We start from the raw sequence: 138804 nt of genomic DNA, 5'->3' as shown, positions 1-138804 counted from the left end.
TTTATTTATATCACGCACTCCCCACTGAAGCAGGTTCAGGGCGGCTTACATTATTGCCAAATAGAGTTGAGCGCTGTTAATTACATGGGTGCTGAATGCGGGGGGGGGGGGGAGGTTTTCAACATGGTGAGGGCTCGGTTGATATACTAGAAACAGTTTGGATGCATTTGCAACTTCTAGACATCCCCTGGGCACTTTTGTTTTCCTCTCTAAATCTAGGGCTTTGCCTGTATGTTCTTGGGTTTTGTTTGGGTTGGGGGATTTTGCATGTTTTCTCTCCCATTGCTGCTAAAAAGCTAAATGATCAGGACTAAATTTGGTCATGAAGCTCTTCAAGATTCCCTGGAATGTCCTCAGGTTTCAAACTCCTCAGATAGGCAACAGCTCCACCTCCCGCCAATCATGATTGGTCTGTCTGAGAACGGATTTGCAGCTGTGTCGTTCATTGGCCAGCTGTTCTCCTTCTGCATAACCATTATATTCCAGGCTGCAGGGAAGTTACAGTTGCTTACATTTAACATTTCAACACCTCCCAAGTGAGGGGAAGAAGGACCTTATTTCATTGGACTCTTTTCACAGAAATCTTGTTGAATTGCTACTTTTTAAAAATCTTTTTTTGTTTTTATATAGACACATACCCATAGTCCCATCTGAGTTGTACTTCACCAGCAAAACTGCCAAGATGTCTAAGGTAGCCAAATACAGAAGGCAAGTCAGTGAAGATCCAGACATTGACAATTTATTGTCGACTCTGTCTCCGGAGGAGATGGAAGAGCTAGAAAAAGAGCTGGATGCATCTGACACAGACGGAAGCCTTCCTGTGGGGCTCGGGCAGAAAGACCAAACTGACAAGCAAACGAGTGGGAAGTACAAGAGAGAAAAGGAGTCCAAGAAGTCTTTTCAGAAGGAAAAGGCAGAGGATGTAAGTTATTGCTGTCACCATGGGAAGAGGGGTAAGGCATTTGTGCAGCACAAAAACAGATGACAATTGTTTCTTCTCAACAGAGGCTCTTGCCATAATAAGATGCAGTTGCACATTAAAGTTCACCAAATGCAACAATCTGAAATGTGAACTTTTCTAAAGGGAAAAGGGAGTTGATCAAAGGATTGGGCTAAGTATTAAACTGTTAACTTGCTGCCTTGCATTGTCACACATTCCTTCTCACATACCTTCAAAATATAAAACACTGGTTGGCATAGTCACAATAGTACAATTTCCTGGCTTTTCTCACTTGGACATAGTGGTCTTTGGGTTCCTTGCACCCTCCTGCCCAGCAGCAGGCATCTCTCAGGATTAGCTGGAGTTCCAGGTTTGGGCATTCCTAGCCTTGGTCTTTAGAAATCCAGCCCCCCTTATTCAATAGCTGTGCCTGAGAACAGGCATCATTGCTGCAACAAATGAGAGTCAATATGACTCCCAGCTTTTTTAAGCTGACCTTTTCTGTACAAGCAGCTTGACATACAAAAATTTAATGGTAAAGTTTTTTCCCAGCATCAGTCCCTATGCCGGGAAAAGTTTCACATGCAAAATGTATGTGTTAAAAGTTCAAAATCAGGGCCAGCCAAACAATGGCAGCCTTGCAAGCAGCAGTGGAAGGGATGCAGTATTCTTGCAGCTTCTTTTTGGAGGAAGGGTTAGGCCACTGAGCCAGTCATTCAGTGGCAGAAACAATTATTTGGATCTGTAAGATTCAGGCGGCTAGAAAGGCCTTTGCAGCTTTTCATGTGCCCAATATCTAATTTAAACCCGGCTCTCTGTGGCTTTGTTGCATGTCAGAGATCCATAGCTCAGGTGGACATTGTGCTAATGTTGTATGCTTAGCAGTAATCTATGCATAGCAGCTCAGACCAAACCAGATGCCAGACATGTGCAGGTTTGCATGAGCAATTTCTTCTTGCCTGCCAGAGTCACATTTAAATCAGACTCAAGAACACTGATGGGTCTAAACCTGTCTGTTAGTCCAGGCACAGGACTCTGCCATACAGCTTTGTGAACATTTGAGACACCTCAGTAGAGCCAAAACCCAAATGCCTCCAAATACTGGGTGGCCTTGCCTCTATATCAGAAACTGTGAACATGGCATGTTTTTTGCACTGAACACAAAATACTTCCTTACACCAAGTAAAAATATAGGTCTGTTTCAGCACAGTATCATTTACCTTAACTGGCAGCAGGTCTCCAGGGTTTCAGACAGGGAAGGGGTTTTCAAAGACTTGCAATGCAAGATCAGTTAACTCAAAACTCATAGGACTGAAGCCAAGACCTTCTGCATGCAAAACTTATGCTTTGTCATTTAGCCATACTCTTCATTGATATATTGTGCCCTGACTCTTTGGGGCCAAAATGTGTGGGTCCTTTTCCTTCCTTCCTCCCAGGGCTTTTTTGAGCAGAAACACACAGGAACGCAGTTTGGTAGGCTTGGCATCAGGGGGTGTGGCCTAATACACAAATGAGTTCCTCTGGGATCTTTCTACAACAAAAGCCTTGCCTCCACCCATCATAATGACCAGCACATCTCAGATTTAGTGAGATATACAAGCTATCAAACTATATAAAATATGTCACACTTAATTTATGTTGGTGGATATGATAATACTAGATACATTTGAACATGCAGCAATGGAATTAATTATCCTCCTTTATAGGCAACCTGACTGTAAACTTTACTAGGCACCTCCTCCACATCCATAAATCCAGAGGCAGTAACCAACAGAACACCAGTGCTAGGAGGCAAGATCAGGAGAAGGCCTTATCCTCTGTCCTATCTGCTGGCCCTCCAGGGTAACTACTTGGCCACTGTATGAAACAGACACCAGTCTGATGCAGCAAGGTTCTTCATACATGCCTCCTTCTGCTTCTGTTGCTGGAAAGGGACCTGAGCAAGCACAGCCATTGGTAGGGAGAGGGAAAATATCTATCAGTATCTATTCAGGTCATGGGGACCAGCAGTGCTTTGCTTCATTATGTAGTGGTCAGAGTGATGCCAATGGCTTTTGCACTTGTGCAATAGCCCTGGCCTGGATGGCTCAGGCTAGCCTGATTTGGGGACCAGCAGTGCTTTGCTTCATTATGTAGTGGTCAGAGTGATGCCAATGGCTTTTGCACTTGTGCAATAGCCCTGGCCTGGATGGCTCAGGCTAGCCTGATTTCATCAGATCTCAGAAGCAGTGCAGGATCAGCCCTGGTTAGCATTTGGATGGAAGACTTCCAAGGAAGTTCCGGGTTGCTACACAGAGGCAGGCAATGGCAAACCACCTCTGCAGATATCTTGCCATGAAAACTCTACAAGGCCCACAGTAAGTCAGTAGTGATTTGACGGGACTCCTCCACCACCATCGGAGCAATAAGGTGGCTTTGAGGGGGTGTCATCTTCCTTCTTGCTGCGCTTGTCTCTATAGCATGACAGGGGAATAACATCACAGCTGGAGCAATTTCCATCACTGAGACTGCAAACCTAAGCACTCTCACTAGGGAGCAAGCCCCACTGAAATCAATGTGCCTTTTTTTTCTGCCATCTAGTTACAGATGACTTATAGTGACCCTGTAGGGTTTTCAAGGCAAGAGACATTCAGAGGTGGTTTGCTATTGCTGACCTGTGTCAAGACCCTGGTATTTCTTGGTGGTCTCCCAAATACTAGCCAGGGCCAACTCTGCTTAGCTTCTGAGATCTGATGAGATCAGGCTAGCCTGTGCTTTCCAGGGTCAGGGCTGTGGCTTTCTTCCAAGTAAATGTGCTTATGATTACCATGCTGGGCAAGGAAGAACTTCATAAATTTCTTGTGTGAAGCTACTGCAAATGCATAAAACCCAACCAGAGAAAAATATGTCTACTTAAGTTTTTAGAACCCTATGACAGTTAAGATAATTCTGCCCTGCTGAAGAGACAGCAGTTGGAGTGTAAGCCTCTTATGTTGCAGCCTCTGTAGTAGAGGAAAGGAATAGGTTCTTAGGAACTGTAGAAGGGGAACTAAATAGTCTTTTTTCTTCCTATAGATATGATAAGCAAATCTGGTAGGAAAGAAAAGATGAGTCTGTTTTGGCCAGGAAGTATATTAGAATCCAGCATCAGAAGCAGCATCAAAGAGTTTCTTTCTCTCTGCCTCTGAAGCCAAGCATAAGGCTAGTATTTTTCCTCAAAAAAGCTCTCCCTAGTATCATTTTTATTTACTTTTCAGTGAGTGCTCTGGCTGAACATAGAAACTTGTCATGTACTGAGTGAAACCATTGGTCTACCCAGGCTAGTATTGTATATTCAGACTGGCAAACCCTCTCCAGTATCTCATGCTCAGTATCTTTCCCAGACTTGCTTCTTGACAGCCTTTTGGCTGGGGATGTAAGGAATCAAACCTGGAATCTCCTGCATGCAGAACAAGGGTATATTATAGGCCATTCAGGTCATGAGGAGAATCTTGGGGACCAGCCCCCTGCTGGGGCCACCCTCACTCCAACCTCAAGTTGGAGGCACTCACTTTGCATGGGACAGTGAAGGACATTCCCAGCCAGCCTCACCTTGCCCAGTATAGAGAGAGGCACAACTGGGCAAGGCCCATGTAGCTGGCTGGACAGATTATTCCTCTCTCCTCCCTCGTTGGGGGGGGGAGGAGGGGAGGGCCAAGATGTGGCCTTTTCCCCTTCTAGTCCACCCCTGATGTAGGTCATGGGTTGCCCCACAGAGCTGTGGCCCCTTCCACTTGCCTAAGCTTTCCTTAGTATATCAGATGCAAAAAGGTAAATCTAGCTCTTTTCAGTTTCTCAGATATTGTAGTGATGGCCACAGGAATCAACAGCTTTAAAAGGGATTAGAAAGATTCTTGGAGGATAGATCTGTCAGTGGCTACTAACCACGGTGACTGAGGGGAACCTCCACATTCAGAGGCACTAATTCTCTGAATCCCAGAACCAAGAGGCAACATCAGGGGAAGGCCTCTGCCCTCTGCCCTCTTGTTGGCTCTCCAGAGGAACTGTTTGGCTGCTGTGTAAGGTAGGATGCTGGACTAGTTGGAACACTGGTCTAATCCAGCAGGACTCTTTTTATGTTCTCATATGCAGACTGTTTTTAATGGACCATGCAAAGCCTTGAACCTGGTAGCACTGGAGTATGCAGTTGCATGTCTATCTCATTCATACCTGCTTAGTAATCTTTGGAAACATTTACTAATTTATAATATGATGATTTTATGTAGAGGGAAGCTTGGATTGTTTCTATGCATTCACTGTTCTCTTTGCTAGTTTTAAAAAAAACATAAATCACATGGAACAAGTGTAGATTCTTTATTTGTCTTTACTTAGCCTTCTAGCCTTCCCAGTCCAAGGGTCCACAGCACACACACACAAAAAAGTGTGTGATTTTGTTGCTGGCTGTGGCTGAAAGAAGTCCAGAACTAGAAGGCACTGTGGAATTTTAAATAGAATGATGATTCTGGATAGCTTATTTTTCTGCCCCACTTCAGATAAACAGGAAACATGCTGAACTTCAAAGCGGATTGAAAACAAGGGGAAGGAAAGCAGACTGTGGATCAAGCCCTGAACAATATATTTTCTACCAAGCTGAGCACTGTCTACTAGCCATACATTATGGCCTGCTATGCAGTTAACAGTCAATATGATCCTGAAGTAGTCTAGGGTTGCCAGTCTCCTAGTGATGCCTGATGATATCCTAAAATTACATGTAATCTTCAGACTACAGAGATCAGTTGCCCTGGAGAAAATGGCTGCTTTGGAAGGATGATTCTATGGCAGTATACTCCACTGAAGTCCCTCTCCTTTCCAAACACCGCTGTCTCCAGGCTCCACTCTGAAAGTTTCCAGGCGTTTTCCGGCCCAGAGCTGACAACCCTACTGCAGTTTCAAGTGGAACCAAAAAGAGGAAGTCTGCTAACCCCATGGGAGCCAGTGCTGATGGCTTGGTTGGTGTCAAATTGAGCTGGCCTGCTGTTTAAGTTTGCCAACTGGTCAGGGAATAAACATCTTGTCCCTTTTATAGAGGCTCAATATACAGAAATGGGAAGTAGAAGCCTTAAAGGCCTGGGAGTCAAAATAACATCACCTGATAATTGCAGCAGATCAAACTGATATCAAAGAGGCAGCTAGATGGAGCAGTCTAAAAGCCGGCAATCATTCTTGCTGTAGATGTGAGGTATGCATAGAATGTTTTCTTGTAGCTCTAATCCTGCAAATAAATCTGTAGAGCTTCTCTTTATCCCTCTAAATTCTCACTGGCTAGAGTTAAACATACTGGGTCTATGTAGACCTGCTTATGAAGATTACCCAGATACTTCAAGTAGTACAAAATGTACAAATTTGTAACCAGAAAAGTGTACAAATTGCAGCAGATACATTGCCCTTTAGTACTTCACAAAGAGAACATATTTTGCCTATCTTGTAGGGTTGCCACCCTAGCTGGTAGCTAGAGATCTCCAGGGATTAGAAATGATCTCCAGGCAACAGAGATCAATTCACATGGAGAAAATGGCCTCTTTGGAAGGTGGATTCTATGGCTTTATACCCCACTGAAGTCCCTCCCCTCCCCAAACCCTGCCCTCCTCAGGCTGCACCTCCAAAATCTCCAGATATTTTCCAATCCAGAACTAGTAACCATTCTGTCTTTAGACAACTGCACTGGTTTAATGTTTTATTCTCTGAGCTCATTTCAAAGTGTTGATTATCTAGAGTTGCCAACACTAGGTTGGGAAATTCCTAGAGATTTGGGGATAGGGCCTGGGAGAGTAGAGTTTGAGGAAGGGGTGGGTCGCAGTGGAATATAATGCCATAGAGGCCACCCTCCAAAGCTACCATTTTATCCAGGGGAACTGATCTCTGTTGTCTGAATGGAGATGAGTTGTGATTCTGGAAGATCTCCAGGCCACACCTGAAGGTTTGTGACTGCTAAAGCCCTATACGGCTTGAGACAAAGACCACTTGAAGGACTGCTACCTCCCATATGTACCAGTCTGTAGCTGAGACAGTGTTCTGAGGCTCTGCTGCACATCCCTTCTTTATCAGAAATTAGAGTATCACAAGAAGCAGGGTCTTCTCAGTGGCTGCATGTAAAATGCAAATCACTTTCCCTTAACTGTCCTCCCAGTGTCAATGCAAGGTGAAAATGGATTCTTTTCAGCTAGGCTTTTAAAGGTGTTGATGGGCTGGGATGGTTTTAAGTTCTGTTGTCCCACTCATAATGCTCCTTGGTGTTTTGTTTTTCTTTGAATTTTTATTGAGTTCTACTGCTTTTTATCATTTGCTGCAGCACAAGTATAATTGATGCTTTATGTTGCTATTGATGAAGGTTCTAGTGTTGTGCTGCTTTTAAAGAATTATATTTTTATATTGCAGTTTTAATAAGCTGCCTCTGCATTCTTGTTTGAGAGATGGTATAAAAACGATTTTTTAAAACGTCTGCAGAGTCTCTGTGTCTACAGAATAAATAACTGTTTTGGCTATGTTTTGATTGGAATACAAATATTTGTGGTATGATAAATACCATCATAACAAAGATGTAGATCGTTTTAGGAAGAGTGAGAAAACTTCTTCTCATGTGGTTCAGGATAGCTTGACCACGATGAAGGATTTATATCTGCTCCAGAAAAAGCAAGAAAATGGCCTTTTCCACAGAAAATGTCATAAGAACATAAGAGAAGCCATGTTGGATCAGGCCAATGGCCCATCCAGTCCAACACTCTGTATCACACAGTGGCCAACATACACACACACACTGTGGCTAATAGCCACTGATGGACCTCTGCTCCATATTTTTATCCAATCCCCTCTTGAAGCTGGCTATGCTTGTAGCCGCCACCACCTCCTGTGGCAGTGAATTCCACATGTTAATCACCCTTTGGGTGAAGAAGTACTTCCTTTTATCCATTTTAATCTGACTGCTCAGCAATTTCATTGAATGCCCACGAGTTCTTGTATTGTGAGAAAGGGAGAAAAGGATTTCTTTCTCTTTCTCCATCCCATGAATAATCTTGTAAACCTCTATTATGTCACCCCGCAGGCGACGTTTCTCCAAGCTAAAGACCTCCAAGCATTTTAACCTTTCTTCATAGGGAAAGTGTTCCAAACTTTTAATCATTCTAGTTGCCCTTTTCTGCACTTTTTCCAATGCCTTTTTGAGGGGCGGTGACCAGAATTGCACACAGTACTCCAAATGAGACCGCACCATCGATTTATACAGGGGTATTATGATACTGGCTGATTTGTTTTCAATTCCCTTCCTAATAATTCCCAGCATGGCGTTGGCCTTTTTTATTGCAAACGCACAATGTCTTGACATTTTCAGTGAGTTATCTACCACGACCCCAAGATCTCTCTCTTGATCAGTCTCTGCCAGTTCACAACCCATCAACTTGTATTTGTAGCTGGGATTCTTGGCCCCAATGTGCATTACTTTGCACTTGGTCACATTGAACCTCATCTGCCACGTTGACACCCACTCACCCAACAGATCCCTTTGGAGTGCCTCACAATTCTCTCTGGTTCTCACCACCCTGAATAATGTAGTGTCATCTGTAAACTTGGCCACTTCACTGCTTACTCCCAACTCCAGATCATTAATGAACAAGTTAAAGAGCATGGGACCCAGTACTGAGCCCTGCGGCACCCCACTGCTTACCGTCTTCCACTGCAAAGACTGCCCATTTATACTCACTCTCTGCTTCCTATTAATTAGCCAGTTTTTGATCCACAAGAGGACCTGTCCTTTTACTCCATCACTCTTGAGCTTACTAAGGAGCCTTTGATGAGGAACTTTACCAAAAGCTTTTTGGAAGTCAAGGTAAACAACATCTATTGGGTCCCCTTTGTCCACATGCTTGTTCACCCCCTCAAAGAACTATAACAGGTTAGTGAGGCAAGATCTTCCCTTACAGAACCCATGCTGAGTCTTCCTCAATAACTTGTGTTCATCAATGTGCCTACTCATTCTGTCCTTGATAATGGTTTCTACCAACTTTCCCGGTAAATGTGGCTGAGTTCTGTGCACAGTTGGGAGTCTGTGCATCCCAGACATATACAGATCGATGTGTGTACATGTTCACCCTATTATTCAGGCACCAGAAGTCTTGAGCATAGTTCTATGATGTTCTGGTGTTGAGAAGAAAAAGCAGAAATCTGGATTCCACATTTGTCCTAATTTAGTGTCTAAAACTATGAATGCTCTGTCACCTGCAATAAGATAGGCATGTGTTTACTTAGCCTTTATTTGGGAAGGGTCACATTAAGAATTAATAAAATTTTTCAATTTTTTTTCAAAAAGTCTCAATTTGTTAATTTGCATCATGACCCAAATTCTGCAGTGAAAAAGGCATCGGATTTAATTCATATGTAATGTCTAGTATGAAGTATATAACATCCAAGATATACTATATAATAAATGTACAAATGGATTTGTGAAAACTGAGGCTGCAAATTGCTACATCGCAGGGAAAAGGTGCACCAATTATAGCAATTACTTACGTAGTAAATCCTTACTACTTTGGCTGGTTTTCCTTTCCTCTGTTTTGAAAATCTTAGCTCTTGCTCAATACTTTGTTTTGATGGTGTTAGTTTCATCCAAAGGTATATTTTGTATTTATTTCATCACTGAAGTTTTCTTGATAGCTTAACTTATCAAGTGTGAGCACTATGGAAAAACTGGGCCTCCATATCAAAGCTGAACTCCCTGCTCTTTGTCTGGAAGAAAAAAAATAAACAAAGTGGATTGAGAGTGCATTATTTTGTGTGTGGGATCACAGCATCTGTTCGCTTTGTTGCTCATTAAGAAGCTTAAATAATTTGGAAAAGTTTGAGAATGCTTGACTTAAGGTGTAGTCTTCAAGAGGTAGAATTTTTTGAATGATGCCTTAAAATATGCCAGTAGTGCAATGTCTTCCTGGTTTTGCTTTTAAATCGGTTTTGTGGTGGGATCTGAAAAAAATGCACACTTCATGATAATCTCACTTAGTTTCATTGAATTTGCTTTCAGGTTAGCAGCAACGGTTAAAGTGTAGTTATGATGACAAAGGATAAGATTTTTAGAGTTGGGATATGAGGATGTTGCCAGATCTTTACATTTATGGATTATTTAAAATGTTGAAATACGTGTTTGAGTCATGGTTGCTAGACATTGAGTTTGCTTCATCACATGCATGAGTGTATTCTTGGTCAATTTATGGGCACAGAGGAAAAACAGTAGTCAGCAGTAGGGTCAGAAAACAATGGATTGCAAGAGGTACAGGATGTAACATTTCTACGCAAAGCTCAAAGCTCAGATTTTGTGTGGTGTGCTTTCTATAGTTTAGCACTTTGCTAAACTTTAGAAGACAAAGCACACTGGCTGGTCATCAAACTATTTGGTAAACCTAGCCCTTTAGATCATGTTGCAGTAATAAGATCTTGCAAGATGACTCTTTTCTTTCTATCCCTGGAGGGAGAGAGGGGGGTGGGGAAATCCCATCCATTCCCTTCCTATTTCATGGACTTGTTGGTAATGAGGAGATTAGCACTTTTGAAGTGCCAGCTCCCAGCTGCAACAGGGGCCAAATGTGTTATGACATGCCACTTTCTCACACACAGGGAGAAAAATCACCTGTTGAATAAGTTCCGATGCATCTTTCATTCTTCCTTTTCTGAGGACTTAACATCAGTGCTTGTTCATGTTTTGGGGGCCCCCGGGCAGAGTGCTCAAGGGCCCCCTCTCCTCTTCTGATCACCACCAGGATCCCCCACTCATGCCTTCCTTCCAGTCCAACGATATATCCATCTTCCTGCATGTCCTTCTCCCACCCAGTTGTGATGCTTCCTACTAACCAGTTATCCTTTCTACGATAGTGCTGTATGGTGTATGCAGATAGGAATGCTACCATTTTGCCCACCAGAAGTGCCACCATTGTATATGATTTGCAGGTCCTTTCCTAGCAGTATGTGTTGGGGGAGGGACTCTGTGACAATGACAGCTGCCCAACTCAAGGTGTGCTGACACTTGCCCTGCTTACCATAATCTTAAAATTCTGCATTCTTAATCTGTAACTTTCCTAGGAGTGAAATGACTTCTAGACAATATGGCTTGTCCAAAGCTGAGGTCCTACCGTTTCTGCATACTGCTTGCCCTGTCTCCTCCCAGTTCCTTTTTCTGGGTTGTACAGAAGATCAAGTAATTTAACTTTTGTTGATGCTTTGGAGAATTATGGCTTCTGTCATTATGAGATGCTGAATTGTATTTAGAGTTTTATCCTGCTTCGAGGAAATGCGTAGCTGCAAGATGACACAGATTGTAATACTTTGCCTCATAGTTTGTTCTCTTTGGCTGAGAAAGTAAATGAAAACTGCAATAAAATCAGTTTTTAAGCCCAAGATGAAAGGGTAATATGAGACTTTGCCTGAGTAGTGAAAAGTAGCATCTTTGGCTGCCGTTCAAATGCATCAAAGTGTGGGCCAGAGAACATAAGAACATAAGAGAAGCCATGTTGGATCAGGCCAACGGCTCATCCAGTCCAACACTCTGTGTCACACAGTGGCAAAAAAAATTATATATACACACACACTGTGGCTAATAGCCACTGATGGACCTGTGCTCCATATTTTTATCTAAACCCCTCTTGAAGGTGGCTATACTTGTGGCCGCCACCACCTCCTGTGGCAGTGAATTCCACATGTTAATCACCCTTTGGGTGAAGAAGTACTTCCTTTTTATCCGTTTTAACCTGTCTGCTTAGCAATTTCATCGAATGCCCACGAGTTCTTGTATTGTGAGAAAGGGAGAAAAGTACTTCTTTCTCTACTTTCTCCATCGCATGCATTATCTTGTAAACCTCTATCATGTCACCCCGCAGTCGACGTTTCTCCAAGCTAAAGAGTCCCAAGCGTTTCAACCTTTCTTCATAGGGAAAGTGCTCCAGTCCTTTAATCATTCTAGTTGCCCTTCTCTGGACTTTCTCCAATGCTATAATATCCTTTTTGAGGTGCGGCGACCAGAACTGCACACAGTACTCCAATGAGACTGCACCATCGATTTATACAGGGGCATTATGATACTGGCTGATTTGTTTTCAATTCCCTTCCTAATAATTCCCAGCATGGCGTTGGCCTTTTTTATTGCAAACGCACACTGTCTTGACATTTTCAGTGAGTTATCTACCATGACCCCAAGATCTCTCTCTTGGTCAGTTTCTGCCAGTTCACACTCCATCAACCTGTATTTGTAGCTGGGATTCTTGGCCCCAATGTGCATTACTTTGCACTTGGCCACATTGAACTGCATCTGCCACGTTGACGCCCACTCACCCAGCCTCAACAGATCCCTTTGGAGTTCCTCACAATCCTCTCTGATTCTCACCACCCTGAACAATTTAGTGTCATCCGCAAACTTGGCCACTTGGCCAACACGGATGGCCCTGGCTTGTGGGGGCTGTTTTGCCAACTAGGGCCATTCCTAAGGATTGGCTGATGAATGCAAGTTCATGACAAATTTTGGCTGGTTTGTGGTTTGCAAACCAAAGTTCATGAACTGAAGAACTGCAAAGTTCCATGAATTCTAAGGCACTTTGTGACAGATCCCAGTAGGCAGTTAATGAAGAGCAGAGTGCAGGAGTTTAAATGGCTCTGAGTCATTTAAACCTCTGCTTTCTGCTCCCCTCAACTTTTTGCAAGGAGAACCCCGCTTTCTGCTCTCCACAAAAAGCAGCAGAGAGTAGAAAGCAGGGGCCACAAACAGCTGTGAACCAACTTCCTGATTCATATCAGGTTGTGATCCGATTCATGGCCATAAGCAGCCATTCCCTGCATTGTGGACATAATCAGCCATTCCCTGCTTATGCCAAATAAGTCATATGGTTCATTTGGCTTCATAGTTGGAGACAGGATATTTCTGTGTATCAGATGCTGAAGACAGACAGCAGGGATGAGTAACTCCATAATGCTGTTTGTGAGTTCCCTGCATCTGGTTGGTTACAATAGTCCACAGAGGGATGGGTGGAGTTAGTTGGATCTTTGGTCTGATCCAGCAAGGCAAGTATTAAATTCTTAGTCTAAGTCTGGCATGTCACTAGATTTGAATGGTTTGCGATGTTCAAAAAATCAGCTTCTGTTATATGCAGAGAGCTGCTGTAGATGGAGATCTAAGCGACTGCCATTAGTAAATGTGGCTATGTGCTCCACTGATATTAGTGTCTACATCCGCTATCGCACCGATGGCAGCCTGTTCAACCTGAGGCGACTAAAGGCCCACTCCAAGACAATGGAAGAACTTATCCGAGAGCTACTGTTTGCTGATGATGCTGCACTTGTCTCCCACTCAGTATCAGCTCTGCAGCATATGACGTCCTGCTTTGCAGAGGCTGCCAAGCTATTCGGCCTAGAAGTTAGTCTGAAGAAGACAGAAGTTCTCCACCAGCCTGCACCCCAGGAAGATTATCACCCTCCTTGCATCACTGTGGGTGAATCAGTTTTGAAGACAGTCCAGCAGTTCAGCTACCTGGGGTGCATCATCTCCTCAGACGCCAAGATCGACAAGGAGATTGACAATAAACAGGCAAAGGCAAACCGTGCATTTGGCCGACTGTATAAAAGAGTGTGGAGCATCTGAAAAAAGGCACAAAGATCAATGTTTACAAAGTGGTTGTGATGACAACCCTCATCTACAGCTCTGAATCGTGGGTTTTATACCGTCATCACCTGCAACTCCTTGAGCGCTTTCATCAGCGCTGCCTTCGCACCATCCTCAACATCCACTGGAGTGACTTTGTGACCAACACTGAAGTCCTCAAGTGGGAGGAGGTTACAAGCATCGAGGCATTGTTGTTGAAGACGCAGCTGCGCTGGGCAGGGCATATCTCCAGGATGGAAAACCACCGCCTTCCCAAGATTGCCCTGTATGGCGAACTTTCCACTGGCCATCAAAATAGAGGGGCACCAAAGAAGAGGTACAAGGACTTCTTGAAAAAATCCCTTGGTACCTGTTGCATTAACCATCACCAGTGGTCTGACCTAGCCTCAGATCGCAAAGCATGGAGGCACACCATCCACCAGGCTGTCTCTTCCTTTGAGAACGCACGCATAGCTGGTCTTGAGGACAAAAGGAGATTGAGGAAGAATCGTACTGCTACAGCACCAACCCCAAATCAGACTTTTCCCTGCAGCCACTGTGGCCGGACCTGCCTGTCCCTCATTGGTCTTGTCAGCCACCAGCGAGCCTGCCGCAGACATGGACTACTGCACCCTTCTTAAATCTTCGTTCGCGAAGTCAAGCCGAGAGAGAGAGAGAGAGAGAGATATTAGTGAGACTTACAACCACATACACATATTTAGATCTAGGATCTGGATTTGTCTGTGTGCACAGGATGTACAAGCATATTAAGAATATACTACATTGAAGGCATTCTGCAGCCGGATATGTCATTCCTTAACTCACAGGAGGCAAAATGATCAGAAGGCATAACACCTTAAAGCATGCTGAAGCATGCGTTTCTTTCATTAGGTGGTCATTTCAGAACCAAACCATACAAGCATGAAGTAGTGCCCCACAAAGAAGGTACCACATTGTATGCTGTCTTGTATATCATTCGTCTGTATGGTGTCATGGCTGGGGCCGGGTCAGGCAAAGTCCAGAGGCAGTCCGAGGTCTGTAGCCAGCAAGCAGGAGTGTCCGAGGTGCCAAATCCGAATCGCTGTGCAAGTATCGCATGTCCGAGGTCCAGAAGCCGAGGTCAGGGAGTCCAGAAGTCAAAAGCCAAAGTCAGGGAGTCAGGAACCAAAGTCAAACCAGAGTGGATGCTAGAACCTCAGGGAGATGACTAGTTGCTTCCACAAAGCCTCCTCCCAAAGCCCACAGCTATATAGCCCTCTGCTGGCTGTTGCCCATTTGGGCTAATTGCTGGCTCTGGGAGGCAGCCAGGATCCTGTTACAACTCAAGCATCCTTGCTCTTAGGAGGGCCAGAATCCTCTCAAAACTCAGGACTCAGGGAGCATCTTGCTTGTGAGTGTGCTGCCCTCTTCCGATCCCTGAGGTCCTGACAAAGGCGGTCACGCACACGAGCCACCCGAGAGGGCGAGGCAGGGGGGCTGGGATCTTCTTCAGCAGGAGGCAGGGGTACTGGTGCAGGTGGCAGGGGTACAGTTTCCTCGGCAGACTCGTCTTCCTCTGCAGGGTCCCCAGCACCCACAACATATGGACTGTACCAGGGTTCTCCAGTACTGTGCCTGTGGACACCAGCACTTCCCCTAGCACCCACTGAGCTTGTTGGAAAGTAGGCAAGGCCACTGTAATTCAGAGCTTGTTATTAGCTGCCCTCATTAAAAGGAAAGGATTTTCTACTGGAAGATCAGGCAGACTGGCAAGGGCATGGTTTTTTAAAAAAAGACTTTGTGTGGTTCCAGTCCTCCTTCAGGTTGTCCTTTTCAGAAGGTGTGGAGGTATTCCACTTGGCTCTGCCCTCCTGCAGCAACCCTTTCACAGTGGATCTCATCACCCCCCCTTTCAAAATTTCAAAGGTGCTTGTGAGTTTAAAAGTGTTGAGGATGCCTGGATTACACAGTATGGCTTTACCTCGCAATTCTGTCATCTGCTGTACACATGTGTAGAATTGACGCATCACAGACCCTTCCTCCATATGCCCCTATGCCTCATGTTTCCATCTCCTCACTACGATATCAGATGTCAGTTCTTTCCACATTGTAGTTGTATTAATTAGAAGACCCAGGAATGCTGTTACAAGTGTTTTCAAATCTTGTCTGGTTTCACCTAACATTTCAGTGACTTTAAAGCAGGTTTTGGACCTAACCTTCTTTGCTTTAAACTAATTCAACAGAGGCTTCTAGCCCCACTGGTGGACCTCCTGATGGTACTTGGTTCTTTTGGCCACTGTGTGACACAGTGTTGGACTGGATGGGCCATTGGCCTCATCCTACACGGCTTTTCTTATGTTCTTATGCTTATTGCTACCTACAATATATACCTTCTAGAGGAGATGTGGTCAAGCCAGACATCTCCAAATAAAAAACTTGACAGCTGGGCTTGAGGTTGCAAACCCAGTGTCCACTCTTCATAGCCAGATTTGTTTCCTTTGCTCCTGAGCTGGCTGAGAAATAAGTGGTTTTGCATTTGTTGAATACCTTGTATGGTAAATATTGATCAGTTTCCTGGAACAGATGGAGCCAACCAAGTCAGCCCTGGTGGTTAAAATTCACTTCAAATTTATTATGTAATGAGAGAGATGGGAAGGGTCTTTTTGATCTTGGTTCCCTATTGGCTCTCAAATGAGCATGTTATATTTAACTATATTATGATACATCTTCTTTTTCTGTGGATAGCAGGGCAGCCATGGGTTACCAGGAAGCTGTTTATAAACAACCCAAAATAGAAAGGAGGGCCTCTCTGATTTCTTCAGACTCAAGTAGCCAGGCATGAGGGGCATCAATTAACCTTTATTTCCTATTGCTCAGGAAAAGATAGCTCACCTTTAGGAAAATGTAAAAGGATCATGCTTGCTGCGGAAATGGTGCTGCAGACTCTGAGCATTAAAAGAGAGTTTGCAGCTGTGTTTCTGAGCAGTAAGACCATACTGCGGAAAAGGTCTCAGATTTGCAAAGAAAATCCTGTCTCAGGGGAAACCTGCAGGCTGAACTACAAGTTGCATGGCAGGTCTAATAGCCCCGGCAGCTGTTTCTTTATTGCAAAACAGCAATGGTTGGGGGCAGTTTACATCAGAGAAATGGGAGATTTGGTGCTTAACCCACATTCCCCAGCATCAACATTCCCAGCTCATATCCAATCACATTTCTCTTTACTGGAGTGCCAAATTCTGAGAGTTTGTTTGCATAATCAGTTGTCTTGGCATAATTTATTAACCGTCTATATAAGCATGGGATGAAGTTATGCAGTTCATATTTGGTCCTTCTGTCCCATAAGGATTCTAGAAGTTTGCTTCCATGCTGTAACATGAGAAGGAACTTTCTTATTCTGATACTCCTGTTCACTTCCTTCACATTTATTGCCCTTGAAGTGCAGAAGAAACATGCAGTGCACTTACAATATGCACAATAAGCAAGACTATGAGCTGAGAAATGAACTTGCCTCTCCCTCCATCCCCCAGGCCAGCTGGGCTCTCTACTCTCAGGCATGTTTGATGCAGCATCTGTGGTTAGAGCTGGGTTAAGGACGTCCCATGGTTTTGTAAGACTGCCAGACTCTCCTGTGGAATGCAAGCTTCCAGTTGTTTCCCTACCATACATTCTCTCAGATGACTTTTATCTTCATGAATCAGACTAAAGTAGGAGTTTAATCTTCTGTTCTGTAACATAAGGGATTATGCTTTAGACTTTCTCATGGATGAAGGGCTTCCCTCCCTCGTTTGAAATGGCCTTTTGCTTCTTGCAACTGTGCATCAGTAGTAACCAGAAATACCTTTAAGAACTGCACATTTTGAGTTCTCTCACTTTCCAGTACAGAGTGAAGATTGTCCAAACAAGTGACCCCATTTGGATCATCTGTTGCTCTGAATCTCATAAGCAAAGCAAGCAGTGGGTTTTAGAGTGGCTACATCTTTTCTTGCATGAAGATAATTTGTATAGGAAAACTTGCAGATGGTACAGTACATGGGACTATGGCTGATTCCACAAAGAGGTTTATTTTCTTCACATTCATGTCCAAATTGCAGTGGGGGGCATTGGAGCAGCCACACAATGTAATGCTGAAACTGTGCTCCTTCCTCATCTCCAGTGTGCTCTTTCCCACAACTATTTTGATATGAACTTTTTTGAAAGACTGCAGTTCAAGTGCAAATCTAGACAGGAAGTGTGCATTTTCAACATTTCCACCCACATTGGTCCCATTTTCCTCTGTCAGCCCCCAACAGATGCAACTTCCTGCTTTAAGAAAAAACAGTAATTGCTATAGCACTATAACACTATAATGCTGTACCATTTACCTCGGGTGTGTTTAAGTCCTGTGTTAGCAAACCAGGGAAGAATGCAGGGAAATGGCAGTTGACAGAAGAAAGTGCACATGTGAAACTCCCATGTGAAAGATCTGCTGTTAATGCAAATACCTCTGCCTTCACAGTGGCAATAAATGCAAAACAGAGAATCCTAACTGTGGAAAGCATCTTATCTTCAATATTTAAAAAGGCACATTTGCAGCAGCCTTTATGATACTGTATTGCAGGGGTGGCCAACGGTAGCTCTCCAGATGTTTTTTTGCCTACAACTCCCATCAGCCCCAGCCAGCATGGCCAATGGCTGGGGCTGATGGGAGTTGTAGGCAAAAAAAAAAATCTGGAGAGCTACCGTTGGCCACCCCTGCTGTATTGCTTTAATGGCTTATTGTTCTTGTAAGCTATCAATATATTTAAAATAATAAATCATATCAAGCAGGACTCTGGAAAGGTGGCATAGAAACCTCCTAAATAAGTAAATAATATTCATGAATGCTAATGTGTCACCTGCCAGCAATCATCCGCCAGGGACAGCCAGTCATTATGTCATGTTACATATAGATTAGGATGGAGTCCTGCATTCCCACTGCAATCCCTTCCTATGTACAGCTTGTTCCAATTTATGTAAAGCCTCTGACTGCTTCCCAGCTGCCAAAACATCCCTGAGTTTGAAAGATCCCAAGCACTTCGTGTGACTACAGCCAGCAGCCTGTAGCCCCCCCTTTTTTATCTAAGCTTGTCTATCTTTTCTTCCCTTTCAAACAGTTTTAATTTATACGTGCTTGGCTTGCTGGGTTCTGTGCACAGGACTTACTTTCTGATTTGAGGTAATAAACTTTTTTCTGCTCAGTTTCTTTTTTAGGACATTTTTTTCCCAGACAACAAGGTACTTGGGCTGCTGTTACTAACTGCTGCTGTTATTAGCTGCTGTTGTGTTATTGTGTTAATTATGATAGTTATGCAATATTTAGCTTCTTAAGGTCATCAACTTACTAATGAGAATGTTAGTAATTGTATTGAGTTAGATTAACTCCACACTATCTAACATAACAAGAAACATGACATATATCTAATTTCTAAATGTTAGGAGCAATAAAGTACTCAGTAAGCTTATGTCAAAGAACTTTCTAGCCCCACATGTGCAATGTAATTTTTTGGCTTTAGAATGAAGATCTGCTATAAGTCACCCTCCAAGGCTTTAGGACGAAGATCTGCTATAGTCCACTGTCCAAGGACACGTGCCTTTAAATAATGCATCCCCAATTATGTGCCTGATGAAAACAAACATTGCTTAATAAGGGTTACTAAGTGTTCCCTCTAAGCTGAGTTAGTGTGAGCTAGCTCACAGTTTAAACGCTGGCTCACACATTTTTGTCTTAGCTCAGGAAGGATAGCTCAGGAAGCAAGCTAATTTATGCAGTAGCCAAATCACTTGCTCACCACTTTAATGCCAGTAGCTCACAAACTAGAATTTTTGCTCACAAGACTCCACAGCTTAGAGGGAGCACTGGTTACAGTCACATTTATTTTCTCTGCTAAGGGACAACCCCCGTAAATTGTATTGCAGAAACAAAAAGATTTGCCTTACAGTGCCATCCTGCAAGTAAGCACCATTGAATAAAATGGGACTTACTTCTGAGTAGACCCACTTAGGATTGTTCCCATAATAGGGATACCAACAGCTGAGCAACTCACCTTTCTGACCTTTAGAAAAAAAAACTTACATAAAGATGCCACTGTTAGCTTCTAATAACCTCATATTCTCTTAAAAGGTTGATTATTGAATAAATTTAAATTAAAAAGTCAAGATCTCTAGAGAAGTCATAAAGGCCTCTAATTCTCCAAGCTTGGTCAGAAGCAAAAAGACAAATCAAGAAAAGGTTCTAGGACAGGTTGTTTCCAATATTCTGGACTTTTTACTGTTAGATCCTGGAAAGGAGGGAAAGTACAGCTGGTCGACCATGTTGGGATTTCTAGCTGTCACTGGTAACCAATGTCAGTTTGCCATTGCCAGCACTGTAATAAGTCTTGCAGGAAAGTCCAAAGATATGAGTCACCTGCAGCTTGGGAATTGCCTTGCTAGAACAAAAGCCTTAAAAGGCGACTTCCCAAATGAACAAATAAAGTTGGGGACAACTGGATGGCTAGCATAGATAAAGTTTGGAGCAGCGAACAGAAATTTGTCCAGGATGGGTCGTCCCCCCACCCCCCGCACACACACACACACACACACACACTATGGCTTTAAAATGTCTTCTGTATATACCCATGCACCCCATCTGCCAGATTGCTTACAGGAGCCTAGCAGGTAGGCAGTCTTCCCAGACCTTAGCCTGGGGTTAGGCTGTGGATCGGTTCTAGGGCATGTATTCTGTGGGCTGGATCCATGAAGAGTTGAAATAGTATATCTTTCCCCACCTTTCCTTAGTAGCCTGCTGTTTGTTCCAGAACTCCCCTCTGAGGATTAGGAGAGCTTTGCCCCACAGGATGGGATGTGTGCAACAATGCAGGGGACTCATCCATCATCCACTGATTCAAATGGTGAATGAGAAAGAGGCAGTTTTTACCTGATTCTCCCGCATCACTGTAAAGCCTGTTCCGTGGCACATTTTGCTTGCAACACTTTTACAAGCATCTGAAGAGTTTTGGGAAAAACAGCAGGCTACCAAGGGAAAGTGAGGAAAGATTTGCTCCACCAACTCCTCTGGTTAACTCTTTCACTGGATACAAACACAGTTCAGATGTTCTATTACAAAAGGGTTGCCAACTTCCAGGTGGGATCAGATCATCAGATTACCACTGTTCTTTGGGTTACAGAGATCAGTTCCCCCAGAGAAAACGGCAGCTTCGGGAGGTGGACTCCGGGGCTCCATCACCAATCTCTACCCTCAAATCTCCACAAATTTCCCAACCCAGAGTTGGCAAGTCAATATGGTAAATAGGGAAACAAGGCAGAAATGTAGGTGAAGACAGGAAGGAAGTGGAGGCAGGTAACCATGATGCACAGTTAGCCAGATGACAGCTAGGATATCCTGGGAACAGACATATCTCAGAAGGTTCATATGAGAAAGTTTTGCTACCCAGAGACATAGGTAAAGCCATAAGGGGTCAATGCTCACCTGCTGGCAGAAGACAATGGTGGAATGAAATCCTGCATTTCCTGGTTGCTGCCTGATTACTAGAGCTAAGGCATAATCAATGTTCCCTCTAATTCCTCCCCCATCCCCCGTGGAGCAGTTCACATCCTAAACAGAATATAACTGCTGTAATCTTAAAATTGGGCAGTACAAGACCACACACAGCTCCAGATTGCTGCTGAGCAGGGCTTCCTGTGTTAATGAGAGGCCGCTCATGTGCATAGCTTAGAGGGAACCCTGGTCATAATGTATGAAATATGCTCCACCCGTTTGCTGTTTGGTAGTTTCTGCCTGCATTCTTGCAACACAAAACGACTGAGGAATAGAACAGCCACTTGCCAGAACCAAAACTTTCTGGTTGTTATAGAGATACAGACCTAAACTAGGCCTGTCAACAGAATCTCCAGAGCCCCATGCAGGCTGCACAACCCAACATGACATGTTTTGTTTTCAAAACACAAACTAGGATTTAAGCACACACAGCTTAAATAAATAGAGAAACAAGGTAGAAATGTAGATAAAGACAGGAAGGAAGGGGAAGCAGGAACAATAGAACATAAGAACATAAGAGAAGCCATGTTGGATCAGGCCAACGGCCCATCAAGTCCAACACTCTGTGTCACACAGTGGCAAAAAATTTTATATACACACATACACTGTGGCTAATAGCCACTGATGGACCTGTGCTCCATATTTTTATCTAAACCCCTCTTGAAGGTGGCTATACTTGTGGCCGCCACCACCTCCTGTGGCAGTGAATTCCACATGTTAATCACCCTTTGGGTGAAGAAGTACTTCCTTTTATCCGTTTTAACCTTTCTGCTCAGCAATTTCATCGAATGCCCACGAGTTCTTGTATTGTGAGAAAGGGAGAAAAGTACTTCTTTCTCTACTTTCTCCATCCCATGCATTATCTTGTAAACCTCTATCATGTCACCCCGCAGTCGACGTTTCTCCAAGCTAAAGAGTCCCAAGCGTTTCAACCTTTCTTCATAGGGAAAGTGCTCCAGCCCTTTAATCATTCTAGTTGCCCTTCTCTGGACTTTCTCCAATGCTATAATATCCTTTTTGAGGTGCGGCGACCAGAACTGCACACAGTACTCCAAATGAGACCGCACCATCGATTTATACAGAGGCATTATGATACTGGCTGATTTGTTTTCAATCCCCTTCCTAATAATTCCCAGCATGGCGTTGGCCTTTTTTATTGCAGATGCACACTGTCTTGACATTTTCAGTGAGTTATCTACCACGACCCCAAGATCTCTCTCTTGGTCAGTCTCTGCCAGTTCACACCCCATCAACTTGTATTTGTAGCTGGGATTCTTGGCCCCAATGTGCATTACTTTGCACTTGGCCACATTGAACCGCATCTGCCACGTTGACGCCCACTCACCCAGCCTCAACAGATCCCTTTGGAGTTCCTCACAATCCTCTCTGGTTCTCACCACCCTGAACACTTTAGTGTCATCCGCAAACTTGGCCACTTCACTGCTCACTCCCAACTCTAAATCATTTATGAACAAGTTAAAGAGCATGGGACCCAGTACCGAGCCCTGCGGCACCCCACTGCTTACCGTCCTCCACTGCGAAGACTGCCCATTTATACTGACTCTCTGCTTCCTATTACTAAGCCAGTTTTTGATCCACAAGAGGACCTGTCCTTTTACTCCATGACTCTCAAGTTTTCTAAGGAGCCTTTGATGAGGAACTTTATCAAAAGCTTTCTGGAAGTCAAGGTAAACAACATCTATCGGGTCTCCTTTGTCCACATGTTTGTTCACCCCCTCAAAGAAATGTAACAGGTTAGTGAGGCAAGATCTTCCCTTGCAGAACCCATGCTGAGTCTTCCTCAATAACCCGTGTTCATCAATGTGCCTACTCATTCTGTCCTTGATAGGAACTCAGGTAACCATGATGCACCATCATTGTTGGGACTGTGAAGTTGCCGGCATCAGGGTCAAATCACCAGGCCTGCTATGCAGTATCCAATGATTCCAGGAAACAGGATGCCACTAGGCAGAAGAAAAATTCCACAGCTTTGAAGAGAAAGAGCTAAATTATTGACAGCTCAATGTTATTATAACGGAGGCCTTTTTAATTCTAAAACTTGCATAATTTCTATTTACATTTTGTATATTTGTTGAGTAAATCTGATTGTTCATTATATGTACTGTGGTGAGTTAATTCAAAATTGCTGGTAGTAGTTAATTCTATATTGCTGGTGCATGATACCAGATCTCCGTGAATTCTTTCTACACACTACAGAGTGCACAGGATGGGTCTGGGTTCCACACCCTGTATCCTGATGGTGCGACGGTCAGATGAGTTGCGGGTGCTCCTCAGCTCCTATGTGCATGGTGCCTGATTCAGAATGTGAGTGTGGTGTGTGTAGAGAAGAGGCTTCAGCCTTCACTTCCGTGCCATTTTCTCAATTGAAACAGACTCAGGAATCTCTGTTTGACCCACTTATGGGTATCTCCAACAGACCAAATAGCATCTCACCTGGACCATTTCAGGTCAGGAAAAAAGTTGCATGGGAGCTGAAACTCCTCCACTAAGTGTGCTGCAGTCATAATCTGACAGTACATGTGGGAACTTGAGGACAGCCTGCAACTCACATTTATTACATAGGCTGGGGAACCCAGGCCCATCCTGTGTATTCCACATGATGTAGGCATGAACTCAGAGGTTCACTGTCAGAGTCCCAGGCAAGCTCATGCAGTGGTTTGTGATTCAAGATGTAAGGAGGTTGCAGTTGCATGCATAGTCTTTGTCCCACAGTGAGCAAGTTCTCTGACTAGTGGTGAACTCTTGGATCAAATAAATGACAACGAAGATTCTTGGATGATTCTGCCAAGCCTAAAATGCTAGACACCTAATCTGATCAGACTCAGATTTGTTCTTAGAAACAGTGTTTCTATATTATTTAGCCTATCAGATTCTTTTTTCACACTGTCTGAGTGGTTTGCATCCAACTGTAATTGAATAGCAGTTGACATTTCAGGAGCTGTTGACACCTTTGGGGTTGAGAGGTGCAGTTGGCGCTATTTAGTAAGCTGCTGGTAGCTGTGTGATCTCTCTGCAGCTTGGCAATGACTGATATATTACAGGAGTGTATTATCTCAGCTTGTTGCACTAAAATAACAGTTCCGCAGACTGAATCATTGACTATCAAGCAGGTTAGTTTGTGGCCATTAATGTCTACAATCATGTTTGTGAGAATGTGTCACACCAAGCAGGGGACAAGGAAGAGCTTTCTACTGGCTGCCACCACTCTGGTAAGGGTCTGTATGGGAGGGTCCAGAGCACCCACCCACCTCTGTCTTCCTTTTTAGCAAAACTTTTTATCTTTGACCGAACAGACCCAGGCAGTTTAACAATAACAACAGGTTTATTATAAGTGCTCAAAACAATAAGTGGTTTGTAAACTTTTTAGTGCAACAGCGGATATAGAAACAGTAAATGTTGGTACAAAGAAATGAAAAGCCTGATGCAAATACCTAAACATTCCGTTCTTCTAATCTCAAACAACTCACCCTCCTTGGATGAGGGATCCCTCTCTGGCTGCAACCTGCCTCCAGCCCCTTTTCTAGAACCACCTCTCTCTGCCTGCAGCCTCTCCAGAGATAACAGTCCTCTCTGTAGTTTGGCCTTTTTATGTTTTCCTCCCAGTTCCCATCCCTCTGGGCCAGTTTTCCCTCCAAAACTGCTTTCACCCAGTCAGAGGGACAGAAGGGATCCTGGGAGATGTAGGCCTTGTAGCAACTCCTACACAGGCTCCCTGGAGCTTGTAGGTAGGCCTCACTAGGCCTAAGATCATGACAGAATACCTGTCCAGATACATGTCCTAACTGGAGCTTTTAATCTGTGACTGTTATGGTTTTTACAATGATCGTTTTTATTGCTTTTCATAATGGTTTATTTCTATTATAAGCTTAGGGTTGCCAAGTTCTTCCTTGCTCTTGGCATAGGGGAAGCTCTAGGATTTGGGTAAAAAAAAGTCCATGGTGCCATGCTGTTTTTACCCAAATGCTAGTGTCCCCCATGTAGCACGCCCAGCATGATGATATCACTTCTGTGACGGCATCATGTTGCACACATCGTACACTGGTGGAGTTCTTTGGGGGCAGACATTCCCAAACAGACAGCTCGCTCTTTGATAACTGGGGATAAATGGTGGCCACAAGGTGGTCTGAGGCAATGGAAGTGGCACTGATGTGGGAGGGATCTTTAACAATTTACGCTTTTCTGGCTACACAGCTTCCAATGGTACTTTAATTGCAGTCTTTAAAAAAAAGAGATCATACCAAAACAGGTTTTGGAAACAGCAAAGCAATGTGGGGGAAAACATGGAGGAAAGTAGACATCATGTGGATGCTCCCAAAAACAGCTGAAAAGAAGCCAAAACATCCACATGGAAACAGCCTGTGAAATGTGGCAGGGGCTGCATCACTTCTACATGTTATTTTCTGTGGCAAATTTCATGGAAAAACGTCCAGTCTGGAATCATTCCAAACAACTGAAGCCTTGGTTACTGACCCCTCTGTTGAACTTGAAGAAGGGAGGCATCCTTTGCTAAGCTCTAGCTGCTAAAAAAGCTCAGAACAAAAGGGTGCATGTCACTTCGCTTGTCAAACACCTGCTAAAGGGTACAGTCAGCTTAAAGTAAATCCCTACATCCCTGCTCAACAATTCTTGCACAGTCACCCTTGGGCCCAGATCCAGCAGGCTAGCTGCACCCAAGGAGGGGGACCAAGAAAGGCTCATTAGTGCCTCAGTGCCCAGATTCCAAGCAAGAAGCTCCCAAGTCTCCTTTTCCTTTTAAGGAAACGTCTGAGTGGGACTGAGGTTTGCCATTGCCAGCAAGCAGCAGCAACACACCAATGTTCATTTTAGTCTGTTTAGAAGGAACTAGCAGCATTTCAGTTTGTCAAAACATTTGTGATTAATCAGTGCAGGCACCAGGCTGGTTCTTTTTAAAGAAAGGTCAGGACCAAAAGAAGCAAAGTTCATGCCAATAGCTGCAAGGCAGGGCGACTCCAGAGACATTTTGTACACAGGAGGAATGGAGCTGGTAGGACAATCAGGCATAGGGTCCAGACCCGGAATGGGCTGTGAAATCATCAGAAGTTGCATAGAGGGTGACCCAGTGCAAAGGAGGACAGAAGGACTCCTGATTCTTTCATAGTTGTGTGCAACAGGACTGACTTAGTTCTGTATTCTCGGGGGCAACTGTGTTCTCTGATGACTGATAAAGACTGGAATATCCAACCTCTTGATGCATGACAAAGCTCTATAGAAGGAGTGGCCCAACTTACTTAACATAAGAGCCATATAGAATAAATGTCAGATGTTGGAGAGCCGCAAGACATGAACATCAGGTGTTAGAGAGCCGGAAGATAGATGGGGAGGGAGAAAGAGGTGGAAACAGAGCAACTTTAAATGCATTCTTCAAGCTGCTGGCTGGCTTGAAGAAGTGATTTAAGGAGACAAATGCCTTCTCCAAGCTGGCTGATGAGGCACAGGGGGCTTCAACAGCCACACAATATATGCGAAAGAGCCGCATGTGGCTCCCAAACCACAGTTTGGCCAGCCCTTCTCTATAGGAAGGAAGGCATTACCCAGCAGTAGGGATTTCACAAGGCTGAAGCACAGATGCTTGAATTATATGAATGAGGAGCAAAGGTGTTTCCCAGATGTAGGGCTGCCGAATTTTGAACAGCTTTACCTTTAAAGAGAAGTTTAATCTGCTGGAATTAGCAGGTGATGTTTGTCTATGTACTATGAAAGCTTTTGAATGTATTTATTTATTTGTTTATTTTATTTTTAGCCCTTCCTTCCCATAGAACAGGCTCAGGGCAGGTTACATCATCAAAACAATCAACAGTTAAAAAACCCCAATTTAAAATATATGAAATCTAAAATTACAGAGAACAATAAGTACTAAAATGGCAAATTCTGCCTCACAGACATGACCTATTGTCTAGGTCCGGCAGCTCTTATAGCCCTGGGATGGAATGAAGAGGGGAGGCTGATAACAAGTGACATCCACTGCCTCAACTAAAGGCCTGGTGAATGAACTTTTGCAGGTCACGTTGCAATAAAGGCCCACCATAGAGCTGGCCAGGCTAGATATTTTTTTCCTGGTTAGCCAGCAGCCATGCCTGAAAGAACCAGGATGTCTTTCATATAGCAGTACAATACAATGTATATGAAATACACATGGAGTCTCATTGTCTCTTTACAAATGAAACTGTGAGCAAGATTAATTTAGTACACATGGCCTACAATTTAGTAAGGGAGGGGGAAAGGTGCTTTAGTAGTCTGTCCTGTTGGCCAAGCCTGGCTTTCCTTGATATAGAAAGAACTTCAGGAGGTACAGCTTTTATTATCCCTGAGTAAGAATCTGATCATGCCAAAAATCCCTATTTCTACACAGCTCTTAAAGTTTCAGGAACTCTGTCCTTGCTGCATTTGGACTTCCCATCAAACCTGGTTTTAAACTGATACAGATTACCTATGATGTGTAAGTACAGGTATAATTCACCCTCACAAACCAGACTTTTTAATAAAGGTTTAATCCAGGCTTAGAATCCTCAGGCTCTTCTAGTGGTCAATTCAATGTCACATCACTGTATGACTGGCATAACAATGTGCAGTTTAAATCTGCAGATTTTTATGCCAGGCGTACAGGAATGTAATATCAAATTGACCACTAGAGGAAAGAAAACATGAGGAAAAGGGGGGAAACCTCAAAGCAATAGGGAAAAACAAGCGAGGAAAATGGGAATTCAGAAAAAAACCCACTTTGTGACGGAAAAGCTCATTAAACTACATGTCTGAGTACTTATGTCATCATGAGTAACTGGAATAAGTATCTAACTAGGGTTCCTTAAGGGCACTCCATGTGTGGGCAGAGTGAGATTTGTGTGCTTGTGAGCATATCAACAAGACAGGTCTATGAACATTCTGGCTTAATATTGCATTTTGATGTGACCTCTGAATACATCTACGTATCTGGTCACTCTACTTCCATAAAAGGAAATTCTTTTTTTGACCTGGTTGTGATTCTTCCTATGATATGTCACTTCCATGCTGTGACAAAAGTAGCAACAGACCCTGGCAAACTAGCAAGATAATGGATGTTCCAAAATATTGGCAGGATGTTGCTGGAGCTTATAAATATCTGAAGGCATGACTATGATGGCTAGGCATCACTGAAGGTACCTGAAAACAGCCGCTGATCCTGGGCAGCAGCTGGAAAACTGGTTACATCAGCTTGAGCTTAAGAAGTAGGGTAGTTTGCGGGGGGGTGGGGCTAAGAAAACAGAGCTGCTTGGCTGATGAGGAAGGCCGTTTGGCTGGCAGAGGTTCCTTTGCAAGAAATGAACCTTTCTGTAAGGTCCACACGACATTTCCTAATTAGGGCTGTCCAAAGGCGTGGAGAAAAATGTCCTGTCCTTTTCACTGAGGCTTCCTGGGATGTTATTTACTTCCATGCTGTGACAAGCTACAAATGCTGACTTGACTAAACCTATGACAAAGAGACAGGACATTTTCTTCCAGGCCAGCTGGCAAACCAATTTCTCTAGAAAAAAGCAAGGTTCATTCCACCACTGCAGAAAGAGGCTATTTCTGCTTGCTGTATTTGCTACCCATTCATTTTCCACCTGCGAGGTATAGGAACTGAAGACTGGTGTCCAGATGCTCAGAATCCAGCAAGCTGGCAGATCCCTCTCCATTCAGATCTCTGCAGTCTTGTGACTCAGAGAAAAACTTGTGTTACTCAGCTCTACTGCAGGGGAAAGAAATGGCTGGGGAAGATGGGGACAGATCAGGGCTGTAGCCAGGATTTTAAAAGTGGGGGGCGGCTTTTTAAAAAGTTGGGGGGGCAAACATTTCCATCCACTGTGGGGCTTGCCACTCCTCAGAAGCTTTCTGGGGCAGGGGCAAAAGCTGGAGGTTCTGAAAGTAGCCAAGTCAAGGCAACAAACCCTGAAAATTTGGAGTCAAGAAGGGACTGCACCTGGCATGCAAGCTGGGGGGTTTCCTTCCACCGCCCTCTCCCCCACCCCAGCATGTTGTAGCCAGCAGCTCCATCTGTCCTCCCCTCCCTGGCCCATTCCACACAGCTCCCTCCACCTACTGCTCCTCCACATCCCTTCTCTCCACCTGCTGCTTGTGCACTGTGCCTGCTCAGCTCTTCCAGCTCCGGCTGTTGCTGATGACACTTTGCCAACTCAGCCATGGTAAAAAAAAGAAAAAGAAAAACAGGCTGTGCCCCACAGAGGGTCCCCTAGAAGTCAGGGGACCCCACCTGGAAGTCAGGAGGCTGTGCCCCCATAGGCCCCCCTGTGGCTATAGGCCTGGGACAGATTGGTTAGGAGGACATTATTTTTGCTTCTACTCGGAGCTTTTTTTAAGCAGGAATGCACAGGAATGCAGTTCCGGCTGGCTTGGCACCATGGGGGTGTGGCCTAATATGCAAATGAGTTCCTGCTGGGCTTTTTCTACACAAAAAGCCCTGCCTCTTCTTCTGCTAACATTTGACTCAAGCAGAGCTCCATCTCTCACTGCTCTGCTTGGGAAATTCCTGGAGGTTTGGGGTGAAGCATGAGGAAGCTGGGGTTTGCAGAGGGGAAAGACTTCATTGGGGGATAAAGCCACAGAGTCCACCCTCCAAAGCAACCGTTTTCTCCAGGGGAACTGGTTTAATTCTGAGAGATTGCCAGGCTCCACCTGGAAGGTGGCAACCCTGGAACCTCAGTCTATGCTCAGAGACACGCAGAAGAACCACCCTTGTACACGCTCTGGATGAGTTGCATGACAGCAGAACCCCTTCACTCCTTGCTTCTCTTCCTCCCACTTCCACATCCAAAATAAGGAGACATGGATCAGATCCACGGCTTGGTTTAAAAAAAAACTAATTTCCAAGAAAACCAGAATCACAAAGTGTCAACTCTCCTACATACATGTTAAAATAATTTGGATTCTTGCATTTCTGTTTTATGCTACTCTTATCCAGCAGCAAACAAATTCCAAGACCAGTTGGACATTGTGTCGGCCTGTTTGCATTCCAGGATAAGAAAAGCAGGTCTTGATGTTTAGAACTCCAATGAGCCTGGTAATCTCTTAACTAAATACAGAGATCTTTGATTTCCCAAAATGGAGTCTATTTATTTCCATATGTAAACAATTTCTTAGGCAAACCCCTTCTTAATAGCATGTGCTCAGTTTTCTTAAAACCATGTAACAGACTGCCTTTTTTTTTTCAAATGGCCTTTAGAAGGCACACATAAACTGGAAATCCACATAAACCAGGCGGATTCTGATCTAATGTTTTAATCCAACTGCTTCTGGTTGTAGAAATCCTGAGTCAAATTCAAAGGGCAGGTTGTGTTGGTTGGGTTCAAGCTGACTATGGCTACAGTGTGGTGCAGTGGTTAGAGCGTTAGACTAGGATTTGGGAGACCCAGATTCAAATCCCTACTAAACCATGGAAGGTTGCTGAATTAATTTGGGCCAGTCATACCCTACTTCCCTCATATGGTTGTTGTGAGGATAAAATGGCCAAGATGAAGTAGGGTTGCCAAGTCCAGTTGAAGAAATATCTGGGGATGGGGCCAGGAGACACTGGGGGTGGAGCCAGGAGCAAGGTTGTGACAAGCATAATTGAACTCCAAAGAGAGTTCTGCCCATCACTTTTAAAGGGACCACACACCTTTTAAATGCCTTCCCTCCATTGGAAATAATGAAGGATAGGGGCACCTTCTTTTGAGGCTCATAGAATTTGACCCCCTAGTCCAATCCTTTTGAAACTTGGAGGATGTTTTGAGAAGAGGCATTGGATACTATGCTACCTCAAAAAACACCCCCCAAGCCCCAGATACCTGCAGATCAATTCTCCATTATCCCCTATGGAAATCAGTCTTCATAGGGAATAATGGAGTACCAGCAGACATTCCCCCCCACCATTTCTGATAACCCTGAAGTGGCAGGAGGGCCTCCAAACTGGGGAACCCTCTGCCCCCACCTGGGGATTGGCAATCCTAAAATGAAGTAAGCTGCTTTGGGTCCACACAGGTGAGAAGGGGGGTATAAATGATATAAATAGACAAGTTATTTGAAAACCAAACTGTTTGCTTTTGGGGCAGATAACAGAGCAGAGTTAAGGTTCAGCTCCTTCAACTATTATTTTTATTTAGGGTTAGGGTTATTAATTTTATTTATTATATTTGGGGGGGGGGGGTTCTATTGGAGACTTACTATATCTTTCAAGATAACAGAAATGATTCTGTTTGGTCCCTATTCCCATGAAAATTATTCCCCCTGCTCCAGAACGCTGATGGTGCCAGGAGAATTGCAGCTAAGACAGCAGTCCTAATTAGGTCTACTCAGAACCCAACTATGGTTTATTTAATCAGTCTTACTCCCAAGAAAACAGTCTTAGGATTGCATTGTAAGTAATATATCAAGGGAAAATGTTAACAATGTTAATCAGTTTTATCTGGTAAATATGGCAAACATAGCACTATTCAGGATCGAGTAGGGGTCTACTGCAGGGGTGGCCAACGGTAGCTCTCCAGATGTTTTTTTGCCTACAACTCCCATCAGCCCCAGCCAGCATGGCCAATGGCTGGGGCTGATGGGAGTTGTAGGCAAAAAAAATCTGGAGAGCTACCGTTGGCCACCACTGGTCTACTGCATTGTCAATGCACCTTTATCTTATGGATACTTCTTTCCTTTCCTTTTCTCTAGGAAGAGAAGCCAGTGGAGAAAAAAGAAAGAAAGATTATTGAAGAAAAACATAAGGATATTCACGGCAAAGACCTGAGAAGAAACAGATCTTCTGACCTAGCAAAAGAATGTAAAAAAGAAGAAAATATCCAGAAAGCAAATCAAAAAGCAAAGGATGAGCCAGACAGCACCAAGAGAACTGGACAGGTCAAAGAAGATAAGTCCTCCAAGGATGAAAAGAAGGTCTCAAAGGAAAAAAACAAAATGGAGGACAAAAATACAACTGCCAAAGTGAGAGGGGAAGAAAAGAATACAACACCAAAAAACAAACTAGCTGAAGACAAAGGAAAAGAGGAGAAGGCAGCTGATTTAAAGCGAGGCACTGAGAAGGCAGAAGACAAAAAAGGAACAGGGAGAACAGGAGATAAAAGTTCAACTTTAAAGCAAGGTTCAAAGACAGGAAGTGAAGAGAAATCACCCAGAGAAGGCAAAGGAGCCTCAGAGGGGAAAAGCTCTAAACCAACTGAGGAGAAATTGTTGAGAGACAGCAAAGTCACCTCAGATGGGAAAAGTTCTAAACAAGAGCAAGAAACTATAAAGGAGATGACTCCTGATGGCAGCTCCCCTAAATCTGTAGAGACTTCTTTCAACCAGAACAAGGAAGAGGAAGCCACCAGTATCTTTGATGAGCCATTGGAAAAAGTGAAGAATAATGACCCAGAGATGATAGAGATTAATGTCAATAACTCTGACTGTATCAACAATGAAATCCTGGTGCGCTTTGCTGAAGCCTTAGAATTCAACACTGTGGTCAAGGTCTTTGCATTGGCCAACACCCGTGCTGATGATCATGTTGCCTTTGCCATAGCCATAATGCTGAAGTCAAACAAGACTCTGACCAGCATAAATCTAGACTCTAATCACATAACAGGTAAAGGGATCCTTGCCATCTTCCGCGCATTGCTACAGAACAATATCCTGACAGAGCTGCGCTTTCACAACCAGAGGCATATTTGTGGAGGGAAAACTGAGATGGAGATAGCCAAGCTGCTGAAAGAAAATACCACCCTGCTGAAGCTGGGTTACCACTTTGAGTTAGCAGGACCCCGCATGACAGTCACCAACCTCCTGAGCAGGAACATGGACAAACAACGACAGAAACGTCTGCAGGAGCAGAAGCAGGCTCAAGAAAAGGGAGAGAAGAAGGATTTCCTGGAGGTGCCAAAAGTGGGAGGCCTGCCAGCTAGCTCACCGAAGGCTTCTCCAAAGCCATCCCCTAAAACATCCCCCTGGTCTTCTCCTAAACCTTCTCCTAAGAAAGCAGGAGCCCCAGACGCACCTCCCCCCCCTCCCCCTCCTCTGGCCCCTCCTCTGGCCCCTCCCCTGATCAACGAGAACTTAAGGAATTCTCTTTCCCCAGCAACTCAGAGGAAGATGGTAGAAAAAGCTCTTCCACCACAAGAGAAGAACTCTCGGGATCAGCTTCTGGCTGCCATTCGCTCCAGCAACCTCAAACAGCTGAAGAAGGCAAGTAAAGAAAGAATGTGGAGGAGGTCATTACTGGGGTGAAGCCTTTGGAGAGGCTGCTCTGGGTTCATTCAAGCTGATTTCTTGATAAGGCCTGTGATGTTGTCACTCAGGAATATGTGATGAGGGTCCTTCTTAGGTAAACCAAGTGTATCTTTATTTCTCAAGCATATAGGGCAAACCAAATGAGGCCTATCAGGCTCCTTCATAGATGTTCGCCATGATCCAGCTTATCTAGAGCCCGAAGTGAAAGCTGTTCTAGAATTGCACCAGATTCTGATGCCTAAAATTATAACATTAGAATAACAAAGCACTGGAGCTAGGGATGCCATCCTCCAGGTGGGACCTGGAGATCCCCAGGAATTGCAGTTTATTACCAGACTACATATATCGATTTCCCTGGAGAAAATGGATGTTTTGGAGAGTGAGCTCTGTGGCGTTGTATGCCACTGAGGTCCCTGTCCTCCCCAGGCTCCGCTCCAAATCTCCAGGAGTTTCCCAACCTGGATCTGGCAACCCTACTCCACACCTTCCTGCTGGGACTGCCAGGTCCCCCCTGACTACCGACAGGGGACAGTGGGGTATGGTTGCCAGATCCAGGCTAGGAAAATCCTGGAGACTGGGGGATGGAGCCTGGAAAGGACAGGGACCTCAATGGGATATAATACCATAGACCCCCCTTTCCAAAACATCAATTTTCTCCAGGGGAACTGATCTCTGTAATCTAGAGATAGGTTGTAATTCCTGAGGATCCCCAGGTCCCACCTGGAGACTGCCATCCCTGTCTCCCACCAGTGGCCAAGGGGAACATGAGAACCCTAACTGGAGCTTATGCCTCCCCTTGTCAATCATGCTCTTGTGTCTGAAAAAGGGATCTTTTCCCATCAGTTGTCTACTGAAGAAATACGGCTCTGAAATCTTGGCAAGGTGTGCTTCATGGATTTCAGGCCTATAATGGCTCCTTTTGAAACATGAATATCACTGAGGAACAATACCCATGGTCAGTTATCAAGGCCACACAGAAAACTGAGATCTGGGTGGTAATTAAAAGAATGATGGAGGGAAAGCAGTGAGATTTGGAAACAACCATGAGTGCCCCCATCCCACTGAAAAACTCAAATGATTGAGGGGCATTTAACATACGATGTCTTTCTTGCAATGAGGTAATCCTATAAAATGTGCATACACCCATGTGTGAAGAATGTGAGAGCATCTGTTGCATGCTCACTTACTGAGAAACCAGCTGAATGTTGATTAGTTTCCAAATATATATATATATATATATATATATATATATATATGTTCATGGTAAAGTAAATACATACTTGCATATCCTTCACACATTATCGAATATGAACAAAGTTGGAGTCCAGTGGCACCTTTAAGACCAACAAAGTTTTATTCAAGGTATGAACTTACTTCCTCAGACACACTGAAATGGAAGTTAACAGTTCATATATAAAGTCAGCTGAACTGTTAACTTCTGTTTCAATGTATGAGGACATTTGTGTGCACACAAAAGCTCATACCTTGAATAAAATGTTTTTGGTCTTTAAGGTGCCACTGGACTATAACTTTGTTCTACTGCTTCAGACCAACATGGCAACCCACTTGGATCTAACATTATGTAATATGTGCGTTATACATGTGGGCTTGGATCCTATACTTTTGCTCTGCAGGTGCTTCTCTCCAGGCACTGCAGAGGCCGTCCTCTGCTTCAGGGTGCATTCATCTCATGCTAAGCATTTGGGAGCTCCTTGAAAAAACATTAGTCTAGCACATGTGGAAGAGCCCAGCACCAGATGAAGCATGTTTTGTGACAGAGGACTACTTTCACAGTGTGCTCAGAGAAAAGCTATAGGATCCAAATAATTGATTCCTTCATGTAGATTTGTATAGGAAATAATGCATACAAAATAGACATGATGAAAAGTGGGAAGGATTCATCTGTTGACTTCCTAAAACATACTAACAGCATACACCTCACAGTCCATGGGCTGCATAATTTTCCCTGCAGAAAGATCAATGTAAGGAGACTATGTATACAAATCACCAAGAACACGGTGTAGGAAGTACATTAAAACTTATGAAGGATGAAGCAATTTTAATTTCCAAGGTTGTTAATGCAAATAATTTTCAAGCAAGCCTTGCATTGTTGCTCCACTTAATTTCAGATCTTGTACTAACAAGCACACTTTTTAAATCTTGGCAGGTGGAGATTCCCAAACTACTGCAATAGGGGATGGAATCTACACTTCCAGGAAGGATGAGATTTCTAAGGCTGAATCACCATGTTTATCTCTCAGGTGACTGTTTACATGAAAAAGACTCAGCGGGAACAGCGGCCACCAGTCCTGCACCAGTCCCAGAAGACCAGTGTTCTCTATGGGATGGTCTGGACAGGCTGCCAAGGAGGCCTGGGTGTCAGGAAGAAGCAATATTTATTCTCTGAACTTCTAAAATCAGAAACTTTTGCTCCAAAAATGGGGGGTTGCAGAAGGTCATATATCTGGTCTGTTTGTCCAGTTTTTCTTCAAGAGAATGTATAAAGTAAAGTGGCAGATATGGTAAGTCTTGAGAGAATCTGTATTCAGAGCATCCCTGCTTGTCCTTCCCGTCACCAGGCAACAATGCTGCAAATCTGCCACTAGAAATACAGGAACAAAATCACTCTGGAGCAACTGGGCCCAACTTCTGCACAAGATGACTCTGAAAGAAGAAGCACCAGAAGCAGCTACTAGAGCCAACTAGCTGTACTGTTGTCATTTGTCTGGAATCTAAGCATAGGAGGATGAGGGAGAAATCACTGGGCCAAATCCAATTGTCTATTATTTCTGTGATCTTTAGAATTCTGTTCCTCTGATAGTGCAAAAGACAGATTTTCGTAGAACAGGATTTCTCAAGCCTCCCCAGGAGGTGTAAAGAACTCTGTATGTGTTTGTCTATAAAGTGTGTTAAGGGCTTCTTGTAGTATCAGGACCCTAGCAGTAAGCATGTGACTGGGCAATAGAACAGATTGTGGTGCATATTACTGGAGGTGGGGCTACATTGTGCCAGCACCATGGAAATGAGCAGTATCCTCCAAACTAGTTTGGGACTCTATTAGCCTGATGGGAAAGAAGAAACAAGCTAAGATTGATCACTTGTTGGTAGAAAAGGCAAAGCCTTGAACCACGCTGAACATTTTCATGTAGTATCCCCAAGCTAAGGGCAAACACTGTCAGCATCTTATTGATCATTCATTCAAGCATTTGGGTTCCAGAGATGTCCTGGAGGAGACAGCATAAGATTCCTGCTTAAGATTCCAGCATAAGATTCCTGCTTCCTATATGTGAGCTCCCTTATTTCCTGTAGAGACAGTGACATTTTGAGGGCCAAATAATTAAAAAAATTATTACGTATGTTGATGTAGAGGTTAAAAAATCCCCCAGTAAATGGCATTCAGATCCTGTAGATCAACATCTCCTGCACTGTGGTCCAAAATCCATGACATTTGGTTAATGAAGATGTTGGGTTCTCCAACTGAACTGAGTGCCAACTCCACTTCCCTTGTTTCCTCTCCCTTTTTAAGTGTGTGAGGCTCAGTTTGTACATTACCTTTGCAGCATAGTTGCCACAAAATACTCTCTTGAGGTTGGCTGTCATGTTGTCTTCAGAATACATGGAAGTTCTGCATTACATGGGTAGCCTGATCACATTCCACACCAGCATCATCAGTCCTGTTGGAGGGAAGTACACTGGTGAGAGAAGCACCCAGATAATTCAAACTACCATGTGGAGCATCCATATGCTACTGATTTACCATCTGAGACCACAGGGGAGCGGTTTTGCTGTGGCAAATGTGCCATGAGGGTGATGTATAAAGTGAGTCTGATAAAGAAAAAGTAACAACTAGGTTTGGGTCAGATCTTTTTGCTGCCTGATGGATGGGAATTGCTGGTTTTTTTCTAAGAAGTTTGTCCTTTGGTTGAATGAAGTAGGTTGCTTGAGCACTCAGCTTGAAATGGGCATGGAGCATACAGACCCCCATGTTTCACATGAAGAAAAATGTGCTAAAGGAGCTCAGCTATAACTTATCAGGGATGTGTTATAATTATTAAGAAGCAGCTTCCTCACAAGGCTGAATAAAGGACAGTTTGATCACAAGCCACTTCAGCTGGAACTCTTGGATATTCCCTGTTTCATGCTCATGAGGATCAGTCCAAGTAGCGTAGCTTAACTGGTTTGTGACTCAGGCTGTGCATTTAAAAAAAATCTATGCATTTGTATAAGAGTTTAATATATATAAGAATGGATAAATCTAATGTCACTCGCCCTGGAGCAGAATTTTATTTCTTGCACAAACTGCTAAAGCACCAAGTGGTGCACATACAAACTGATCTGTTATTTATACCCCACCCAAACAGAACCCCCAAATAATGGCTCCTCTGCAGCACAGTTGTGCTTATGTCCACCTTTCCATGAAGGATGCATAAAGAGACAACAAGAGAGCACTTACAGAGACCCTGTGTGGCTTTTTTCCATGTCGGATGGCCAGGTTAAAATGATGGAAGGAGGAGTCCTGTTTATAAAACACTAAAGAGAAACTGGATTTATGCAATGCCTCAAAGAAAAGCACGTTCCTTCTCTTAAAAGTAGGATACAAAGGAAATCCCTGCTTGCAAAGCTATGCTGGTCTTACCTGCTTAGGACACTGTGGGGGGGGGGGGAGTGGAGAAAAAATAAAAGACAAATCACTTGAGCTCAAGTGGGCTGCTGCCGTTTTCAGCTCTGAAATAAATGAATGTAAATCATATTCATGATATGTACAAATTCACTCACAACTTCATTAATAAAGCTCACACAGTGCTACTGATGGTGACTAGTGGAACATTCTGAAGCAAAAGTTGGTGAATATATTTAGACTCTGCAAATGGGTAAGAGAACTGAAGCAGCATTTGTCTGCAGTGACAGGATGGGGGCAGCCTGGATCTCTGTCATTGGGAGGCTGCATTTATTCACTTGGCAGACAACCCTCATCACAGCCTAAGATCGCAGGCCTCCAGGTGGTGACTGGAGATCTTGCAGAATTTCAACTCATCTTTAGATGACAAAGATCAATTCCCCTGAAGAAAATGGCTGTTGTGGAGTGTCAAATCTATGGCATTATACCCACGAGGGTTCCTGCCCTTCCCAAATCCTGCCCTCCACAAGCTCTACCAGCAAATCTCACAGCCAGTTTTCAAAGTGCCCTATAAGCAGATTCATGGCTATTGCCCCTTTAGAGATGGGCAACTGGGATTAAGAAATAATTACTTGCCCACAGTGTTGGTTAAGCCTGCCTTCAGATCTCCTGCCATTGGCTGACACTAGATCTAACAGCTGAGAAGCAAAGTGGAAATCTGACTCCTCTTGACACTGACTAGGAGATGGCAGAAACTTAAGATTCACAGCTGGGATAGGATGTTTCTGTTTGTGTACAAACACAAGCCCACCATGCAGTCTCAAGTGTGCTGGGAGTGGGGCCAGATGAGAGGATCGTCTTCTTTCTGCTGCTGCCAGCCCAGTGGGTTGCGTGCCAACTCTGTGAGAAGTCAATCATTGCTGAAGGTCTGGCTGACTCTGAACTGCTGCTTCTCAGAGTCCAGAGAAATTTCTATATTTGGGCATTTTGCATAGACTGGCTCAAGCAAACCTCATTCCTTTGCTCTTCCTAAGAGTGGGAAACCTTCCAGCTGCCCAGAACAGCAGGGAAGAAAAAACAAAGCCCAGATCACTACAGCCTCTCCCTAGACCTTTCCCCAAGCTGTGGTCTGATGTCCATGCCACGTTCTTTTGCACCTCCCTACCAGTCCCTAGCCATCCTCTGCCCTCACAACTGCCCTCTGTATTCCCTGTGCTGATTTAATTTATGCCCTGCATGTAACAGATGAAAACAGAAAAGGGGGCCAAAAGGCTCCTGGTGAGGAAAGAGATTATTCATCATATCTGTTTGCATAACCCTCCAAATGGGTGATGTTTCTAACTGTAAGGAACAATTTTTGTCCGCAGATACTTAGATCAGAAATGAGAAACGTCATTATGTCACACGAGACTTAACTCTAAAACACCAAGGCACACTGGCAAAAGCTTTGATATTCAGTAATTCAGCAAGAAAATTAGTATTGTCCCAACAAAACAGATACAGCTGGAGAGAATGTCCTAATGTTAGGTACTGATTTAGTTCACAACATCCATTAATACTGAGGTGAAGGGGATAGATTGAGTATTAAAATGCCTTGAAAATTATGTAAATGAGCATCAAATACATGTAATACCAGATTTCATTTGTGAATTCAATTTCATGCTTTAAAGTGGATATTCTTTGGTGTTGTGTAAGTGATCCATTGTTTCTGGAGACTGCATTAGAGGGATGGCATCTCAGTCTTATAAGGTACTGAAGGGGAGCATGTGGGAGTTCCCAACACCTATTTCCTGTACATCTATAGAACATGCAGCTCTAGTCCATGCAAGCCAGGTAAGTACTTTAACTATGCATCCATTTATTATTTATTTGTAAAAGATATGTCCTAATTTTCTACTGTGTACAAAGAGGCTTCCAATAATGGTAAAAAACTCCCCAAAAACAACATAAAGCAATAGCAACAACCAACAATCAACAACCATGACGAAAGAAAAAATAGTCCCACCGTGGAAACAACAGTTCCCCCCAATACACTCTAAGACCATTAATCATAGTATAGTTAAACTGACAGAACTGACACAATATACCAAGCAACAACCAACTCCAGAACAACCAATTTATGTAATTGTTTATTCCTGATGTGACCCATCCTTATGCAACCTTAGCTACAATAGAGATCTATGATAATGTGATTTAACATCCAAAGTCACACTGAAATAAGGCAGTCTTTTTATATAGTTTTCTGAACCTTTGTGAAAGAAAAAGTGCTGATCTCCTCTTCTAGCAGACTCTAGACCTCATTTAGGCCAGTTGTGCCTTATGAAAATCCTCTTAGGGTGCTAGGCCACCCTAAGTTAATAGGTAGACCCAAGAAGAGGTGATCCTTTCAATACATGATTCCAAGTAAAAGCTTAAAACCAGCACCTTACATCCTGGCAAGAAACAAATACATAGCGAAATTAAACTGTTATAAAATTAATTTTCCATATGTGTTGTGCTCATATGGTGGGCTGCTATTTTTTTGTACAGACTGAAGCCTTCAATAAACCTTCAAGGGAAGTTCCATGTAGAGTATGACACAGTAGCACAATTTGGTGGTTACAGAAGCCTCAATCTATGCACCTGGGTGAGCAGAGTCAAGAATAAGAAACAGGTCTTGAATAAAAGCAAATGATAACAAGCATTCCTGGCAATTTCACCAGCCTGCTTCACAAGATTAAGTCCAGAAGCATAGCCAGGTTCTCATGATCGGACAGAATCAACGGTTCCATCTGGCCTAGTTAGATAAATTGAATGATGAGTAAATGTATTCAGGCATGAATCAATTTGGGGTACCCACAAAAAATGAATGATCTCTCTTTGACCCACATGCAAATAGATGAGGATACCACAGGGCAACAGGAATCATGGTTGTTGCCTGTTTGGGCACATGGACCCTGAGGGCAGCCACTGTGGTTATTCCCAAATGAAATTCTCTGCCCTCATATTTAATTTGGCATAAACCCCACCGTGAACACACCACTCTTGGTTTGCAGGGACAACTTCTCCCAGTACTTTGTACCTTAATGCACAGCACGAGAAAGTCATCCATCATCACTCAAGGATGCACCTGTCCACAACAATGAATAATGGAAACCCACTCATTCCTATATCAGGGCTCTGGATTTTCCTCATCTTTCTTTAGCAAGCATAATAGGGGTTTTTAATACTCTCTTGATATTTGTGAGGTTGAACCATATTTGCCCAGGAAACCACAGGGAGAGCAGTTACTCTTTGTGTCCATCTGCTATTATTGCTTCAGGCCATCTGTTCTGTGGAGTGCATCTTACATTCCCTAGACAATCTGTAAGAAACATTGGCTGCCTTTTATCTGTCACTATTATCATAACTCACAGATTTCAAGAGTGATAAAAATGCAGACATGTTACAAATTCTTCCCTCAGTGTGGAAAAAGGAAGTAGCTCTTTACATAATGAATAATGTAGAATTTATTGCTAGTAATGGCTTTAGAAGGAGATTAGACAGATTCATGGAGGATAGGTCCATCAGTAGCGACTAGCCATGCTGTCTGAAGGGAGTCTCCATAAACCTCTGAATAACAGTGCTAGGAAACAACATCGGGCCTTGGCCAAGGGCAACTGATTGACCACTTTGTGAAACTGGATGCTGGACTAGATGGACTACTGGTCTCATACAGCAGCATTCTTATATGCCATGCTTAAGAAATAATATTGCTTTCTTTCCATGATTCCATTCATAAATCAAAACCAGAGCTTCATTTGACACAGGTCTCAAACTCTGCCATTGTCATTTTTAAAGCCAGAATTCAGATCTGGAGCAATAATAAAGCAGAGAGTAGTCTGCTCATATGTGAAATATGTTTCCCTCATCAATGAGCAACCACAACCTTCCTATTTACTCTGAGGCTGGGGGAGAGGGCTTTATAGCTTCCAATTGGCTTGAATCCTGGTATCTTTAAGTTTCTACCCCTTGGGGGCTACTGCTAGCCTCACTTACTGGAGCAAGAATGGCACATACCTCCCAAGAGAATTGCACAATCATTTCATAGAAAGTTATGGCATGGTATCACAGTAATCTAGTTACTGTGAATTTCTATATTAGCACATTTCTACATTACAACTTTGTCTAGTCTTCTCTGTTATTTATTTATTATTTCACATCTCTATCCTGCCCTTCCCGAAACAGGCTCAGGGTGGGTCACATCAGGAATAAAACAATTACATAAGTTCTAAAACAACTAGCTAAAACATAAAACCAGACAGATCAATTTGTAAATTAAAAGTTCAGATGGCGACCATTTCAAACACCTGGTCCCTGGCTGAGCATATAAAGATAAATGATAGAAGTCAAAATCAGTCACTACTCCAAATAGGACTGACGGATGGACCAGCACTTCGCAGGGAGATCATATTAATCTTCAATTATGTCCACTGCCTCAACTAATGGCCTGGTGGAACAGCTGCAGACCCTGCAGAATTGCAACAGGCTGTGCAGGTCCTGGATCTCCAATGGGAGCTTCTTCCACCAGGTAAGGGCCAGGACATAATTTTTTTGTAAAACTACTTAATTAATCACTACTCGAATGGTAGGAAACAGGGTAGCAAGGGATCCAGACTTGTGGTTTCTATGACCAGGAAAAATGCACAATTCTATGCCTCTCCCACAGTCATATATTCCTTTCTCTGTCACCACGCATATGGAAAACTAAGCTGAATCACTCATATCTACCAACTGTTCATACAACCCTCTTTTACCACTATTCTGTTTAAAGCAGGGATGTCAAACATGCAGCTTGAGGGCTGGATCTGGCCCCCAGATGGCTTCTATCAGGCCTGCAAGCAACTCACTGTCATCTGCTTCCTTCTCCCTCTCTTCCTTCCTTCCTTTTGCATCACCACTTGTTTTGCCAGACTTGCTCAACTGCCCAGGAGCTACAGAGCATAGTCTCTATTTTCTCCGTTGGCTGACCAGCACATGAAGCAACTTATGCACAAAAGCTGGCAATGCCCAGCTATTTCATGTTTTCCCCTGGGTCTTAGGCTCAAAGCATTGACCATGAGATTTTTGTAATGAATGTCAATAATCAAAAGTAGGTTTGCAAGTTACAGATTTACACCTGAACAACACCTAAACAGCATACTCAAGATTTCTACAGCACATTGTCTCTAGATTTTGATGAAATAATTCAGAGCAAGAGGTGTCAGTTATAAGAAACTGTTAAATAAGCAAGATATTGCAAGAGTGCTAATCTTTTAAGCATGTTTTAAATTTTAAAAAAATCTTTGTGTTTGTTTTATTTTATTTATTTTTTATTTGATTTGATTTATATCCCACCCTACCCCACCGAGGTGGGCTTTATAAAGTTTATGTCTCCGCTACCTGGCATTACATTTTATAAACAAATGGCGAAGTCTGACAAGGTTTCATTTATGTCAGATCTGGCCCTCATAACAAGTGAGTTTGACACCCCTGATTTAAAGTAATCCAGAATAAGGTTTTTCTTAGACAATGCAGCTATGCCCTCATGTGGTGGGATTTGTTCCACACACATCTTTAATCCATTTTTCTCATACAAAGTGCAGTCATTAATGTGGCTGAGGAAGTGTGCTTTTGAGAAAGGAAGAAATGATGTGCAGGGACGCTGTGTGCATCAATGTTTTAATAGCATGATTTGACCATAGGCACTGTTCAAGACGCTGAAGTCCTGTTGATTTTAAGAAGAGAAGTTTCAAGTAGCAGACTGCATCCACCCATCAGTGGATACTGTGCTGCAGCAATTGTATGTAACTGGATTGTCTTGCCCACACACATACAAATCCAGTTCTGAAGATCTACTATAGTGCAATGATAGCACAAGATCCAGTGTTTGCAGATGCAGCCATGTTTTACTCTCTTTTTGAAATTAACATGACTTTAGAACTACAGCCATGTAACACTTACTTGAGTGGGAGAAGGACTGGGCTGCACAGTTACTACCTTTAATGACTCTTGCCATATTTTCCCAAGCAAATTATGAGCGAATTAAAACTGAATATATAGGGAAATGTTAATTCCATGAAAACTCAAATATAAAACAATAAACCTGGCAAGGATATATTATACTTTCTCATGCAACCAGTTTTTAAATGTTATGTATGTATATTTTAGTTCTGATTTGAATTGTTCCAATGATGTGTTTTTGTTGGCTTTAATGGTTGTTAGGGTGTGCTTTTTGTTACATGTGTGATTTTTGTTACATATGTTTTTTATTTGTTTGCCACTCTGGTGGCCCTTATGAAGACAGAAAGCCAGGGCGTACATTTTGTAAAACAGAATAAATAAAAATATTTATTCAGAAGTTGTTGGAGCAAGAATCTACATAAACCCAGTCTGACAGCTACAGTATGACAGCTGGTGATCTAGCTGCCAGGCTAGGTCACAGTGACCTGATCAGCAGACCGGCTTGAGCCGGCAGAAGCCAAGTGATGCAATCTGCTGAGTCAGCACGGCCAGGATTGGCCGCTTGGACTATATATGATCTGTGTGTGCATCACACAGGTCTCTCCCTGTGAGATGGTGGTTAGGCGAAGCACTTTGTCCGTGGAGGTGATATTGTATAGACTGCACAAGAGAGCACTTGTCGTGTATATATGTTAATACACCTTTTGGCACTAGTTGCACGCGTCTGCCTGATTTTCTTTCCTGAAGCCCTGTGTCGGGCAAGTCATCTCCCTCACTCTGCTACTCCCGCTCCGACAGGGTTATGGGCCCAGCACGCTTCCGCTGCGCGGAGGAGAGAGTTGCGAGTTGAGCTGACTGTGAGTTTGGAAAGAGCCGGAGGCGAGGAACGCCGGTGAAGGACACAGAAGCACCACCGTTCTCTGTTTGAGAGCCAGAGGGACGTCGGCAGCCAGCCGTGAGGAGGAGTCGGCACGATGGCTCAGCAACAGCTTGGAGTAGCCGTTGAGAAGCTCACCTCAGCCAACTACGCGGTGTGGAGCCTGAGAATGCAACACTACCTCAAGCGTGAAGGGCAATGGCTGTTCGTGAGTAACCCCCCTGCTGACTTATCTCCTGCCGAGACTGTGTTATCGGATAAGGCACTGGCCAACATAGTGCTGTCTATAGGAGATGACCAGCTGGTTTATGTGCGAGGGAAGGACACTCCCAAGGCTGCCTGGGACGCGTTGAGTGCGGTGCATGTTAGCACCACTGCTGGTTCCCTCATGGCCTTGACAAGGAGGATGTTCCGCACCGTTATGCCGGCTGGAGGGTGTGTGAAAGATCACATCAAACGGCTAACGGACTGTTTCGTTGAGCTGGAGGCAAGAGGCAAGACTGTAGCTCCAGACGACAGAGTGTACATTTTGCTGTCGTCGTTGCCACCTGAGTACACTCCCCTGATAACTTCTCTGGAGACGGTGGACGTAGCGACCCTGACCATGGAATACGTCTGTGCCCACCTGCTTGACTTCCAAGAGAGAATTGCGGCCGTGAGCTGTCCGGGGGTGTCGGCCAGGCAGCGTGCTGTTATCGGTGTGTCCGGGAAGACAGCCAAGAATGAGCCAGCTTTTGCTGCTGGCAGGCGTCCGAAGGTGGAGGAAGTGGAGCCGACTGCGTTTGCAGTCCGTCGCTGCTATGGATGCGGGTCGTCGCAGCACCTGCTCCGAGCTTGCCCTGAGAGGGAGAAGAGGCGGGGGCGTGTGCGGCGAGAGCGGAGGACCGCCAGCCCGTGTGAGGAAGCAACCCGGCTGGTCACGTCTGCAGTAGAGAGCACAGGGTCTGCTTGGATTTTAGACTCCGGGGCAACGAGCCATCTCTGCTGCGAGAAGGAGTTGTTGAAAAACATTGACAGTCCTGAGCATAAGTATGTGAGATTGGCTGATGGGACCACTGCCAATTCTGTTTGCTCAGGCAATGTGGAACTTCCTGCACTGAAATGTATGTTGCAAAATGTGTTGTATGTACCCTCACTGCAGTCTAACCTGTTGAGTGTTAGCACACTGTTTGACCAGGGATACCAGGTGAGATTTGAGAAAACCTGCTGCAAAATCCTGGGAGGTGGGGGAAAGTTGCTTGTGACAGGAAAGAGGGAAGGTAAACTGTATGTGGTCCAGAGTGATTGTGCCCAGGTGGCTCAGGTGTCGAATGAGCCTGTGCACAATAATTGTATACATTTGCTCCATAGGAGACTCGGGCACTGCGGATTTAGGGCGTTAAAGAAAACCCTGGAGCTTGTGCCTAGTTTGAAAGTAAATCCTTGCAAATGTTACTTGGAATGCCAGGTCTGCAAGAAGACCAAAAGCAAGGCGTGTGCTGTTGCTAAAGAAAGCTCAAGGGAAAGCACACGAGCCCTGGAACTAGTCCATTTAGACGTTATTGGCCCATTGCCAAAGAGTCTGTCGGGGAGGAGATACTGCTTGGTGGCCACCGACGACCACACGAGGTACGCGTGGGTTTTCACCATGGTGCATAAGTCTGAGGTGTATAAGACATTCACCAAGTGGGTCAAAGCAGTGGAGAGACAATTAGGGGTTAATCTCCTGGCTGTACAAACCGACAGAGGGGGGGAATTCTTATCTAACCAGATGAAACGTTGGCTGGAGAACAAGGGCATCGCCCACCGTCTGACGAACCCGGCAACGCCCCGAGAAAATGGGCATGGGGCTGTATTGCAGAATGTGATGTATTGCATGTTAGAGGATGCACAACTGCCAATGACCTATTGGGCAGAAACCATACATGCAGCTGTTTTTTTGCAAAATAGGGTTTGGTGTAATACTGTGAAAAATGTGCCTTACAGGTTACTGTTGAACAAGACCCCAGATTTGAGTTCTTTAAAAGTCTTTGGGTCACGGGCTCGGGTTGGCATCCACTCCACGAGTAGCGGGGAGGGGGATGTCCGGGCAGAGAGCCTAATTTTTCTGGGCTACAAGCCAAGGGCCAGGTGTTATCGTTTCTGCAATAGCAAAAGCAAGATAACACTTAGTAAGAGTGCCCAGTTCAATGAAGAAAGCAGCTGGCCAAGGTTGCACTCCTTGCAGAAACAATTTGTCCTGCTGCCAAGTAGCGATAACGATGTTGGAGCGCAGCCCAGAACTCCAGCCCAGGAGGTGGCACCCAGTGGGGCTGGAGAAGGTGAGCCGAATGCTGGCACAGAGCCTGACGAGCAGAGTCAGGAGGCAGAGCCTCAAATGCAGGAACTGGAGGTAAAGTGTGAGAGTCAGGAGGTTCAACACCCAATTACAGGGGCAGAGCAACCAGCCCAGGAGGTGGGAACAGAGCAACCCGAAGAAGACAAAGCTGGTCCAAGCACAGGGCCACGGGTGTCTGCCAGGTCCACCAAAGGCCAACGTCCCGCTAGGTACAAGTGTCCCTATGTCACTCTGACTGTCAATCCAGACCCACCCGGATTAGAGGAAATGTTAAAAGAAAAGGCTAGGAAATGGAAAGCCTGGGTGGCAGAGTGCGAGGCAAGGGAGAAGGAGGCTGAAGCCAAGCGTCTGAAAGAGCTGGCTGAACAGGAACACGATGATGTGTTTTACAATCATGATGAGTTCCTGAACGAATTCCGGAAAGGGTTCCGAGCTACGTAAATATGAACTGTAATGTTGCTGGTGGACATGTATGTAAACTGTGTAAAGTGTTTTGGTGCACTGGGTTTAAATAGATTAGGAGGTGTGTTGGAGCAAGAATCTACATAAACCCAGTCTGACAGCTACAGTATGACAGCTGGTGATCTAGCTGCCAGGCTAGGTCACAGTGACCTGATCAGCAGACCGGCTTGAGCCGGCAGAAGCCAAGTGATGCAATCTGCTGAGTCAGCACGGCCAGGATTGGCCGCTTGGACTATATATGATCTGTGTGTGCATCACACAGGTCTCTCCCTGTGAGATGGTGGTTAGGCGAAGCACTTTGTCCGTGGAGGTGATATTGTATAGACTGCACAAGAGAGCACTTGTCGTGTATATATGTTAATACACCTTTTGGCACTAGTTGCACGCGTCTGCCTGATTTTCTTTCCTGAAGCCCTGTGTCGGGCAAGTCATCTCCCTCACTCTGCTACTCCCGCTCCGACAGAAGTAACTTCCAGTGAGGTTTAACAGTTCTTATTAAGTAAGTGAGCACAGAACCACAGGCTAAAGCCCAGCATCAGTGTGTTGTTATTTCAGCGCATAAGCTTGTTATTTCAACATCTGATGAAGCAATCTCAAGTCAGGTTCCCAACCCCCAGGTAGGGCCTGGAGCCCTCCTGGAATTTCAACCTCTGGACCCCTCTGGAGGCTCTGGAATTACAGCTATCAGTTCCCCAAGAAAAAACCGGCTGCTTCTATGGGATGCTTCTATAGGATTATACTGTTGACGTCCTTCCGCTCCCCCAATTCAGCCCTCCCCAGGCTCCACCCCCAAATCTTCAGGAATTTCCCAATTGGCAACCCTAAATTTTAGGACAAATCTTAGACTAAGGTCCATACCAGCGAAAATATGAAGGTGCTTCCCCATCACTGTTCATGAAAAGCAACAGCTGTGAACTGTGCTAAGTGGCGGCGGGACCGGGACTGCAAGTTCCTGCTGCAAAAGGTTACAATTCCGCGTGCGTCTCGCCGGCCTTTCCATCCGATCCCCCCTCCTTGATCTATGCACAGCCTTACCGCCAAGGCCAAGCCAAGCACTTCCGCCAGGGGGCGAGAGAGGCCGTCAGACCCGCTCTAGTTCCGGCAGCAGCCAAAGGCCCAGGGGCATCGCTGCCTGCGCCGCTTGGGAGCTGGTTGCTGCGGGGTGCATGCCTGCGCTGCGCTCCTTTGCTGCCCTCTCGTGTTTTGGGGCGGCCGCCGGGCAGGCTGCGGTGGAGAGCGATGAGCCCCCCCGGCTGGCTGGCGGGGGCGGCTGCTGCGGTCGTCGGTGGGCGCTGCAGCGGCAGGGGAGCGGCGGCGGCATGATGGCCGGGCGGCGCGGTCTGCTGAAGCGCAAGCCTAACTTCACGCTGCAGGAGATCGACATCCTCATGAGCGAGGTGCTCAAGTACGAGCAGCCGCTCTTCGGAGCCGCCTCCGGCAACGTGAATGCCTACGAGAAGCAGAAGATCTGGAGGCGTCTCACCAGCAAGATCAACGCGGCCGGGCGCAACCAGCGCGACATCGGCGAGGTCAAGAACCGCTGGCGGAGCCTGCGACGCCGCGCCAACGACAAGATCACCCGGCATCGCCTCCTGCAGCGCCAGGTGAAGCCCTAGGCCCCTCACTTAAGGGGCGGAAGCGAGTTGCCTGGCCAGCCCGAGCTGGGCCCGGAATGGAGCCTGCGCGGTGTGTGCCCTCTAGACACGCCGCCACCGCCCGCGGGCACCCTCGAGGTGGCGGCGCTTCAGGGTGAGTGCTTAGCCCCGGGGCGTATGGAGCGCGAAGCCCCGGGGAAGCCAGGAGTTGCGGCGGGGGCAGGGTGGTGCTAGTAATTCCTCCATGAGCCCTAATGCATAGAGGCAATGTGAGCTTGGGGGAAAGGGCATTTAGAGCATGGTTCTGAAAATGCACCATTCTGCAACTCGGGCACCCTGCCCCTTTACTTCCAACCTGCCCCAGGAAAGCCTGGAACATCACTCAGTGAGGGCTAGTAGAAAGCCTTAAAATAGCTTGCTGTTGGTGAGATCTCCTTCTCCCAGTATGCATGAAAAGGCAGACTACACAAGCGTCCATCCTTGATTCAGCCATCTGTGTGCAACAGGGAGGGGCCTTAGACTAGGAGAATTTAGGCATGTTCAGTTCCGCATCTGTTAAATATCATTAATATATAGACTATATCACAAGGTTTTTGCAGTGGTGAGAAAAATGCACGCACATCTCTGTTGCTGGCTGGCCTTGCAGCTGGTTGGAGGAAGCCCTGCTGTGCCAGCCAGAGTAGCTGTGCCCTGTATGCAATTCTCACTGTCCTTGTAAGAGCCCTACCTTGGCCCATAGTGCTGGATATTTATTCTTATGTGTCGAAGTATAGAACTGTTCTTATCTAGGATACACTGCCACAGGAGGTGGTGGCTGCTACAAGCAGTAGACAGCTTCAAGAGGGGATTGGATAAGCATATGGAGCAGAGGTCCATCAGTGGTTATTAGCCACGGCTTATTGTTGGAACTCTGTCTGGGGCAGTGATGCTCTGTATTCTTGGTGCTTGGGATGGGAGGGGCAACAGTGTGAGGGCTTCTAGTGTCCTGGCCTCACTGGTGGACTTCCTGATGGCACTTGGGTTTTTTGGCCACTGTGTGACACAGACGCAGCTGCGCTGGGCAGGGCATATTTCTAGGATGGAAAACCACCGTCTTCCCAAGATTGCTCTGTATGGCGAACTTTCCACCGGCCATCGAAATAGAGGGGCACCAAAGAAGAGGTACAAGGACTCCTTGAAGAAATCCCTTGGCACCTGTCGCATCAACCATCACCAGTGGTCTGACCTAGCCTCAGATCGCAAAGCATGGAGGCACACCATCCACCAGGCTGTCTCTTCCTTTGAGAACGCACGCATAGCTGGTCTTGAGGACAAAAGGAGATTGAGGAAGAATCGCACTGCTACAGCACCAACCCCAAATCAGACCTTTCCCTGCAGCCGCTGTGGCCGGACCTGCCTGTCCCGCATTGGTCTTGTCAGCCACCAGCGAGCCTGCAGCAGACGTGGACTACTGCACCCTTCTTAAATCTTCGTTCGCGAAGCCAAGCCGAGAGTGACACAGAGTGTTGGACTGGATGGACCATTGGCCTGATCCAACATGGCTTCTCTTATGTTCTTATACATAATTATGGAAGGATGTTTTCCAATTCACCTGAGAAATCTGAGATCTGTGTTACCAGAGGCCAACTTTCTCTTTTAGTCAGCCAGATTTGTTTGGGTCATGTTAAGAGTTTCTTTTGATGATTCAGCAATATCCATCTAAAGACAAGGTGGGGGTGGCGCCTTAGACGATCCCTCCAAAGTTTTTGATTTGCTTGGCAGCTCCTTTTCAGCAATCTGCATAAGACTGCGATGGAATGCATTATTGCAGGTAGGGTTGGAACCAAGAATAGAAGTGAAAAAGAAATCACAGGTCTTTGCCTTTGTATGTCACAGGAACCAGTGCATCCTGTTCTTATAAATTAATCATCTGTGCCCAGTCCATTCTTATGTTCACACGTCTGTGGCTATAACTGAATTGCAGGGTCAGGGCAAACAGAAGCAGTACTGACTGCAAGACGAGAGACAGATTATTATAGGAAACTCCATGTTACAGCAGAGCATGACAAATCTTTGGCTCTAGAAGCCAGCTCAAAAATTTAAGAGCTAGGCTCATAGTTCAACCTTCAGGGTTATGTATGACCATATTCTCTAACTATTGTTACTACAAAAAATACTAGGCACCACAATGACGTTTCTAAGCACTGTGGTGACCTGGCACCGGGAATGTGTCAAACCCTGTGACTTCTTCATTCCATTACTGTTAAGAATATAAGAAGAGCCTACGGGATCAGACCAGTGGTCCATCTAGTCTAGCATTTTGTCTCACACAGTGACCAACCAGTTCCTTGGGATGGTTGGCCAACAACAGGGCTTCCCCTGATGCCTCCTGTTAGTGCCTCTGAATGTGGAGGCTCCCCTCAGTTACTGCGGCTAGTAGTCATTGATAGACTTATCTAATTGCTTTTTAAAGTTGTTTATTCCTGTGGGCATCACTACATCCTCTGGCAACAAATTCCACATTTTAAGCACTCTGTGTGCAGTAGTATTTTCTTTTGTCTGTCCTGAACCTACTGCCCATCAGTTTCATTGGATGCCCTTGAGTTCTAGTATTTTGAGAGAGGGAGGAAAATTTCTCTTTATCACCTCTCTCCATCCCATGCTTAATTGTATAAATCTCTATCATTTCTCATAGGGATGGTGCTCCAACTCCCTAATCATCTTGGTTGCTCTCTTCTGTATTTTTTTCCAGTTCTGTAATGTCCTATTGGAGATACTGGGACCAGAACTGTACGCACTATTCCAAATGAGGCCACACCATTGATCTATATGAAGCATTACAATATTGGCCATTTTATTCTCAAACTCTTTCCTAACAGTCCTTAACACAGAGTCTGCCTTTTTCACTGTTGCAGCACACTGAGTTGACACTTTCATTGAGTTATACACTACATCCCTGAGATCTTTTCTTGTCTCAGTCTCAGCAAGTTCAGATCCCATTAGCCTATACCTTAATTGGGATTTTTGTCCCAATGTGCATTGCCTTACACTTACCAACACTGAGCTTCATTTGCCACATTGTTACCCACTCATCCAATTTGTGGAGATCCTCTTGGAGCCCTTAAGAATGTAAGAACATAAGAGAAGCCATGTTGGATCAGGCCAATGGCCCATCCAGCCCAACACTCTGTGTCACACAGTGGCCAAAAAAATCAAGTGTCATCAAGAGTGGGGCTAGAAGCCCTTCCACTGTGCCTACCCCCAAAGCACAAGCATACAGAGCATCACTGCCCCAGAGAGTTCCAACAATAAGCTGTGGCTCTTCACGGTCAGCCTTGGTTTTCTTATTTTGAATAATTTGGTGTCATCTGCAAACCTGGTCACTATACAGTCACTCCCAGTTCCTAATCACTGATGAATAAATTAAATAGTACCAGCCCCAATCCTTGCTCACAATGAAGGGCTTACTTTTCTTCATTGTGAGAACTGTCCATTGATTCCTACTTTTTGCTTCCTGTCATTTAACCAGGTTTTAATCCATGAGAACCCATACAGAAAGGTTAGACCCTCTCTGCCTACCTTTCACTGTCCTAATCTGAATTAGGCTCCCATCCAGCTGGAATTCCCCCTTAAAAGGCTGATAGGGCTTGGTGCTGTCCATCCCCAGCTTTTTTCTGTGGATCTAGAGGCTGGGTTATGGTAGAACTAATAATCCTGGCAAATTAGTCTACAAAATATGTGATCCCATGCAGTATTCTTACTAGCCTATCTGTTTGTGAGCACTAGCTATGGTTGCCAGCTCCAGGTTGTGAAATACCCAGAGATTTTGTAGATAGAACCTGAGGAGGATAGTTTTTGGGAAGGGGAGATTCTTGCCATAGAATCCACCTTCCAAAGTTGCCATTTTCTCCAAGTGAGCTGATCTCTGTTGCCTGGAGATCACTTTTAATAGTGGGAGATATCCAGCCTCCAGGTGCAACCCTAGCAGTAGTGTAGATCACTTTTAGTACATTCAGCCCAGGAGAGGAGGGAAGGAAAAACTGTCTTCCAGTTTGCAGAAACTTCTCCACCCGGTTATCTGGAGATAATTCTTATAGCTGTTTAAAAGCCTGGCACAAACAGATAACATTCTTCCCAACTTTTACCCATAGAATGTGGACATATTGCGACATTTCATTCCCTCATTCCCTCATTTTATCTTCAGAGAAGCTCCAGTAATCCTGTATCTGTGAACCCAAGTTTCTCAAATTCACATGTAATTCACCATAACCTTGTGCCTCTTAACAAATATTATCTGGCTAAAGGAGGGGCCTGGCATGACTTTGTCCATGGGGTCACAAAGAGTTGGACTTGACTGTGTGACTGAACAACAAAAAAAGGAGGGGAAGCTGTCAATATGGTCGGTCAGCAATTCTAGGAAAGTGAGTAAGGAATTTGGAAGCCTAGATGGAAAGGGAAAATTAAGGTTCAAAGGTCTCAAGATCAAACTAAGAAACTGAAAACCAAATGGTCTATTGGCATTTGTGCATTTCCAGGAAATGTCAGAAAGTCAGAACAAGGGAAAATACGAGCCAGCCACTTAAAATGTAATACCACTAATAGCTTTTCAGTTGCTTGAAACTGGAGAAGCAAATCTTTGCCTTGTATTTGTTTGTCAAATAAAAATGAAACAGAAATCTCACTAGTAGTTCCATTATTGTCTGCCTTGTATTTTGGCTAGTAGGCGTTATGTGTCGTTGAAAGAGCAAAACTGCATTGGTAATGGGGTCTGTGGTCACATTTCATTCTTTAATTTCATCCTCACAAGCAGATGGGAAATATGACCTTATTAATTATCTGACAAGTTATTGTTGCACTTGTTATTACTTTGTAAAAATTCTGCTTCCTTTACTGTGGGAAGTCTAGAAACCTTGTTGTAATATATACTTGTGGGTGAAGGCAAACCTGCCTCAAAGATCTGCAAGAACCTGCACATATGTTATACCTGTTTTTCATTTTCTCCTCTAACTGCTTTTATGTGCTGCATTTGTTTTAATCACTGTTCTCTCCTGGCCTTCGAGTTCAGCTACTTTACCATAGGCTGCTTTTGAACATTTGCATTCCCACTATTGAGTGATGAAGTAAATGGAGGCTGGTACAATGAAAATTGTCTGCTACCACCCAGTCCTCTTCTGGAGGTATCTTGGGAAGAGTTTTCTGTTGACACTGAGGGATATTCCATTACAAAGGATTAGGTATTCAGGCAGCAATATACAGTCATTTTAATAACAACAAGAAGCATTTTAACCATTCTTTCTATGTTCAGAGTGTTTCCATGTGTTAGCCCAATGTTATTATCCCCATATTTGAGATGAGAAGCTGAATCTGTGACAGAATCTTGCCTAAGGCTACTTAGCGAATTGGACAGAAACCACATTCAAACCTGGGCTTCCGGAATCAGAGTTCATTTTCACAGCTGCTAAGCTTACAGAAGCTGAAAGTGGCTTGGGAAAAAGTTATCATTTCCATCATATGTACACAGTTTATTTTGCCCCACTATCACTGCTGTTCAAATAGATTTTGCATTGAAACAATGCATGGAAACAATGCAAAACCTTGCAAGGTCTAAGGAATGAAATTGGATTCTTAATTCAAACTGTCTCTCTGAAAGAAGAAAATAGCATCTGTCTCCACGCTTACTTGATAAACCATCATTGTTGAATGTTTTATTCTACCATTTCCTTTCCCCATTACTGTGCAGAGACTTCTGTGTTAGAAAATAGAGCCTTAGCAGACTTAAAGATGGCTTATATAAAAACCCAAGCATTTGGGGGAAGGAAGAGTTCATTCTTTTTGAACTGGGCTCTGGCTGGCTGCTACTTTGAGTTAACCTGATCTGTCCTCTCTGCTCTGGGCAGGTGTGAAAGAGGAGCCAGTGAAGGAAGAGCCAGTAGATGCGAAGCCAGAGCCAGTCTACCCCCTTCCCATTGAGGCAACCCAGCAGCATGTGAGCCGGGGGGGGCTAAGAGGCGGCTGCTCAGGAGCTCTGGCCAAATCCCAGATGAACCGTATGAGGACTGGAGCCGAAGTCCCCCAAATTCCTCACAGACTGAACTCTCACGCAGTGAGCTTGGGGGACAGCAGGAGGCCCTGAGTTCGGACTATGCAAGCCTCACATTTGACCAGGAGTCTCCATGTGGGCACCTGAACAATTGTCACATGGGAGATGCGGCACCTCCTCTGACAGTGCCTATTCAGGAATGGCTGTCAGAAAGCAGCCATCTTAGCCTAGCAGAGAGACAGATTGCCCAGGCTAATGTGCAGCTGATACAGGAGGTCGGTGCCTTCCGGCAGGAGTACATTAAAAGCTGCAAAGAAACTGCCTCTATCTTGCACAGTATTGCTGAAGCCGCAGCAGCCTGTCGGAGATCCGGGATCTCTACCTCCACCAGCAGGTGGTACCCAAGCAATGAGGAATATACCAGTAGAAGATGCTGGTCACCTCTAAGTGTATATGCTCTTTCATGGACAAGTAATTACTTCAGTTACTGAGACAGGTTTTGACAGTTGGGGTTGAAGGACAGATCTCACTTCAGATTTTCCTATTATTGGATAAACAAGTTCCTATGGTATCACGGTCAACATTTTTCACCTGCGCCAGACCCACCAGTTGGCTCCTTATTTTCTGGGTCAGACCTTGCCACATTTATCCATGCACAATGACCTCCATATTGAACTACTGCAATTTGTTGAATATAGGGCTACCCATGAAAATGCTTTGGAAACGGCAGGTGGTCCAGAATGCAGCTGCCAGGTTGCTGACTGGAACATCAAATCTGCAGCAGCTGCACTAGCTACCAATTAGTCTCTGGATCCAATTCAAGGTGCTGGTGGTAACCTTTAAAGCCCTTAACGGTCTGGAACCCTCATACCTATGGGACTGCCTCTCCTATTACAACCCCCCATGCGCCCTTTTAGTCATCATCTAGGGGCCTCTTGCAGGTGCCTGGCCCCAGGATAGCTTGGTTATCTGTCACCAGGGGAAGGGGCTTCTCAGTTGTGGCCCGTACCCTGTGGAATGCACTCTTGGATGTCACCCATGCCCTGTTGGACTTTAGTTTCTGCAGGGCACACAAGGCTGAATTGCTTAGGTTGGCCTTTGGAGGGTAACCACATGTTTGGACTGTTTTAATACTACTATGGTAATAGTAAAGGTAAAGGTAGTCCCCTGTGCAAACACCAGTCGTTTTCAACTCTGGGGTGACGTTGCTTTCACAATGTTTTCATGGCAGACTTTTTACAGGGTGGTTTGCCATTGCTTTCCCCAGTCATCAACGCTTTCCCCCCAACAAGCTGGGTACTCATTTTACCGACCTTGGAAGGATGGAAGGCTGAGTCAACCTGGATTCAGCTACCTGAACCAGCTTTCGCTGGGATTGAACTCAGGTCGTGAACAGAGAGCTCCGACTGCAGTACTGCAGCTTTACCACTCTGCACCATGGGGCTTAGTATGGTGATAACATTAAACTAGTAAAACACATGGCTAATATTTTAAACTTATTTGGTTTTATGTTGTTTTACCTTATTGGTTTTAATGTTTTAAGTTGCCACAAGACCCTTTGGGTGAGCAGCAACTGAAAAAATCTAATAAATATATTTTGACCTTCCATTCTCAGCTCAATGAAACTGTAAAATGTAAATCTCTTCTTAGGAGTTTGTTTGGAGGCAGGGCTTGCCTGTAGTGCTCTTGTACAGAATTCATTCTCCTTGGAAGAGTCCCATTATCACTAACAATGTGTAAAATAATCCTAGTACATCTGCTGCCTCCATTTTCTTTCCTCGGTCTTGCTTCTACCTGACACTTGCCTGCTTCTAAACTGCTACTCCTTATGCCTATCATTATTCATGATCCATCTTCATGGATTAAAATGTGGAGTTTGCATGGGGGTGCCCTTGGTATCACCAAGGACTCCATTCTATCATTTATTGCAGAGGACTCTTGTTGATCTAAATGGTGGAACTCTATAGTACATAAAGCTCTAAAGGGTATCTAAAGACAGATTTCTTAAGGCAAAATTACTCTCCTGTGTATCAAAGCAATGGGTATAAGATCCCTTGTTTGCTAATGCCCCTTTACCTGTTTACAATAGCTGCCTCTTAGAGGACAAAACCCATAATTTTTTTTTGCCTGAGATGTTCAAATCAATCCACATTCCTGTTTGTGACAGAAGTACATGTGATCCATGGAACATTATAGAATATCCCTTTGGAACATGGGAACTTATGTGCTTGTTGGGGTTTAGCCCAATCAGGATTATTTTGTTTTCTGAGAGATGATATTTTATGGGGAAAGATAGAGAAGTGCCCTGAAAATGAAGGGCAGTACTGGAGGGAAGGGAATTGAAGCTGCAGGAATATTTTTGTAAACCAAGAGAACTGATCCAAGTTAGTCTTGTATTGTCATGGCAACCAGATTTTAGCTAGATGTTCAGGGTATGTGGGCTGGATTGGCCTAGTTTTTCCACTCATTTCATCTGTTTTATTAGATACCTAGACTGAGAATTTACATTTTAGATTCTGAGTTTACCCATGCATTTGTTGAATGTACCTTTATTCTTACAGTTCTTTGAATTGCCTTTTGGGGAAATCACTTCAATGCAGTCGAATCAGGCAGCTAGCATATATTTGTTTACTGACATTTTTATTGTTTATTGACATTTTTATTTTTCCTTGTCTAGCTTTTTATTGTTTCAGAAGTTGGAGGGTTTTTAAAAATTTAATTTAATGTTAGGAATTGTTCTTCTCTAAAACCAGCTTTGTCTTTAGGCATCTGGTCAGCCATTTTCTTGGAGCACCACTTTAAGGATAGATAGTATTCCAAAGGCCAGTCTTTGTACCTTACCTCCATCCTCAAAATGGCCTGTTAACTAACTCTGCTGATAAAAATGTAACATTATCCACACATTTGATTTGTTTTTAAATTGGCATCTAGGGTGAGGCAGCAGCTTATGAGGGCAGGTTTTGCTCAAAGGGTTTTAGTGAATCCACCATGTTAGGGTACTATATTCTTTTAGAAACTATTGTGGTTCATATTAAGTACCAGTATTAATGGATTCTTAAGTCACATCAACCTGCTTAACCCCAGCAGTAGTGTTTGGCCAAAGACATCTATTCTGACAGCAGACCAGAAAAAGGTCAAGTGTTCTTTGGGGGATGTTCATGATCACAGGGTATTCTTCTGTAAAAGAGAAAGACTAATCATGGCAGAGCTGAATAATCCCTTGACTTTTTCAGATTCATTTTTCAACCTTTGCTCCCACTATGATTTCTCTCTGAACAAGTGCCAGACGGGGAGGTAGCTGTATTTGTTTAGGCAGTGCCTATATGCTGGGTTGGCATCCCAGTCTGCTGGCATGCTGAGCACGTCCCAAGAAGAACATTAGTGAGAACTGCAATATGATGCATCTCTGAATCAGCCTGACTATAACATTACTCTTCCACTAGCAGAAGCATTTTAGTATTCACTGTTGAAACAGTTTTGTAATTTCTTAAAGATGAACAGATGTATTGATGAGTAAGGTTTTATTATGGGACAGAACCCACAGACAGGTGCATGTAGTATTATTCAGTCTGCTGATACATAGACATGGCTGCCACTCTGGGATTTGTTGCCAAACAGTAGAGGGCAGTGTTGCATACACACTATTTTATTCTCATTTTGTATAAATCCCAAAGCATTCAACTGTTTCACTTGCTATCTGTGAATGACTGCTGAGTCAGCACTTTTCTTTACAGCAGTTCTTCCAAACAGACTGACCAAGTATGTCATCTAGGATATAATTCCACATGCTGTGCGTTTACAGTGGAAATATGTAAATTACAATCTACAGAGTTACCAAATAAAATTGCTCCAAATTAGACATGAAGACTCAAGAGTCATGGAGTAAAAGAATAAGTCCTCTTGTGGATCAAAAACTGGCAGTTTTTGCAGTGGAAGACAGTAAGCAGTGGGGTGCCGCAGGGCTCAGTACTGGGTCCCATACTCTTTAACTTGTTCATTAATGATTTAGAGTTGGGAGGAAGCAGTGAAGTGGCTAAGTTTGCAGATGACACTAAATTGTTCAGGGTGCTGAGAACCAGAGAGGATTGTGAGGCACTCCAAAGGGATCTGTTGAGGCTGGATGAGTGGGGGTCAGCGTGGTGGATGAGGTTCAATGTGGCTAAGTGCAAAATAATGCACACTGGGGCCAAAAATCCTAGCTATAAATACAAGTTGATGGGGTGTGAACTGGCAGAGACTGACCAAGAGAGAGATCTTGGGGTTATGGTAGATAACTCATTGAACATGTCAAGACACTGTGCGATTGCAATAAAAAAAAAGGCCAATGCCATGCTGGGAATTATTAGGAAGGGAACTGAAAACAAATCAGCCAGTATCATAATGCCCCTGTATATATCGATGGTGCGGTCTCATTTGGAATACTGTGCACAATTCTGGTCGCCGCACCTCAAAAAATATATTATAGCACTGGAAAAAGTGCAGAAAAGGGCAAATAGAATGATTAAAGGGTTGGAACACTTTCCTTATGAAGGTTAAAACGCTTGGGGCTTTAAGCTTAGAGAAACATCGATTGCGGGGTGATATGATAGAGGTTTACAAGATTATGCATGGGATAGAGATGGTAGAGAAAGAAGTACTTTTCTCCCTTTCTCACAAAACAAGAACTCGTGGACATTCAATGAAATTGCTGAGCAGTCGGGTTAGAATGGATAAAAGGAAGTACTTCTTCACCCAAAGGGTGATTAACATGTGGAATTCACTGCCACAGGAGGTGGTGGCGGCTACAAACATAGACAGCTTCAAGAGGGAAAAGGAAAAGCATATGGAGCAGCGGTCCATAAGTGGCTATTAGCCACAGCTTATTGTTGGAACTCTCTGGGGCAGTGATGCTCTGTATTCTGGTGCTTGGGGGAGGGCACAGTGGAAGGGCTTCTAGCCCCACTGGTGGACTTCTTGATGGCACTTGGGTTTGGGGGGTTTTGGCCACTGGGTGACACAGAGTGTTGGACTGAATGGGCCATTGGCCTGGTCCAACATGGTTTCTCTTATGTTCTTACGACAGCTAAAGAGCACAATTTACATGAGAGACTGTTGGAAATTAAATATGCACACACACAAAGCAGAAATATAATCTGTATTTACAAATTTAATCCACATTTTAGCAAACATTTGATGATGCAGATACGTCATTCTAACTACATGAGTTAGCAGTGGTAGCGTCTGCTGCTGCCACAGATCTATTGGGTTAAATATAAAAAAATTATCATTTGCCTTGAAAGCACAGAATCTTTATGCAGTAGCTGCGATCCTCCACGTTCCCAATTAACGGGGAAATGCTGTTCAAACAAATTACAAAGATAATCTAATTCCAATGGTAATGAGAGAAATTTTACTTACAAAAACAGAAGCAAATCTTACATGACATATTCATGTAGGTACATTTAACTTCTTTTGAAGTTCTTTTGAACAGATTAATTTCAAAAAAGTTAACTTGCTTCAGCTCCAAGCTAGGTAAGAGAGAGAAGGTGAAAAGTCCTATATAAGAAGAGGAAAAAAACAGAAGGCAAGCAACAGCCAAAGAGGCTTGACATTTAAATAACGGGAGGGTGGGGCCACCTGCCAAACATCCCTGAGTGAGAGAATTCTCTGAACACTTTCCCTCCTAGATCCTCTTGCATGCATAGTTACAATATCCTACAAGATAAGGGACACCACCACACAGCGGGATTGTAGGAACAAGGTTTAGGCTGGAGGGGACACATGGCTAAGGTTATTAATCTTTCCTGCTGTAAAAGCGGTGCTCCCTGCTTAGCAGCAGTATGTAGAAGAAGAAGCAGACCCAGAGGCATTTTCTAACAGTTAATTTCCATAACAAATCCACAAGCTGGGTCTAAAATGACATGCGCTGTTCAGAAAAGGGCCCACAACAAAGGTAAATACACAGAGTGCATTGCTTCCATTCACAATGGGTCCATTGATTTGCTAAACTGCTAAAAGCTCTGAGCTCATGGGGACCTATCACACAGCTTGGATATTGTCTTATAAAGGAGATGGATTGGATGCAGAAAAGTTGCAGAGTTTTTGCACAATGACTGCCTTTGTGCTTTGGATGGTGCCTTCTGCCTCTGTTGCACTATGCCTTTCTCCTAGGGTCTTCATTCTGTCTATTTACTCTGTTTTAGGGAATTTAAACATAGATTTGTTGTATGAACCAATCCAAAGGCTACCAATATTTGCACATTAAAGGTACAGTATGAGCCTTACATCCCCAATCTCCACAGATGGGACACTCAAAAATTTGAGAGGATTACAGTTAGAGTCACTTTACATGTTCACCTTACACTGTGGTTAGTATTCCACATGTATTAAGTCCACTGGGTTGTTTTTGAAGTTCAAATGTATTTTTGCTGTCTTTTCTTTCTGTGAGGCTTGTATGGTTCTGTTCCTTTTCTCCTGACAAAGGGAGCTTTGACTCCTGAAAATTCATACCCCAAAAATCTTGTTGGTCTCTAAGGTGCTACTGGATTCAAATCTAGGACTGATTTCACACTCACCCTACGCTGCTGTGACATGCCTCTTTTCAGCACGGCATCCTTCCAATTCCCACTATCTGCCCCAGAGCTTCAGCCTGCATCACCATTTTTGTGCGGCAAAGAAAAACTGGTTTTTAGTGGTTTCTCTTTGCTGTGCAAAAACGGCGACGCAGGCTGAAGCCCCAGGGCAGATACTGGGAAATCAGAAGGACGCCGTGCTGAAAAGAGGAATGTCAGAGCGATGTAGGGTGAGTGAGAAATCAGTCTAGGTCTCTCCTCCTGTTACTCATTGCTTCCAGATGGGGTATGAAAAAAACCACTTCTACCATTATGGCCAGCATGGGAATGGGCAGGAACGGTGCCAACATGCTCTGTTCTCAAGCCATTTGCTCTGCACACACACATCACTGTAACACATGAACTGGCCTTCCCCACAGCCTATAACCTTCCACTTTCCCTTTTCTTCCCCTAGCCACACTACTGTTATAGCATAGTATGATAAATCCAAAAAGAGCTTTGGGGAAGCATCCCTGTGGACATACCAGCTGCAGCTAATGTTCCCTCTAAGCTGAGTTTGTGAGCTAACTCACAGTTTTTTAGCTTCAGCTCAAACAATTTTGTCTTAGCTCAGGAAAAATAGCTTCAGAGCAAGATAATCTACGTAGTAGTTCATAACTTGAATGTCAGTAGCTCACATAGTAGAATTTTTGCTCACAAGACTCCAAAGTCATTCTGAAGTTTTCCTTTAACCTAGATAAAATTAGGTTTATATTTTCTCCAGAATAAAGGGTTAAAAAAACAGGAGCTAGATGAATCATGGCTTGTTGAGCACTATGATGTCTGGGCCCTCTTCTTTACTTCAGGGTCTTCCTGCTGCCCTTGCAGGGAATGATTTCCATGTGGAAGCAGCCATTCCCACTTTTAACCCTTTCCTCAATATACAGCCTCTCCTTTATCCTCCCTTATGATTTACAGAAGCCTGTACAATCTTAAAGGCAAAGGAACAGAGGGATGCAATTTCTCACTGCTTCAACAGAAACTTAAGTACATAAGAATGGAGTCTTAAACCACATGGATTTAATAAAGATCACATCCCTAAGAAGTGCCCCAAGGGAGAAGCTGAGATCTGAGGATATTACAACCAGTACAACTTAACTGCGCAGGTGACAGTATTTGCATAAACACTCTGCACACATGACAGTGAGCAAATCCACAGATTACTCTGAATGTATAAAGTATCTCTTAGCCTGTAGTAGCAGAGTCATGCCTCGGTCAGACAAGAATCATATAACAAGAATACAGGCAAAGCTCCAGGAAGTTCCAAGAAAAGAGATGGAAGCCACCTTTTAAGAATCTAATGGACCTCCTGATGGCACCTGACTTTTTTTTTGTTACTGTGTGACACAGAGTGTTGGACTGGATGGGCTATTGGCCTGATCCAACATGACTTATGTTCTTAATCACTGGACAAACTAAAGAAAAAGGGGTTTGGGCGACATACACCATAAAACTCTGAGCTATTCTTCTTTGTCAAGAGATGGAAGCTTGGGCTAATGGGGCAAGCATTTGAATGTTATGAAATACATGTTTATATGCAGGGAAGCTCTTATAATGGGATCTGAGGCATTTTCACACATGAGACTAGATAAGCCTCTTCCTTCAATCTCTTTCTCATAGGATGCAAATGGACATTGGCTGCAATCCTCAGTTGTATTATAAAGGACATGCCCCCTCTATGTCTTTTGCTGGACTTATAATAACAGGATGCTGTGAATAGAGGTTCAAAAGTGATCTATGTCTCCCCTATGAAAATACTCCCATTCCAGCACAGCCAGTAGCTCAGACTGTCTCAAGAGGAATTAATGTGGAAGGGAAAGGCAGCAGTGCTTGAAACCTGGGACAATTGAGATTGAAGGTGGGGAACAAAGCTGTGTATATATAGGCAGGGAAGGAGGTTAACATCCACTATATGCATTGACTTGGATCCAAATTAGTGCCAGCAGAGAGCTCAGCAAGAGAAATGGGAACTTTTGGTATTCCTAGTTCTACTGCAACCCCACCCACCCCCCCGCTATCAGAGCCCAGAGACATCAGGAACAATGTGAGGTACAATGGTAGGCTCTGCAGTGGGAGGGGAAATAAAAGTTAACCAGCCTGACTTATTTTTCTCTCAGTGCAAATTGTTGCCCAGTTTCTTTGCTCAGCCTCAATGTAATGATATGGAATAAACATTTCCAAAACTTAAGAGTGAATTAGCATGTGTTAATGAGGTATAGCAGAAATGCTGGGAGTCCCTTATACCAAGACATCACAGCTCTTACAGACTTCAGTGAGTTATTTTCAGGTAGCCAAGTTTCATAGCATTCTATAGAACAGATGCTACAATTCCAGTGTTCAAAATCATGGCTCAACAGGGCTTTTTAAACATGGGCTTTTGTTCAGTTAATCTGTCATGTAAAAGTAGAATTTATGTTTGCACAACATATAGTAGATTTAGGACAGGCTCCTTGTTAACAATATTCATATATTGCACAGACAGCATGAGAGAGGATCAAAAACACTTTTCAGTATCTTGTGGGAAAATGTTCAGAGAAATTCAATAATGCCCACTCTAGAGCAACTATGTATGGCATCCTTATTGAAAGGCAGTTTGGTGTAGTGGTTAAGCTTACAGACTCTAATGTGGGAGAATGGGGCTTGATTCCCCACACCTCCACATGCACCTGCTGAGTGACTTTGGGTCAGCCACAGTTCTGCCAGAGCTGTTCTCTCAAGAGCAGTTCTCAAAAAAGCTCACTCAGCCCCACCTACCTCATAGGGTGTCTGTTGTGGGGAGAGGAAGGAAAAGTACGTTGTAAGTTGCTCTGAGACTCTGAGTGAAGGGCCAAGGGTGGGGTGTAAATCCAATCTCTACTTCTTATTCATTTTTCCCCACAGGCAAATGTCCATGACAAATTTGACTTTTGGCTTGTGGATACAGAGCAGGCTCCTGCTCCTCAAATTCTACAACCAATTCTTCCCGCCTGTGTTAAAAAGCCTGCTTGCTCTCCTCAGACCCTCATCCCATTTCTTGCAGGAAGTTCTCACAGCCTGCTTTCCAGGTCTACTCTTTGGGCAGCTTAGAACAACTTACATAGGCTCCACAGCTGTCTCCAATCTGAGCACTTTCTAAGACTGCAATAATCTATATCAGGGTTTTTTTGTAGAAAAGGCCCAGCAGGAATTATTTACATATTAGGCCACACCTTCTGATGCCACGCTAGCCAGAACTGTGTTCCTGTGCATTCCTGCTTTAAAAAAAAAGGAACAAAGGCCCTTATCTATATAATCTTAATAATCTATAATTGCACCATGTGCCTGACATTCTCCTTTCCAAAGAGATAAAAAGTGTAATCCTAAACAGGCCTACTTAGAAGCCTAGTCAGATCTGCTCAATGGGGTTTACTCCCAGGAAAGTGTTCTTAGGACTGCAGTGAGAGTTTACTTAAGACACAGCTGATGCTGGGGTCTTATCAGGGAATACAGTGGACCAAAGTCTTCCCCCCCCCCCCCCATTTTGCTCTCCTGTGCCTTCCAGAGGCTTTTGGCCTGCCTTCCAATGCTCAAAAGCAGCTCCATCACATCACCAGGGATCAGTCAGCATGTAACATATCTTGTTTTGCTGTGCTTGCACCAGGCCTTTTATGAGCTCAGATGGGAGATGACGAGGAGAAGAATCTTCCCTCAATAATACAGTCAGAAAGGGGGGCAGGGCAGAGGAAAACAATTTTAAAAATGCTTCCTATCATGCAGAGCAAAAAACAACCAAGTAAGGAAAATGGCAGAGAACAATATGGAAACTCCAGTGTGGCAGGAGACTCACACAAGCTCTGTAGTGGAGATGTAACTTGCAGGCCCAGGGTGAAAGGCTTTTGTTGTACAGTCTCTGTTAAATTGTTCTTCAGGTGTAGGGCTGTGAAGGCTGTGGTGGGAGGTAAGGTGGGGGAGCTGAGGAAGGAAGAGACAGAATCAGAACAAAGGAAGACTCTGGTGTATGAATAACTTGTTGCTGCTGCACACTATAGAGTGTACAAGGCTGAGGGGAATATTTTTTCTTCTCTCAAGCTCATTCCATTAGTAGTAGCTGCTGTCATGGAGATGCTGGCCTAGAACTCACTGAAATAAGTCACTCCTTAGCTGGTCTGTAATTCCTTTCCCTGTTATGAGGGTATGAAGCAGTCGTATGGAGTCTGACTATCTGGCCCAACTACTTCAGTACTGTCTACTCTGACAGGCTGTGGCTTTCTCAAGCAGAGAAAGGCCTCGTCTAAACATTGCGGGAAAATGAAGTACCAGAGTGCTGAGGTAGTAAAATAGACCCTACCACTTCAGACTGCAGGGATGGGATTATATTGTTCACTGTTCTCCTGCATTACTAATTCCCCATAAATGGAAAAGTGGCAAAACATACAAAGGTCTAAGTGAGAACCTTTCTCCCAGAGGTAGTAATTTTTCATTTTGGGGAGTTTTTAACCAGGAGAGTATCACAAATGTGCCCCACCCCTAGCCACTCTAAAGTGGAATAGCCCATTCTAATATCTTATTCCACAACATATGCAAAGCCAAAGAGCCGTCATAACACCTGCTAGCTGAGATCTGTTAACTAAAGATGCCAGGAGCTAAATTTGAGACTACATACATTCTGCCACTGAGCCACTATCACTCTCCTATTCAGTAGATGGATGAGCTTTATCAACAGCCATATCCTCAGGGCAGGTTCTGTGTCCAATGGGAGTGCCTGAGACAAAGCTCCAAATGCCATTCCCCACTGCCTCCACATTTTTTCCTTACCTGTAGGATGGTAGTATGGTGGTCCAGGTGGGTATAAAGGGTACTGTGCTGCCGGACCTTCAGGGGGATAAGGAGCCACAGGAGCATAAGGTTGAAATTGTGCTGACCCTGCTTTGGGGTCCACTGGGTAAGGTCCTAGAGCCTGAGGGGGGTATCCAGACAGGGGGATCTCGTGATCTGAGATACAAAGCATAGGCTGTGAGTATGTGCAGAACTGATGCTTCTCTAACAGAACAGCCTATTACAGCTGATTCCCCCTGACTCCACTGAGAGCATCTTCAATTAGATGTTTTCTCTCTAGTCTTTCAAATTAAAAATCACCCGCCTCTCATTCTGTAGAATGTGCACTTGTTAAGTATACCAAGGGGTATCCTCAAGTTTAGTCCTCTGAGGATGCTATCTGCCATTTATCAGGATGCTTTTCCAGCACTTTAGATATGCAGTAAACAACAACCACCACCTTTAATGGCAAGATATGCAATATTTGCACTGGAATCTGCAGGTCACAGCTATTCACAGTGCTGCTAATTCTGACATAGTCTGTAAGAAGGAAGACAACCGCAAGATTTTTCTTACCTTGATAAGGTGTCTGACTGTGATGCCGTCGTTGATACAGGTAGCAGCAGGAGCACAGGAAGCAACAGACAATGGTGGCAACAATGGCCACAAAGAGTATCACAGCTGAAGCAATACCAGCAATTGCTTTGGGGCTGAAGGACAGAGAGGGAGGTGTTATTTGGGCCTGCCTATCTCCAGCTGCATCCCAGTTACTAAGAGGGGTTGGAAGGAATCATCCTAATCATCAGTTAAAGAGCAGTTAATCTGTGTTAATGCTTATACTGGAAGAAATTTTGTTATTCTTTTAAATGCTACTAGACTCTTACTTTATTCATTAATCTGTGTTGTGACCTTCAGGATGCATCCTGATAGGCTACACATGGAACTTTTGAGGGCCTTAAAGCTGATTTATTGTAGCACAGACTTTTGAAGACAAAGAGATCACAAACAACAAAATTCTCAAATAAGATAAACTTTGTGTTTTTTTGCTTTCAGCCCCCACCAATCTATCCTATGAGCTCCAAACTTCAGGGATGCCCAGAAGTAATAAAACAGTGGGGTTGTTTCCCTGGGGTGAGTCTACATCTGGTATGTTCTTACCTGAATGCCATGCAGTGCTTTTGCTGCCGCTCAGTGATGAGTTTGCTGGTGTCATAACAGCAGAAGCGATGGTAGCAGTCACCACAACAGAAGGAGAAGAAGGGGCAGCTGAAGCCGGGATGCCATGAGCCATTCCTGTCCATGAACCACTTGCAGTCTTCATCAGCTGAGACTATCAGAAGAAGCCGTTTGGATGTTCAGACAACACATAAAAGGGTAACAAGAGTATATTGGGACTGGGGGTCTCAAGGGGGTGAGCTGCTGGGTTGCAGGCAGGAGATCCACCTCAGTTTGGAAAACAGCTATACGCAGTCTGTGTATTGCTGAACCTAAGGCTATGCTATTTTGTTTTTTTCAAAAGCCCAAAGTCTAAAATATATACCAAAACAGGACATATAATCCGGAAAAATACAGGCTTGCTTGAGATGTCCCAAATCATCATAAAAAAATACCAGGCTGGATCCACCAGTTGGTTTTGTTCTCCCATTGTCCACCAAAAAGGCTATGCTAAAGATCTTGGGAGCAGCCTGGACAAAAGGCATGTGGGTCAGGGGCCATAGCAAAGGTAGCCAAACTTGCTTAACACAAGAGCCGCATAGAATAAATGCCAGATGTTTGAGAGCTGCAAGACAGGAGGGAGGGAGGGAGGGAAATGGGGTAGCAAGAGGTGAAAAGAAAGCAACTTTAACTTCTGATGCATTATCCAAGCAGCCGGCCAGCTTGGCTTGAAGTAGTGATTTAAAGACTGACAGGGCAGTGAAGGCTTCAAGAGCCACACAATATGTGTGAAAGAGCCACATGTGGCTCCCGAACCTCTGGGCTACAGTACAGAGGGAACTGGGCAAAATTGAGTTTTAAAAAGCTGAATTCAGTGTCATATGCAAACCTGTCCTCCTCACTTGATTCACCATTAACTCTGGATCACTAGTGAACAGTCTGCTGGGGGACCTCACTGCTTATTTGCCTCCCTTATAAGAACTCTTTGTTTATTCGCTTCTTGTTCAATTACTAACAGAGCAATCCTAAACAAATATTCTCAAAATCCTACTCAAGTCTATTTAATGAGGCCTTAGGATGCACTGTAATTCCACAAGAGGACCAATTTAATCTTACCCCCTGACTGCTACGTTTAATTGGTAGCCCTTGTTGGAGGACTCTGTCAAAAGATTTTTTGAAAGCACATGTGCTTCACAATACTAGAAAAGTATCCACGTGCTTAGCTCCAGGAAACATGGATAAGCATTTCTGTATAAAATATATCTTATAAGAGAAAAAAAATTGCTTCAGGCCTGCCATTAAATTAGAGCTCTCTGGGCAGAGGAAACTGGAACTTCTATAATCTCTGGAGCATGTACTATGGGCAGCTGTAGTGGCTTTCCATTGCCAGCCTAGAGTATCAAATGTTGGAGTTGATATTCAAGGTCTGAGTCCTCTCCTCTTAAAAATCTGACTTCCACATATGGAACATGACCAGTGGCCTTGGAATGCCTGGAGGTGCCATTTGCTCTGTTCGGCAAATCATACTACACCCGTGGCTAGTGAAACCTGTCCCAGACAGTGTAAACCAGCTTCATATTCAAGAATCCACCCTGTTCCATTTTACATCTCTTCTGCCAGAAATTTCCTCAGATTATTTGGAAAGCTGTAAATAATGCCTTGAGAAGAGCCCTGTGGCACAGAGTTGAAAAGCTGCAGTACTGCAGTCCAAACTCTCTGCTCATGACCTGAGTTTCTTGGCTAAGGAGAAAGCATTAATTGGCATTCTTTTTCAGCAATAAGAAAACCAACCCTAATGTTTTGCTAGTGTTATGGGTTTGTTGTTCAGTTACTGTGAATAATTTGGCTTAATAGGATTGGGACCAGCTGGTCTCAAAATGAAAGAATGTTAATATTTCTTCTTTTTGTATATTTCTATATAAAGTATTACAAATATGCCATATGTCTCTAGTTTTCTCTCATTCAAAGGGAACCTTGCCAAGCCTCATTGCTGGTGTAAGTGTAACTTTTTGCTTCTAGGACAAGCAGGGAGTGTGTATTGAAATGACTTTATGAATCACAGTTTGGGCTGCAAAATACCTTAGAGGCCTGGGTTAGGATGAAAACATGGGACCTTTTGGTACAACATGCTGCATCTTGGTTACCATCAAGAGCTAGGCAGAGCATGCTAAATACACCTGTTCTGCAGTCACTCCATTGGTACAAGGTTCAATTTTAGGTACTGGTTATCACTTAAAAAGCCATTTATGGCCTCAGACCTGCATATCTGCAGGACCACCACCTCTCCTGCTATACTCCACCACAACAGCTTCACTCATCTGAGCAAAACCTTTGATTCCACCATCCAGCAAATGGGTAAGACCGATAGCTGTCTGTACGTTTTTATTCTCTGTTGTGGCTCTCACTTTGTGAAATAGCCTGCCTGAGGAGGTCAGGAAGATTCTCACACTTCTGTCATTCCAGAAACTGCATAAAACAGAATTGTTCAGCAGGGCAAAATAAAGGAAACAGTGCTGTAGCATAGTGGGATGGCACTTTATAAAGGGAACAGGATTGTAATCTGCTCCACTGTTTTTTGTATATATTATCTTGCTCTTAGTGTACTGCATGGGTATCTTTAGGTTGGAGAAATGCTGACTGAGGGGTGAGATGATAGAGGTTTACAAGATTATGCATGGGATAGAGAAGGTAGAGAAAGAAGTCCTTTTCTCCCTTTCTCACAATACAAAAACTCGTGGTTAGAACGGATAAAAGGAAGTAGTTATTCGCTCAAAGGGTGACTAACACATGGAATTCACTGCCTCAGGAGATGGTGGCAGCTACAAGCTTAAATGGTTTCAAGAGGGGATTGGATAAACATATGGAGCAGAGGTCCATCAGTGGCTATTAGCCACAAGGTATAGATGGAACTCTGTGACTGGGGCAGTGATGCTCTGTTTTCTTGGCACTGGTGGGGGGGGGGCAACAGTGGGAGGGCTTCTAGTGTCCTGGGCCCACTGACAAACCTCCTGATGGCACCTGATTTTTTGGCCACTGTGTGACACAGAATGTTGGACTAGAAGGGCCATGGGCCTGATCCAACATGGCTTCTCTTATGTTATTATGTTTTCTATTTTTGTAATTCCGATTTTGCATTGTTTATAATATGTCATGTCTAATACTTTATTCTTGCATTGTTTCTAATATTTGGGATCCTAGTTCTATTGCATTGTTTGCTGGATGACTCACGCTGTTTGATTGCATTATTTGCCTTGAGTCTGAACAAGAAAAGTGGGCGATAAATCAAGTAAATAAATAGCCGAAACACTACTACTAATAATAGCATCCATCTGATTCATGCATATCTTAATATAACACTAATCTTTAGGCTCAAACAACTGAAGTCATGTTGGGGATCTGTGAGGGGATCTCCAAACATGTAGCTCAGCCTAAACATGTAGCTTCAGAAGGGCCTGATGTGGAGAAGTTTAACTTTTTCTCCCTGTGCTGTTTTCCCAGTTAAGATCATAAGAACATAAGAGAAGCCATGTTGGCTCAGGCCAGTGGCTCATCTAGTCCAACATTCTGTCACACAGCAGCTTAAAAACCCAGGTGCCATCAGGGGGTCCATCAGTGGGGCCAGGGCACTAGAAGCCCTCCCATTGTTATTCCCCCCCCCAAAAAAACCCCCACCAAGAATACAGAGCATCACTTGCCCCAGAGTTTCATCTAACCCGACTGCTCAGCAATTCCATTGAGTGCCCACAAGTTCTTGTATTGTGAGAAAGGGAGAAAAGTTAAAACTCCCCCCATGCTTCTATGCACTGCTTTTAGTTCAAGTGAAGAAAAAGACAGGCAACCTGCCTTTTTTCCCCCTCTCCTATAACTAAAAGAAACCTTGGGAAGATAGCAGTTTTTATCAGGCAAATGGTGCAAAATTAACTCCCCTTTCCTCAACACTATAACCCTGATCTACATGCTCATCCCCTTCCTGCACGTGCTTTTGAAGGCTAAACTGCACATCATAGGAACCCTAACATAATTTACATTTTGATTCCAAGTTACACCAGTTATGTTAAATCATGTATATATCATTTTTTATTTCAAGATACTTGCACTTTAACAATACAGAACATTCCCACAGCAACATGCTGAACCTTTGTCATTTTATGGCAACGATTTTCAAGCCTTTACCACCTCTGCAGTTTTGAAAGCAAACACTCCACACAGGCAAACATTGTTCTCTACACATCCAAAATGGCTTGGCTTGCTGCTGCTACACAGCACCCAGAAGTGCACTTAAACTCTGGCAATGCAAAGTCCATATCAGTTCCAAAAGAAATGATCTGTGATTACTGAAGGAAATAATGCTTGCGCAAAGTGTCTTCCCTTCACTGCCTGTGTGCCCATTCAATGCACTCTCCCAGCCCATGTGGTTAGGGTTAACAACCCTGGGTTGGGAAATACCTGGAAATTTTGGAGGTGAAGCCTAGGGAGGATGAGGTTTGGGAGGGGAGGAACCTCACCAGGGGGTGGAGGCTGGAGAGGGTGAAGTTTTGGAGGAGATGGATCTCAGCAATCCACTCTCCAAAGAAGCCATTTTTTCCGGGGGAACTGATATCCAGGACACAGTGATTCCTGGATATTAGTTATATCGGAAGGATAGGGAGGGAAGGGTTGGAGGTGGGTGGCTCTGTATGTCAGAGAGAATATACGGTCCAGTAAGACTGTGGTCAGAGAATTAGATTCCCTTCTAGAAATGCTTTTGGTTGAAATAAAGGGCCCAAAAGGAAATTTAACTATGGGAGTTTGTTATCGCCCACCAAATCAAAAGATAGAGGACGATTATAATATGATGGAAGGATTAAAGATAGCGGCTAAACGTAAAAACTGTGTCGTAATAGGTGATTTTAACTACCCGCAGATTTATTGGGTCAAAATGTATTCTGGTCGAGAGAAAGCAATTGAGTTTCTTGATGCTCTCAATGACTGTGCTATGGAGCAGATGGTCTCAGAACCTACCAGGGGTGGGGCGATCCTGGATTTGGTCCTAAGTAATGCCCAAGACTTGGTGAGAGATGTAAAAGTGATCGCACCGCTTGGGAGCAGTGACCATAACGTTATTGATTTCACCGTTTGTATAAATAGGGAGTTGTCCCAAAAGACCGCCACAACCACGTTTAACTTTAAAAGGGGTAAATTCTCTGAGATGAGGAGTCATGTGAAGAGGAAACTGAAAGGAAAGGTAAATACGGTCAAAACCCTTGGGGAAGCTTGGAGGCTATTTAAAACTACAATCCTAGAAGCTCAGATAAAATAGGCACAAACAGGTATAAAAAAGGGCCTGCATGGTTAACAAACAAAGTAATGGAAGCTGTAAAAGGTAAGAAGGACTCCTTTAAGCGGTGGAAAACCAGTCTGAGTGAGATTAATAAAAGGGAATACAGGCTGTGGCAAATCAAATGCAAGACTGTGATCAGGCAGGCAAAAAGGGACTATGAGGAGCATATTGCAAAAAAACATAAAGACCAACAATAAAAATTTCTTCAAATATATTAGAAGCAGGAAACCAGCCAGGGAGGCAGTGGGGCCCTTGGATGACCAAGGGGTAAAAGGATTACTGAAGGAGGATAGGGAAATAGCTGAGAAGCTGAATGCATTTTTTGCCTCTGTCTTCACTGTGGAAGATGAGAAGTGTTTGCCCGCTCCAGAACCTCTAATTTTGGAAGGGGTGTTGAAAGACCTGAGTCAGATTGAGGTGACAAAAGAGGAGGTCCTACAACTGATAGACGAATTAAAAACTAATAAGTCATCAGGTCCGGATGGCATACATCCAAGAGTTCTGAAAGAACTCAAAGTTGAACTTGTGGATCTTCTGACAAAAATCTGTAATCTTTCATTGAAATTTTCCTCTGTTCCTGAGGACTGGAAGGTAGCAAATGTCACCGCCATCTTTAAAAAGGGTTCCAGAGGAGATCCGGGAAATTACAGGCCAGTCAGTCTGACTTCAATACCGGGAAAGTTGGTAGAAACCATTATCAAGGACAGAATGAGTAGGCACATTGATGAACACGGGTTATTGAAGAAGACTCAGCATGGGTTCTGTAAGGGAAGATCTTGCCTCACTAACCTGTTGCATTTCTTTGAGGGAGTGAACAAACGTGGACAAAGGAGACCCAATAGATGTTGTTTACCTTGACTTCCAGAAAGCTTTTGATAAAGTCCCTCATCAAAGGCTCCTTAGAAAGCTCGAGAGTCATGGAGTAAAAGGACAGGTCCTCTTGTGGATCAAAAACTGTCTGATTAATAGGAAGCAGAGAGTGAGTATAAATGGGCAGTCTTCGCAGTGGAGAACGGTAAGCAGTGGGTTGCCGCAGGGCTCGGTACTGGGTCCCATGCTCTTTAACTTGTTCATAAATGATTTGGAGTTGGGAGTGAGCAGTGAAGTGGCCAAGTTTGCAGATTACACTAAATTTTTCAGGGTGGTGAGAACCAGAGAGGATTGTGAGGAACTCCAAAGGAACCTGTTGAGGCTGGGTGAGTGGGCATCAACGTGGCAGATGAGGTTCAGTGTGGCCAAGTGCAAAGTAATGCATGTTGGGGCCAAGAATCCCAGCTACAGATACAAGTTGATGGGGTGTGAACTGGCAGAGACTGACCAAGAGGTCAGTCTTGGGTCGTGGTAGATAACTCACTGAAAATGTCAAGACAGTGTGCTATTGCAATAAAAAAGGCCAACGCCCTGCTGGGAATTTTTAGGAAGGGAATTGATAACAAATCAGCCAATATCATAATGCCCCTGTATAAATCGATGATGCGGTCTCATTTGGAGTACTGTGTGCAGTTCTGGTCGCCGCACCCCAAAAAGGATATTATAACATTTGAGAAAGTCCAGAAAAGGGCAACTAGAATGATTAAAAGGTTGGAACACTTCCCTATGAAGTAAGGTTGAAACGCTTGAGGCTCTTTAGCTTGGAGAAACGTCGCCTGCGGGGTGACATGATAGAGGTTTACAAGATAATGCATGGGATGGAGAAGGTAGAGAAAGAAGTACTTTTCTCCCTTTCTCACAATACAAGAACTCGTGGGCATTCGATGAAAGTGCTGAGCAGTCGGGTTAAAACGGATAAAAGGAAGTACTTATTCACCCAAAGGGTGATTAACATGTGGAATTCACTGCCAGAGGCAGTGGTGGCGGCTACAAGCATAGCCAGCTTCAAGAGGGGATTGGATAAAAGTATGGAGCAGAGGTCCATCAGTAGCTATTAGCCACAGTGTGTGTGTGTGTGTGTGTGTGTGTGTGTATATAATTTTTTTTGGCCACTGTGTGACACAGAGTGTTGGACTGGATGAGCCATTGGCCTGATCCAACATGGCTTCTCTTATGGTCTTATGTTCTTATATCTGTAGTATGTAGATGTTGTATCACTGGGAAATCTCTAGGCTCCACCTGAAGGCTGGTAACCCTGACATCTTCCAAGTATCCAGTCCAGGGGTCTGGTAACCCTGACATCTTCCAAGTATCCAGTCCAGGGGTGGCCCATGGGTGACACCCATCCCTCACAGTGGTCAAATCTGGCCCCCAAGCAATTTCCTTCTCTTGCTTTCTTTTCTAGGGCTGCTGCTGTAGCCACACCTTTACTTGCTTTTTCCTTCAGTGTCTCTTAGCTTCCTGCTTCTTTCCTCCCTCCTTTTCTCTCTCTCTCTCACTCACACATACACAGAGTCAAACAGAGAGCTCTGTGGCTGCTTCATGTGGGAGAGATACAAAGACAAGCCCCCCTCTCTCACCCATCCTCTTTGGCTTCCTTCTCCTGAGCTGCTGCTCCTCTTCTGGGGAGCAAAAAGAGAAAACAAAGTTGAAGTCCATGGCAGTTGTAAGGCCAACAACATTTTATTCCAGGTATAAGCTTTTGTGTGCAAGCTCACTTCGTCTTTGGAGGAAGGGTGGATGGATGGATTCTTCTGACAAGGACAATGTACATTGAGGAAATTATTTTGGCTTATTCTGAAAAGTTGTTTTAAAAAAGATTGGATTTCTCTGCTCCTATCTGGATTTATTTTCTTCCATAAAGACCCTGATTAGGAATTAGAACATTTGGATTGGTCCTTATATCTTGGAGAGTGGAGTGATATCAGATGCCAAATGATAATAGCACACATTGGTAAGGAGACAGGAAAACTAGCTCTCAGTTCAGTCCTGAAGAATGCATGGCCCTGAGCTCCGTTATCAATTTCAATTCAACAATATCTCTTTCTAATTTTCCTTTGAAATTCTTGTCTAAGAGCACTGCTATTCTTAGGTCAGCAACTGAATGTTGTGGTTTCTAATGTCAGACCATTTATTCTTCTGAACTGAATCCTCTTGGATGGAATTGAGACCTAGGTTTCCTGTCTCATTACCAGAGGTGGAATCTCCATGCCTGCTACCCCTCTGTGTTATCACACCTAATCCAGTCAAGCCTGCTATCATCATTCACCTGCTATTGCCGTTCAATATCTGAAATCACCTTTATAAAGTAAAACTGGTATTTGGTTTTACATTTTATGGCACACATGGCCCAGCCCAACAAAGTGAAATTTATGTCAGATCCATCCCTCATAACAAATGAGTTTGACACCTCTGATCTAGTCTGCACTGAGTCCTTTTTGGAAGGAAAACAAATCAGCAAACAACCCCGCACTGTAGATTTTAAAGGTTAGAAAGTAGTAATGAGAACACAGAATTGTGAGGCTGACAGACATCTAAATATAATTGTCATATAGTCTAGAAATGGACATGGACAGAAATATATGGGGTCCTGGGGAAAGAAGAATTAATGGACCTGTACTTGTCCTGCTCATTGTCTATGCCAAATGATAGCCAAACAGTGTGATTCCTGCAGGACAAATCAGCAGGAACAGCTGCTTTCTCTCTCTTCTGCTTACTGCATCCTGCATCCGTGATTCTTTACCCTGTCCTCTGAAAATCAGAAGAGGAAAAATCATATGGTGTGACAATAACATAGTTGTACTGCTTTTGCTATAGCTGGGGATGGCAGCAGGAATACTGCTGTGATCACTTGGGGAAAACAGAGAGGTAGAGAGGCTAGCCCATCTTTCTTCCTGGCACATAAGCTTTCTAGATGCCAATTTTTTATAGGGAGGCTCATCAATAAGGAGTTGTTCCCATGATCTTCAATCTGAAATCTCTATCAAATACCTCCCCTGTCCATTTGAATTTGCTCTTGGAGGCACCCGAAAGACAGAGGCTTGCTCTTGTCTGGATTATTGATTGCTGAGTTTAATCACTCTTTACTTTTATACTGCCTGCTGCCAAGGATGGAGTAGGCTGTTTCCCAACTGAGTCTGCATAATCAAAGCTTCTGGCACTAACTCCTTTGGTGCAGTAAAATATTTGGAAAACAGACATCAGTTGCCTTTGTGCTATTGGGGGAGCATCCAGATGATGTGTCAGAATTTGTCAGTGTAAAGAGTGTTGTAAACATTTAGAGCTAAGACTTCTGAGGTAGGTTGTGATTATAAAGGACAGGTATTGTTTATTTAAAACATTTTTATGCTGCCTTTCCATGCAATTAGGGTACACAAGGTGGTGAACAAAATATTAAAGCATTTAAACAATTAAAATACTATTAAAATTATAAAAATCAACTAAAAACACATGAACAAACACCACTAAAAAGAGGGCCAATAACTGTTATTGGGGGTATGCCAGACAAAAATGGTGGAATCAGCTGCCGGAGGAGGTGAGGGCCCTGCGGGACCTTGTTCAGTTCCGCAGGGCCTGTAAGACGACCCTCTTCCAGCTAGCTTACACCTAGCTAAGATGAGAACTCAATGTAGCTTGCCAGACTTCTGTTTTATATATATTTGGATTGTTTATTAGTTTTAATGTTTTATCTGTTTTAAATGTTTAACTGTTTACATATTTAAATATTGTTCAATTTTTATGTTCGACTAATTGTTGGAAGCCACCCTGAGCCACTTGTGGGAAGGGCGGGATACAAATCCTAAATAAATAAATAAAACGAAAGAGTCTACACCTGCTGACAAAAGACACCAAAACAGGGTTGACTCTATCTGGGGAGGAAGATCCAAAGTTCTGGTGCCATGACAGAGAAGGCCCTTTCTGGGGTCAATACCTGTCTATCTTCAGATGACAGGAGCAACTAAAGCAAGGCCTCCAAGGATGACTGGGGTGAGCAGGTAGGTTCATATATGTAAGAAGGCAGTCCCTAATATATGTTGGCCCCAGGCCCTGCAGGATCTTAAAGGTCAATACCAGCACATTCAATTGAGCCCAGAGCAAATTAGAAATCAGTGTAGGTGGAACAAGACTGGAGTGATATGGTCCCTTTGACTCCAAGACTGGAGTGATATGGTCCTGTGTTAAATACTGGGTTCAGTGGAAAGAATGAGGATTCCCAGAGTAGTGATCAGCATCTTTTACTCAAGTGATTTCAACTATATACAAGCATGCAAATCCCCAGACCTAGGCCTGGATATATACAGTAAGAGTGATTTCACACTAGGGCTTGTTCCTGATGGAGAGCCCTTTTGCCCCTGGGGCTTCTCTCCATTTTTGCATAAGCTGCTGCAGAACTGCAAGTTGGCATGCCACTTTTCCATAGCAAGCAGAAACCGCTTGTCAGAGGATCTCACTTGCTGCAGAATAGCAGCACGCCAACTTGCAGCTCTGGGGCAGCTTGTGCGAAAATGGAGAGAAGCCCTGGTAGCAAAAGGGCTCTCCATCTGGAACAAGCCTAATGCAAAATCAGTATGAGACGCCACCCCACTGTAGACCCATAGGTGCATTCAAACTTCACCTTAGTTCCTCTATAGGTAGTCCATGACAGCCTGGCCAATCGGACTGCAGCAGTTTCAGTCCTACCTCTCCATTGTCTACAGGGTTGAAGATCACACAGTGCTCACATAAACAAGCCCGGGCATAACAGCCTGTGAATGCTTCGCTGCAGCATCCAGTACCAACTGTAGCTTCTGGATAGTTTTCAAGGGCAGCCCCTTGTACAGCACTTTTCATTAATCTACTCTAGATGTCACCAGGGCATGCAGCACAGTGGAATGATTTTTGCTGCCCAGGAAGGCCCACAGTTGGCTTACCAGCCAATGCTAGCAAAAAGCATCCCTGGGCATCACTGCCATCAGTTTTGCTAACAAGAGGCCTGGGTCCAGGAGTGTCCCCAAGCTATGAACCTGCTCCTGTACAAGGAATGCAACACCATGCAGAGCAGGATGACCCATTTGGGGCCAGGCCAGTAGCATTGGCATTTTTGTTGCCTGGCCTGCCATGGCACAAATACCTGCCCTCAAACTGATTCCTGGAGAGGCTAATCTTAAAAAGGCTCCCCTGGGATAGTATATGACACAGTAGTTTAGAGTGCCAGACTAGGATCTGGGAGACCCATGTTCAAATCCCCATGAAAGCTTGCTGGGTGATCTTGGGCCAGTCACATTCTCTGCCTAACCCATTTCACAGCAGCCAAGAAGGTCAGAGCTCCTGCTCCGGCTGCAACACCACTGAGGATGTTCTCTGCAGCTGAGAACGAAACGTCTGGAAGAAAAACGTTCTCCAGTAGAACACGGCACTTGAGCCCGAAAGAGTCTACAAACCCTAATGATGTTACCAGCCATGAAAACCTGAAATCTTTGCTGACAAAGACAGTTTCATCGAAAATGACATACAATTTTTTTTCAAACTAGATTTGTGGATAAATATCTCTAATTACTATCTTCAGTGTCAATTGCACATTTTTTTGGCCTTAGAGAGAAGTTCTTCATAAATATGGAAATGAAATACTTGAGAACCTAACCATTTACTTTCAAAAGTACATTGCAGAAGACAGACACACAGACATCTGAACTTTTAACCAAAAGAAGAAAGATGGAGTACTACAAAAAACAAGGCTACTGATTTTCTCAGGAAGGGAATGGGCATTCTTAATTAGAAATGCTGAATTTTCTTTATGTAGGAGAAATTTCTATGCACACAGAGATTTCTCAAAGCATTTCTCCCCTACCCTAATCAAGCCAATTATATTTTGCATTCTACCTCTGCATCCTGACTCCCTTCTTTGCAACCCCCTTCCTACCATCTGACTGGGAAATAAAGGCTCAGAGATCTCCATTCCTACTTGCACCTGACAAAGGGAGCTCTGACTTTTAAAAGTGTATATGCTGGAAATCTTGTTGGTCTTTAAGATGATACTGGACTGGAAGTTTTTAAAGTCCTTCAATCATAGGAGAATGTCTGCTTCTTTAATAAAAGGATGCCACCGAGATCTCATAAGACTACACTGTGAGATTTTTGTGGCCATTTTGTGGGTTGCTAGGCAACCACAACTAACATTGCTGAGGATTCTAAGCCTATGTTAGTGTCACAATAGGATGCTGGGGAGAGACTGCCAAATAGGTAAAACAGGGTGCCCAACATGGGCCTGTGGGTGTCATGTGACCCACTGACCCTTTTCCAGGCACGAACCAAATACTTTTAGAAATTGGGCAGGGTGAGGAGGGGCTTTTACCTCACAGGACTTCTGATTGGCTGTGCTGATTTTTTAAAAAAGTTGTTTCAGCAGCTGCCAATGGAGTACAAAGACCTTCATGTGGGTATGCAAGAAAATGGTCTTAAATTAGACAGGGGTCATTCTGTAGAAAAAGAAGTGCCAGAGCTCATTAGCAGAACTCATTTGCATAATTCATTTGCAAATGCCACACACCCCTGACATCACTGGAAGATGTACTGAATTATACCAGCTAAGCATCTACCTTGAAATGCTTCTTGAATTATAATTGCCATAATAAAACCTTACTCCCATCATGCTTTTTAAATTACTTTCTCCTATGTGGCCACAGTGGCATGGTGAAGATTTCCATCTATCCTCTTTATATCTTTTAGTTATTCTCACTTTTTTTTGTGGGGAAAATAAGAGAAAGTTTGTCAGATCTTAGAGTTCAGCAAAATTCTCACAGGGGGTTTGAACACTGGAGCCTAGAAGCAAGTATTTGGGGTGGCAGGGGGGAGAGAAAGAGCACTATAAAATATAGAGGTTCCAGAGCTCCGCTCCTGTGAGCTTCTGCCCAAAATGAGGCCTGAAAATAGGTATCCTGTTAAACAGAGTTGCTACCTGAAATGCTGAAGCTGATTTGCAAAGCTTGCCATTGTGGGTGGGAGTGTGAGGCAAAGGCTCAGGGAGTTTGGAAGAGATGAGGTACAGACTGCTAGGGGAGACCAGTAGGCACCAGGAGAACCACAGGATCACTGTGGTAGATTTGAGATAGAGAGTACAGGAAGATTGAAGTGAGCATAAACTTGATAAAAGGGTGTTCAGTGATGGAATTTGGGACTGGATTTGCTGGCTGGTGGGAGGCAGAGAAAGATAATATGCTGGAAAGCAAGAGAAGGAGATGGGGCATCTGCCTGTACTGAAGTTTTTATACTCAGTGGTGGTGGTGGGAGATCTGGAAAAGAAACCTAATATAAAATGCAGGCTGAAATTTGGGATATTTATCCTATGTTTCCCACCCTTGTCTGAATCTTGTGATGGTTGCAAGGGCTCAAAGATTTTGACACAAGTGCCCCTATTTGACAATTAATTCAGGAAGGAGGCTATTTTGTTATTATCGGATTAATCTGATCAGTATATTTGAATATCAGGTGATGACTTTATAAGCACCAATCATTTGATCTAGGATGATCTTTGAAGTCAAGAGAGAAGCCATGAGGCAGGGAGCTCACTTAATTCCTAAGGGAATTTTATAATGTTTTGCTTCCTTTTGTTGCTGGAACATGATCAGGAGATGGAGCCTGGCATCATAGCCCTGGGTCTATGGGGCATCATGGGGTAACAATGACATTGAAAATAGCAACTCCTGGTGACTGACCCCACCTCTGCTTCTGCTTGGTTCGATCAAAGACATTTTAACATTACCAAGAAAAGGGAGCATTACATTCTCTACAACATCATTCTTGTTGACCAGCATCACTTCCAAATCTGAGAGACTGCCTTATAAAGCACAACACCATCATTAATCCAGCTAAACTGCATCCAGCTCAGTTATATGGGGTACTTCAGCAGTGGCAGCCATGTTGTCTTAGTCTTCCTGGATCTTAAGAGATTTCCATGTTGAACTCTGACAGACTTGCTCAGCACATTTCAGCCTGGTGAACTGTGCCCACATTTCTGAAGAACAGCTATCTGTGTATGTGATGTGGGTTGAGATGCCCACAGATGCCAACTCAAAAGACAACCTTGTTATGCAAAAAGCTCCTGCAATGCAAGTGTAAACACTGGGATGTTTTGTGAACACTTTCAAACGCTGACTTACAAAGGAATGGACTGGAGGGAAGAAAAGCAGAAAGCCTGAAAGTGAGGCTTTGAAAGAGACTACATTATTGTATCCTTGCTTATTCCTTATCCTGCAATCCCTTTTTAAATAAAATTCAAAAAAAGGATGCACTGCTTTGAGTCTACCTTTATTTTCCATTGGAAATTTAATTAGCAGGAGACATCTCCCCTCTTTCCAAGTGGAAACAGACAGGCTTGTTTAGGGTAATTGGGCAACCACCACTCGTTGAAAGCCCTGACTCCCGAACTGCCATTTCTCTACAAAAGGGCAGACTGTGACACTACAGCTGACTCCATCCATGATCAGAATATGAAAATATGAAGAAACTGGCTGTTAGACATCATCACCACCATATAATAAGCTTCCCAATGTGTTCTACAACGTGGTCTCTCAGATTCAGCTGAAGCCTTCTACCAACAACACTTCAGCCAACAACAAGGTGGTGGTGACAGCCATGGCTGGGTTGGGCAGCATGTGGTGGGGCTGCTCTGAGGGAGGGGGCAGCCAGCCACTGATGTAGCCTTAAGGGAGACAGGCCACCGATGTCGGTGTTGCTGGAGCCGGTGCATCCACAACCCCCAGTGCACACATCTGGGCGATGGAAGACTTCAGGGTGCATGCCCAACTCTCCTCCCTCCCTGCTGGGCTGCCCACACTGGCAAGAGAAGAGCAGAAAGGCCTCCACTGCCATACCTCACCACCATGGGCAAGGAAGCGACAGCTGGGGGTGTGTGGCAGCATAAGGATGGAGGGGGGCAAGCTGCAGGGCAGCCCCTCGCACCAGGATGACTCACCTAGTGTGCCAAAAAGCCAGGCACTGGCCCTGGTGTCAGCAAGCAATACTCCAAAAATGGCACTCGTTATATAATTGCCTCCACCTACCTTCATATTCCATCTATACTGTTTCTCAAGTGTGGTCCCTATCCGCAGAGAGCTAAATCTACAGACTGAGGCCACACTTACCCAAAACAGATTTTTCTACAAACTTGAAGGACTCCCTAGATTTGCAGAAAACCCTAAAATTTTAAAAAATACATTGGAGGGGTTAAATTCCTTCCTCTTTCTGCTGGGACCCTCAACTTTCCATTGAGGGGCCCAGCGGTGCCACCAGCTGTGGTGCTGTTGCGGGGAAAACCTATTCATACATTACCAATTTCTGCCGGATCAATAACGGAGGCCGCGGAAACGAGGAATCAGGAAAACAGCTTCTTTATTTAACGTGCATAAGCGCTCTATGCACGGGCATCAGAGAGAGAGTCTGGACTCTAAACTCTGAGCAGCGAATTACAGTTGCCTGCCACCTTTTATTGGGTTTCTTCACCCCAACTGCCAACTCAAAACACTCATGTTCTCCTTCTTGTGGGAAGGTGCCTACGTCACATTTTAATCACATTTCAGGTTGTTTTTCAGCTTTCTGGGCCCCTGTTAGGGCTTCTGTAAACCCTTGTTCCCTTTTTCTAGAAACATTTCACCCACACACACACATCTTCTTGCTCCATTTCCAGCACCTGTCACGGTTCCTTTTAGGCTTCTTTCCACCGCTTTCACCCTGCGGTTTAGGAAGGTCAATGACCCTTCACAGTTCCCTTTTCTCTCTGCAAGCTAACACTCCTTTGCTACAAACTGCTTATAGAAGATTATTTCTCAAAAGCACTTTCATATATTTCTAGCATCGCTAAAGCCGTATATATTGATTACATATTTGTACTGCTTTTGGCCTGATGCCACATTTCCCCTCTTTCAAACGGAGTTTGATTACTTATCATGACATCCACAAACCATCACACATACTAAAACCAACCTATTAAAACCAAACATCAAACCCATACTCAGAAACGCATCTGGAATACATTTGGTAACCATTACAATCATGGATCTCTCAACTCGATCAGCTGGCTGTTGCTTGAGGAATTTCTTCTTCCCGGAGTGTAGAGCAATCGAGCTCCCTAGCTGCAGTCGCACAGGAGTTGACCGTTCTACGCCCAGGGGGAGTCGTCTCCGATGCCTGTGGAATCCTGCCATTTCCGGTAGGCCAGGATCCAGAGGGCGTTGCCTGTGGAACCTCACTGTTGCCGGTGAGTGAGGTCCAGAGGTCGGGCTTCAAACAACCAGGTTTGGAAGCAAAACTGCACCTAGAAAGCCTATCTAGGAAAACTTTGGTTAAAACTGCATAGCAAAACAAAATCAAGTTCACTACAAGCTTATGCTATCATCATATAGCATATTACACTTCTTTCTGGGGCTGGGTTTCCTCATCTTAGCAATCTTCCAAAGGGCCTTTCATGAATAACATCACAAAGAACTAAATCTTCTCTCTTACTTAAGCATCACAATATATGGGCAAGGCACTAAGCAATGCGTCAAGCTAAAACCAGCTCGGAGCACATTCAACTACTTAACTCTTCCCAGGGACCAACCTATCTCTTCCCTTCTTCTGCGGCGAGCTCTTACTAGCAAAGGAAAGGCATTTTTTCATTTTAAGCGCAAAAAGCAAATAAATCAAAACTACTTCAAAAGGGGTCCCCTCTTCGTGACTTCACAGCAGGGGTTTAACAAGCAGGATCCTCCTCCAAGCCTTCTTCTTCCTGGAAAAGCTTCCTGAGGTTCAAAAGGGCAGAAGCCGCTGCTTCTTCCTGGAGTGGCTCTTGTGGACTCTCATCTATTTCGGGGGCCAGGCCGGCTGCTTCATCTATGCCTTCTCCATTTCCGTGGTCAGCTTTCTCTGGTGCCGCGTCAATTCCAGCTCTTACGTCTGAGACCTCGTTCCAAGCTGTATGGTTTCGCTTGTAGGGGGCTAGATACCATCCTGTGGCCACTTTCATGACTCTTGGTTCACGCATCGCATGCCAGTGGTGGTCGAGCACTCCCCTTCGGCCTCTTCCTCTGTCGCGAAATTGGGGAGGGGCGTCTGGGCACGAATGGATCCAGTGCCCCCTTTCGCGGCAAAAGGCGCACTCGTCGCGTGCCAATGATGGTCGCATGGCCCTGGGCCTACCCGGACGTCGGGGCATCTTTCCCTCCTGATCGTCTGGGGGTCCTCTGCTTCCACCACGACCCTTTGAGGTCTTCTTTCCTGTCTCAAGGTCTTCCTGGGCATCTTTAAACTCTAGGGCTTCATTCAGCTCCTTAAACATAAGAAACCGTTCCTGCCCTTTGATTTCGAGGTTATAGGTGCCTTCTCGAGTGCCGAAGGTCTTCGCAATGGTCTTCTTCCAGTGCTTCTTCCCAGCTGGAGCCGCTGTCTTTCTGGCTCGTCCCTTACGACCAACTTTAGGGGACCTACCTTCTCCCAGCTCCTGGCTCCCGTCAAGGCTGACATCAATCTGGGCCTCCTGCGGTGGAGGGGACGATGCCATCTTCTCTCACTCTTCCAGCAATGGCGTTTAGCAACTGCACAAGAGAAGAAGCTTATTTAACAAATCTCACAGTCAACTCTTTATTTTCCTGGGCAAGCAAGACCCCAATTTAGCCTTTTGCTGCTTTTCTTCACTTTTGTGGAGCCAAACTTGGTAGCTGCAAAAGTAGCGACGGTAAAAGTCGGACAAGAAGATTTGTCTGAAAATGGAGGTAGGGAGCCGGACAAGAAGGTTGTCTGACTCCTAGCGGGGACAAACGCCGGAGCCTCAGGGTTCAGCCTGCTTCTGCTTTTGCTCTGTCCCTCAGCTGTGCTGCAGCCTTTATTGTTTTTCAGATACACGGTCTCGACTGGCCCTTCTTCCCCAAATCGGTAGGAAACTTCAAATGGGTCAATCCACACAATCAATTCTGCAGGAATGCTGTCCTGGACATCCTCTACAGTCAGTCCACTTCTTTTGACAGCTAATTCTACTACAGAGTCTCTGGTCTTCCCTATCCAAATACAGCGATAGGCGGACCCCCTCAGGGGTGTCTCTGGGTACCAGTGGCCTTCATATTTCCTCTCAAGTAGCTGCTCTAATTCTTCCCTAAAATGGTCAACCCGCCTTCGTGGGAGCCAATCGTACAGGTAAAAGGTGATAACACTTAAGGCCTCCCTAACCTCTTGATACATGCCTAACGGAGATAGAGGTTGCCCTGAATGCCTCCAAGCCTAATCATGGGTCGGAAGTTGGGAAAGGGCATCACGTGGCTAACGTGGGTTTCCTGTGCCAACTGATGCAAGGGGCAGGGGTCTGAAGGACCAAAAAGGCGGGGAGCCTTGCATTGGGCTTAAAAAAGGCCCGCTCCCTACTACTAAGGGCAGCAGAAAACGCTGCTCTATCTAATTCCCAGGGGCTTCCTAACTAAAGTGCCTTGTCCAAGAGGTGACCATTCGGAGATGCCACACCCGGCAATTACATACCACTCAAACTACACACCCACATTCATTTAATGATGTGCAAGTTCAAGTAACACACGGCCGCCGGACCCACGAAACATGAACATGGCAATCCCATTACAATCATAAGACAAAGTAAAGCACAGTTTCCCTGGTTAACAGATAGCATCTTTTGGGGTCTCCAGGAATCTCTCCTGGGGCAAAACACATACATTTTTATTGCAAGTTGCTAGGTAGCTGATTCACACCCACGCTCAGAAAAAACGGGAAGTGCCAGTGTGAATCAGCTACCCAGCAGCCCGCTCCCCCCCGTTTCCTCCGAGCGAGGCCAGGGCTATGCAATACTGCAGAAATATTTCACATCACCACAAGCAGCCTTTACACTGCCCTGCTGCTTCTATCAATGTGAATCGTTGACTGCTCTAATCTTAATTTCTTCCTTCACTTCCAGCGCAGGCATCCGCCTGGCTACAGAGGAAGTTTTTCTCCAGGGAACACCTGGTACTACTCACTCCAGTGTCATCCAAATACGCACATGCATTATCTCCTCGCACAAGAAACTGATCAGCAAACTCTGTGCCATTTTGCCATTTCCACACCAGGCCTGTCGGTCTGGAGAGGCCAATCCAGTGGTGTACAGGGCGAGTCAGGTTTACTAGAAAACTCAGATCCCATTGTGAATCAATCAATGCCAAAGTGGCACCAAAGGTGGAGCATTTAGCCTCACTACTATTCCAATCCCTTTCATCTTCAGATTTATAATAACATCTCCCATGGTACCCAATCCAGTGTTGTGGGCAGGCAGTGGTGCCAAGAAAGGGGCATGGTGAGCAAGGCTGTGCCTTTTGGACAGCCATTACAATGATAATTATAAGCAGAACTGCACCCACCAGGGGAACTGCTAAAGATTTCTGCTTCCATAATACACTTCGGGATCCTACAGCTATTGAATGCTGCTGCGGGGACCCTTCTGGGACATCTAAAAAATCCAAACTCCTCATTTTTCTCCAGGAGTTTATCTATGCCACAGTCCTATTTATAATCCACCCCAAACTCAGACCAATGATTTGTCGAGCTGCCCTTGGCCGCATTAGTCCGAGTTTGAAATAAACCCAAAAAAAGGCGACTCGTCAAATCCTCAGGGGCGGCCCAAGGCTGGGTGGTAATTCAACCTCTAAACTCCCTGGGGTGGCTGTCCGACCTTTGATCTTCCAAGCCAGTAGGGGACCCTCCCGAGTTTTCCTTAGGAAGCACCACCGTGTGCGTCCTACGCCTCCAGTCGGGCCCCTGATTTGACCTCCTAGCAACCAAGCAGTCGTCTCCCCCTGTTCTCCTACCCACAGGCGGATATTATGCCTGTGCCTATGGCGCGGTGAAGTGCACCAGCAAAGGGTCAGCAATCCTGGGGTATTGATCCAGGGTCTTACCAACCTACGGAACCTCTGACGGGGGCTCCAGTGAGGCTGATCCTGCAACTGAAAGTCTGGGGAGGGATTCATACGGTTGTACTAGCGAGGTATCGTCGAGGTACTGGCCGACTATCTGGCAGACTACCGCTTTGGTATTATAGGGGTCCCACCCAGCATCCAAAGTCGCTACGTACCAGGCCAGTTCAGGCTCGACCTGTGGGCTAAGGCTAAGTGAGCTCTTTCCTTCAGAGCAGCGCTTACAATTTCGTGAGTGAAAATCCTTCACAGCTAATGGGTGCTGGGCAATCAGGGGGGACCAATTCACCGCCCTCTTACTGATTACTGGATGGGCAGTTTGGGATTTAATCTCCCAGGCACAGATGCGATCCCCCTCTTTTTGTCTAAGAAAATACCACCGCGCCCAGGCGCCACTCCCCCCAGTGAGAGTCTTCGCTCGTCGCTTAAGTAGCCACCCAGTTGTTGTATCGTTGGACCCTTCCCACAATTGGACCCGAAGGTAGGGGCAAAGGGCCTCTTCCCAACAGAGGGACAATTTATTTGGGGTGCGCACCCAGGGACGAACTATATAATAAAACTTATCGCCTGGAGCCCGGAAGTCACAATCTTCCCAATCGTAGAAATGCCTCCCCTCTTCCCTGGTAAGGGAGGGAGAACACATATGGGAGCCTATTCAGCCGCTTCTCTGTGGTCCCGGCCCACCGTGCTTACGCAGGCGGGAAACGCGGTACTGACAGATCCGCTATCCCTTCAACCCGAAGCACCGTCGCAGACACACACAATACTTCGTATTGAAGCAACAGCGGACCCGTCGCACATCAAGCACGCATCAGGCATACCAGACAGACTCTATTGCATTAATAAAACTCTTAAGTAATGAGGAGGCACAAAACCCTCCTTTCTTTCCCCACTTTTTGAAAGCTCTGGAAGAAAAGTGGGGTACCTTGCCAAAAACCTGTGGCAGGATGGCAAGCACAAAAACAGCAGGGGCGTCCCCCAGATTATAAGTACACTTATGGTTAACCAAAGAGACAAAACATTTTAGACATATTAGACACACAATTTCCCCTAAACATTAAACACAAAACTTTCCCCAAATGGAAGAAGAGGCGGCCTCTCCCTGGCGGGTGACTCAGCCGTTTTATTTTTCTTCTGTACTCAGTACCCTACCTATAGGAGGCAGAAGGGTCGATGGCGTCCCTTCCCCTCTTCGAATGCAGCCCGTAGCCTAGTGCAGCGGCTGCATGCGGAACCGACTAAGGCCCGCCGGCAGAAGGGGCTAATACCTTCCCTTCTCCGTCGACCAGACACTGTTAGAAGGCCGCAGGCGGAAGGCGACTGTGTCCCATCCCGCTCTGTGGGTCCTGCGAGTGCTGCTGAAGCGGGGTGTTCCTGCCCGCCCCTCACCGGAGGTGGGCTGTCAGGCGACCCGGTATGGTCACCTACCCGACCATCACGGAGAGGTTCATTACTGCAGTCAGGCTATTATACGTAAAAGAAAGCTACGTTGAGCACAAGGTCCAAAAAAAAGTTGCCACGCCCTTGTGGTCAAGGTACTAGGTTGGGGTTCAAGACTCACGCCCCGGGGTCTTCTAAGCAGGGCTGGTTCCTGTTGCCCCGTTCCGCTAGGTCGATTAGGCGTGGTCGAAGGCAGCCGGCGACGGGGGAGACTGAGGACGGTCAGCCCAAAACAGGGCCGGTGGCCACTACCGTTGCTCCAGTCCCACCAGCCAGCAGCCGCAGTCGGCCAGGCTAATAGAAAGGGGCTGAAGGCCCCAAACCGGCCCAATGCACCAAATTATGTTGCGGGGAAAACCTATTCATACATTACCAATTTCTGCCGGATCAATAACGGAGGCCGCGGAAACGAGGAATCAGGAAAACAGCTTCTTTATTTAACGTGCATAAGCGCTCTATACACGGGCATCAGAGAGAGAGTCTGGACTCTAAACTCTGAGCAGCGAATTACAGTTGCCTGCCGCCTTTTATTGGGTTTCTTCACCCCAACTGCCAACTCAAAACACTCATGTTCTCCTTCTTGTGGGAAGGTGCCTACGTCACATTTTAATCACATTTCGGGTTGTTTTTCAGCTTTCTGGGCCCCTGTTAGGGCTTCTGTAAACCCTTGTTCCCTTTTTCTAGAAACATTTCACCCACACACACACATCTTCTTGCTCCATTTCCAGCACCTGTCACGGTTCCTTTTAGGCTTCTTTCCACCGCTTTCACCCTGCGGTTTAGAAAGGTCAATGACCCTTCACAGTTCCCTTTTCTCTCTGCAAGCTAACACTCCTTTGCTACAAACTGCTTATAGAAGATTATTTCTCAAAAGCACTTTCATATATTTCTAGCATCGCTAAAGCCGTATATATTGATTACATATTTGTACTGCTTTTGGCCTGATGCCACAGTGCCAGAGCCCTGGAGCCACTGCTGGGCCCAACTGCAGTGGCAGAACACAGGAAGTGTCACTGAGTCTGGCTGCAGAAGGTAGCAGGGGCTGGCCAGAGCTGTAGCATACCAGGGAGCTACTCTGGGAACAGCAGAAGCAAACACTGGGAGCTACTATGGGCTCAGCAGCAATGGTAGATGCTGGGAGAGGTTTTGGACCTGGCAGCACTGGCAGATACTCAGAGAGGCTCTGGGTCCAGCCACAGTGGATGCCAGTAGATGGTCCAGGTCCAGACTCCATGGCAGCTGCTCCAGGCTTGCAGTGGTTTCCAGGCACCGACATTAGGATCAAAGGTAAGGAATAAGAAGAGGAGAAGAGAAAGAAGGGGGGGATTGTCGGGGGGGGGGGGAGAGAACGATGGGGATTGTCTGAGGGAGGGGGAAAGAAGTGAGAGATTGTCTGTGGAGAGAAATAGATGGGAAAGAGAGTGGCAGATTGTGAAGGGGGGCTGGGAGTAAGAGAAGGGCAGATAGACATACAAGGGGAGAGGGGAGAAGAGGTTGAAGTAATACTGATATAGACAAGGCATGGGGTCAGAAAGAGAGATGGGATGCCAGCCTTCAGGTGGGGCCTGGGATCTTCCACTTTTACAACTGATCTCCAGCTGGCAGAGATCAGCTCCCCTGGAGAAAATGGCTACTTGAAGGGTGGACTCTATGGCATTGTACCATGTTGAGGCCCCTCCCCTCCCCAAACCCTCCCTTCTCCCAGATCCACCCCAAAGTCTCCAGGTATTTTCCAACACAGACCAGACAATCCTAAAATGAGAGGAGGGAACTTTAACAGAGAGGGAAACAAGCAAGGGCAGGGGAATGCCTTTTCCCACACGTTTTTTGTGGTTCCCCACTTTTTTGTTCTAAAAACCAGATTCCACTTCTTGCTTTATTTCTAACTGGGGTAGACCCAGGATTAAACAAGGAATCTGCCTTCAATCATGCGTGGTTTGAGCCTTAGTGACAGACATGAACCTCACATTCTTTTTTATTTGCATTTTTAAAAATGTTGGCTGTTTATTCTTTCACACTGGAAAAACATTTCTATTTAAATATGTTTTGAACAGCAGCAAAACTGTGCCACTGCAGCAATATCTACTCTCCACATACATACACTATATGGTGATTGGATATTGTGGGCTGACTGGGATAATATTACTACTAAGGATAAAAACATGTCTTTTTGAAACCATTATCTGGAAAGACCTTTAAAGTCCTTAAGTAAAGTCTGAAAGGTTGAAAAGAGACTATATACAGACTTAAAGCACAATCACATGACTGGATTAGGTTACTCTCTGTCTGCAAGAGGCTACTGTTACAAACAGAAAGCAACCGGCTGTGGCAAAACACACATACTCTCTTGAGCTGGAGGTAATCTGCCTGCTCAGGCCTTGGCATGGGGCACCCTGAAAAATAAAGGATTCTTTTCCTCTGCCATCATAAAAATAACAGGGGAAATACAAGTTCCATCCTCTCCCATATGCTGTGGAAGCTGTGGGACAGAAGTTACAAATTGTTAGATATGAACTGTTTAATATCAGCTGGGAAGCTGTAACACATTAAACTGCCTTCAACTATAGAACACCAAGATAATTAAGTAAAAACAAGTGCACAGATACTAGTGCATTCCATTTTCACTTCTTCCATGACATATTCTCAATTCAGAAGCTTTAAACATACAGCAAATATATCATCTGCCACTTCATGGATTGTGAAGTGGTATGGTTCTATAGTATAATTATATTTTTAAAAACTGAAATAGAATTTATTTAGAATCTGTCACATACATATTGTTCCACAAAATGGGGGGGGGGAACCAAAGTAATCTAGGATGTAGTTTAAATTTTAACAGTAAAATTCATAAAAACAAAGACTTTTACAGTCAAGGGAAATATCAACAAAGAATCAAGGTAGAAAGGGTCAACATTACGACTCAGTTTTCAGCAGAAATTTCCCTTCTATGGAATGTTTTGGAATCTACCGGTACTTCATACCACAGGGGAAAAACTTCTACTGCCCCCTCTTTTCCTGAAGGAGGGGGAAACAACTCCAGGTTTGCATACAAACTAAGAGTGGAAAGGAGGAAGCCAGAGAAAATTCATATATACATATCATTCCATACCAAAATTTTTTTAAACTTTTCTGGGATATAAGATAAACAACTATAAAACTCATAAAACAGTTACACAATCAAATGAAATATCACCAAAGAATGAGGGCAAAAAAGGTCAACATTACATCCCAGGTTTAGGACTAGATGGTCCATTGGTCCAATCCAATATATGTTCTTATGTTTCACCACCAATGTTTCTTGCAACTGAATGTACTCAATAAGGCAGAGAACAATGCCAAATAGCTTTTTAAAAAAATTCACTCTAATTATATGTTTAACATAATTATGTGGTTAGAGAAAAGGCCACAGATAAAATAATTTACATGACAGTTGCCAACAACCTAGAGAAAAGAAAACGTCCTGTTTCTTTAATAAAGGCTCAATGGGGTATTATTTACCAGCTGATGTTGTTCACTTCCATGCCATTAAAAACTTCATCTGCCCATTTTGACATTAAAACCTTTATTAAAGGGAGAGGACATTATGTTATCCTGGTAGCTGGTAACCCTAATTTTCACAGAACCTTCACAAACAGGCAATGGGAAAAATAAGAAGTGTCAGGAAAAGGGGGGAAGTCCCCAAATATAAGTAGCTGTGTTTTCACTGGCTTGCAAGAGGCATAATGGTGCCCAAGAAACTGGAATATAAGGCATGGTCTGATGGTGGCAGCCACAACAGCTACTGAGTGAAACTGCCACCAGAAGCTTCCGCTGTGCACATCTGACTATTCTGCAGGTCCCATTCATGTCAATGGAGCATGCTCAAAAATACCCAGTGGATTATAAAAAAAAGTTCCTGACAGACTATTTTCTGATTTCCTTGGATTCCAGGATTGATTTAGCAGTGACATTCCAGTGGCGAAAGCATGTTTCAAAGGCCAAGCCACGTGTGATGTGAGAGAGCAAGTACTAGATCTGTCAATCTTTCCTTTTAAATATCACAGGCTGAAATTTCCGAAACCTTCCAGACTTTGCATAGCCATCCTTTAATGGGCAGTGAAACTAGAAAATACCATTTGGAAGAGTTTCTAATTATTATTTTTAATTTTTTTGCTACTGTAACATCCAATGTTTATTATATTTACAAATGTGCAGAAAGCTCAATCACAAGTATACAGGGTTAAACGTGCAAAAATTCTCCCAGAGATTTTCCACAGCTCCAAGATATAATGTACTGAAGATATAACTTTTCTTCATACAACAAGGTGATGCAGTGCATCTTTTATATAGATTTGCTGTGAGACTTTCAGTGGTATTTCCTCATTAACTGCAATTCTACTGCAATCTGAAATGATCTAATTTGTGATCTTCCAGTTCTAATCAGAGTATGTAGAGGACAAGAAATCTATTGATATTTTATGTAAGAATGTTTTTTCCAGGTTTTCTTAAACTTCATCAGTTTAGCCAATTCCACAAGTGTGATCAGAGCATGAGCATGGGTGCTATTTCCAGTATTTCAATCACACTCACACCCACTGTTGTTCTTAGCTCTATAAGGGAACAATACAATGCATGTGTGCTTTGGCCCTAGCACACTACTAGATTCTTACTAGTTGCTGCTCCTGCTCTGAATTATCCACATGGTGATTACCACTTTTGGCATTTGGTTCTTTATGTACTACATTTTTATTATTCACTTCTTCATTTTAATTCTCCCTTTACACCAAGGTCATGTCATCTCACACCATTTCCCGTTATTCCATTTTATCCTCACAACCCTCTGAAGTGGATTAGGTTGAGCAGCAGTGACTAGGACAAGATCATCCAGCAAGTTCCAATTCAACCTGGGGTTCCTAGATCATAGTACAACACAACTGCTACACCACGCTGGTTCTCTGGTTGTTTTATTGGTGTGTCCCACCACAAATCCCAAGCATATGTACAGAGTAATGTGTAGAAACCCATACTGCAGATGTAATCATCTGCAAAGCAAAAAGTCCTTACAAAACGGGGCGGGGGGGGACTATCTCACATCTTGAAAGTCAGCTGTAAGGCCCAGAGGATGGAAGCTCCACTTCTACCAGGAGTTCTTCCATGTGGTGTACAGTCAGTGGTGTTCAACCTGTCCCTTGAAAAAGCCTTACCCACATAATTTCACCCTTCACAGGCAACTGACACAGACCAGTGCTGCAGAAAATTCTGGGGCATGTTCTAAGGCTCACACTCAGCTATTGGAGACTTCAGGTTCCTGTTGAATGGCCTCAGGGTCATCATATGGCACGAACACAGAGTATACTAAAACAGTACACTCAGTACTTCAATACACCCAGTACTTACTAAGATTAATGGTGGGCAAACTATCAGAAAATCTTGCCTGTCGTGACTGTCTAGAGGGGGTTCTGCTTCATAACTACTCCTGGAGCTCTCAGGAACCCACAATGAAACAACTGTCATAGGTGCACACTTAATCGCAGTAATGAGAGCACAAGTCTCCTTGCCCTGAGGAAGCAGAATTTAGGGCGGGGGGGGGGGGGGGGACAGGAAATGACCCTTCCTCCCTACTCTCAGTCTCAGATTCAGGTTGCTCAGTAGTGAGGCGAGCTGAAGGCACCCTTCGCATGCTCAGACTCAGCCTGTCTTGCAATCCTAAACAGAGTGACAACGGAACCGTTCTAACTTCTAGTGAAGTCAGTGGGCTTAGAAGGGCGTTACTGTGTGCAGGACAGCACTTTCTGTTAGGGCTTTAAAATACTCTAGTGCTGAAGACATCCCGCAAGGCTATATGTCAGGTCTTTTTTCTTTCTTTTTTTTTGCCAGGTGCAGAACAAGCAGCTCCGAGTCTTCTGCAGATTCCCTCCCACTCTCCATCCCCTGCATCTCCAGGGGGCGCCAAGGGACTGGGGCTTTTGCCTCCTGGGCAGGCAGGGCCCGAAGGAAACGCTACCCCGACGGCGAAGGCCCGCTGCGGTGGGGTGGTCCCTTTCAGCCGCTCCCCTTCTTCCCCGCGCGGAGGGAGCCGCCGCTCTCGCTTACCTAGCGTCGCCACAGCAGCCAGGCTGCAAAGCGCCATCCCGGCCAGGGCCCAGGTTCCCATCGCGGCGGGCGGCGGCGCTGCGCGTCTCACAGAAGCCCGCCTTTGCGGGAGGGGGTCCGGGCAGCAGCGAGCGCCGGCGGGCTCTGGAGAAATCCGAGCCGAGGCAGCCGCCTCGTGTTCTCCCAAGAAGGGAAGGCGAGGGGAGGACGCGTGGCTGAACGCAGCCGCGGAGGGAACCGCTGGACGACTGGCCCCCCCAGCTCTGTCCTCGCCTCGCGTGCACGGCCGGGCGCGGGAAGATGCTGAGCAGCTTGCCTGACTCCTGCGCCGCCGTTCCCAGATCTCCAGCCTCCTCCGTTCGTCGTGGGTGCCAGTGAGATCGTAGGGAGCGAGTCAGTGAGAGGGGGGCGAAGTGCCAGTTTAAAGACGACGGCTAAAAAAATTAAAGTGGAACCCGCCTAGAGCCCAGGATTTTTTCTCGCTTGCCAAGCAGAGCCAGAGCGAAGAAAGGAATCTCCCTCTAGAATGGAGAGAGGCTTCCAACTTTCTGAAAGACTGTGTTACCAAAAGGATGACGACGCTGAATGTAAAACGACCGTCCTAAAATGTTATATAACTTTTTTTAAAAAATCACCGTACATACTTGTAACCATCCTCTTTTTTTTTTTTTTTTTTAATGGTAACTGGAACAAACCCTAATCTTCATTTTGAGTAATAGTTAGCTGGTTTTCTGGCTATAGGTTCATTATCCAACATAGACCTACATGGGAATTCAGAATAAGGAACTGAAGTTGACACAGCTCTGCACCACCAATATAATCTTTTAGACATCCCGCATCATAAACTCTCATGATTGAGGGGCTGTCTCCTTTGACATGCCATCTATCTAAAGCTATGGTTTCATTTCACACAATGACTTTTCTAACCTAATGCCTTGCTAGTATAAAGGGCGGGGGGGGGGCAGGCTTAGCCATTGAACTCAGCCCTGGGACACCTCTAAAACATACATCCCAGGGCTCTAGCCAGTGGGGACCTGGCCCAAACTTCCCACAGCAAACACAGATGCAAGGTATTCATTTGGCCTCTCCACCATCTCCTTTTACCAGTCCTTCTGTTCCTCGTTCATCCAAAGGCCTGTTGCTCTGGCTGGTTTTCTGCTCCAGATACATTTAAATAAATGTTTATTATTCATTATTGTTCCTCTTTATGCTTTTAGCAACCCACTGCTCAAATTTTCTATTTGCTAGTGTAATTATTAACTTTCAGCCATCCTCTACAGATTTGACTTTCTTGTGTTTCCCCTTCAGCTTCCTTCTAACTAGTCCCCTAGTTTTGTAAAACTCTATCTTTTGAAATGAAATATGACTGTTTCAATCATATTTGGTAACTTTCCATTGACAGGAATACTAAACAATAATGTTACTTTTCTCAACTGGTGCAACATCTACATAGGTCTCAAGCCCTACTTAATCCAAGATCACAGGCTCTTGAGTTGGCTCTGTGACCAGCTGATCCAGTGCAGAGTCATTTATGATGGCTAGGAACCTAATTTCTACAGCATGATTTGAGCAAATGTTTACCCAGTCAATGGGACGGTAGTTGAAATCTCTTAGTATCACAAAATTACCTGCTGTAGTCATCTCTTTTATTCCCTTATCTGGCTCAAGATGAATCTCAAGAGTTTGATCAGGTGGTCAATAGTACAACCCCACTTTTAAGTAATCCTTAGGGCCGAGTAGCTCCACCCATAATGAGTCTGTCAAATAGTTCATTCTGCTAATGTTTTCTAGCTTATTTAGCTATTACCTCTTTGATATACAAAGCATCATAAATAACCTGAACACCTCCTTCCCTCTCCTGCCTATAGAGATTATGCCCAGAGATTTCCTTGCCTTCAGCCCTCGGTTCCTTTGGCTCTTCTCCTTTGTCATCCTACTTTCACTTCCAAGTTCTATTGTGCTCCTACTAATAGCACCCTGAGTGTTTATACTACTGTTCCTTTGGAGTGAGTTGTCCCAAACTGGAGGCTCCCCAACTCCTGTCAGCTTTTACCCCCCAGTTAGTTTAAAAACTGCTCTGCCACCTTTTTGAAATTAAGCACTCAGACTGTGGTTCTCCTTCAGTTCAAGTGAAGGTCATCTCTTTTATACAGGTTTAGCTTGTCCCAAAAAGTTCCTCAGTGCCTAGCAAATCTAAACTCTTTTCTCATGGCACCACTTTCTCATCTATGTGTTGAGACCCCTTAACTGGCACAGATTTGTTTGCCACCTTTTCCTTATACCAGGGGAGTTTTTTAAGTATAAAGCAATCCCTGCCTTTTTTTTCTGCCTTCATGATTCACGCAGGGTCCAGCTATGTATTCTGCTATGAAGCCTTAAGAGCAAATGAGGTCCTTGTATCTTACAATCAAGTTACAGGAAATGTGTGAAATCTAGATGACACCTGAGCTCCACAGCCTTTCCTCTGAGTAAGAAACAAGTGATGATGAGGTAGTTGTTTTTTGCTGTGTATGCATTGCTGTGTTATCTTAAAAATGTGAGGGTAGATGTTGTAAACAAACTAGGTCTTCTGGGGGCACCAAACTGGGCACCCCTGTGTGACTTTGTGACATTATCAGTGCAGGGCGGGGGAAGGGCAGAAGCTAGGCTTGCCTAGGGTGCCAGAAGTCTAGGGCCAGCCCTGTGGCTGATATTCACTCATTTGTGAAGTAGTTCCACTGGTCTACATACAATGCAATGTGAGGGGAAAGTTCAATGAAATGCCCCCAGCTGCTTTCAGAAAATGAAACAGAATGCCCATCATCTGTTAATAGTTTTTATTGCTGTATTTGAAGGGAAGGGGAGGAACTACAATTACTATTAGAAGAAGTGGCTGTTAATATTTGTTTTACTCACAAATATGAAGCACTTGCAGGTGACTGGTTCCAAACAATTAATGGAGGTGAATTTGCCCTCCAGAACATATTTAATATTTAGTTGGATCTCCAGGATAAGGGTAAGTGCTATCATCCTCGCTAGTTCACAGTCCATCCCCAGTGAGAATATCTGGTGACACTATGCACCATCTGATGATTTTACTGAATACTTCACCTTTTGGACAATTCAGAATCCATGTTTGCCCTTCAGCACATACAAAATATTTTTGTTGATCCTCAGGGTAAGGGTAGTAGCCATCATATTTAAGTGTACAAAAATTACCAGGTGGCAAAACAGACCGCATACATTCCTTTTGGTATTCATCATAGACCATGTTCTGAGAACAAAGCTTGATATATACTGTCTTGCTTGCACAAATAAAGTATTTACGTGGGTCAGATGGGTAAGAGTAATTGCCATCAGGTTTTTCCCTGCAAAATCCTCTACCAAAACTTATTGAAGGTTGAAGGGTGGCAGAAGGTTGAAAAGTGGTGGGTGGTTGAAGGGCAGTAGAAGTTTGAAGGGTGGTGGGTGGTCGAAGGGTGGTAAACAGTTGAAGGGTGGTAGAATTTTGAAGGGCAGTGAACGGTTGAAGCCTGGTAGAAGTATGAATGGTGGTGAACGGTTGGGTGGTGGTAGAAGCTTGAAGAGTGGTAGATGGTCGCATGGTGGTAGAAGGTCGAAGGGTGGTAGAAGTTCGAAGGACAGCAGATGTTTGAAGGGTGGCATAAGTTTGAAAAGGAGCAGATGGTCGAAGGGTGGTAGAAGTCTGAAGAGTGGTGGGTGGTCGAAGGGTTTTTGCTTGTACCGTGATATGTCCAGCATCGCTGCACACTGAAAGATATGTATAGGATCAATCACTGACTTCTTGTATAACAGTAATAGAATATCTTAACCTCTTTCTGTTGGCCACTACAGTTATAAAAAAAAACAGTGGCCACAGGAAGGGTGATAAGCTGTATCATAAGCTATAGCAATTATGATCCAGTTGTAAAACAATACAGATATATTGTGAATAATATGCAACTGATAGAAAGGCAACCATTCTAAGTGAGTTTTGTCAGGAAGTAAATCCAACTGAATGTATTGACATTTACTTCCCACTAAACATATTCAGAATTGGGCTGGAAGTTAATTGTTGCATGAGCTGGAAGTTAATTATTGAATAGAAATGAGTTTCTAGTAAAATATATAGGCTTGGCTCCTATGCAATTTGACTCCTATGCAACAGCATTCGAAGATGAGAACTTTATGATGACCCTCCTTCTATTGCAGCCTTCCATGCCTCCTGAAATCCTCTGCAACAACATGAGGAACAAAGTGGGAGTGGGGGAGATCAGCAAAACACCTTCTGCTGGCAGAAAATGCAATTAAGATGAAATCCATAGCAGTAGTTCCTTTCCTATGGGCTCCTTTTAAGCCTTTACAAAAAAAGAACAGAATTAATTCATCTAAATACAGAAGCTTGTTTCCTACTGTGCTGATCTGGTACTTTATCAGAAGGGCATGAAGAAGTATAATTGTAACATGTTAGTCCCTGGGGTGCTGTACCCCTGATGACTCTTTGACTGGCCCAGCCATAGCTGCTGCCTGGCTGACTGCCAGAGACCCCTCAAGACTTCGAGCCACTATCACGCAACCTGCCAGAAGCACTCTTTTTCACCTGCATCCAATCTGTAATAGGAAAGTACCCAGTTGCAAAGGGTTGGGTGCATCATTTGGTACTAAATGAGATTGTAAAGATTAATAGTAAGTACTTATGGAATAAGGCATACAAAGGGACTGATCATGCACTGTGAAATAACCGGACAGTTTGATAGCTGTATAATTTGGCCCAAGTTCATGGTGCATGTGCCAGTAAGCAGATGTGAAACAAATCAGGCAATGATTAATGATAATACAAAACATCTTCCTCATTAGAACACAGCAGCAAAGCAAGGGCAGGGCTAAATGTGATTTGATTGTGATTGTGAGCCAGCTCAAGTGGAGTTTTTTTGCTGGACAGATTATCAATATTAAATAATTAACAACATCATAAATGCTGGATGGGAACAACTGCTTTGACATTCTTTCTGACTCCCTTAAAAGTCTCCCAGGCATCCTCTCACCATTGCCCTCAAGCAGTCTTTTCAGCTCCCTTGTCAGAGGGTAAGGTCCTTCATTGCAGAAGGTGCCTCTGAAGTCATCCAGGTCCATGGCCCATATTGAGACTCCACCAAATTTGCGCTTCTTCACAAACCGGGCCTGTAAGTGAAAGCCACCAAGGCAATGTGAATTCTGTGATTCTGTAATTGCAACACTCAAGCACAGATAGTTGTATTGACTATCTTGGGAATCTCAGTTTTTGTTTTAAAAAATAAGCTTGCAAGTCTGGGAGCCATTTCAGGCATGGCCTAAGGATCCAGAGAAAGGACCAAATAGAATTTATAGACACCAGGAAGTGCAGATCTTTACTCTTTGTATCCTCCAAAATGGGTTGGATTCAGCACACACACCAAATGCAAGGTCTATACAGGAATCCCCAATCTTCTCAGCTCTCCTCTCCTCCCAGCAGCCAATGTCAGCAAAGTTTATTTCCAGGTCATGGGACTACCTGGAATAACAGCCATCCAGGTTGGAAGGCTACAGTGGGGAGGGGAGTAAAATCATTCCCTTCTGCTTTTTCAGTCAGTGGAGTTTCACTGATAGAAGAGGCAGGAGAGAGAAATGTCACCTCCCCCTACCCCATCCTTCTGCAATCTCCCAACCCAAAGTTGGGTTCCGTGATCCTGGGAATAAAATTTTGCTGGGTTTGGACATGGTTGTTGATCAAAGGGGAAAGCCCAAGTGAGTACTTGTCAGCCTCTTCTCCTGAGAGATTGCCAGATCCAACCCAAGGTCTGGCAGTAATCACCCTATTTAAGAGAAGCACATTTATTGTATTGCATCATTCAGACAGAAAGAAGAATTCTGCCTTTCTTGGCATAGACTTTTTTTTAAGTGGGAAACTTAACAAGGCAGACTCAGCTCCAAAACCATGCAAATTGTTCACTATTAACAGAGAAAAATCAAACTATTTCAAGGAAACAGGCCTGTTATATAAGGACACACCTGTTAAGATTATACTTTTGAGGGATGTCAACTGGGAAGTTTGAATGTATGAGGGTAAAAAGAGGAAAAGGTTAGTTCTCTGTGCAAACACTAAGTTGTTACTGACCCATGGGGTGACATCCCCATCATGACGTTTTCTTGGCAGACTTTTTAACAGGGTGGTTTGCCATTGCCTTCCCCAGTCATCTACACTTTCCTCCCAGCAAGCTGGGTACTCATTTTACCAACTTTGGAAGGATGGAAGACTGAGTCAACCTTGAGTTGGCTACCTGAACCCAGCTTCTGCCAGGATCGAACTAAGGTCATGAGCAGAGCTTGGACTGCAGTACTGCAGTTTACCACTCTGTGCCACAGGGCATATGCCTTAATCTGCCTTGGCTGTATAGGTATGGTTGGTAGTCCCATTTTTTAAAAATTCTGTGCATAAATCTCATATACCCCTCTTCGCATATTTACCAGGTCAACTACTGGTTCTTTATACCCCTCCCCCCCCAAATTTAAAACATTTATTAAGATAAAGTATACCATCAAGAATATAACAAAATCAATGGCACAAATACATATAGAGATTTCTATACGTATTGAAAAGGAGTTAAAACAAACCAAACTATCCATAAATGGTTGTAAATCTTAACAAGTAAAATTTCATTACTAAAATAATGATAATAGTAATAAATAAAATTATTAAAAAAAAACACTATTATACCTCTTTTTAATATAAGATGGTGCTTAATTTGTCCTTGTTTCTTCCCTTTTGAGCAGATGTTTATCTGCATTTTGTAAAAGTACATTTTGTAAAAATGTATTAGTTTGCAATGCATGCATGTGTATTTGCATCTGAGGCAGGGAGTTTTGACTCTCAAAAGCTTATACCCAAAAATCCGGTTGGTCTCTAAGGAGCTACTGGCCTCTAATCCACATGTATAGTAAAGTTCTGAAAAATTTAGTCTCTCATGCATTTCTCTAGAGATTAAATCTTAATGCATGGCATATATGTATACTGAATTTGTGTGAGAGAGAGCAGATTACTTCTTTTCCCTCCTCTCACAACAAAGATTGTCTAAACAATAAACTGCTGGATGATTGAGCTGCAAATAACACAGAATAGGTATAAAGAATGACTCTCAGTAATGTGGTAGGAGCACCTTGAATATATATATATATTCTGATCACTTTGAGAAGCATGATGCTAAAGCAAAGAAAAGGTCATGGTGAGAAAACTAGGCCTTACTTTGAAACTAAAACTCTTTTTGTTGTCATATCCAACCCAGGTAAAACCTTTGTAGGCATATGGAACCTTCTGGTCATCAAGCCACTTAACAGTAGCACCATCCTTTATAAAGTTGCAGATCTGCAAACATACCATGGTATTAGAAAAACTTTGGCGATTTTATCAGTGTATCATAACCAGGGCTTTTGTTGTAGAAAAAGCCCACCAGGAACTCATTTGCATATTAGGCCACACCCCTAGCATCACAATTGTTTCACGCAGGGCTTTTTTGAAGGAAAAGCCCAGCAGGAACATATTTGCATGTTTAGGCTACACCCCCAACACCAAGCCAACCGGAACTGCGTTCCTGTGCATTTCTGCTCAAAAAAAGCCCTGATCATAACACTTGAGTACAGTGCCATCAGAGATGCAATATATAGGTTGGATCCACTGAAAGAGCTCATGGAAGCTGTTGGCAGAATGGATTTTTCCTCCCTTACCATCTCCTTAAGCAGCCTGCTGTTTGTTCAGAAACTTCTGTGAGGATTGGGACAGCCTTACAAGCAAAATGCATCATTGGATAATCCAGCAATGATGGGGATTCAAGTAAAATATCTCTTTCCCTTATCTACTGACACAAGCCATGAGCTTCTTTAATATACTGTTTTTTAAAATAATAATAATAATAATAAAGGTAACTCTTTAAATTGATATCAGGCTATGTTGCTGTTCAGACTGTGATTGCTAGAATCACTCACTCTATTGCCAATGTAGTTAGCAATTTTGTGAGTTGCTATATGCACAAATTGGACAGGTCCAGCCAGAAGTCAAGCTAGTGCACTTTGCACCAATTACAGTTTCCATGTTGTAAGGGCAGCCCCACATAGAATGTATCCAGTTATAGCCAGGCTTTGCCATTACAGTAACATGAATCTGCATAGGATGTAATTGAAAAAGCACTTTGTGACTATACTAACCTACTTCCCCAGCTACAGCTCTGTTTCAAGAAATTACTTTTATTTATTTGATACCCCACTTTTCTTCCCCATGAAGATCCAAAGTGGCTTACAACATTCTTCCCTCCTCCACTCAGCAACCCAATGAGATAAGTTAGGCAAGCTTCCATGGCAGAGGTGGGATTCAAACCTAGAGTCTCCAAGATTGTAGTCCAGTACTCTAACCACTATACCATATGGACCCTACTAGAAATATGGCTGCTGACTGAGTATAGTTTTTTCTGTTGAGAACAGAAATGGCAACACATCAAAATTTAAACAATGCCAACATATTGTTTTGAGCTACCATATGTTGAATTAAACATCTGACTTGGGGGTAAAAATAGGTTAGGTAAGCCATAGGAAAGCTAAGAAGCAGAGAGCTTCTTGTTTTCACCATTTCTTTACACCTCATAGTATGACAGGAATCCAGCCTCAAAAGTATAACGTCCTGGATGGGCAGGTCCAGAGACAGGGGCACCCACTGATGTGTTCCTGGTGCTAAGCTTGAAGGTATGTCCATAGTTGGCAAATCCCATAATGAGTTTGTAAGCAGGAGCACCTTTTTGGATCCAGTACAGCATGGCAAACTTCTGCAGGAAAGACAGAAAGAAAACCATATATCTGTGGCTCATCTTCAAACACTTGTCTGATGATTATGAAAATAAGTAATGTTCCATGTTCTTACACAGCTGGAATGCAGGCTTTCCTCAGAGTGATCACCTGCAAACAAGGGACTGTTGTGCCCTGTCACTGTGTCAGAAAAACCATCATGGAAATTGTAGGCCATTACATTAATGTAATCAAGATGTCTGCAACAAAAATAATTTAGAGTTAGAAAGCAATTATAGAAAGATTTTTTTCATTGTTATATCAGACTTTATTTCCCCAAAAAATGCTCTCAGAAAAATCATAGTTTTCTTTCAGCTCACTTTGACAGTTTGCCAACTTCATATGCAGCATCAATTGTTTCTTTCCGAGCAGCAACTGCTGCAGCAAGTAACAGCTTCTTATTTCCAGTCTCTCTGGCCTCTTTTTCAAAAGCTGCTGTCATTTCCTAGGAAAGCAAAGGTCTTTTCAGCTTCTTCCCTGCTTAGTAGAACCAAATAATTGGCTAAACCTATTGATTTCATACCTCAGTCAGTGAAGCAAAGCGATGCTTGTCCTTAGCGGGACTTCTCCCACTCCCAGGATATTTAAAGTGCAGTTCGATTCCATCAAAGCCATAACTCCGTAGCATGGATACAGCTGAGTCAATGAAGCTCTTGCGGGTGGCTGTTGTGGAAAGCATGGGGCTGAAACTGGGGGTGGGGAAAGTGCTTCATTAAACAACAGTTCTATAGAGAGCTTGAAAGTTTATCAGTCTTTCTGAATGAGTTGGTAAAGGAATGGTTGAGATCTAGTTCATCAACGCTATAAAATGTATCAAAGTATTATAGATTCAGGACAAAGGATTGTTCCCTCTTACTGGTAACAAAAACAAAAAACTGCTGCTCCCAATCTGATAAAATAGCTTGTCGGCTCATGACTTTATTCTTCAAGGTGGTAGTAAAGAAACCATGAATTCAGTCAATAAAAGTAGAGAACAAACTTTGTCTGAACAGGTAAAGAACATGGGTTTCAGATTTCAAGGAGGTAGAGTCTTAGACAAACTCAATAGAAGAAAAACTTGGAGTCCAGTGACACCTTTAAGACCAATAAAGTTTTATCCAAGATAGAAGCTTTTATGTGCATGCATGCAACCTTCTTCAGATCTTTGTTCTGCTGCTTCAAACCAACCCGGCTACCCACCTGAATCTATAAACAGAAGAAGTAGGTATTTTTACATTTCTTAGGAAATAAAAGATGTAAGAGCAGCTCAAGACAACCAACATTTCTTCCTTCAAATTTATATTTAGACACTCTCCAGTTTTTACAGTTGTTGTATAGACAGTTTCAGTTGGAGCCTCAAAGATCAACAGTCTTCCATTAGGGGTTACCCTTTGTCAGATTCAAAATGTCTCTGTGCTAAGCACAGTGTCTAAATATAAATTTGATGGAAATACTGGGCATTCCATTATTGAATTCAAGGCTTTAACTAGTGTACTGCAGCCTAAAGAAGGCGAATTAAATGGATAGTTACCTAGGCAATCCATTGCTGCTGCTGCTGCTGTAATATAAACCTTCTATTGTAATTTTGCCAATGTTAAAATCTGGCATCTAGTGGGTAGTGTTTTTCTGTCAATAATACTGATAATAAATTGTTTCAAAATATAGAGTAGCAAGCCAAGACTTGTATCAACAGTTGTTACTTTTATACAGTTTTTTCCTTTTGTTACAAGTCCACAGGTTAAGCTAGAGAACAAGTCGGGAAAAATAAATATGGCCAGGGCTGGCCCTGCCACTAGGCAAACTAGGTTATCGCCTAGGGCACCAGCCTTCAGGGGCACTGAACTGGGCATGATAGCCCAATCTAGGACTGGCCCTGATCATGCCTACTAGTTGTACAGAACTAAGGAAAGAAACAGGAAAATGGAACACTAAGCTAAAGTTAACATACAGAAGGTTGACTTCCAACACCCCTCCTTGGATTTCTGTGGAGCAAATGCAAATCTTGCTTCATGCAGGGGAATCCAACACAGGAGGGCACAGGATTCAAACAGCCTTCCTCATGGGCATTATAATTATCTGACCATAAACTATTCCACCCATGAACAGATAGACATGCTTAAATGTGAGGATCACCCCATTGGGGCCTGAACTAAAAACAAAACATTGTTTTCCCTGTCCTGCTCAGTGCCATAACACTGATCTGACACCCCCCATAAGGTTTTAAATACAATTAAAACATTGACTGAGCTCAGAATGATTTGCATAGTTTCTCAGGTTGAGACTATGAAGAAGTGAAAAGGATCTGAAGAAGTGAGCAGTGACTCATGAAAGCTCATACTCTTTGTTAGTCTTTAAGGTGCTACTGAACTCTTTTCTACTACTACAGACAGAGTAACACAGCTACCCATCGATCTATCTCAGGTAGAGAGTTCATATCCTTCCATACCACTGATATTTTTTCATGTCTCATTAGCCTCTCCAACACCCCTCCTCCCCATCTGTACAGCCTGTGTCCTGTCAAATTCAGGAAAACATTTCTGTCTACTGTGTTCTGTCATTGAGGAGAGTATATAGTATATGCCTCTCCACCCCCCACACACTCAAATGCCTGCTCTCCAGGAGACACAAGCAAATCAAACCTCTGGTGCTAGCAAGTACAGTATCAAAGAAGAGATGACCAACCAAATAGGATTTGCTGCTGCTTATACAGAACCAGAGCCTATTGAGAAAATTGGATCAATTGCAAGAGATCACAGAAGTAGATTTCCTCCCACCTTCCCTTGCCTCAAGCAGAAGGAGGTTCACAAGTGGAAGTCTGGTGACAGTAGTAGCTTAGTTCACATACCCCTCCCCAGTCATTAGCTCCTTATCATGTCTGCCATCACTATCCCTGTCCTTTCACCTTTCAAAAGTGAATGAGAAAACTCACGCAGTGCCAAATCTGTTTCCTCCAACAGCTAACAAAATAAACAATGCTGGATTTCTGTGAAAAAAATGAAATATATTTGATATATTTAAGTAAAAAACTGGGAGCAGGTTTTTTTTTTGTAGGAAATCTATAACCATTGTTATTACACACACACACATGCACTTCAGCAAACCAAACATGTAAACTCAGATTCAGGATATTTGTATTTCTCATTACTAGATGTTTTGGCTGCTATTGGATGCTTACCAATTCATCTGAAGAAAATGGCTGCTTTGGAAGGCTATTGTAGCAGTTTGCCTGGAAAACTGCCCCTGAAAGTCCCTGAAGAGAATTTGTTGCTGTCAGGGGCTTTTTTTCCCCCTGGGGAAATGCAGTGGCAGAGTTCTGGAACCTCTTTTGGAAACACAATTATAAAAAAATATTTAAAAGTTCATGAGGGGCGCCCATGTGTTTCTCCGTTTCCCTCTTGAGAGTTCCGGAACCTCTTTTTCCAGAAAAAAAGCCCTGGTTGCTGTCAGTAGAGAATATCTAGAGGAAGCCACAGAGACATCAGGGCTGCCACTGAAGCATTGCGTAGACACACAGCTGCTCATCATTAGCTAGTACTAACTGTCATGGGTGAAACTGATGGCATCATTTGCCAGCACCAGATTTCACTATTCATTCAGGAGCTGGGTGCCTATATAGAGTGGCATTAACAGCCCTAGTATCTCTGCTGCTGCTTCTTGACTCCCTCTAGTAAAGGGAATCCCTTGCCCCCTTCAGTGACAGGTGTTAGAGATGTTCTGGTGAACCACTGGACATGCTGTGTTTGCTAAATCATGTAGGCCCCCCACAAAACTTGCAGGGCAGAATCTCACTCCCCCAATCACTGTCTGGCATGACTCCTTGGGAGCCCAGCCACAGTGCAGCAGTATGCCCAATGTGGCTGCCAGGCTGCATGGGGCACTGCTGGGTCTAGCACAGAGCCCCAGGATGCATAGCCACTGCCATCGCTGGACCCAATGGAGAGCCTTGGGCTGTGCAGATGCTACTGCCACTGCTGAGCCCAGTATGGAGGCCCAACTGAGTAGCCACTATCACGGCTGCTGGGTCCAGCATGAGCCCTGGGCTTCACAGCTGCCACCTCTTCACAGCTTTTTTATTTTCAGATTTTTCTGCACAGCTGGGGAGTCTCTCAAGTGTGCAGAAAAATCTCTTTAGCCTCCAAATGGACCCAATCCTTAGTTTTAGATATCCGCAGTTCTCACCCATGGATGGCTAACAGTATATCAGTAAGGCCAAAACAATATTTTCTTTCTTACAACTTTCTTATCCTGTTTATAAATCATTACCTGGCAAATTCTTCCTTGGATCCTCTTAGTGTTTAGATCAATTTATGCTAGAATAGAATCTGAGTCTTCAGACTCCCCATAGAATGCTTAAATATTATACAAAGTGTAAGCAGCCTTTCCCTCTCAGCTCACATTTATATCTCATATTGTATCTAAGCATTTTAAAAACCAACAAACAAAACTTGACCTCTTCTTTAATGTTTGAATCTGGGAGAAAAGGACACTTCCTTCATCCCATCCATTAAGGGAGAGTTGGTTTTTGCTTATGATCGCAAAGGCAAATGTTATATGAGTGCACAAATCTGGGTCTATATCCTCTGGGTAAAACTTTGTAGGATCACGCCGGAATTGAGCCCACTTAGTGATGTAACATACAATCTTGCAAGGAGACCCTGGTAAGAAAACAAAAATTGTGTGGTTGTTTTAACAAATCTACAGTATTGTTTCATGCTTATGCTATAAAGCTGATCTTTTGGAGTGTCAGGTGGTTCACTGAATGTGACACCTATCTGCAAGGCATATGGAAATTGTGCAGAACACCGTACACAATCCCCACAGGAAAAGTGCCTAGGACCTACAAAAGTTATAATGTGGCGCTGAGTCTAATAGCACCTTAACAAACTTTGTGGCAGGCTGTTGTGAGTCAATGCTCACTTCTTCATTCCTTAGTCTTTAAGGTGCTACTGGACTCTTGGACCGATTTCCCACTCACCTTACACCACTCTTATGTTCATCTTCTCAGCGAGGCTTCCTTCCGATTTCACGCTATCTGCCCCGGGGCTGCAGCAAGCATTGGTGTTTTCATGCAGCAAACAGAAACCTCTAAAAACCAGTTTCTGTTTGCCGCACAGAAATGCTGAAGCTTGCTGCAGCCCCAAGGCAGATAGCGTGAAATCAGAAGGAAGGAAGCCCCTCTGAGAAGACGAACGTGAGAGCGGCGTAAGGTGAATGGGAAATCAGTCTTGCTCTTCTTTTCTACTGCTACTGGAGAGCCAGTTTGGTGTAGTGGTTAAGTGTGCGGACTCTTATCTGGGAGAACCGGGTTTGATTCCCCACTCCTCCATTTGCACCTGCTGGAATGGCCTTGGGTCAGCCATAGCTCTGGCAGAGGTTGTCCTTGAAAGGGCAGCTGCTGTGAGAGCCCTCTCCACCCCACCCACCTCACAGGTTGTCTGTTGTGGGGGAGGAAGGTAAAGGAGATTGTGAGCCGCTCTGAGACTCTTCGGAGTGGAGGGCGGGATATAAATCCAATATCTTCTTCTTCTGCTACAGACAGACTACCCATCTTGATCTATTTATCTATCAATCACACTACTAAATTGGCTGTATATGTTTTCAAATATTTAAATGTTCTGAATGTTTTAAACATTGTGTCTTTGTGGTTTTACCTTGTTTTACATTGTATTGAACTAAAAAAAATTTAACCATCTTGAGCCCCACACAAGTTGTGAAGGGTGGTAAAAAATAATTAAAATTTAATAAATAAACAGATAAATAAATAAAGATGTTGGGGCATGTAAGCCTTTTGCTATGTACATAACTTTTTCTAACATTCTGTTTGGAAGAAAGTCTACAAATGGTAATATGTGATCCCAACATTCATATATAATATAACTTGATTCTTCTTGCTAGCAAACTTACCATCCTCAGAATCATTTGACTGAAGAGATGCATGTTGTTTTAACATAACTTTGTATTCATTGAGGACGTAGACTCTTTCCATGTGTTCAGGGTGATTGGTCATAATTATAAAAGTTCCTGCAGATAAGCCATCTAAAATAATCCAGATACAAAGGTTAACATAACAGCACTTTTTCCTTATTGATAGCATGCTATATCGATATACTTCAACCAAATAGATTTAAAAGGGGCCTCATACACTAGGTTAGATCCTGTGATCATGGACACAAGGATCATGGATCTTTCTCACATTCTTCTCCTCAGCAACCCTTTCGAACCCTGAGAAAGTTTATTCCTAAGGTGATGAGACCCATGTGAGCTAATAGCTCTGCAGGTCAGGAGGCTTATTTTAAAAGCCAACACTCTGGTATATTTGTCCAATTTCTCTTGAATATAGAAAACTGAGGTTTCTGGGAAGGTGGCATAAAGTATTATATCATTGGGGAAAAGCTAATCTTATGGTGATTAGGGTTGCATCTAATTGCTTCAGCTGGGGACTCTAGAGACATGACAAGGAAGAAGGGAGACAACAGTTATCCCTGTTGAGTTCTCGCCAAACCAGGAAGTCTATCAATTGGAAGTCATTAACTTCCACATATGGCTTTTGGGTTGCTCTAAAATATTTTCTGGAAGAATATAGTCCAAAGTTTGTATGTTTCTATCTTTGGTATGAATCATTCTGTGAAGCTCTCTCAGCAGTAAGTTAAATTTTTGTGAAGGGGATGGACTTCATTTTGTTAAAATGGATAATGTTTAAAGCATGTCTGATGTTGTCTGACATTTGGTTTGATAGCATAAAACATTAATGTTTATTATGTATTCCTTCATTTTTTCCCCATTTACAATTTTTATTAACTTTTTAACAGAATAAACTACCACAGTTCTTACACGTAATACTGTTTCATACATAATATGGCTACATTAAAGCATAGGTCAACTAAAGATATAACAAAGCTCTTATACTTATTAAGATATGACACAATTAACTATTTGATTAGTCTATTAAACTAAAAAACAATTAACATAAAATATTACTGATAAACTAATTACCTAAAAATAAATCAGAGATTGATACAGAGCATTAGCTGGTAGGACTTCTTGTTGCATTAAAAAATAAACTATAGAAAACCAAGGTTGTATGACTTTTTTCACATAAAGGTTTGGCAAAATGTATTCCTTCCTTGATTAAAAGCTTAATGCTGCCAGTCAGTAGGGATGTGATGGACTTAATTTTGCTATAGTTTATAATATTTAAGGATGTCTGATGTTGTCTGACATTTGGTTCAATAGCATAACATTTAATGGTTTATTATGTATTCCTTGATTTAAAAATTCTGCCAACAATCAGAGATGTGAATAACTTTCTGTCCTGTTTCAGCAGGAAGTAGGATACCATGGGATGCAATTCATGGGATACATATACTACTTTTGTCTCTCACTATATCTCGAAGATTCTGCCCTTCTTTAGGACAGCATGAAAGAGATCAGTTAGGGGAAGTCAGTATTTTGTTGCTGGACTGCTTACAGAATTCTGCTGAGAATTCCTTCCTTCCTGGAGGTTTATCAATATTTAATGTTTTGATTACTTCTAGTATTTTTTACTCTGTGGTTTTTTCCCCTTACCAAGTCTGTGCTCTTTCAATATTAGTATTTAAAATGACTTTGTAGATTTCTGTTTTATAACTGCAAGGTTAATCAGAGGTATCAATGGGAAATATGGTAGTGGGGAATAGAAAACCAAGCAAAGGGAGAAAGAGGATGCATTATATCCATCCTTTCTTCCAGGCTTCTGCTTGGGGCTGGCCAGAATGCTCTCCCTCCCTCCTTTGGGTTGCAAGAATGTAATGTGCTGAGGATAGGATTGGAGATGGAGCCAAGGTAGGCTGGGTGGGGCCCCCCAACTTGCCCCTGATCGCTGGACCCAAATGGCCTATATAACTAGTCCAGTGGCCAACATGCCATTCTTGGACAAAGTGCTTGAGTAAGTGATAGCTATGCAGCTTCAAGTGCTCTTGGAGGGCATGGATTATCTAGTCCCATTTTAGTCCAGGCTCAAGTCTGGGTTTGGTCACACTGGTTGATTATCTTTACTGGGAGAATGCATCCTTCTTCAATCTTCTGGATCTCTTGGTGACTTGCAGTACCATTGACCACAGTATACTTAAGAACATGAGAAAAGCCATGTTGGATCAGGCCAATGACCTATCCAATCCAATACTCTGTGTCACACAGTGGCCAAAAAACAGGCACCTACAATACTTATGGAGAGGCTAGCTGCATTGATGGGGGGGGGGTGCGGGCATGATGGTTCCATTCCAATTTGACTTGCTTATTCCAGAAAGCGATGGAGGACTGTAGCTTGATTCCATTGCATTTGTGGTATAGGGTCCCACAAGGGACCCTATTGTTCCCCATGCTATTTAATATCTTCATTAAACTATTTGCAGAGATTGTTTGGGGTTTTGAAGTAGGGTTGCCAAGTCCAATTCAAGAAATATCTGGAGACTCTGGGGGTGGAGCCAGGAGACTTTGGGGGTGGAGCCAGGAGACTTTGGGGATGGAGCCAGGAGATATTGGGGGCGGAGCCAGGAACAAGGGTGTGACAAGCATAATTGAACTCCAAGGGAGTTCTGGCCATCACATTTAAAGGGACAGCACACCTTTTTAAATGTCTTCCTTCCATAAGAAATAATGAAGGATAGGGGCACCTTCTTTTGGGGCTCATAGAATTGGACCCCCTGGTCCAATTGTTTTGAAACTTGGGGGGTATTTGGGGAGAGGCACTAGATACTATATGGAAAATTTTGTGCCTCTGCCTCAAAAAACAGCTCCCCCAGAGCCCCTGAAACCTCCAGATCAATTCCCCATTATACCCTATGAGAATTGATCTCCACATAGGGAATAATGAAGTGCTCAGCAGACGTTTCCCTCCCCCCCACCACCACCCCGTTTCTGGCGACTCTGAAGCAAGGGATTGGCCTTTCTACTCACGAGTTGCTGCCAGCTTCTTCAAAGTAACACAGACACACCATCCCAAGAGGAAGCCTTTCAATCGGAGACTGAAGCCTCCGGAGGTGGAAAGGCACATGGTCCTCTGGGGGAGGGGCTTCCCCCGCCAGCCAGCTGACTGGGGGCGGGAAGTAGCCTGGGAAAGTGGAAGAACTCCCCCCCCCCCGGACCTGGGGATTGACAAGTCTATTTTGAAGTGACATGCCACAATATGAGGATGATGCCCAGTTCTGTTTCTTCCTTAACACCTGAGATGAGTGGGGCTGTGGAAGTCCTAAACAAATGCCAAGACAAGGTAATAGGTTGGATAATGGAAAGTAAACAGAAGCTTAGTCCAGACAAGACTGAGGAACTATTGGCTGCTTACACCAGCTCAATGGTTCATAAATCAGCTTATCCTGGAACAGATGCTGTTGCTGAAGGATCATGTTTGTAGCTCAGGGGTGCTGCTGGGTCTGGAACTATGTGGGGGTTTCCTCCATGACACACAGTGCTTTTTACCAGCTTTGTCTTACATACCAATTACAGCCACTCCTCAAAAAAGCATTCTGTGAACATTATTATCTATGCTCTGATCACATTGGGTTTATATTTCTGTAACATACTTTGGTGGGTCGGAAACTTCTGTTAGTAAATACAGTGTCTTTTGCCTTGAAAATCCTATAGGATCAATGTAAATCAGCAGAAATTTGACACCACTTTACACATAAGCCTTCCTCCACAAGGGTTGTTTTTTGTTTTTGTTTTTTTGCATCTACTTTACTGTTCCTTAGGTGCCAGGATAAAACATTTATCTTTACCCAAGCTTTTAACTGAAATGGTCAATCTTATCTAGCCCATAGATTGTTTTATGAATAATACTTTAGACTGATGAATATTTTCATGCTGTTTTATACCCCTGGCTTCCTTTATGGCTTCTTTTATTAATATAATATAATACAGTATAATGTGATTTTATTGTCTACTGTTTTACTATGCAAGCTGCTTTGAGCAGGTCTCTAGAGAGGCAGCATGTAATTAATAAAAAAGGACATAAGCACTGAAGCTCCTCTAGCAAAGAAAATTGTCCGTCCATAGGCAATATTAAGCTCACAAAGTCTGCCTGTAAAATTTGCGGGCTGTGATCACAACACAGATACATGTTAAAAGGTATCTCTAGTTGCCAAATGTTACATATCCGGTCTTACAAGTTTTATGGAAGATTCATTCTAAAAAATATAGATTATCCATTTATTCTTCCTTAGTACAATCCTTTTGCTCTTTAAAACAAAGTTTGAGTTCAGCGGCACCTTTAAGACCAACTAAGTTTTATTCAGGTTATGAGCTTTTGTCTGCAAGCACACTTCTTCGGATACAATAGAATGAAAATAGAAATAACAGTCATACATATGGCGGGTGGACTGTCAATCAGCATACAAAATAATGAAGGTGTCTTAACAGACTGAAATAATAATTAGTTTAGTATATATGGTTATCATCTGTTTGGATTCAACTATGGGGAGGAACATACCAAAGGTTATAAATATGTCAGAATTGGAGACTGAAGTATCCTTAATTGTGGTGAGAGTCTGACTTAGGTTCCATCCTTCTCCTGTCAAGCATGGAGATGACCTTGCAACATCTTTTTAATTGAAGTGGGGCAATTGGCTGTATAGAGTTATTTTCAGACCAGATCAGAGTACATTTAAATCTGCCATGCCACAAAACTCAGACTTTGTTCTACTGCTTCAGACCAACATGGCCACCCACCCGGATATCTCTTGCTGTTATGTTATTGTAGCAGCTATACTAAGTAGGATTACCTGTAGATACAGCATGATCTGCTTCAATTTCCCATGCTCCAAACTCATCGGTCAGACTTAAGATAAATTCAGATTTTCCGTGTACTAACAGACTTTCATTGACACACCTATAGAAATTGTAATTTTAGAAGAATATTAATTCTATCCATGCATTTGAAGCTCTTTTCCACTTAATCTATTGTGACATCTATTGATTTATGTTTAATTAAGTTATTGATTTGGGTATCACACATTAAGCTCCAAAGATCAGTTTTGTCCCATGTTTATCAACTGCAACAAGTCAAAAACAAAAGGCAAATTTAAAATCATGGGTTTCTGGTCAGGGGTAAGTAGAATCATATAATTTTATTTGAGTGGTTTTGTTGAAATTATTGCACACATTCCTAGAATATTGGGTGGGCACAACATTTGGGAACAGTGGCCAGAAGAGCCACAGGAGCCATGTCAAAGAGGCACAACTGAAGTTTTTGGAGAGGCAGCTCACAACACGATTACAGCCAGTGTTCCCTCTAAGCTGAGTTAATGTGAGCTAGCTCAGTTTTTTTGCCTCTGGCTCACATATTTTTGTCTTAGCTCAGGAAAAACAGCCCCAGAGCAAACCAATTTATACAGTAGCTCACAACTTCAATGCCAGTAGCTCACAAAGTAGAATTTTTGCTCACAGGACTCCACAGCTTAGCGGGAACAATGATTACAGCCATCAGATTTTAAACAGCAATTATATAATAAATAGATATAATAAATTGTTCTCAGTCATCATCCTCTCTCAAAGCCTTCTTCATTAATCTCCATTGTCTTCACTCAGTGATCTTTTCTCATGCAGTTTTTGGACACCTACTATTTACTGTACCTTCTCTAAACCCTCACACATGTTTCCCAACACATGTTTCATGCGGGATTACACTGTGACTCCTTCTGATATTGGATCTTAAAATCCTACTAAGCTGGCACAGTGTAGACACCTAGCCATTAGTAGAGCTTAGATGCAATTCTTATCTATTCAGACCTGTTTTATATTTTATTTCCTCTTCAGACCTATTATAGTCAAAATAAAAATTTAACAATGTACTATTATCATTTTTACAGTTCTGTAAAAAGATCTAAATTAAACCAAGAGAAGAAAATAGAGCTCTCAACTTACCTGTAACGATGCCAATCAGGATGCGGATTGTAGCCCTTAATAACTACATTACCTAGAGCTTTATATCCATTTGAACACTCCATTTCAAGTATTTTAATTTCAGTCTTTGCTCCATGGTTTCTCTTTTTCCAGAGTTCCCTAAAAAACCAAAACATTGAAATGTGTTATTAGAAATAGTGGTGAACAACTCTCACATCTGAAGACTTTTTCACATTTTGGAGGAATTATCTATCTGCCCTGCAGGTAGAACAAACCAGATATTCTGACACTGCAGAGTTCAAAATCAGCTGTATCAACAACATTACACTGTCTTTTTTTAAAGGAAGTGCAAGAGAAAATGGCATTTCAGGATAATATTCTTCACTTGTTATGAAGAAATGCATTTTCCTCTGGGAAGTTTGAGATAAGCAAAACCTACATTTTGTATTTTAACAGTGTGTCTCCCATCCAGGGCAGAGAACAGGCAGTGGAGGGAAGTCAGTTCAACTGTTTTCCAGGCAGCTCACCTGCATATAAATGCGAAGATGTAGCAGGAGAGATAATGGGTGGGTCAATCTCTGCCCCTTCTCCAAGCAGGGAACAAAGACTTGGAGAGATTAAGGCTACAAAGTCTTCAGGAAGAATTCTAGAGATGTCCAGGTAAAGCCTCTTTGACCTGGCATGACCTGATCAGTGGGTGACGAAACAGATATGATTTTTAAAAACTCTTTGCAACATGAAGGAGGTTCCTTTTCCATGAGAGGATGCAGAGCAGATCTCTCCTCGAGGAAGGCAGCCATTCTTGACCATGTGCTGACCTAAACAGCTGGAGAAACCTTCAAGGTAATGAAAGTTTTGTATAGGCTTCCCAACCCTCCCACCCTGGCGGGGGACCCCAGGATTTCCAGCCTCTTCCCCCGCTCCCCCAAAAAACAGAAGTGGGGGGAGGGGGGAAACAGCGCCAAGGAGCGTGGCGAGCCACCCCATCTCGGAGCGGGCGACACCGCTGCGCAGCTGCCGCCTCTTCTCCGCTTCACCGTAGCTGCTCCTCCGAGATGGGCTCAGGCTGAGCCCATCTCGGAGGAGCAGCTAAGATGAAGCGGAGAAGAGGCGGCAGCAGCGCAGCGGCATCGCCCGCTCTGCTGCGCCTCTGAGGTAAAATCAGAGAAGGGGAGGGTGGAGGCAGGCCAGGAGCATGGCGAGCCGTGAATTTGGGTCCTTCTAGGACCCGGACTCGCGGATTGCCACACTCCTGGCCTGCCTCCACCCTCCCCTTCTCTGATTTCACCTCAGAGGCGGAGCGGAGCGGGTGACGTCGCTGCGCTGCCGCCTTTTCTCCTCTTCACTGTAGCTGCTCCTCCGAGATGGGCTCAGGCTGAGCCCATCTCGGAGGAGCAGCTACGGTGAAGCTGAGAAGAGGCGGCAGCAGCGCAGCGACGTCACCCGCTCCGCTCCGCCTCTAAGGTGAAATCAGAGAAGGGGAGGGTGGAGGGATGGAAGGCATTTAAAAAGTTGTGAGGTCCCTTTAATTGTGATGGACAGAGCTCCCTTTGGTGTTCAATTGTGCTTGTCACACCCTTGCTCCTAGCTCCACCCCGGTGTCTCCTCGCTCCACCCCCAAAGTCCCCAGATATTTCCGTAATTGGACTTGGACCCTAGTTTTATAGAAATTTATAACTATCAAAGCTAAAGAGGCCTGTCCTATATTTTAACATCTGATAGGGCATGTATAGAGAGAGGAATAGAAGATTTGTGTTTTACCCATTTGTTTTGTAGCCCTTGCTCAATCTGGTGCTGTGCTAAAAGTATGCTTGTAAATATTTTCTTTTAAAAAGTGCCTTATAACTTTTGAGGCTGTCAGTGGTTCTCTCTGTACCACACAGATGTCCACTGTCTCAGATGCACTATTTTAAAAGAAGTGCCGGGGAGAAGGCAGGTAGTTGGCAAATGGCTATTCCTCCCAGGCCACACAAGACAGTAAACTGTCCCAGTGGTGACTAGGCACTGTGGGAGACACAGAGGCAAGGCCTCAGAACTTGGAAGAGAAGCTGGGACCCCTGACCCTCCCAATGGGCAATTTCATAAAAAGGTCAGGTGGTGGTGATGAGGTACCCTGAGAGTAGAAGAAAAGCCTCTCCAGGTGTGGAGAAACACCTAGGAGGGCAGGGCGGAATAGGGTCTGCAGGCCAGAACAGGCACATTCTGCCACAGATGCAAAGTCAACTCTCCCAACTCCCTTTCCTTCTGTTACCCATTCCTCTCTTTTCATTATGACTGCCAGGTACCAGAGAAACAATATGAATAGAAACAAATGGCATTCAATCAGGTTTTTGTTGTTGTTTGTTATAGTAGCTAGACAACTGACAATGGAATGAAACCTGCTCATTTGCTTTTTTCATTAATTTTATAAGATATGATCAACCCTATTCTTAAGCAGCTTTTCTCAGATAAATGGTAGAGAAAGGAAAACAATAACAGTAGTGGGGGGTTTTTGCTGCTCATCTCATTTGGAAATGAAAAGTGAAGGTGTAAGAGCATTGTTCAGGAGTCGTGGGACAGAAAGACAATGGACAACTACAGGAAGACAATGGATAGCAACATGGACCCTGAAATCTTTCTAGAGAGCTTACAGAGCCTTTGTCCATCATCTTCCAAACCTCTTGGAGGAGGGGAGACGTGCCATAAGACTGGAGGAGGGCAGATGTTATCCCAATTTTGAAAAAAGTGAGGAGGGATGACCCAGGAAACTACAAGCCAGTCAGTCTGACCTCTGTCCCAGGAAAGATACTGCAGCAGATTTTAAGGGGATCAATCTGCAAGCATCTAAAGGGCAACTTAGTGATCCGGGGGTGTCAGAAAAGATTTGTCCCCAACAAGTCCTGCCAGACCAACCTCATTTCCTTTTTTGATTGAGTGATGAGCTTACTGGATCAAGAGAATGTTGTTGATGTTGTTTAATTTCAGTAAAGCTTTTAACAATGTTCCCCATGATGTTATGATGGGTAAGCTAGAGCAGGGGACAACAACCCCTGGGCCGGGGACCGGTAGTGGGCCACTGCCTGTTTTCCATGGGCCATGCAGCCTCGCCACACACCCCCCCCCCCCCGTGGGCCTCCTCCACACACCCCCATTTCCTCCTCCCTCCTTCGCCCTCTGCACAGCCTCTCCCCTCCCACCAATCACCTGATTGGCTGGGAAAGCTGCTGAAACAGCTTCTAGCGATGCTGCCCTTGCCTCCTCCTCAAATGGGAAGGAGGCAAGGGCAGTGTCGCTCGCTGCCGGCCACCAGCCACCCTTCCTTTCCCTTCCTGTTCCTCTGCCTCACACCCCACTATGCCTGGGCTCTGCAGTCGTGGCATGCCTGCCTCCTCCTCTGTCATCTCTTTCGCTTCCCTTCCTGTTGCCTCCCTCCCCCCTGCCCTGCTGGCCAAGGTGTGTCTGCTTCCTCCTCCAAGCTCACCACCGCCACCCGCCCCATCCCCTTTCCTTCCTGTCCTGTTGCTTCCCCCCCCTCCGCCGTGGCGCGCTGTGATTGCGAGCGGGGCGGGGTGGGGGGGAAGGTGATGGAACAGGACAGAAAGGGAAGGGAAGGAGGGGGTGAGCGCTGTGGGCCCAGGGGGGGTGGTTTGATGTGCTTTGGGGGGTGCCTGCCTGGGGCGCGACGTGCCCTGGGCTGCCACTGGCTGCGGCAGTTTTTCCTCCGCAGCTGTTTGGCAGGGGGTGGGCAGCCTGGGAGAACTTCACCACCCCTTCCCCAGCCTTAAAATGGAGAAAACGGGGGGGGGGGAGAGGTGATGAGGCTGCATGGGGCGGGGCAAGGGAAGAAAATGGGGAGAAGGATAGATCCAGGTGGGCAGCTGTGTTGGTCTGAAGCAGTAGAACAAAGTAGGAGTCAAGGTGCAAGGAGTCAAGATGTGGTGAGGCTGCAAGGGGGGGGGAGGAGAGAGGAGGAAAATGGGGGGAGGAGGAAGCAGTGAGGCTGTGCAGGGGGAGGGAGGGAGGAGGAAAATGGGGGAGGAAAACAGGAGGGAGGAGGCGCCATGGGGGGGAGGCCAAATTGGGTCCCCCCCACCCTGCCTGCTCTGGGTTGTGGTCAGTGGGCCGGTCCCTGGGGGCCGGTCCCTGGGGCCAGATAGGTTGGGGACAACTGAGCTAGAGGACTGTAGATTGGACTCTAGGATAGGTGGACAGGGAACTGGTTGGAGAACTACACTCAAAGAGTACTTGTCAGTGGCATTTCATCTGAATGGAGGGAGGTGTCCAGTGGGGTGCCACAGGGTTTAGTTCTGGGCCTGGTACTTTTCAATATTTTTATAAATGATCGGCATGAGGGTGTGGAGGGGCTACTCATTAAATTTGCAGATGACACCAAATTGGGAGGATCAGCAAACATACCAGATGACAGAGATAGAATTCAGCGAGATGTGAACATGCTGGAAAAGTGTGTGGAAGTGAACAAGATGCAATTTAACAAGGATAAGTGCTGAGTTCTACATCTGGATAACAAAAATGGAGAACATACATACTGGATGGGGGATACACTTCTAGGTAGCAGTGTATGTGAATAAGATCTTGGGGTATGAGTGGACTGTAAATTAAATATGAGCAGCCAGTGTGATGAAGTGACAAAAAAGGCTAATGAAATTTTGGGGTGTAAAAACAGAGGCATAACATCCAAATCACAAGATGTCATAGTTCTTGGCAAGCAACAGTAGACTGGCAGCGGGGGCAGGGACATGTGGGTGGCCATCCAGGTTTTCCTGGAAATGGTCACACCTCTCTACAAACTGGCCGGATTTCAGTGATTCCTAGAGAGGTCTGATGTCACTTGTGGTTAGGGTTGCCAAGTCCAATTCAAGAAATATCTGGGGACTTTGGGGGTGGGGCCAGGAGACATTGGGGGCGGAGCCAGGAGCACGGGTGTGACAAGCAGAATTGAACTCCAAGGGAGTTCTGGCCATCACATTTAAAGGGACAGCACACCTTTTAAAATGCCTTCCTTCCATAGAAAATAATGAAGGATAGGGGCACCTTCTTTTGGGGCTCGTAGAATTGGACCCCCTGGTCCAATACTTTTGAAACTCGGGGGGTATTTTGGGAAGAGGCACTAGATGCTATACTGAAAATTTGGCACCTCTACCTAAAAAAACAGCCCCCCAGAGCCCCCGATACTCGCAGATCAATTCCCCATCATTCCCTATGGGAATTGTTCATGGAGGTGCATAATGGCTGTGGGGGTGGGGCTTCCCCCGCCGGACAGCTGGCTGGGGGAGGGGGGGAAGCCTGTAAAACCGGGGGATCCCCCGCTGGGACCTGGGGATTGGGAAGCCTACTTGTGGTTGTTCCTTGAAGTGACACCATACAGATGGCAATTTTATTTTTCTTCCTCCACCACTCTGAGTGGCACCCGCTGGGGACTAGCAACCCTACTGTACACCCTCTTGGGAAATATCTACTTGTATTTCTCAGCATTTGTTAGCCAAAACATTCTGCCAGTTTTGGATTTCAACCTATACTTTTGGGTACAGATTGATTCCAAATTCATTGTATTAAGTTCAATAAATAAAAGCAAATTTTCTGTACAATTTTCCATAAAGTACCTGAAACCTTGAGGATGTTTCAGAAGACCATTACTCTCTTCCTTTACCATCAAAGCCCAAGTCATAGGCTGTCCAGGACCTCTTTTAACCACATCTCCAAGAGAATAATAGCCTGGAAGGAGACAACATGGTGGTGTTAGTTACACCAAGTTCAAGAATTTTCTCACCTTGACACTGTTCAGAACAAAGCAGAGTTTTGAGTAGTGAAGAATATCCACTTCTCATTTAAAAATACAGTTGCCTTCTTGTGTCTCATATTCAGACATATCTGCTGCTATATGCAAATATATTTAAAAGATTTTAATGACACACTAAGCTACATTGATTGAACAATTAACTCCTTCAGCCAGTGTGGAGTACTGGTTAGAATATTAGACTAGGACTTGGATCTCCCAGAAGATTACCACAAAGATCCTTATGTAAGCAAAAGTGTGAAGACACTGTGGAAGCAATTTCTGGGCACCATAAGATATAGGAAGGAAAGCCCTAGATATTGCACAAGGTCATGTGTAAGCAGAACTGTGCTTAGTCCATTTATGTTTCTGTTTGTGCATTGCTGGATCCAGGGCGGTCTAGGACTGAGGAAACCAGGGTTTAAAACCGTACTCTAGCACTAAGCTCACAAAATGGTCTTTGGCCAGGCTCTCAGCCTAACCTACATTACAGGATTGTTGTGCAGATAAAATGGAGGATATAGAAACATGTCTGTTAATCTCAAAAACATTTTGAGGGGCATTTTATTTTCCTTTCCTCCACTATTTTCCCTTTCCTAAGAGTCACCATAGCCTCCCCTTTTTCCTACTTCTGTCTATTCTTCCCATCCACCAACCAATCTCCTTTTATCTCCCTCAGTCATCACCTCTCCCTCCTTCACTCTCCCTGAGAAAACTGTGTGGTGCTGACCACAGGCCCAGGCCCAGCCTAGTTGCATGGTACCTGCTGTGGGGCAAAGCCTAGCCACACCACGGCAAATCTGCAAGGACTTGTGGAGGGCACCTCACTTCCCTGTCTCCATTTCCCCACACCATTTCCTCTGTCCCTCCTCCTTCATATTTCATATTTCCTGGCATCCTTCTTTTCCACCCACCTATTTTTATCTGCCTTCCATTTCCATCTATATTTATTGTTATTACTCTATTTCAGTTATACCCTACCTCTTTCAACAGTGGGCACCTGAAGTAGCTAACATCATTCTCCTCTTCCCCATTTTATCCTCACAACTGCAGAAGCTAAGTTTGGCTGAGAATGTATAATTGGCCCAAGGTTACTCAGTGGCATTCTATAGCAAAGTGGGGATTCAAACATGGATTTCCAAAATCCTAGTCTGAAATTTGAACCACTACACCACACTGGCTTTCATGGGGTGGCTGCTGCTGAACAGTAGCAAGCAGCCAGTCCTTGGATGAATGTGGTATCAAGTGACTGCTGCTGGGTCCAGCTCCAATTAGTCTTCCCTCAAAGATCACAGCAACAGCCCTGAAAAGGGCCCTCGCCCTACCTTTTACTGACTAAGACAAAGGTTTTAAGGCTGGTGATATTATTGTGGCTGCCTAGTATGCCCACAGTGGCCACTGCAGAGGGCGTTCATTTCTTAAAGGTACAGGTGCTGCTTTTATTATTTGGGGGGTGCTTTTTATTTTTATTTTAGATTTCAGATTTTTCTGCAAACTTGGGGAATTCTCCAGGTGCATAGAAAGATCTGTCTTGTCTGGTCATGGCTCCAATCTTTAAAGATGGGGCACACTGAGAATCAGATATATTGATGATTGATAAGTAGATAGATCTGGAGGCATGTTACATTTGCACAAAGTATCATGGCCATCATTTGAAAATATCTTCACCGTGAAGAAAGTAGATAGTACAGATACAAAAATGCACCTGACCTCAGTCAATCAAAATCAGTATTAGGGGAGGGACACTCATATGCAGGCTGCTTTAAAAGGCTGAATAACAGTAGCTGCTGTCCATAACCCATCCCCATGACCTCCAGTGTGCTTGCATTATTGATGGTGGCCACTTATTTATATTCACTGGTTTCATAAAACCAATGTATAAAATTGTTTGTCATATCTTGCTGGTGCTCATCCTATTCTGTTGCAATTGCACATTATCTAGTCCCTGGGTGTTAGCGTGATAGAGTGTTTATCATACTGGATATATTAAAAATAGTACTGAGTTCCTACCCAGATGGAGAGAGCAGGTGGCCCAGCAGCAGAGGGAATGGTATGGCAGTAGGAAAAAACAAGGCAACTATATTCCGATCTCCAGGGAGAGCTCACATGCTGTGTTCAGCACTTGGCAGAGCCATGGTGAGAACTAGGTTAGCTTGCTCATCTGTCACCAGCTGCCCCACCATCTCTCCTCCTTCCTTCAGCCTGTATTCATGGAATCCACCCTCTTCCCTTGCATTATGGCACAGGGCTTTTCTATTGCTCTTGTTCCACAAAGTGGGTACTTGAAACACAAAAATAGCATGTGCATGTATACCAGCCATTGTACACTATAATACTGCTCCTCCTCCACAAAATGGTAAGTAAATCTACAAGATTTTTTTCCCACCATGTCAGTTTCATCAGCACTTTGGAATGGGAAGAAGGCACAGTAAGCAGGCTGGATTCTATGCTGTCATGAACGACATTAGAAAATCTCTCCTAGAGAATCAGCACCTGGAATCACCACACAGTCCTCCTGCAGAGCCTTCTTTGGCCATCTCCCATCCAAATATCAACCCTGTTTAGCTTCCAAGATCTGATGAGATTGGGGTATATATACCACCTCCCCTCCTCATCATTCGTACTGGCTTCCCATATATCATGAATGAAAACTCTATATGTTTCTGTCTATAAGAATTAGCTGCCAATTCAGTCTCCTGTGCACCTTTTCTACAGTCAGAACAACAAACATATCCAAGCACAGGATGTAAATTAAGGGCTGAGTCACATATTAGAAGAAATTCTCATTCCTATGCTTACCTATTAAGGAAAATGCAGCATTTGGGGGGGGGGGGGGATGCTCTTGCAGGAGACGACTGCTGGGGCATGAAAGGGGTAGTTAACCCTTTCCTCAAAGTGGTCCCTGCAAATGCCTCAAGATTATTTTGAACAATTCACCCCCTCCCAAACTTACATACAGGTAAGCTCCAAAACCAGTATTAAGCCTGCCTTGTTATTCAGCTAAGAATACTTAAAAAGAAATGTGCTCTTTTTCATGTGGTCTATCTCGGGAAAATAAATTTCCTTTTCACATCTAGATGGTTCAATGAGAACAGAGCACAGTTCTGTGTAAAGACATCTTTCACTTTAGTGCAAAGATGCTATGATCATGCTGAAAATTTGAAGCCAACACTCAAAGATTCTTGCTTTTACCTTTCTAAGGAAATATGTGGGCGCAGTAATATTGAAACTACTGACATTTTTATCTTTACCTTCAAATGGACAATTTGGATGCCAGAAGGATATATTTTTAGATCCTCCTGTTCCAGCAACTGTGGCAACATGTTTATAGACATTGCAGAATCTCGATGGTATTTTTCCTTGTGTTGCATTCTCTGAAGAAAGGATAAAATACATGTTGAATGGACTTACATTGAGCAAGAACAGTGATCAGTCTAGTCCTATTCTGTCTACTCTGGCAGCAGCTTTCTAGGGTCTCAGGTGGGGAATGTGCGTCCAGGTATACCCAAGTCAAAAACATCCACAATCATTGTTTTTGATCTGTTCAGGGATATCAGGAATGACCCAAGAAGACACTCCCAAAATTCTGGGAATAATTTATCTCCAGGAATTTTGGAAGTGTTTTAGGGCTCAAGGAGGCCAGGAGAAGTAAGGAGGGAGAAAGAGAAAGCTGGTTGAGCAAAGATTGTAAAGCACATGATACTGGACAAGATGAACCATCAGTCTGACCGACCAGGGTTCTTCTTATGTTCTAGCAAATTTACAAAGAGGGGCTCAAGAAAACAGAAGAGGAGAGCCATGGCTGATGGGAAATGGGAAATTGAGAGAGGGAACAGGGCCCAGAAGAGAAGCAAATTAAGAGGACAGATGAGAAAGGTAGGTGCCTATAGACCAGTCATCAGAATTTAGAACATAAGAGCTGGCACTAATTCGACCCTAGCAAATTCAGGCATTTTCCAGATTGCCGTAATGTCCCATTTTTATTCCCCTATTTTACCATGTGTGTGCATGTGCATAAACAGGCAACTTTGTTGACATCCCTGTGCCATCCTATATTTCACCCTTTCTTTCCTAAACTAGCTTTTCCTGTACTTCTTTTCTGTATTGCAGCATGAATTCATAAGATAGCCACTTGTTCAAAATGTGGATTGCCACACAAACCTGCCCAGAAAAAAAATAATCTACAGCAATTTTTTGTTTAAATTGTGTGCTAGTGTTTCAATGTTTCATTGTTGGAGCATGCCTGCCCTGGAACAAAATTACAGTCCCATTCAGAGGCCCAGCACGAGCAGCCAATCATTGCCTTCCTTCCTTATTATTCCTTCATTTACAATCAAAATCAGATTCCAGCACATCCCAGATTATTTTCAAATACATTTTGCAGTGCATGCAGCTACCTAAAAGGATGTAATTGAAGGAAACAAGCTGTTGTGAACTGTATACTGATGTAAGTCAGGGAAAGGAATTCAAAATTTTTTGGGGGAGAATGCTCAAATGTGGGAAAAGAGGCAACAAAAGAGAGAATGAGACACACACACCAGGTACAACTCCAAGGTTGGTGTGGTGGGTGGGGAATGTACTCGTAAAGGGATTTCTCAGCTCCTTGAAGCTGCTGAAACATTGCAATGCTTCAGTGCATGCAGAAAACTCCCCCTGGAAAACCAGTCCACAATGTAAATGTGAACAGATGGAACACTGACGGGGGTGGGGTGGGGGGACAAAGAAAACATATATGTATTGATCACAGTGATAGTATGATAATCAGAACTGCCAGGACATCAGCAAAAACATAGAAGGCAGCTGCAGTCTGCAAAACATCTCAACCTGGTTCCTGCCGATGAAACTTGTGGTAATTGAATGTTTTCCCCAACATTGCCATGAGGACTAGAAATCTGCTTTCTGCTTTATCATTATATTAAAAGCAACTCAACTTGAAATTCAAGTGCATTTTAAACTGTACAGATATTTAGGTCTTCAGGCTTCACTGCTCTATATCATTTTTACATGCCTTCTTTCTGTTATTGTAGCTCCCCTCCCCTGTCCAAAAACACTAGAATTTGGAGGTCAGCTGTGTGAATTGTACAGCTTGCACTGATCTCATAATGCCCTCTATTTATTGTATACACAGAATACTCATTGATCCATACATCCGGATTGCAGATTGTGGAAGCCAAATGCACATTGATAACCATCCGGTTCCTCTGCAGCTACTGTGTGGATCACTCTCTGGTGTATACAAACTGGATTTGATTGTTACTCCTTTAACTTACCATTTACATACTCAGTTGGTTCTACAGTCAGCAAGCACAACAGGACTAGGAGACCTCTCAACAAGGGCTCCATTATTGTTAAGACCATAAAGCAGGGACAAATTCTGCAAAGAAAATAACTTCTTTTTCATCAGTCTGAGAGAGGAAGTTTGAAGATTTGCAGAGCATTAATCAAATTATCAGGCTTGCACCGTTCCTACCAGTAGGAAATTCACACTATTCTTTTCCCATGGGTGTTTGATACTGCACATTAACTGACCTCAGCAAAAGGAAGATCGCTACAGTCACATATACAAAATGATTTTTCACCTTTATGTGATATGATTGAAACTTCTACTTGCCAATAACAATAAATAATCCTTCAAGTGACGGCTACAATCCTGTTCCTGTTGGATTGGTGCAAGGAGCTGGTTCCAGAAATATGTTGCACTTTTCCATTCCTTTCCAGTTTTCTTAAAATTTTAGAATGAAAGACTCCTTTGGAAGATGCTACAGTTTCTGAAAATTTAATTTCAGTTTGATGTGCAGACAGAACTTAGAGGTGGGAATCACGCATATACAATAATAAACCCAAACATGGGACATATTAAAGAACCTGAACAGAAAAAAACAACACAAGCTGAACTCACATCTGAATAAAATTTCCACACACATCTCTAACATCTACCAACTCACTCCTACCTGGGCAGCTCATCCAGATTCTGGAGTAACAACTAAGAGAGCCTAAACAACTTTTGAGATTAAAACTTTAGTGGCTTTGATTGGTCAGGAACATTGAGCTGCAAGAAAGGAATATAAATGGGAATAATTCCCAAGTGACTGAAGTTCACTTCAGTGTCAGGTCAACAAATAAAATAACCAGGGTCAAGTTATCAAATAACTGTTTGATAGGTTCAAAGCACACAATTTAAACAAACAGACTAGAAGAGCTCCCTCTGAATTTAGTACATATCCAGAATGATACAGAGACTGGGTGTCATGAATCAAAGAGTAGTTTTAACCACTAACGATAGATGCTGTTTCCACACCAGGATATCCCCTTAGCTGGCATACACCATGCCCCCACTTTATGTAGTCAGTTCTGCATGATCCTGTGATCCTTCTGACAACAGCTCTTGGGACTCCCAGAGCTTTCTAATTTTAAGCCAAAACAAAGCAAAAGCTTCTTGGTTCTGACTTAAAGGGGAAATGGCAGTACAGCTGCAGGCAGAACTTCAGTGCTTCTAAATATCAATTCTAGCAGATTCTAGCAGAATTCTAGCAGAAACAGATTGGGAGGCTATATAGATGGGTCATGACAGGAGTGATATGATTCCTATAACCCAATCCAATCTGCATCCTGGTTTCAGCATTTTGCACCAATTGAAATTTCTGAACATTTTTCAAGGGCAGTCCCATGTAAAGTGCATTGCAGTGATCTAATTATGTAGTGACTACAGCATGTGCCACTGTGGCCACATCTTTTCTGCCCAGGAAAGGTCACAGCTGGCTAATCTGTCAAATATGGTAAAAGGCACTCCTAGCCACAGCTGCTGCTTATCCAGTATTTGTTATTGCTGCTTGTCCAACAGCAGACCTAGATCCAAGAGCACTCCCAAGCTTCAGAGTTGTTCCTTCAAGAAGAGTATAACACCATCCAGAATGGGTGACTGCTTAAATCCTGAGCCAGATTTTCCACTCACCAGTAGCACCTTCATCTAGTCAGGATTAAGCTTCAATTTATTAGCCTGTGTCCAGTCCAAAACTGCCTCCAGGGATCCTATGGACTCCCCGGGGAACTGAGTGACATCCACATCTGGGTAATAACGAAGCCCAAATCTCTGGATGACCACACCCAGTGTAATCATGTAGATGTTGAGAAGTGTAAAGGACAATATGACCTTCAGGCTATAGGGTCCTGCAAGATTCCAAGGGGCTGTGTGGCAGTACCCCAGCACCACCTTTTGAAACCTACCCTCCAGATAAGACCAGAAGCGCTATAGAGCTTTGCCTCCCAATTCCAGTCTGGAAGGGAGGTCCAGAAGTGTTTTCATGATCAATGGTATCAAAAGCTACTGAGAAGTCCATTAGAATCAAGAGTTGCATTTCCTCTGTCCATCCCCAGGCAGGTCATCCACCAAGGCTATTTAATTATCATAACTGGGCCTGAAATCAGATTGGAAGGGCTCCAAAAAATAGGCATGGTGTGGTTCCAGAAATCAGGTTTGAAATGTTTAAGAAAGTTTAAGAAATGAATATTAAGGATATACATGGTCTGTTCAAGAATACAGGCTGAGCAAGGGTACAAAGAAAAGATGAAAACATGCAGTCCACTTTCCTTTGCTCAGTACCTATTCCAAACAATGTTTAATTAGGACAGGCTAGTATTACCTGAAGTTGCAGTAGTTTGAAGTCTTACCTTAGTTAATGTGTTTGGGATTTCTCCCTATTGTCCCTTGCCACATGGACCAGATGGAGTCCCTAAATAAAAAACTTACTTCTTCTACCAATCCAAGGAGAAGAACAAGATGAAGAGAGCTTATTCTCTGTATCCAGAGAATTTATCATCTCCCCTTGTGGGAATCATCCTCCTGCAATTGTTCAGATCTTCCTGGTTACTTTCAAGCCATTTGTCTGTCTCCCCTTTCTGTCCATTTAGGTGCAATATTCTAACAAGGTGAGTAAACCATTGTCTTATTTCAGCCAGTTTAGCATACATATGCACTCAAGTACTCCGTACCTGTGCTTGAAGGCTCAAACCCAAGACCCCTCCTTCCTGCCAGCTACAAATTTGCAGCGGGATTCCAACTTGCAGAGTGCAGTCCCAATGGTTAAAATATGAGGCTGAACACTATGGTAGAGATTTCCAAGTTAGAGTCCAATAGCACCTTTAAAACCAACAAATTTGACAAAGTATGAATGCACACAAAAACTCACTGCCTGAATAAAATTTTGTTAGTCTTAAAGGTGGTATTAGACTCTAACTTGGTAGCACTGCTTCAGACCAACATGGCTACCCACCTGGAACTAGAGTAGAGGGTATTTCTCTACACAATTATAAGACAATGCAGCAAAACTAGGTGATAATTGTTGCAGTGTAATACATTCCTGTTCCTTTATTTAAAAAAGGCACTGTTCCTGTAGTTCTACAACAGTTCTCTTTTTAAAAAAAAAATTCCTCTTGAACATAACTGCATATTCTACAGAATGATAGAACATGAGGGGCCTCCTGACCAACTCAAGTGGACTCTTCCAGAAGGCACATGATGACTGGGCAGCCGCAGATCTTACCAATTTGCAGAGTGGCATCTACAGAAGGCTTTGACTAAATGAGTGAAGATGTCACAAATGGATCAGGAGAGACAAGCCTTCCTCCTCCCTAGAAGGTAGTGTGTTTTACAAAAAAGCCCTGTCAGTAAGTAATCAGCCTAGAATGTAGTGCCCACTGGGGCCCATGGGATTTAAAAAGCCAATTCAGTTTGTAATTAAATAACTTTAAGCATTCAGGACATATTCCCTTATGCCTCTTCCCATCAAATTTTTGGCTACAGTATGGTGGTGGAAAGTGCCATAAAGTCACAGCTGACTTATGGTAACCCTATGGGGTTTTCTAGGTAACATTTGCTCAGAGGTGGTTTGCCATTGCCTACCTTCATGACATGACATGACCCTGGTATGCCTTGGAGGTCTCTCATCCAAATACTAGGATGGACTCTACTTAGCTTCTGAGATCTGATGTGATCAAGCTAGCCTGGGCTATCCAGGTCAGGGCAGTTAAAGTACATGGGCTGGTGGGATTTCAGCAAACAGAATCACATAGTTTTGTTACCCAGGCAATGCAGACTATGCTTTACAAACTAGTTGTGTAAGTCATACTGCAGCTTGCAAAACTTTTCAGAAGTGGAATGAACTCTTAAAGAGAAAAGAAACAGATGAGCTGGCTCTTTTAGGACAGTACATTAGGTTCTACAAACCATTATCTCTCATTGAAAGCCATGTCAGGGTTCAAGTTAGCCTCCACCTGTATATGCTCTTTCTCTGTGTTTAGAGAAACCTGCTGTGCTGGTGTGTACATGCACAGGTGTGAGGGGAGACCATTCACATGCATGGCCCTTGTAACTTTTTAATCACTTGTCATTAACAAATTGTTTACCACTTGGTAATGCTGAATATAATATACACTAAGGACCTCAGGGCTTTTTTTTTTAGCAGAAATGCACTGGAATGTAGTTCTGGTTGGCTCGGTGTCAGGGAGTGCAGCCTAATATGCAAATGAGTTCCTGCTAGGCTTTTTCTACAAAAAAAGCCCTGTGTGGAACAATGGTGACACCAGGAGGTGTGGCCTAATATGCTAATAAGGTCTTGCTGGGCTTTTTCTACAAAGCCCTGTCAGTATAATCTCTTTTTCTCCATTTCTATTCCCCCCAACTGCATTTTGGATAACTGTTGTAGCTCCAGTTTCATTTATGGTGACCCTTTTTCTAAACACTCATTAAAGAAGGATGACTACCTGAGCAGCTTGTTCACCATTAAGCGTCTCAAAGCTGAAGTCCAAAGACAAGACCTTAAACAGATTGAGAAGATAATCTAGTAGATTTGATTAATTAAGAATACAATGCTGGGGGGAAATGAAGGAAATGGGAAAAGTTCCTGGGTAAGCGAAGTCCACTTCAGTGTCAGATTAACAAATCAAATAAACAAAGTCACATAACCAGGCCAAATAATCAAATTATTTTTTGACAGTTCTGTTCAGAACCAATAGGTTAATGGAACAGTAATTTTATCATCATCATTTGACAATTTCTAACTACTGAAATTATTTGTATTGGCAGAACATAGCATGTAAAATCTCTCAATCCAGTGCAAATCTAGAAGGGCTCAGTGACCCTTCCAAAGGTCAGTGGAGGGTTGCTGACTGTTACAGATTCAGGAGATGATTTAGTTTCAGTTTAGGATGACTTTTATACTTTCAAGCAGGACTAGTATAATCATCCTTTCATACTGACACTATTTGTGCGTTTGTTTAAATTTCTACCCATACCTCCCTTGCACAGCAGGGCTCAGGATGGGTTACAAGAGATAAATAGAATAATTAAAACAGTTAAAACATGGTTCCAGAATATTAAAACCGATACAAACAGATAGCAGAACTCACAAGATACAAACAGATAGCAGAACTCACAAATTAACAAGTGCTCCCAAAATTTCTACATTGTATGTGTTCCTAATATGAACCGGATATTGGGCAAGTGAGCAGAACAAATAGCACAAGATAAAATAGTGCAAGCAGGGTAGAGCCGAACCCGGAAGCTGCAGCTGGTGCAGAACGCAGCTGCCAGACTGTTGCTGGGGCTCCCAAAGTGGGAGCACATACAGCTGGGGCTGCGTGAACTGCACTGGCTGCCAGTTAGGCTTCCCAACCCTCCTGCCCTGGCGGGGGACCCCAGGATTTCCACCCTCTTCCCCCGCTGCCCAGAAAAACAAAAGCGGGGGGAGGGGGGAAACGGTGCCGGGGAGCATGACGAGCCGCCCCATCCCGGAGCGGGCGAGGCCGCTGCGCCGCTGCCGCCCCCGCCCCCTCCCCGCCCACCGCAGCTGCTCCTCCGAGATGGGCCCAGGCTGAGCCCATCTGGGAGGAGCAGCCAAGAGGCGGCAGCAGCGCAGGCAAAACCAGAGAAGGGGAGGGCGGAGACAGGCCAGGAGCATGGCGAGCCGCGAATCCGGGCCCTTCTAGGACCTGGACTCGCGGCTCGCCACGCCCCCGGCCCGCCTCCACCCTCCCCTCCGATTCCACCCCAGAGACAGAGCGGAGCGGGTGAGGCCACCGCGCCGCTGCCGCCTCCCCCCCGCCCCACCGCAGCTGCTCCTCCGAGAAGGGCTCAGCCTGAGCCCATCTCGGAGGAGCAGCCACGGCGAGCGGAGAAGAAGCGGCAGCTGCGCAGTGGCGTCGCCCGCTCCGAGACAGGGCAGCTCGCCACGCTCCCCAGCGCTGTTTCCCCCCCTCCCCCCTAGCTCAACCTCAGTGTCTCCTGGCTCCACTCCCAAAGTCTCCTGGCTCCACCCCCAAAGTCCCCAGATATTTCTGGGATTGGACTTGGCAACCCTACTGCCAGTTATATACCGGATTCGCTACAAAGTGCTGGTCATTACCTTTAAAGCCCTATATGGCCGAGGACCTGCCTACCTTAGGGACTGTCTCTCCCCGTATGAACCCCAGAGAGCACTGAGGTCAGCAGGGAAGAACCTGCTGACTATTCCCGGGCCAAAAGAGGTAAAGCTACAGAGTACCCGTACTCGGGCCTTCTCTGCTATGGCTCCATGCCTATGGAACCAGCTTCTGGAGGAAATGCGGGCCCTGCGGGACTTTGAACATCCTTTTCCGAATAGCCTTTACCGACTAAGAGAGAGACTGCTGAGCAAGCCCACCATCTGTATAATAGCACCAACATATTAATTAATTTTATTGTTTTAGAATTTTAATAGAATTTTAATTAAACTGTTAAATAAGTATTGTTAAACGTTGTACAATGTATATATTGACCTGTGTTGTTAGCCGTCCTGAGCCTGCCTCGGCGGGGAGGGTGGGATATAAATAAAATTGATGATGATGATGATGATGATGATGATGATGATGATGATGATGATGATGATGAAGAAGAAGAAGAAGAAGAAGAAGAAGAGCAGGGAAGGCCTGTGTAATTAGACATCTGCCACCTCAAACAAAAGCCTGAAAGAACATCTACATATTACAGTTTGGTTACAGTTCAGTCCAGTCCAGTCCCTAATCCTGGCTTCCACATGTGATTTGACAGTAGATTTGGTAGAAATCTCTTCTTAAAAGTGAAAAATCTTTGTAGATCTGTCTAGATCTTACTTTCACTTTTGACAATTATGTCAAATCCCACCCACCAACAAATGAGATTGACACCTCTGCTCCAGAGATATCTGCTGAGGCTGGGCAAGCAAGTGTCAATGCAGCAAATGGGGGGGGGGGATAAGAAACAAAGAGGTGTGTTAAACCTGGATGAGAAAATGCAGAATGGCAAATTCACCAGCTAGGGGACTCCCCCCACTGCAGGTGGGTGGGTGAGTGAGTCTCTCTCTCTGTCCCTCCCTTTACTCGTTCACTCACTTGCACACTCACACTTTCTCTCTCTTCCCTCTCTAACCAACCTGCCAGTCCCATGCAGCAGGCACAGCATGAAATGCAACCACACAAAAAATAACAACGGAGCCCTCTGCTCCAGTCAAGAATTAGCTTTTCAAAAGGGGGAGAGCTGAGGAGCAAGGCACAGGCAGGCCAGCAAGCTAGTAGCAGCTGCTGCAAGCAGCCAAGGGAAGATGAGCCTTCTCCCGCAAGTGCCCCCCAGCCTGGGTGAGCTGCTCCTGGCTCTGCTCTGTGTGCCAGGCTGGCTCTGCTCTCTGTGTATTAGAACCACTTTGGAGCTGGACTTTTTATTTTTCCAAAGAGCAGAAAAGAGGAAGAAATCCAGAAGGAAAGCAAAGAAAAAATAATACCCTGTGGAGATTTTAAAAAAAATTTCACTATTAATTTGGGTTTGCCTGTGTCCTTTATAAAGTTTATATCTCTGGTACCTGACATTATATGTTTTATGGCACACATGGCCTGACCTGATAGTGACATTTATGTCAAATCCCACCAACCAACAAATGAGATTGACACCTCTGCTCCAGAGAGATCCGTTGAGGCTGGGCAAGCAGCTTTCAATGCAGCAAGTGGATTACATGAAAGAGGTCTACTGTGAAATTGGTCATATTTTCCAAGACTCCTATCTTCTCATAAGAGGATCCATGAGGATCCAGGCTTCAAAACCATATTTAGGCTCCATGGTGTTGCCATGATGCTGTGGATCCATGATTTCTGCGGTGCAAACTCTGCCCACAGACATGATATGTGATTTGATGCTGATGATGGTGTGACCCAATGCAGAAATCATGATGATCCATGAGGATCTGTGCTTTGGAATCATAGTTTGGGGGTTTTTTTGCATGGTGTTGCCATGATCCTGTGGATCCACAATTTCTGTGGTGCAAGCTCCGCCTATAGACATATGTAATTGGATGGTGAGATTGGGATGACCCGAAGCAAAAATCATGAGGATCAATGAGGATCCGTGGGGGTGCGCGGCGACGCAGAAGATGGTGGACGCTTGAAGCGGCGGCTCCCGGCTCACAGTCCCTTCCCGTTTCTCCCGCTCCCGTTCCCAACCATTTCTTTCACCTGGCATGGGCAAACGAACTGCAGGGAACACCAAGGCAGCCAAGAAAACTCCCGCGAAAGCCGCACCGACGCAGCAGGTACCAAACTTTCTTCCAACGAGCCCTGGGCCCTTACCTCTCTCTGAAATGGCGTCCAGCCCTTCCTCCGGCCCCGCTCAGGAAGAGGGCTCTTTATTAACGACCCAAACATTTCAAGCGGCGATTTCACGCTTGGAGGTAGGCTTCCCAAATCTCCCGCTCTGGTGGGAGACTTCTGGTTTCACAGCCTCACCTCCCGCTTTTCAAAACTCTGGAAGCGGGGGTGGAGGGGGTGGAGGGGGGGGAGAACATACCTTTAGGCTTCATGTTGTAGAGCTCCTGAGCCGTTTGCAAAATGTCTGCCCCTTTAAGGCTGGGCAGGAAGCCGGAAGCAGGAAGGGCTTTTGAGAACGGCCCCTCCCTTTCTTTGCTTTCGTTTTCACAGGAAGTAGAGTTGTCCGGAGGAAGATCTGGTAAGTGTGTGTGTGTGAGAGAGGGAGGGGGCAGGGGATTCCCTAGTTTGGAGGCCCTCCCCCCCTTTAGAAAGCGTGGGGGGGAGGGAAATGTCTACTAGGCACTCTATTATTCCCTATGGAGAACGATTCCCATAGGGAATAATAGGAAATTGATCTGTGGGTATTGGGGGCTCTGGGGGGGCTATTTTTTGAGGTAGAGGCACCAATTTTTTAGTATAGCATCTAGTGCCTCTCCCCAAAATACCCCCCAAGTTTCAAAACGATTGGACCAGAGGGTCCAATTCTATGAGCCCCAAAATATGGTGCCCCTATCCTTAATTATTTCCTATGGAAGAAAGGCATTTTAAAAGGTGTGCTGTCTCTTTAAATGTGATGGCAAGAACTCCCTTGGAGTTCAATTATGCTTGTCACATCCTTGTTCTTGGCTCCACCCCCAATGTCTCCTGGCTCCACCCCCAAAGTCTCCTGGCTCCACCCCCAAAGTCCCCAGATTTTTCTTTAATTGGACTTGGCAACCCTACTTGGAGGACTCAATAGGGGTCACAATAGGGGAGAAGATCAGCAAAGCTATTACCCCCTTGCAATTAGAACTAAAAAAAATTAATGAAACGCTTTCAGCAGTCACTCAAACTGCAGACTCAGCGCTGGAAATGGCTACGGTGGCCCACGAGGCTGTACAAGCCCTGCAAAGCTCAGACCTATAGCTCCATGAGAAGGTGCTTTACCTGGATAACAGATTAAGGGCTGCTAACCTGAAATTTAGAGGCCTGCCAGAACAGGCGGAAGAGAACCAGGAGGTAAAAATCTTCATTGCCTCATGGCTTGCTTCAGCCCTCCACCTCCAAGATGGAGTCGCCCCTCTCATTGATTCTGCCTACCGTCTGGGGGCATTACAGCCCAAGTCAAAAGACTTTTCAAGAGACATACTTGCCACGGTTCCAGACTCCAGGACCAGAACCCTGATTTTACAGAGAGCCCGATCTGAAGAGGGTCTACTCTACAAGGGCAAAAAGATCCTGGTTCTAGCTGATCTTTCACCAGAAACCCTGCAGCATAGGAAAGAAATGAAGCCGATTCTGAATTCACTATTTGAACACAAAATACGCTTCCGCTGGGCTTCTCCTATCCAGATACTGGTTGTTCACCAGGGCCTTCGGCTAACAGCTTCTGATTTCACCTCCGGCTGTGATCTTCTTAAACAACTAAACATTGACTCTCCTTCATCTCCTGACTCAAGTGGGGCTACTTCATCTCATTCAACCAACCCACCGTTTTCTTTCAAGCCAAGAAGACGACGCTGACTTCTTCATGGACGTTCAGTTCACCTCCTGCTACTTCCATCTCCTGCTACTGAACAGTTGTATTTGCACTACTTATGCCATCTTGTTCTGGTTTAAGGGAGCGGGGTTTTTCTTTCCTCTTATTATGTCACATTGTTAAGGGAACAGCCGGGATGTTCCTTCTTTTTGCTCCCTCCATATTAGATTGTATATTTCTTATATACTGAGTAAAGTTGCATTGTTTCCTGGTTGGAAACAATGAACAGTTTAGTAAGATTTATGTTGTTAATATTGTTGATTTGTTTTTTCAAGGGGAAAAGGTACCTTTTACTGGTGTTTATTTATGGCCCTTTTCAGACGGTGCTTTTTGACCAGCACTGGTATGTTCTGGTATACTCTGGCCATGACCCTCGAACTCAGTGGATCCCTTTAGCGGTGTTTGGGTTTTTGGAAATTTTTACATTTATACTGAAAAGTGGTTTGTGTTTGTTCAATTTGGTTCAGACAAATATGGTTGTTGTTGTGAACCTAGACTTTTGCAGTCAGGTCACTAATCCTGGTACTCCCACCCCAATGTTCTCTCTTTGTTTATTCTGTGTTGTGAGAACAAGGGAAATCTGGTAATTGTTACCTGTTTCTTCTACTTTTTCTCATCATTGTTATACAGAGCCCCAGTCCGGGTTCTGCAGGCGTTATATGGATCTTAACAATGCTTTTTTCTAATTTAATGTATCTAAATTATGTCTGACTTAAAGTTAATTTCTCTCAACTGCAGAGGCCTTAACAACATTATTAAAGCCAAGCGGCTTTCTTCTGCTTTGACCAAATTACAACCTGATCTTCTTTTCCTACAAGAAACCCACATTAAGTCGGCAAGCTCCACCATACTTCGATCTAAGTGGTTCCATACACAGTATGTAGCTCCTGTTTCTTCTAAATCACGCGGAGTCGCCATCCTACTTTCAAAAAATACCCGGTTTGTTTTGTCAGCTCAAGAAGTCGATCCCCAAGGACGTTATATCTTTATAAAAGGTACACTTAATGACTCTCCTTTCACTCTGGTTTCTCTATATGCTCCCAACTCCTCACAAATTACCTTTATAAAAGACACGCTTTCTAAACTTGCCCTTTTCCAAGAAGGGGCAGTCATTATAGGGGGGGACTTCAACCAAATCATAGACCCCAAGTGGGACAGATCATTTAAGCCACACTCTCCCCCAACTTCTCCCCCAGCACCTATGCAATCTGTCCTTCATAATTTTAACCTATGTGACGTTGGGAGATTGCATAACCCGGGGGTTAAGGACTACACCTACTTTTCGGCATTACACAATACCATTACAAGGATTGATTATTTTCTTTTTTCTCCCTCCTTATTGAACCAAGTTTCTCACACCAATATTGGCCTTAGGACACTTTCCGACCACGCTTGGTTGGAGTGCACACTGCATGCTGGTTCTCAGGACAGGCCTTCATTTAATTGGACATTAAATAAATCACTCCTTTTGAACCAAGAATTTTGTACACAATTAGAGCAAGAGATCAATCTTTATTTCAAAAACAATCTGGATTGTGGGGTTTCCAAAGAAATTGTGTGGGGCGCAATGAAAGCTGTTCTGCGAGGCAAGTGTATCTCCCTGCATTCAGCCTACAAAAAAAGAAAATTAGAACTGAAACAACTCATTTTAGACAATATTAAACACTTGGAACAAAAACACAAGCAAACCTGCTCTAATAAAGTTTACCAAAAACTTGTTCTCGAAAGAC

The 138804-nt window shown here is 44.2% G+C and overlaps 4 protein-coding genes and 1 pseudogene across 4 annotated transcripts; 1 reads left to right on the top strand and 4 right to left on the bottom strand.

Moving 5' to 3' along the window:
• Positions 1-498: 498 nt before the first annotated feature.
• LMOD1 (leiomodin 1) lies at positions 499-49208 on the top strand. Its single transcript, XM_060232985.1, has 4 exons — positions 499-618; positions 656-922; positions 31807-33316; positions 48622-49208. Exons 2-4 carry the CDS (start codon positions 683-685, stop codon positions 49206-49208), a joined length of 2337 nt encoding a protein of 778 aa, XP_060088968.1. The 5' UTR covers positions 499-618; positions 656-682.
• Positions 49209-65383: 16175 nt separating this feature from the next.
• SHISA4 (shisa family member 4) lies at positions 65384-95402 on the bottom strand. Its single transcript, XM_060233249.1, has 5 exons — positions 95325-95402; positions 67728-67899; positions 67146-67279; positions 66570-66746; positions 65384-65726 (listed from the first exon to the last, which is right to left on the bottom strand). Exons 1-5 carry the CDS (start codon positions 95383-95385, stop codon positions 65680-65682), a joined length of 591 nt encoding a protein of 196 aa, XP_060089232.1. The 5' UTR covers positions 95386-95402; the 3' UTR covers positions 65384-65679.
• LOC132567793 (C-type lectin domain family 2 member D-like) lies at positions 84264-89248 on the bottom strand (annotated as a pseudogene).
• Positions 95403-99852: 4450 nt separating the features above from the next.
• LOC132567302 (acidic mammalian chitinase-like) lies at positions 99853-104836 on the bottom strand. Its single transcript, XM_060232983.1, has 7 exons — positions 104671-104836; positions 104468-104592; positions 104224-104347; positions 103946-104128; positions 102562-102681; positions 100349-100484; positions 99853-99914 (listed from the first exon to the last, which is right to left on the bottom strand). Exons 1-7 carry the CDS (start codon positions 104824-104826, stop codon positions 99853-99855), a joined length of 906 nt encoding a protein of 301 aa, XP_060088966.1. The 5' UTR covers positions 104827-104836.
• A 1176-nt stretch (positions 104837-106012) lies between these two features.
• On the bottom strand, positions 106013-127745 carry LOC132567301 (uncharacterized). The gene is made up of 8 exons (XM_060232982.1): positions 127725-127745; positions 127044-127147; positions 125025-125147; positions 121601-121712; positions 116022-116159; positions 114881-114987; positions 110031-110162; positions 106013-106026 (listed from the first exon to the last, which is right to left on the bottom strand). Exons 2-8 carry the CDS (start codon positions 127129-127131, stop codon positions 106013-106015), a joined length of 714 nt encoding a protein of 237 aa, XP_060088965.1. The 5' UTR covers positions 127132-127147; positions 127725-127745.
• Positions 127746-138804: the final 11059 nt, after the last annotated feature.

The sequence above is a fragment of the Heteronotia binoei genome, chromosome 2, assembly GCF_032191835.1.
Source record: "Heteronotia binoei isolate CCM8104 ecotype False Entrance Well chromosome 2, APGP_CSIRO_Hbin_v1, whole genome shotgun sequence".
NCBI lineage: Eukaryota > Metazoa > Chordata > Lepidosauria > Squamata > Gekkonidae > Heteronotia > Heteronotia binoei.
Note: the sequence above shows the minus strand (reverse complement) of the source record. Positions and strands in the feature narration are given on the sequence as shown.

Excerpts from the sequence above, each read along its gene's own strand:
- LOC132567301 (XM_060232982.1), bottom strand. The coding sequence starts at position 127,131 with ATGGTCTTAACAATAATGGAGCCCTTGTTGAGAGGTCTCCTAGTCCTG. Across the intron at positions 125,148-127,043 it reads ACCAACTGAGTATGTAAATG|AGAATGCAACACAAGGAAAA; the intron begins GTAAGTTAAAGG and ends TCCTTTCTTCAG. Across the intron at positions 121,713-125,024 it reads TCCAAATTGTCCATTTGAAG|GCTATTATTCTCTTGGAGAT; the intron begins GTAAAGATAAAA and ends GTCTCCTTCCAG.
- LMOD1 (XM_060232985.1), top strand. The coding sequence starts at position 683 with ATGTCTAAGGTAGCCAAATACAGAAGGCAAGTCAGTGAAGATCCAGAC. Across the intron at positions 923-31,806 it reads AGAAGGAAAAGGCAGAGGAT|GAAGAGAAGCCAGTGGAGAA; the intron begins GTAAGTTATTGC and ends CCTTTTCTCTAG. Across the intron at positions 33,317-48,621 it reads CAAACAGCTGAAGAAGGCAA|CCTTACCGCCAAGGCCAAGC; the intron begins GTAAAGAAAGAA and ends ATCTATGCACAG.
- LOC132567302 (XM_060232983.1), bottom strand. The coding sequence starts at position 104,826 with ATGCTTTCCACAACAGCCACCCGCAAGAGCTTCATTGACTCAGCTGTA. Across the intron at positions 104,129-104,223 it reads AAAGCCTGCATTCCAGCTGT|AAGTTTGCCATGCTGTACTG; the intron begins GTAAGAACATGG and ends TCTTTCCTGCAG. Across the intron at positions 100,485-102,561 it reads AAAAGAGTTTTAGTTTCAAA|GCCCGGTTTGTGAAGAAGCG; the intron begins GTAAGGCCTAGT and ends TTTCACTTACAG.
- SHISA4 (XM_060233249.1), bottom strand. The coding sequence starts at position 95,385 with ATGGGAACCTGGGCCCTGGCCGGGATGGCGCTTTGCAGCCTGGCTGCT. Across the intron at positions 67,900-95,324 it reads GGCTGCTGTGGCGACGCTAG|TCTCAGCTGATGAAGACTGC; the intron begins GTAAGCGAGAGC and ends TTCTTCTGATAG. Across the intron at positions 65,727-66,569 it reads ACCATACTACCATCCTACAG|CTCCCCCACCTTACCTCCCA; the intron begins GTAAGGAAAAAA and ends TTCCTTCCTCAG.